Below are 144,179 nucleotides of genomic sequence, written 5' to 3'. Positions count from 1 at the left end.
GAACTCTCAAAGAGAAGAGAAATCGGATCGAGGGACAAACGGAAGACACCGGTTAGTCCATCCATCTCTCTTCATTCTTAATTCATAAAGGAAGAACACTAGAATAGCTGTGTCTGTTTGTTGCTAAGGCACTGTCACACCTTAGGTGGATAGGATCGTCCTGCATAGGCATTTTTCCCCACAACAAGACTGCACATTATGAAATCCTAGTGTGAAACTATCTCTTGGAACTACATAGACCCCAGTAGGAGCCAGTGACTCGTAGCTTCTCCGCAATTTCTAGAGCCAATGTAGAGCCTTGAGTTCTAGAAATGCGCAGTGCATGCTGCGAAGAGATAGATATGGGCCAAAGTAGTCTAGATCTCCCCAAGAGAAACTTCAAAATGAGTGATCTGAATGCATGAGCGAAGGATGGTACAAATCTAAGTAAATGGTTATGCATGCAATCAAAGAAAGTGTGGAAATCAATCAAACGGACAAGCAACAAAGCATGTGGGGAGAGGTGCCGCAACGACGACCATTAGATGGGGTTATGCATGTTACGCTTAAAAAAGTCAATCCAAAAATTGAAACAACACTTCTACAAGTTAAAACAAAATAAAATTCCAATGGTCGTTCAATAAAACGTGGAAAACAACACTCAAACAAGACATGGAAACAAAAGCAATAGAAAAAGGAGGAAAAGACTTGAAAAACAAAACTTTCCCAGAAAAGTTGTGCTAATTATGCCAAAGGTTCCTATATTCCTCGGGAATGCCAGAGATCCAAGATCAAATGTGAAAATGAGATATGGAGGTGTGCATTAAATAGATTTGATTGATTTAGGGTTTATGACACACATGCAAAAAATCTAGGCAAAAGCGACAAGTGGATACAGTTTCTAAAATTACTCAAGTGTAAATCCTAGTGCTAAAAATAGGTCCCTATATTTTAGGGATGATTTTTCGGGAAGGGTTTCCATGCATGCATGGAGAAATTGCGCAGTTTTGGAGGGAATCAAGCAAAAAACCGACACATGCATCAAACAACAATTGAAGGAATTCTTTTGCGCAATTCCGAGGTTGAGTGGCTCTAGCTTCCTCTCAAGCTCTGCGTAAGTTCTCAACTAAAGACAAGATGTTAAATGGGTCTATACAGTTCTGGAGCCAAAGATGACTTCTGGCCTAAACTGCGTAATTCTTGAGAGCAAGGCTCACTGTAGGGCTACAATGCACAATTCCTGAGAGCAAGGTTGGTTTCCCTCTAGGATTGCACAGTTTGCCAGGGCAGTGCAAGCATTGAATTCAACGAAGTCATGGCAGTCAGCTTGTGGTTAGATAGAAAAGAAAGTAAGCAACACAAGCTATAAAGAGAAAGATAAATTCAAAATAAAGCATAAGTACCTAAGTGGTGCAAGACAATCTACTAATATGTAAGGAGGGAGGCTCCAAAATGAGGTGAAGGAAAAATTTTGGAGGTGGTTGTAGCCACTACAAAAGGTGGGAAGATGTGGAGTGAGTTAGAGACATCATGACAAATGACTTGACTTGGCATAAGTTCTAGAGGACTTTTAGGAAGAAGTAGTTGTCAGAAAGGTACTACGACAGTAAGGCCAAAGAATTCTATGAGCTAAAAATGGGATTAATGAAAGATGAAGAGTGCATGACTAAGTTCCTAGAGATATTGTGGTATGTACCATATATTAAATATGAGAAGGCTAAAATTCAATGATTTTTCAATGGATTTCCATTATCATTTAAAGATTGGATTGAGTATCATGAGCCTCGGTCACTTGAGGAAGTTATTGGGAAATTGAAGCATTGCTATGAATAGCCAACACGTAAGAATGAATCTCAGCAAGGATGGAAAGGAAAGTACAAATACAAAGGTAAATGGTAGCTGAAAAGAGCAAGGCCTCGGAATAGAGAAAGAAAATGTGGCACCACAAAATCAGCTCAATGCAACTAAATAGGGACATGGGTCACAACAACAGCATAGAGGTGAGGGCACTGGTTGGTTGGAGTGTTTGACATGCAGTAAGAAGCACCTTAAGAGAGATTGTTCACATAATAAATTTGTTAGGCCTCTGATATATAGTGCGCGGAAGGAACAAATTGTTGTGGATGTTGGTTAGAGTATCCCTCGTATTTATGCAACCTTGGATAATAAATAGGAAGACCATCAAGCATTTATCATTGAGATGGATGGTAAGCTTTGTGATCAAGTTATTTATATTTTGAATGACCCTAGATATAATTATTCCTATGTTAGTCCTGACTTGGTGGATAAGTGTCGCTTAAATAAGGAATTGCATGCAGAATCTTGGTTAGTGCATTTGGCTATAGGTACAAAGAAGTGAGCTCATATTTGTTAGAAAATTATATATTACGGAGCAATGGAACACATAAAATATTGCAGAAATATAAACACAGAAAACACACAAAACAAGAGAGACACAGATATACGTGGTTCACCCAGTTTGGGCTACGTCCACCCCAAATAGCCAGTCCTTCCTTTCTATTATCTAGCAAAATGAAGAGACGCAACCTACAACAAATCCGCTGTAATATCCTCTGTTTTCTCTCACAGTCTCACCTCTCTGTTTCTCGCTCACTCTGAATACACATCTATCACACAGCCTCAAATACAATACCCTCATACAAAGAGAGGGGTTGCCTTCTAGGGCAAAAAACCCTAAACAAACATAAGTTCTACTGTCAGATCATCCGCCTAATGAATGGCCCAGATTGACTAGAAATTACTATACTTTTACAAGGCAATTTTACACTTATTTTTGCCTTCGAGGGCACTGCCCCCGAGCCCCTGCCAGGGGATCGCTGGCCCCCGGACCCCCACGGGGGGGACAAGTCCCCCCCGCACCCCCCCGCGTGGAGGGGTGTACAAAACATCCTGGGGTATACATCTGGCTGAAACAAAGACCTCCGAACAATCATGCTCCACACACAACAATATTTGGGTAAGATATTGTGCATTTGACATGAATGGTATGCTTATCGTAGCACATTTGAATGTATTACCATTGAGATCATACAATATGTTGTTGGGCATGGATTAGTTGTACCTTAATATGACCAAGGTGGATTGTTATGATAAAACCATTCAGTGCTTGAATGACAATGGGGAACAAAGTGTCTTACAGGGAAAGAAGGAAGCCACATCAGTTAGGATGGTGACAGCTATGCATGAAAAGCGCAGTCGCAGGAAAGGGTGTGTGTTATTTTCCGTACATATTTCTAGTGACAAAGGTAAGGAAGTTGAGGATGCAGATGTTTTGAGTAGGTACCCAGTTCTACAATAGTTTCAGGATACATTTCCTAAGGATATTTCAGAGTTTCCACCTCACAATGAAGTAGAATTTTCTATTGAGTTAGTGTTAGGGGTAGCTCCAACATCAAAAGAACCTTTTAGGATGAGCACACCTGAGTTGGTATAGTTGAAGTTGCAATTGAAGGAAATGTTGGAAAAGGGATATATTAGACCAAATGTATCACCATGGGGTACACCGATATTGTTTACGAAGAAGAAAGATGGTACTCTTAGATTATGCATTGACTATAGGTAGTTGAACAAAGTGACCATTAAGAATAGTTATCCATTGCTGAGGATTGATAACTTGTTCGATCAGCTAAAGGGAATAGGAGTGTTCTTGGATACTAATATGAGATCCAGATACCACCAGGTATGCATCAAATAGGGTGATATATAAAAGACAACTTTCCCATCCATGTATGGGCATTATGAGTTTGTTGTAGTTTCAATCGATTTGACTAATTATCCATCTACATTTTTGTTCATGATGAATAGTGTGTTGTGTCCATATTTGTATAAGTTTGTTATTATGTTCATTTATGACATATTGGTATATTCTAAAAACGAGGAAGAGCATGTCGAGAATTTAGCAATACTGTTGAGGTTGTTGAGAGAGCATTAGTTGTATGCTAAGCTCAACAAGCGTAGTTTCTTTTAGACTAAGGTACACTACTTGTGACATGTTGTTTCCAAGGAGGGGACAACAGTGGATCCAAAAAAGATAAGGGTCATCATGGAGTGGGTAGCTCCCAGGAATGTGGATGAGGTGAGATCTTTTATGGGATTGGTAGGATGTTACTACAGGAGGTTCATCATGAACTTATCATATATTTCTTATCCTATTACATCATTGCAGAGGAAAAGTAATAAGTTTGATTGGACATAGGAGTGTTAGGCCAGTTTTGAGCAGCTTAAGTAGTTGTTGACACATGCACTAGCATTATAGATTGAAAATCCAGACAAGGAGTTTGTAGTATGTACAGATTCTTGCAAAAGAGGACTTGGTGGATTCCTTATGCAAGAAGGACAAATGGTATGCTATAAGCCAAGAAAACTGAATGAGCATGATAAGAACTACCTGGCACATGATCTAGAGTTAGCAATTATCATACATGCATTAAATATGTGGAGGCACTATATTCTTGGCAGGAGGTTTGTGCTGATGAGTGATCACATTGTGTTGAGGTATTTGTGTGACCAATCGAATCTAAATGACCGACAGGCTATATGGTTGGCCATGGTCAATGAGTTTGACTTCGATACCAGGTACATAAAAATAAAGGCGAATAGGGTGGTATATTCTCCTAGCAGACGGGTACAAGTAAATTACTTAGTAGCTATGAGATCCTATGGGATAGACCTACAAGATAGTATCTTGCAGGTAGGTTAGCAGGATGTCAGGTATATGGAGATTATGCACAGGTTGTAACAGAGTACATGTAGTGGTATAGGTACAGGTGTAGGTGCAGGTGCACATGATTTGGATTGTTGTCTTATAATAGATGGATTGGTCATATTTAGAGATAAGATATATGTGCCAGAAAGCAGTGAGATCAATAAGGTGATCTTGATGGAGTTTCATGTGAAACCTTATTCTGGTCATGCATGATACCAGAAGACATTAACCCAGTGAAGAAATTTTATTATTAGCCACATATGAAGAATGATGTAGAAGATTTCGTGGCTAGGTGTTTCGTTGTCAGTGTGTGAAGGTAGAGTGTAACATTTTAGGTGGACTGCTACAACTAATTGCGATCTCATAATAGAAATGGGAGGTCATTTCCATGGAATTTATCATAGGTTTTCTAAGGACAGTGAGACAACATGATTCTATCAGGGTTGTTGTGGACAGGTTGAAAAAGGTTTCACAATTCATTCCAGTAAATTCTACATTCTCAGCTAGTGATGTAGCATAGGTATTCATAAGAGATGTGGTCAGATTTCATGGTGTTCCAAATAAGATTGTGTCAGAAAAGGATGCAAAGTTCACTTCCAAATCCTGGAAGGAGTTGTTTGTAGGTTTGGGCACAGATTTGGTGTTCAATACATTTTATCATCCGCAGACAGATGCACAGACTAAGAGGTTCAGCAAGATATTACAGGGCATGTTCAGGATGTGTGTGATGCATCAACAATGAAAGTGGGAAGACTATCTTCCACTAGTAGATTGTGCTGACAACAATGGGTATCATAGACCTCTTAATATGAGTCCCTTTGAGGAATTGTATGGGAAGAGTTGCAATACTCCCATTAGCTAGGGCAATATAGTTAACAAGGTGTTGATTGGACCAAACATGTTGGCGGACATGGAACAGAAAATGCAGGTAATCAAGAAGAATCTAAAGGCAACACATGATAGCCAGAAGAACTATGAAAATTGGAATAGGTTCTTCAAGGAGTTCCGAGTTGGGGAACATGTTTTCATGTGAATCAAACCAAAGAAGAGCTCCTTACGGATTGGATCATGTGCCAAGCTGGTACCACAATTTTGTGGACCCTTCAGTGTTATTGAGAGGATTCGGACAATAGCATATCAAATCACACTGCCAATGACAGCGAAAGTCCATGATGTTTTCCATGTGTCATTTCTTAAGAAGTATGTTAAATATGTTCATTGTGTGATTGAATGGTCTATATTTCAGGTGGAACCAGATGGACAATTCCAGTCGGAGCCCCAAGGGGGAGGGTTTTGTAATAGCCCTTGTGAAAATTCCATGTAATAAAAGTTAATAAAGGCAAAATAATAACCACTATTGATGGGACACTTATTCCAAGTTGAATGTTGGGCAAGACATCCTAGTGTGGGTGTTCATTTGGTTTACTATGGCTAAGGAAATTGGTAGAGGCAAATGATAAGGCTTTGGAAATGAAAAATGACATTTTTGGCACATTTATTTATGAAAATAATGGAAACTAGAAGAAAAGGAAGGTGAAAGGTTATTGGTTGCATGTGAGGAGGAAAATGAAGGAAAATAATGTAAAATGAAGAAAATAGAGGCATAATTGATAAAAAGGCTTATGAGGATTAATTGGTAACCTTTTGTCAGTTCAGTTTTAGAGATCTCTCATTATTCTTTCTCTCTCTCTCTCTCTCTCTCTCTCTCTCTCTCTCTCTCTCGCACACACACACTTGGAAACTTTGAGTTTTCTTGGAGCACTTGGCATTGGAGAAAGAGAAAAAAGAAGGCAAGAAGGAGGATGGAGAAAGCAAGGAAGAGCAAGATCAAGTAGCTACAACATGATTCTTTGTAGGTATCGATTTGCATGTATGATTTCCTTACAAGATTTGGCATTAATGGTATTGCATGTGGTTCTTTGTTTTTCTAGAATGGGTTTTTCCAAGTGTGACCGTTTTTTCAGCCTAGCCTTGCCATTTTCAGATAGCCATATTGTGATGGGGTTCTCATGATTTGGCTGAGGTGGATTACCAAATGGATTCAAAGCTGGGTGAGGCGGATCTCTGAATGATAGAAAACATGACCTATTGGTCCCTCAACTAGATTGTGGATCACGGTAGAGACACTGGCATAGTAACCCATGAACCAAACTGTGGGTTGCGGTAAAGCCATGATTGTGTGCCTTAGTGGACCTACGAATCCTTGTCAATGAATGGTAGGATATACGGTAAAGCCAAGAGGTGGATTTCTCTTCATTGGACCTAGTAATCCCGAGTTGGGATATGCGATAAAGACTGGAGAGTGGGTCTTGGTTTAGGGCCTAGTGATCCGGTGTGGATTGTAAAAAAGCTTGAGAGACTAGGAGACCAAAACATTCCTCATGTGTAGGTGGAGAAAATTGGGGGCATCCATTCTTGTTTGGCCTAGTGATCTGGTGAGATCATGGTAAAGCCAGTTATTACATGTTTATTGTGTTGGCCTAGTGATCTAGTGTGGATTATAGTAAATCTTGGTTTATGCTTATGAGTGTGGGGTGGTTTGGCCTCGAGATGCCCTCATTGGTTATTCTGGTTTAAGTCCCACATTCATGCTTGGAATATGGCATAGGGGTGAAGGGTTGAAGAGATATTTTCCTTAGCCATTCTATGGTTAGGTGGAACATGGCAGTCCCATCCCAGGTTTGGATTTTGCATCGTCAATATGAGCTTATTTCTCCTTTTATTTCTATGAGTATTATACTGGTTTATATGTGGATCATATGGATGTGATTTCCTTGGTTTTTGTGTTGCTATTATGTTAGTTATATATATGCTTTATGATAGTGTGTATGTATGGCTATCATCATGTTTTTACTTGTAAATGAATGAATAATGTATTTATGACCTAATAGATGACAATGTAGCAAATGATATAAGGGAACAATGCTTCATAGAAATTCTCAGATAAGTATGAGATCCCTATGCTTAAATATGTTGTTTACACTTGAAGATTTCATATCCATGATATTTTTGACGAAATTGTTGTCATGGATAGTATGGGTCTATGGATTTTAGAGATCTGTGGGTTGAATCTTTTGAATTCATGACCGGAGAATCCACAGTTTTAAGATTTTTGTATCAACGTTTCGAATCCCAAATGGGATCCATCATCAGGATATGAGAATGATGATGAGCAGAAGAGCAACAAAGAATTGATAAATAGTGATGAGGAAAAACAATTAAAATGACAAACTGTCGGCTGTCATAATTTTTATAATTTTAATTAATCATTAATTTGTTTAATTAATTTTATTAATTTCATTAATTATTTTATAATTTTAATTAATTTTAATTTTTATAATTTTAATTAATTTTATAATTTTATAATTAATTATTTTATCATTTTATAATTTTAATTAATTTTGATTTTTATAATTTTAATTAATTTTATTAATTTGATTTATTTATTTTGTTTATTAATTTAACATTGATTTATTAATATTAAACCTAAATGAAAATAACACTAACCCTAACAAGAAACTAACCTAAACCTAAAAGAAATTAAAATTAACTCTAAAATGAAATTAATTAATAAAATGTTTTATTAATATTATATGAATTTTTATTTTTTTTTATTAATTAATTAATTAATAATCTTACAAACATAATCTTCTTTGTCTAGTATGATAAAGAAGATTATCATACTACCTCTCATGGAAATGGTCATACTTTGAATGACTTACTTAACGCAGTTGAATCCCAAAAATGATATCTAAGATAATTTTAATTAATTTTATTAATTTAATTTATTAATTTGTTTCATTAATTTAATTTTGATTTATTAATATTATACTTAAATGAAAATAACACTAACTTTAATAAGAAAATAACCTAAACCTAAAAGAAATTAAAATTAACTCTAAAATGAAGTTAATTAATAAATTGTTTATTAATATTATATGAAATTTTTATTAATTTGTCTTAATATTAAATTGATTTATAAATTTGTTTTATTTAATTTAATATGATAAAATAATATTAGTTAGTTTTATTAGTATTATACCTAGAACTAAATGAAAATATCAATATACCTAGAACTAAATTTTAAAATTAATAATTGGCTTTATTAATATGATATAATATTATTAATAAGCCTTTCTAGAACTAAAAGAAATTAACATTAACTTAATATGATTAAGACTAAAATGAGATTAGTTTTAATTTAATATTAATTCCTAAACATTATTTATTTAATTTAATATTATTATTATTATTATGATTATGATTATTATTATTATTATTATTTATTTAATTATTATTATTATTATTATTATTATTATTATTATTATTATTATTAAATAAATAATAATAATAATAATATTATTATTATTATTATTATTATTAAATAAATAATAATAATAATAATAATAATAATAATATTTATTTAATAATAATAATAATAATAATAATAATATTATTATTATTATTATTATTATTATTTATTTAATAATAATAATAATAATTAAATAAATAATAATAATAATAATAATAATAATAATAATAATAATAATATTAAATTAAATAAATAATGTTTAGGAATTAATATTAAATTAAAAATAATCTCATTTTAGTCTTAATCATATTAAGTTAATGTTAATTTCTTTTAGTTCTAGAAAAGCTTATTAATAATATTATATCATATTAATAAAGCCAATTATTAATTTTAAAATTTAGTTCTAGGTATATTGATATTTTCATTTAGTTCTAGGTATAATACTAATAAAACTAACTAATATTATTTTATCATATTAAATTAAATAAAACAAATTTATAAATCAATTTAATATTAAGACAAATTAATAAAAATTTCATATAATATTAATAAAACAATTTATTAATTAACTTCATTTTAGAGTTAATTTTAATTTCTTTTAGGTTTAGGTTATTTTCTTATTAAAGTTAGTGTTATTTTCATTTAAGTATAATATTAATAAATCAAAATTAAATTAATGAAACAAATTAATAAATCAAATTAATAAAATTAATTAAAATTATCTTCTTTATCATACTAGACAAAGAAGATTATGTTTTAGATTTTTGGGATTCAACTGCGTTAAGTAAGTCATTCGAACGTATGACCATTTCCATGAGAGGTAGTCGTAACTGACTAATTTCTCATGATTTTTGAATAGTTCACTTAGCACTCATTGCATCGGGTGATGCTCACAGGGGTGAAGAAGTGGGATTGAAACTAGTGAAATGTGGAGAACGAATCACATAGCATCAATCATCACTTTCGGGGCTTGCACCCGGTAACCAGGACTTCCCAGGAGGTCACCCATCCCAGAACTCCTCTGGCTCAAGCGCGCTTAACTGTGGAGTTTTCCCCACAATCAAGCCCACTTAGCTTGCTACCCCATTTGCAAAACCTTAGCAAGTATTGTGCCTCATGAACCATTCAAGTAGAGATCCCTTGACTCTTTTTGAATTTAAGTATGGGGGATTTACGCAGTGCATTATATTAGATTTTTGGGATTCAACTGCGTGACCTCCTGGGAAGTCCTGGTTACCGGGTGCAAGCCCCGGAAGTGATGATTGATGCTATGTGATTCGTTCTCCACATTTCACTAGTTTCAATCCCACTTCTTCACCCCTGTGAGCATCACCCGATGCAATGAGTGCTAAGTGAACTATTCAAAAATCATGAGAAATTAGTCAGTTACGACTACCTCTCATGGAAATGGTCATACGTTTGAATGACTTACTTAACGCAGTTGAATCCCAAAAATCTAATATAATGCACTGCGTAAATCCCCCATACTTAAATTCAAAAAGAGTCAAGGGATCTCTACTTGAATGGTTCATGAGGCACAATACTTGCTAAGGTTTTGCAAATGGGGTAGCAAGCTAAGTGGGCTTGATTGTGGGGAAAACTCCACAGTTAAGCGCGCTTGAGCCAGAGGAGTTCTGGGATGGGTGACCTCCTGGGAAGTCCTGGTTATCGGGTGCAAGCCCCGGAAGTGATGATTGATGCTATGTGATTCGTTCTCCACATTTCACTAGTTTCAATCCCACTTCTTCACCCCTGTGAGCATCACCCGATGCAATGAGTGCTAAGTGAACTATTCAAAAATCATGAGAAATTAGTCAGTTACGACTACCTCTCATGGAAATGGTCATACGTTTGAATGACTTACTTAACGCAGTTGAATCCCAAAAATCTAATAAGATTATGTTTGTAAGATTATTAATTAATTAATTAATACAAAAAAAAAAAAAAAAAAATTCATATAATATTAATAAAACATTTTATTAATTAATTTCATTTTAGAGTTAATTTTAATTTCTTTTAGGTTTAGGTTAGTTTCTTATTAGGGTTAGTGTTATTTTCATTTAGGTTTAATATTAATAAATCAATGTTAAATTAATAAACAAAATAAATAAATCAAATTAATAAAATTAATTAAAATTATAAAAATTAAAATTAATTAAAATTATAAAATGATAAAATAATTAATTATAAAATTAATTAAAATTATAAAAATTAAAATTAATTAAAATTATAAAATAATTAATGAAATTAATAAAATTAATTAAACAAATTAATGATTAATTAAAATTAAAATTATGTCAGCCGGCAGTTTGTCATTTTAATTGTTTTTCCTCATCACTATTTATCAATTCTTTGTTGCTCTTCTGCTCATCATCATTCTCATATCTTGATGATGGATCCCATTTGGGATTCGAAACGTTGATACAAAAATCTTAAAACTGTGGATTCTCCGGTCATGAATTCAAAAGTATGGGTCTAGTTAAGGTCTTGTTGAAATATTTCCATTTGCATCATTGTTCCTTGTTATCTTTATGTTATGAAGGTGTCATTCAATTATGGGCAGTGATATGGACTCTCGGGCTGAAAAAGTGGCTCAAATCCCAGGGATGTTGGCACAATGTTGAGAAAAATAGTCCCTAGATGATGGCATGCCTTGTCATGAGAGTTTCCAGAGCCTATTATACGTTGTCAGGCCCATATCATGGGAGCGTCCGAGGGTCAAGTGGTCTAAAACCTCAGTGGGACCCAAAGGATGGCTACCTGAGTGGTTGGGATGGTTCTTAGGAGTCTTGTAGCTAATGTGGAAGGTATGTATGTTGTGTTTCTGTTGATTTCACTTCCTTAAGGTCACATAAGAGGTTGAATCCAATCATAGTATCCTCTTGTCACATGTTTAACCTGGTTAGCAGGTTACTTAGGTAGATGTGGGAGGAGGGTGTTAAATATGCACTGAGATATAGATGGCTATGGGATAAGCCCCAACCTTGGTTTGTTTCATGTAGAAACAAAAGGCACGAAGGAAATAAAGAGTCGTAGAGGCTCTTAGCACAGATAAGTGTTTCCTTTTGGGTAATCCCTTTGTCACCTCGCGTAGAGGCGGGACAGACAGTGCAGAGTTGTTAACACAAGAAAAGGGTCCCCGACATGAATAGAAGGTCTTAGTGTCCAGTAAGTTATCCAAAGGTCAAGAAGATTGGTTTTATGCGCTTCCAAAAAGGTCAAGGGCCAAGTGAAAGGGGATAAAAGATAAAGATAATAGAACTGATAGTTTTGTAGTGAAATTTGGTAGTTAAAGTCAAATTAACTGCAATTAGAACTAACACATGCACTACTAAATTTTGTAAGAAGGCCAAAATGTAGAAAAACATAGTTTAAGTGGGAGAAAAGGTAACTAAAGTTAGTTTAACTTGGAGATGAAGTATAGAACAACAAACAGAGTCCAAGAGACATAGATAAGTAGATAAAAGGAAAAAATAAAGGCTTAATGCACAAATCCAAAGCCAAAGTTAGAAAAAATCAAAATCTATAAAAGAGACACCTCATGAAGAAAAATAAGCACGTAGTTTTTAAGAGAGAACTTCTGGAAAAACAAAGTGTTGGTATGGTGTTTCACAGTAATCGAAGATTTTTGTAGGTTTTTTTGAGTAGTGACTGAGATAAATTATTTGTTAGAAAAGCAGATAATGCATTCATTCATCATAGTATGAAAATGAATGAAAGATGGAACAGTGAGTGTCAAAGCAAGTTGTATCTTGTTGATCAGGGGTTGGTGCTCCTTCCAGTGGGTGCTAGAGAATAGGTGGGGTTGTAGCTCAATCCAATTCTAGTTGATAAATTAGGAAGATTTTTCTTCTTGTTGTTTGTAGCCATAACTTTGTAATTTCAAGTTGTAGCTTTCGCTATTAATAAAATGGAGAAGAAATTATGAAGTTATCTTGTTCTTTGCATGATCACATTGATTATTAAAATTGTTTCTTATTGTTGAAAGTGATCTTTACTATCTTAGTGTTATGACACAAAGTGGAAAGAAAATTTAAATTTAGTAAAATTTCTACAATATTGATTCACCCCCCCAAGTATTGTCCTGGTTTCCAATAATTGGTATCTAATCCAAGTCACTTCTAATCATTACAACAACTGGAAGATAGATCAAGGACCATGGAAAAATAGGAAGGAGGTTTTATCAATAAGGCTCCTATGTTCAATGGAACAAATTGTGTGTTTTGGAAAGTAAGGACGAAAACCTACATTGAATCACTTAGAGCCTATTTATGCAATTTTGTGGAAGAACAATATCAAAGACCTTCAACATTGGTTACCAAATATTGAAAGTTGGAGCTCACATGAAATTCTTAAGAAATGCATGCCCTACTTGCTATCCTACCTAAATCATAACTTCTCAAGGTGATTGATTGCAAATATGCCAAAGAAATTTGGGTCAAGATGAGAAACTGGTATAAAGGAGACAACAACATAAGGACAATTAAACTCTAAGGTTTTAGGATCTAATTTGAATGATTGAGCATGCATGATGACAAAGATATTGCAAAGTATTTTCAAAGAGTTGATGAAGTTGTGAACACCTTAATAGTGGTTGACGAGAAGCTAGATGAAGATGTGGTAGTTAAAAATGTGTTGAGATGTCTTCATGAGAGGTTTAATCCAAAGGTGTCAGTCATTGAAGAAATTGCAAATCTGAGCACTCTCACTCTAGATAAAATCCTTGGTATTAAACCATGCATATGAGATGAGGAGTTCTAAAGGAAAGTATGTAGCCAAAGAATCAACCTTCAAAGTAGTGAAGAATTGCAAGGATGAGCATAATGAATCATGTTTTGAATCAGATGAAGAAGAAGCCAAATTTGTGAGGAAGCTCAAGCGAGGATCAAGAAAGTATAAAGGCAAGCTACCATTTAAATGTTTTAACTGTGTTAGAGTTGGTTATTATGCATCAAAGTGTCCTGAAAAGAAGAAAAAGAAGGCCAAGAAGAGTGGTTTCTATGCTCAAGATGAGAGCTCCTTTGAAACTGGGCCCAGTTAATCCTTAGATGGGGGCAGAGATGATGAGAGCCCTAAGTAATTCATGTTGATGACAATTTAAAATATGCTAGTCGAGGCTATTAACTTCGATAATGAAGAGGGGGAAATTGACCTTGAGGGAGAGATGGTAAGTGATCTTGAAGAAATAGAGAGGATGAGAAAGAAAAACCAAACCTAGAAGGAGTGTTTGATAAAGGAAAAGGTTGCGTTTGTTGAGCCATTACTCATAGAATAAGGTAAGAAAATCCTAGAAACCTTGAACCAATAGTTGATTGAAAAGGCTAAAACATGTGAGAAGCTAAAAGGAGAAATTGTGTTGTTGAGAAAGGAGTTCGATAAGGCCAAAACACAACTCATTTTCAATCAAGAATTCAACAAAGGAACTGAAAATTGAAATGATATATTAGAGGCTCAACGCATCTCTAAAGATTGTAGTGGTCTTGGTTTTGATGATGAGTCCACCGTAACAACTAAATTAAAAAAGGAAAAGGAAATTACTTTTCAACCCAGCAAAAGAAGAACCCACACAATAGTCATAAGATAATAAGAAGTCTAAGAAAAATCAACAATAACAACAAAGGGAGTATGTTTTCCATGTAGATCAAACTTCCCAAACAATGCTTAGCATAGAATTGAACCATCCAGGTACAAAGATGTCTTCCCATGATATTGTTTTACATGCACCAACTATGGCCACAAAGAAACACATTTCAGAGTAAATATATCATACAAGCAACTCAAATCTAAGAGAAGAATGCAAAAGAGAAGAAGTAGTCCTAGGTATAATAATTCTTTTGGTCATCTGAATTATCAAGTGCAATGTTTTAAAATGCAAAAAAATTGGTCATATATTAGTCAATTACAGGCTTAAAGAAAACAATTCAAAGCCAGTAATTGAGCAAATTGGAAAAAAATCCAAATTATGGAATGAAAAAACATAATAATGTGACATTTCTTTGTATGCTCACAATGGTGGGAGCCATTGGTATGTGGACAGTGGTTGTTCTAGGAACATGACAGTTGATATAAGCAAGTTTCTCACTTGGAATCATGTTGACAAAGGAAATGTGACTTTTGGCAATAATTATCCATGCAAAATAATTGCAAAAAGAGTGTTCATTCTATCAAAAGACAATGGTAAGGCTAAGAAAGTTTTGTATGTTGATAGGCTGAAAAATTAGCTATTGAGTGTGTCTCAGATGTGTGATCAAGGATATTGTTATCACAAAACCCAACCCTAATAGGTTTTTGATCAGGAAGACATTGTGTAACTCTTTCAAACCAACTTATGGCTGAGGCTTAGCCTCCTCAACTTGAGAGGGCTCTCTCACTAGATTAAATATTTTTTGATAATGATTAGATGGCTAACTCTATTAAATAAGTAAACAAGTGTGAATGGTTGAAACATAATTATTAAACATTCATTGGGCTTATAGAGTCAGAAATGTTTCAGTATGACAATAATACTAGCTTTACATGGAAGTCAGGGCTTCTAGAATTCAACATATGGAGAGTACATTAGAAGCATAAAGGAAAACACATTCTACAAATGTATGAAGGAAGTTAGAGCACAACTAATGAATTCTAAGTAATCATACATTCATACCACTGTAAGTAATGAGAAGAAGAGAACCATAAGACATTTTGAACATTGAATTCCTTCTAAATCCTGAGAAGCAAAGCCAAATATTGTATTACTTTAAACAGAGTCTTACACAAAAGCACAATATGAGAGTTTTTTACAAAAAATTCCAACCTTTGGCACATTACATATTCTCCCATATATAGAGTTCATTACATGACTTAGATTCCTTCCTCTAGCATGAGGGGAATTCAAATTCTTCCTAATCTGACACCTATTGACACTTAAAACCAACTATTTAATAGAACTGACTATTAACTAGTAGTTCTAGAGACCTAAAATAGTTAGGAGTGTAACTCCTCGTTATTTTGGTAGTAGCATTAATTACAAAAAAAACTCGTTCCCTAACAAGTGACCTTCTTCAGTTTAGCTTTGGTGGTGGCTTTAAATTCCCTACTGACCCTTGATGCCTTATCCATTGACTATCCCTGGATATTAGGAAGATGTTGTTGTTTTTCTGCTTTGGTCTCCAAAAATAATCTTCGAAGTTTGTTATCCCTATTATTCTTCTTAATTACATAAAATACATTGGATTAGCTTGTTTTCCATAAGTTGTAGACCTTGCTCCTATACATGTCTTAAGACAAAAACTCCTTTAATGCTGCTTGGAGCATCATGAACAGTTCTAGCTACAAAATAATAACCATTTTCATAACATAAAATTTGGAGTTCAATAATGTCTTTCCTTTCCTTGTTTTGCCCTTGCTTGATGTTCAAACCTTGTAAGTGTCCTTTGCAGTAGCCCATATTCAAAAAGAATTCCTTTTTCTTCTCAAAATTTTCCCACAAAATCATGATGTGTAGCTGCATCAGTTTCATAGCGCGCTACGAAACTACTGTGCATTATGTATCACCTACAGCAGTTTCACAACACGCTACGAAATTGTTGTGTGATTTCAAAAACACAGTTTTATGCCAAAATTTGACTTCCTTGAGATTTCTTCCTTTTGAAATGGCTTTTCCATATGCCATGGGGTTGTTCAAAACTGAATAAACTGATACCATTCTTCAAAGTAAACTTCAAAAAGGTGATCCACATCAAAATTTTAGGATTAGCCTTACTTGCTATGCAATTTTTCTTAGCTGAGGATGTCCTTCAGGATGGTTTAGCAATATCTTCAGATCTTTGATTTGTCTCTTCATAATTCGGATTCCAACTCTCAATTTTGCATTGACCCTTCTAATGTATCTTGCCTCTTTTATTTCAGGGACTGTCCAAGTGAAATATGGGCATCACAGCTAATCACTTTGGGTATTGAAACTATTTTATCTTCCCACAGAGCCTCCATTTTGTTAAATTTGGCTTCCTTCATTGCATGTTTCCTTGCGGTTTTTCTAAGTTTGGCAATCTCAAGATTAGCAAGTTTCAGTTTCTCCATAACCTTTTCAAAACTCTGTTCTCCCTCTTGGGTGCTAGCTGCCTTATTCTTGTCATCCTTGTGCATTGATGACGGTTGTACTAATGGGACCACTGCTTCTTCAATGAATTCTGCCACCTCCTCTATTTCTCCTGCCACTGATTCTGCCTCTTGTAGTTTCCTTGCATGTTTGGTTATTGGCCTTCTTGGCTTAAAAACAAATTCAGAAGCCTGATCATCAAATTTGAGCTTCTTAGAAGTTTTGGTTTTTTGGTTTTTCCTTTACTTGCTTCAATTAGGTCTACTCGGACCAGAGGAGATTCTTCAATATCAATAGCTTTAAGCAAATCATTCAAACTTCCTTTTGAAACTGGGGTCTCATCAGCAATCACTGTCTTACCCTTTTCTCTAGCTAGTTGGCTCCTGTTTACTCTTCTTTGGACCATTTCACCTATGGATTTCTCTTGTACACCTTCTTTAATCTGAACCTTCATTTGCTTTTTGGCTTTCAATTTCACAAATCTTCTTGATCTTGTTTCCTCCCGATGACTTACTGCTGGTGAAGAAATCCCCATAGCTTGAGGGCTGAGACCAGTTTCATTTTTGAAGCGAGACATAAACAAGAAAATGGACCACTCCCTATCTATTTTTTGGAGCTCATGTAAAACAATCAATTTGACTAAGCCATGATGGAACAGTAGGTCTCATAGGCTTCCTTCTTCAACTGAACCTTGTCACACATTTTACCTAAGCTACAAAATAGATAGAAAGGCAAATCCAAAGATATCTTTCTAATGAAATGAAGCAGAAGTTTGAAGTGATAGGAATACACCTTATGATATCTCCCCTCATAGGTAAAGTATCTTTGTATGCAGGTAAGCAAATTAGCATATGAATCCTTCACAAAGCTCCTGGGCACTGACTTGTTTAGGTCTAAATCAACGAACTCTGGCTTCAAGAATTCCTTGCAAGGAGTCATATCAAACTTGAAGTTTTTAAACCACATCTCCTGTCCCCTTGGAATTTCAGTGACTGCGGATATAACCTCTGGAGAGATTGGTAATTCAAGCACTCCAACCTTCGAATTTAATCCTGTGAAATTGAAAGCAAACTCTTTGGTGACTTGCATGTGGCCTCCTTGAAGTTTTTCACAAAATCTCCAACAGCCAACCTGTTTGAAAGCTTGTTCAACTTCACTGTTCCTCAAGAGAACATCTAAACCTTCAAGCTCATTCCTTAGACACCTACCTGACCTATGATCCTTCTTCTCTATAGACATCTCCATGGAAATCCTGCAACATGAAAATTGAAAGAGCTTGCATCGTCTTAATCTCGATCACTGCCTCAATTGAACTGGAAAGGGGGAGCTGCCTCCCTTGGACCTTAAAGAATTCTTATCAAATTCCTATCAATTTTCTTCTCATGCACGAAAACAAACATGATCATAAATAAAAACACTTGGACCCTTTTTTGAAATTTGAAGCTTATGCGTACCAAGACACCTAACGAACCTAATGATGAAAATGAGCGGTTGCATGTGATAGGCATGGTGTATGTACTGAAAGTTGATGATGTAAGATTAACGGACTCTAATAGATTTGATAGCTAGGTGAGATTTGGCATGAATCTACATGAATCCCCGATTTCATAGCGGAGCCAGTGCAAATTCTGGGTTTTGCGCTATGAAAACTCCTAGGTAGTTTCATAGCACATGAAAACCTTGACACAAGTTTGACACATGGAAATTTAGGTGTGATGTGGGATCGGTGATAGGTAAAACCAGAGTGTTGACCCTATTTGAAAATGCCAACAAGACTCCTTTCTAGGTCCTAGACTCTAAAACAAACCATGGAAAGACTAGACCAAGACTAACACCAATCCTTTGGAATCAAACTGATGTTCAAAATTTAGGAATTTTTTCTTAAGTGATAACAGATATGATGTGGTTTTTAAAGCCAAAAAAATTCAAATCAAGTCTATAAGCATAAGTGAGATACTTTTTGAAGCTGTACAAATAGACAATAATGTCTATGTGCTCAAGGAGAAGACAAAAATTGTTAATGTTTGACAAATTTTGTTGAGATTTGGTTATGGAACAGAAGGCTTGGACATCTAAACTTTCACCATATTGTCAAGCTAAGCAAGAAAAAAATTGTTAAGGATTTTATAAAGCTTTTAAAACCAGAGAATAGTATCTAAAAATCATACTAACTAGGAAAGCAAGCTTGAGTTTCTTTTAAGGCAAAGGAAAAATCTTCATCAAAGCCATTGTAGCTAGTATACATGGCTTTGTGTGGACCATGGACAACATATTCAACCATAGGTAAGCTATATTTTATGCTAATAGTTGATGATTTTAGTAGGATGATGTGGGTTTCTTTTCTAAGAGAAAAATATGAATCTTTTGAGAAATTCAAAGAGTTCAAAGCCATGGATGAGAATGAAATTGACTAAAAATCAAAACCATAAGGTCACAAAATGAAGGTGAGTTCACTTCAAAGGAATTTGATGAATTTTGTAAGACAAACGACATCAAGAGATAATTTACCATAGCAGAGACTCCCCAACAAAACAATGTCGCAAAAAGAGAAAATGCATTTGTGCAGCAGTTAGCCAGAGAAATGATGACCGAAGGAATGTTCAACAGAGGTTTTTGGCAAAGGCTATGCACACAACATTTTTCATTCTCAACAAATCTCATTTTTTACCCAACAGGGAAAAAATTCCGTATGATTTTTGGTGTGGAAGACTTATAATAGTCAAACACCTCAAATAGTTTGCTGCCAGATGCTACATTAAGAAAAATGATGAAAAACTTTGGCAAATTCGATGCTAGAGTAGAAGAAGGATTTTTTATAGGTTATTCACATAGAAAAAACGATAAAAATGCTACAACAAAGTTAGTAAGATGATCATTGACAACATCAATGTGAAGCTGGATGAGCATCATGATCAAGAAGTGAAACAACTTGAAAAATACAGCATTGATGAACTAGTAAACATTGGTGATGTGAATGATGAGGTAACTACAAAATAAAGTGAGGATGATCCCTCTATTCCTTAAGATGGATATTTCCCAAGGTATGTACAAAAACATCACCCAACTATTCAGATAGGTGGTGAATTCAATTCTGGAGTGCAGACAAGAAGGAAGTTTCTCAATGTCTCTATGCAAGCACATGTTTCCCTTCTCTCCATGGAGGAACCAAACGATATTGTTCAAGGCAATCAATATCAACATTGGCTAAAGGCCATGAATGAAGTATTGGATCACAAAGAGAAAAATCAGATTTGGGAACTTGTTCCAACACTTTCCAACAAGAATGTCATTAGCACAAAGTGGGTTTTCAGGAATAAATTAAGTGACCATGGAAAAGTGGTAAGAAACAAGGCCAAACTAGTATGCAAAGGATATGCTCAAATAAAAGGTTTGGATTTTGATGAAACTTCTTGCCCTGTTGTTATATTAGAAGGAATAAGAATGTTTTTGGCATTTACTTACTTTAAGAAATTCAAAAATTCTAATATGGACGTCAAATAGGCTTTTCTTAATGGAGAGCTATAGGAGGAAGTTTATATAGAGCAGCCTAAAGGCTTTCAGTTGACAGAGAAACCAGATTATGTTTTTCGAATGAAGAAGGATTTGTATGGTCTCAAGTAAGCCTCTAGAGCTTGATACTCCAAGACAGATACCTACGTACTCAAGTGTGGTTTTAAAATAGGTGCATTTGACAACAACCTATATGTTAAAGAAAGGGATGGAAAAATCATTGTGGTAGTTGTATATGTTAATGATGTCATCTTTGCTAGTAATTAAGATTTTCTAAATAGTGAATTTGTAGTTGATATGAAGGCTGAATTTGATATGTTCGTGCTTGGAGACATATCATATTTCCTTGGATTGCAAATAGCACAGACCCCTAAAGGCATATTTATTTCTCAAGGAAAGTATATCAAGGAAGTGCTAAAGAAATTTGGCATGAAAGAATGCTCCTTAGTGAGTACTCCAATCATGATAGGTTGCAAGATTAGTAAGATGGATGAATCTCGAGTAGTAGGCGACCTTATATATATTCATCATTGGCAACCTTTTATATTTGAGAGATTTAAGACTAGACATCATGCAAGTTATTGCTATAGTTGGAAGATTTCAAGCAACTCCTAGACAAAGCCACTTATTACCAGCCAAAATAATTCTCAAATATTTGAGAGAAAAAATGGACTATGGATTGTTGGCATTTTGGCTCAGGTATGGCGCTATGATACAGGTGTTGTCCTTGATGGCAACTCTCTTTGATGACAGATCTCCGTTCAGTCTACAGAATGAAGAGAAATCTCATATACGCAGGTTAATTAAGTCCAAGTTGCGTATACACGCTGGTGATATGCATACTAAGTCGCGTATACGCAGGAGAGCTATATAATAAGGCGCGTATACACGCAGATGCATGAACAGAAAAGTGCGTATATGTCGGGAAGTTTCCTTTTGGTCCATGGTAGTTAGTCCTCGGTACTTGTGCCCATGTCTTTGGACCAAAGTACCTCGACAGTCGTGTAGATCTCTAGTTTCGCAGTTGATGGTTTTGGATTTCTATGGTTTTGGCTCTTGGTATTGAGCAAGGCCTAAGGCTATATAAGGAGAAGAAGATCATTAGGCAAGATCATCTTTCGAAAAGGCTTGAATATCTGAAAAGGAAAGAGATCTGATATGCAGGTTCTGGGTTGCTTGATCTAAGCCAAGGAGAGATCACATCGGTTGATGGAAGACTAGATCTAAGGATAGATCGGGATCTAATGGTTTGAAATGCACTATCATGATATGGTTGATTATGCGTATTTCTAGATCTGCATACTGTCGCAATGTTATGTTCTGGGTCTAACTGATGTCTAGTACAGCTGCAAATTGAGAAAGTTTATTTTTAGATCTGTACGCAGGTTGGCTTCGGTAAAAGCGCGTGTATACGCGGGTTTTGCTCATTGAAGTAGCGTATATCTTTTGAAGCTTGATTTTGGGTTTACAGTTGGGTCTGACTGTTATTGCAGAGTTCTATAGTCTGTTCTGTGTTCTGGTAACTGGTGATTGACAGGGTTCAGTGGTTCAGTGATTCAAAGTTTGGTTGTTTTATGCTTCAATGATCTGTTGTGAAAGGTGAATGAATTGTGGCCTTCAGATTGTAATGTTGTGCTTCAGGAATATCCAGTCTGAAAATGTATGAAAGGTGGTACCTGAAGGAAAGAAGATTGTAGGTCAGCACCTACGTACTAGTATCTTGGCTAGTACAAGAGCAAAGGGGGTTGGAGCTCCCTTCCAAGGAAGTTTGGAGAACGAGAGAAGGTTGTAGCCTTCTGCAGGTTGTAGCCTGCATACTGGTATAAGGCTGCACTAGTACAAAAGATTGTAAACTGAAGTTTCATATTAAAGAAAGATAGAGACAACTTGCAGCAGGTGGTTTTCACCCACATTGGGTTTCCACCTTATATCTTGGTGTTCATGTGTGTGGCTTTTGATCTGTTCTGTTATACTGCACCTGTTTACTGTTAATGTGGTGAATAATGTCCTGATGAACTTAACTGAAGAATAAGCTAACTAAATTATGAGTTTTCTTCTTATACGCTGTTTTATTTAGTCACAGTAGCGTGTACACGCTGGTTCACTTAACTGAAGTAGCGTATATGTTTCTGAGCATTGAAAAAGTTTGATTGATCTGATAATACTGATTCACCCCCCTCTCAGTATTATTTCCAACAATTGGTATCAGAGCAGGTCCTTCAGAGAAGCTTGATCGCTTGAAGGTAGATCATTCATCATGAGCAACTACGAGAAAGAAGCATCAATCAGGCCACCGATTTTTGATGGGACAAATTTCAATTATTGGAAGGTAAGAGTTACTGCATATCTTCAATCTCTTGGTACAGAAGTTTGGAACATTGTAGAAACAGGCTATGCTTTTCCTTCAGCTACTCCTACAGATCCAGCTGAGAAAAAGCAGTATGAAACAAATGCAAAAGCAGTCAGTACTCTATTAGGAAGTATATCCCAAACAGAATTCATGAAGGTCATGCACTTCAAATCAGCAAAAGAGATATGGGACAAAATGATCACTAGCTATGAAGGAGATGAACAGGTAAAGCAAGCTAAACTTCAAACTCTCAGGATTCAATATGAGACTCTCAAGATGTATAATGATGAAAGTGTGGCTAATTATTTTCTTCGGGTAGATGAGATTGTTAATTGTATGAAAAATTTGGGTGAAGAAATAAAAGAGACTATAGTAGTTCAAAAGATTCTAAGATCATTATCCCCCAAGTTTGAATCTAAAGTATCTGCAATAGAAGAAAAAGAAAATCTCCGTGTTCTCACTATGTCTCAGCTACATGGAATTCTAACTGCTTATGAAATGAGAAAGGGAGGTCCATCAGACAGAAGGGAAGCTGCTTTTAAGGCATCAGGAAAAGAAGATTACTATGAAGCAAGCCATGTTCCAGAAGAAGAGGAAGAAGAATCAAATTTTGTCAGAAATCTTCAAAGGGGTTCTGGAAGGTTCAGAGGTAAGCTACCTTTCAAATGCTTTGCTTGTGGAAGAGTAGGTCATTATGCTGCAAAATGTCCTTATAAGGATAAAGGAAAAGAACCTGCTAGATGGAACAAGAAACAAAGTGCAAATAAGAAAAGCTACTACACCCATGAAGATAGTGATGGCTTATCAAACAGTGATGAAGATGAACAAGGTAATAAATATAAGCTGTTAATGGCATTTGAAGATGATGATTATGAGGATGCTGTAGATGTGGATAATCTCTATAATGAAATTACTAGACTCAAGAGATGCATAGAAGAAAAGAATGTGATCATTGATACTTTGCAATTTCAAATTGATGAAAAGGAAAAACATCTTGAAAAACTAGAAGGTGAAATTGTTGGTCTCAGAAAAGAAATTGAGAAAACAAAAGCTATTAATCTTAAGTTTGTCAAAGGATCTGAAACTTTGGATGAGATTATCAATGTGCAGCGGTCTCCTCTAAACAAGACAGGTTTGGGCTATAATGGAGAAACCTCTCAAGCATCCACCTCAAAAAGTTATCTTGATGCAGCAAGAAGAAATGAGCAGAAGAACAATGAAGATAATCAGGTAAAGCAGGGACGAATTACAAACAGAAACTATCAGGGACAATCCTTCTTAAGGGTGAACAAAAGCTACAACCAACCACAGGTAAAATCTTCTCAGTTTGGCTCAAGAATAGATGAAAATAGAAATTACAATCAGTTGGCTGGTAGATTCAATAACCGCAGAAGCTTCTTCAATGGACAATGCTTTTCTTGCCATAACTTTGGTCACAAAGCAGCTCAATGTGTTGCATATAAAACAATCATGACTAGGGAAGCTCAAAAACAAAGAAGTATGACAGGGATTACAAAAAGGACCTATAACAACTTTTCGGTTCTTGAAAATGAAGTTGAATGTTCTATTTGCAATAATTTTGGTCATAAAGACTCTGAATGCAGGAGCAGGTTTCAGGAGAAAAAGGAACAAGCCACGAGCACCAAAACATGGAGAATAAAGGAACCTCAAACAGAAAGATGTGGGATAGCATTTTATGCAGAAGGACAGGAAAATCTATGGTACATTGACAGTGGATGTTCGAAACATATGACAGGTGATAAAGAAAAACTTGAATCTTATTCTACTTTAGAAAAGGGAAAGAAAGTTTCTTTTGGAAATGATACTCCTGCAACTATAAAAGGAAAAGGTATTGCTCCTTTGAAAGAAAAGGTCAAGGCTGGAAATGTTTTGTATGTTGATGGATTGAAGCATAATCTACTAAGTGTCAGCCAGATGTGTGATCAAAAAACCGAGGTTATTTTTAGATCGAATGGATGTCTTGTTCGTGATCTTGATACAGGTAAAACAGTTCTCAAAGGCAAAAGAACTCCAAATAATCTGTACATATTTGAAGAAGGACAACAACAATGCTATCTTAGCAAGGATGAAGAGCACTGGTTATGGCATCGAAGGTTGGGACATCTAAGCTTCTCACAAATAAGGAAAGCATGCAAATATCAGGCAGTTCGCGATCTTCCAGATATCAAAATTCCAGACAACACCATATGCAAATCTTGTCAGTTTGGAAAGCAAACCAGAACTAACTTTCCAGAGAAGGAAGGATCAGCTAGCTTGCCTCTTGAGCTAGTCCATACAGATGTATGTGGTCCATTTAGGAAAAGGACACCTCGAGGAGAAGAATATCTGATATTATTCATTGATGATTTCTCAAGGTTTGTTTGGTTAGGGCTTATGAAGCACAAAGATGAAGCATTCGAAAAATTCAAATCCTTCAAAGCATTGGTTGAAAATGAATCAGGACACAAAATTAAGTGCCTCAGATCTGACAGAGGTGGGGAGTTCACCTCAAATGAATTTTTCGATTTCTGTGACGAACATGGGATAAGAAGAGAATTCTCTACAGCTAGAACTCCTCAGCAAAATGGGGTTGTGGAAAGAATGAACAGAACTATCCAACAAATGGCTCGTGCTATGCTCGATGAATCAGGTACTCCTGCAACCTTCTGGGGTGAAGCTGCACATGCTGCTGTTATTATTCTTAACAAAACAAATGTCCGAGTAAACAGCACTCAAACACCTCATGAGCTTTGGAGTGGTAAAACTCCTTCCGTGAAGCACTTCAAAATCTTTGGGAGCAAATGTTATATTAAGAATACTGATGAGCAACTTGGCAAACTTGAACCAAGAGCAGATGAGGGCATTCTTCTTGGTTATTCTCCACATAGCAAAGCATACAAGTGCTACAATAAAAGACTTGGCAGAATTGTTGACAGTATTGATATAGTGGTTGATGAGAAGGGATATATTCCTAGGCAAGTTCATCATGAAGACATTGAAGAAGATGAAGGTTACTCTCAAAGGCGAAATGATGAAGAAGAAGAACCTCAAGAAGAAGAAGAATCTCAAGAAGAACCAGAGGAGCAGACAAGAATAGAAGAGAAGACTCCATCCAGATATGTTCAAAAGAATCATCCAGAAACTCAGATTGTGGGGCAGAAAGAAGCAGGAGTACAAACAAGAAGGACACTTGCAGAAGCTTCAAGCTACTTGGCATTACTCTCCTCCACTGAACCACAAAATGTGAAAGAGGCATGCAAAGATGAATGTTGGGTCAAAGCAATGGATGAAGAACTTGAGCAAATCGAAAAGAACAACACTTGGGAATTAGTTCCTAGACCAAAAGATAAGAATGTAATAGGAACAAAATGGGTCTTCAAGAATAAATTAAATGAAAATGGAGAAGTAATTAGAAACAAGGCCAGACTTGTTTGTAAAGGGTATGCACAGCAAGAAGGAATAGATTTTGAAGAGACCTTTGCTCCTATGGCAAGACTTGAGGCCATCCGAATGTTCCTTGCTCTCTCAAGCTTTCAAAACTTCAAGGTATTTCAAATGGACGTGAAATCAGCCTTCCTGAATGGAGACTTAGAAGAAGAAGTATATATTGAGCAGCCAGATGGCTTCATTCTTGGGAATGATCCAAACCTTGTATGCAAATTGAAAAAGGCACTCTATGGACTCAAACAAGCTCCAAGGGCTTGGTACTATCGGTTGGACAAATATCTTCACCAACAAGGCTTTTCAAAAGGATCAGCAGATAGCAATCTCTATATAAAAGTTGAAAATAACAAATTTCTAATTCTTGTTGTTTATGTAGATGATATTATTTTTGGCAGCAATGAAGAGACTATGAGTCAAAACTTTGCCTTGGTTATGCAGAAAGAATTCGAAATGTCACTTCTTGGAGAATTGACATATTTTCTTGGATTGCAAATCCAACAAAATGAAGGAGGTATCTTCTTGTCTCAAACCAAATACCTCAAGCAGATCTTGAAGAAGTATGGCATGGAAGAGTCAAAGCCAGTATGTACACCCATGGTTACAGGATGCAGCCTCAGTGCAAATGATGAATCAGCAGCAGTTCACCAACCCACTTATAGATCCATGATTGGGAGTTTTCTTTATTTGACAGGTACTCGACTAGATATTACACATGCAGTAGGAATGGTTGGAAGATTTCAAGCCAACCCAAAGGAAACTCATCTTCAGGCAGTCAAAAGAATCTTCAAATATCTTCAAGGGACCCAAAACTATGGCTTATGGTATCCTAGAAATACAGATCTCACTCTTCATGCTTACACAGATGCAGATTGGGCTGGAAGTGTGGATGATAGGAAAAGCACAAGTGGTGGTGCTTTCTTCATGGGTTCCAGATTAGTATCTTGGTTCAGCAAGAAACAGAGTTCGATTGCCTTATCTACAGCTGAAGCAGAATATGTGGCTGCAGCATCTTGTTGCACACAACTTCTTTGGATGATGCAAACCTTGCAGGACTTTCAAATCACTTGCACTCCACCCGTCTCTATCTTATGTGATAATACAAGTGCAATCAGCATTTCAAAGAATCCAGTCATGCACTCAAAGACCAAGCACATACCAATCAAGTACCATTTTCTTCGGGAACAAGTGCTTGAGCAGAAGGTCAAGTTGGAGTATGTTCCTTCTAAGGAACAAGTTGCTGATATTCTCACAAAACCACTGCCCAGGGAAACTTTTGAATATCTCAGAAAAAAGCTGGGAGTAGTTGATGCTTCATCCTGCTGTTGAAGTTTGTTTATTCTACAGAAAAGTTGGTATACGCAGGTTACGGAAGGGCTATCCGCGTATATACGCAGGTTACGGAAAAGGAAGTCGCGTGTATGTTGGACGCTTGTTGCAGAAAGTATATCCGCGTACATACGCAGTTTCATGCAGGAGAAAATGCGTATATGAAGTTCTGAACAGCAAGGGCAATCTCTGGAGTTCTGAACAGCAATGGGTATGTCAGAATTCTTCAGGCACAGTTTCAGGGGGTGCAGCAGGCACAGGTTCAGGGGGAGCAGCTTAAAAGTCTCATAAAGCATTGTTGGCATTCAGATGTTTTGGTTGTTGGGTTCAGGAGAAGGAGCTTAGAAAGAAATCCTGGTTGCTGATCTAAAAAGATGTTTCTCAGATGCTGCTGGTGACTTTCATAAGTCTTGGTCTAGATCTGTTGTCTCTATGTCATATCTCTTTTATGATGTCAAGGTCATGTAACGGCCTATGTTGGTTTCCCCACTATGCCTGGGATGAATGATGTAATATAATTGATTGTCTCTGATGTGTCCCCTCTTGGTAGGGAGTATGGATGTATGTATTGAGTCTTTTGGTGATAGGAAGGTCCCTTATGGTGTATAAGTCTTGGTTCTTGTTGAAGAACATCTTTTGCAGATCTTGCCTACAGTCAGGGGGAGCATGTTTCAGCACAGCCAAGCAGAGGTATCAGCATGTTCTCAGGGGGAGCACAGCCCTTTGCCCTTGATGACAAAGGGGGAGAATGATTCTAAGGATCTGAAGGTTGCCATCAAGTCCAAAGGGGGAGATTGTTGGCATTTTGGCTCAGGTATGGCGCTATGATACAGGTGTTGTCCTTGATGGCAACTCTCTTTGATGACAGATCTCCGTTCAGTCTACAGAATGAAGAGAAATCTCATATACGCAGGTTAATTAAGTCCAAGTTGCGTATACACGCTGGTGATATGCATACTAAGTCGCGTATACGCAGGAGAGCTATATAATAAGGCGCGTATACACGCAGATGCATGAACAGAAAAGTGCGTATATGTCGGGAAGTTTCCTTTTGGTCCATGGTAGTTAGTCCTCGGTATTTGTGCCCATGTCTTTGGACCAAAGTACCTCGATAGTTGTGTAGATCTCTAGTTTCGCAGTTGATGGTTTTGGATTTCTATGGTTTTGGCTCTTGTTATTGAGCAAGGCCTAAGGCTATATAAGGAGAAGAAGATCATTAGGCAAGATCATCTTTCGAAAAGGCTTGAATATCTGAAAAGGAAAGAGATCTGATATGCAGGTTCTGGGTTGCTTGATCTAAGCCAAGGAGAGATCACATCGGTTGATGGAAGACTAGATCTAAGGATAGATCGGGATCTAATGGTTTGAAATGCACTATCATGATATGGTTGATTATGCGTATTTCTAGATCTGCATACTGTCGCAATGTTATGTTCTGGGTCTAACTGATGTCTGGTACAGCTGCAAATTGAGAAAGTTTATTTTTAGATCTGTACGCAGGTTGGCTTCGGTAAAAGCGCGTGTATACGCGGGTTTTGCTCATTGAAGTAGCGTATATCTTTTGAAGCTTGATTTTGGGTTTACAGTTGGGTCTGACTGTTATTGCAGAGTTCTGTAGTCTGTTCTGTGTTCTGGTAACTGGTGATTGACAGGGTTCAGTGGTTCAGTGATTCAAAGTTTGGTTGTTTTATGCTTCAATGATCTGTTGTGAAAGGTGAATGAATTGTGGCCTTCAGATTGTAATGTTGTGCTTCAGGAATATCCAGTCTGAAAATGTATGAAAGGTGGTACCTGAAGGAAAGAAGATTGTAGGTCAGCACCTATGTACTAGTATCTTGGCTAGTACAAGAGCAAAGGGGGTTGGAGCTCCCTTCCAAGGAAGTTTGGAGAACGAGAGAAGGTTGTAGCCTTCTGCAGGTTGTAGCCTGCGTACTGCTATAAGGCTGCACCAGTACAAAAGATTGTAAACTGAAGTTTCATATTAAAGAAAGATAGAGACAACTTGCAGCAGGTGGTTTTCACCCACATTGGGTTTCCACCTTATATCTTGGTGTTCATGTGTGTGGCTTTTGATCTGTTCTGTTATACTGCACCTGTTTATTGTCAATGTGGTGAATAATGTCCTGATGAACTTAACTGAAGAATAAGCTAACTAAATTATGAGTTTTCTTCTCTAAGCTGTTTTATTTAGTCACAGTAGCGTGTACACGCTGGTTCACTTAACTGAAGTAGCGTATATGTTTCTGAGCATTGAAAAAGTTTGATTGATCTGATAATACTGATTCAGCCCCCCTCTCAGTATTATTTCCAACATGGATTGTGGTACCCAAGAGGTAAATATTTTTCATTTACTACTTATATTGATGCTAATTGGGCATGCAATACAGATGATCAAAAGAGCACACATGTTAGTTCTTTATTTCTTAGAGAAAGTCTATTTTAATGGTTGAGTAAGAAGCAAGCTTTCATTTCCCTATCTACAGCTAAAGAAAAATATATGGTAGTAGATTCTTGTTGCAATCAACTATTGTGGATGAAGCAAACCTTTCAGGATGGACAAGTGTTCTATGACGATCCTATTCCCAATATTTGTGACAACTCAAGTGCAATCAACATGTCAAAGAATCTAGTTTTCCACTCCAAAACAAAGAATATTCCCATTAAGTATCATTTCTTGAGAGAGTAGGTTGCAACACATATTGTAAAGTGGAAGTTGTTGAGTCATGGAAAAGATATGTGTTTGCTATTTATCTCATCATCCTTTTCCTTTATTTCTATCCCTTCTATATCCTAATATGTTAATATATCAAAGAATTATGGTAAGAATGAAGGAATTATCTACAGTTACAACTTAGCTAATTATTATCCTTATTTATGTAGGAAAATACAAAAAAAAGACAGCTGATGTTCCCTAAGAAACAATGAAAAAGCAAGAAGCTAAGGAAGGAGCATGGCGGTTGCAGATAAGGCCAAAGAAAATCAGAAGGATCAGCGCAAGAAGGGAAAGGATGTCTGAAGTTAGAAAATTGTGCGAATCCCTCAGGATCAAGAGATCCTGAGGGATTGCTTTTACCATTTATCTTTTTACCCTTATTATAAAAGGCAATGCTTGTAAGCAGAAAGGGAACTGGCTGTTATTATTGAAATTGTAATTCTTAATTACAGATTCTCGTTGTAGCGAAGAACATGAATACATTGTAATGCTCTTTCAGTTTGATGATTAATACATAAGTGGAGTTGTTGTTCCTTTTCATTATCTGAAGTAACAAGTAGTGTATGTTGGCGGCTAAGGGCCCTACTTCCGGTGGAATTCACTACTTCACCTATGTCATACATTTTCAATTATCACAAGTGTGATAGTTCGATAGTATTATTGCTTTTTGTGATTTTATTTCTTTGTTGTTCATTATTTTCCTGTGTTGACAGAATAGCTCTGTTTTATATAATTTACAGTATTGTTGTTTAATTAGTTTACTTTCATTTCGGATTGAGTTTCCTAGATAAATATTCTGCTCGATGTAATCAACTATAACGAGTATTAACTACTGTTGTTAGGCTCTCAGATTGATATCATTGTTGTTTTAATGAAAAGTGCTTTTGATTTAGATCCAATCAGTTTCTAAGAGAAGAGTTATCACTATTGTACTCTCAACTAATATTGTTGTTACTTGATTCATTGTAGGATTTGATTTCATTAAAGGATTGAGTTTTCTTTTAATTGCAATTAGAATTTACTTGCTGCATCCATTTAATCTTGTATTAAAAGGTCTACACTGCAATCTACGAAACATTACTCTCTAAATTAAATAGCAGCCACACACTATGTACACTCTTGAAATAGAAGGACTTGCCTGGATTGATAATTAATGCAAGGATAATTATGATTTTAAAAGACACCTTTTATCAGTCAACATTTTGACACCGTTGCCGGGGAGAGTGTAGCCATTTACAAAGAGTGATGTATATCTGATAATTGTCTATTGAGAGAGAACTGGATATTAAAAATGGAAGCTAAAAACCTGCATACGAAGCATGTAAAATGCCTACTCCCCCGCTCACTTTCCAGCAAAGTTGTTAGAAACTTAGGGTAGAGATAAACATTTGAATTGTTTGAATGAATGACTAAGAAGAAAAGACTAGAAATCAATCTAATTCCACTACCCAAACCTGAAAAATCTAAGGGACTGATGACCCTTGGATGATCAACTTTCATAGAAAATATCATAAAGAAATTTGAAACTCAACCATCAGTAGGTCCTCAAAACGTTGCTTCTAGACAACCTACTGTCTCCCTTCAGGCCACGAGCTCACCATCTGCAGTCTACGTTGAGGTCCACATCAAAACTGTAGGAACTGAGCAGAGTTTTCAAGAAATTGAATATTCACGCTCAATTTCCTCAAAAGAAGGGAATTCTTGTAATATTCATGAAGGAGGAGGAGAAACAAGGGAAGAATCAATATCCCCTCAGGTAGTAATTGAGCAAGGAACACCTAGTATCCCAGACAGAGGGAGTGTTGTTAAGATTATTTCCACCCCTTTGGGACACCCTAGGATTAACTCTCCAGCTCCAAAAATCCTGGAAGGATACTGGCATATATTTGACCAAATGGCCACCAATCCACAAGCACCCCAAACTTCCACGTTACAATATTCCATCGTTGACACAGTTGTCAACGCACCCATGAAAGCTATCCCTTTACAAAATAATCCCACCTTTCATGGACTCACATCAGAGGATCTAGATGCATTTTTGTTTGAATTTGATGTATTATACCAGGGTTATGATTATACCACCAACCCCCAAAAACTGAAGTTGTTTCCCTCTACATTAAAAGGCGTAGCCTTGCGTTGGTTTATGGGGCTAGGTGGAGGAACAATAAATGATTGGGATCAAATGAAAAATGATTTCCTTAAAAAACATGAGGACTATTGCAGATATAGGGAATTGAAAGATGAAATATTCCAAATGGTAGCAAGACCCAGTGAAACATTGGAAGAGTATGTAGAGTGCTTCCAATATAACCTCCAAAGATCTCCCTATGCAAATCTGCCTTTGACTGGTAATGTGCTGAAAACTACACTGATTAAAGGGATGAAAGAACAATGGATAGAGACATTAAATATTATGGGTAAATGTGACATATATCAAGAACATTATGCTGATATTATTAAATTGTGTATCAGGTGCTCAAGAGGTAGTACAATATTGAAACCAGCAGAACGTGATATACCCACCAGGGACAACAAAATCTCTGGCGGAACCATCATTTGTATAGAAATTGGCAATCTACTAGAAGATTTTAAAAGAGATATATTGGGAACTCTAATGACACAATTAGACATCATGCAGGCCAAGCAGAAGCGGGCTGAAGCAGAACAAAACCTAGTGATATTTTACCTGAGATGCAAGAAGAAGCATAGTCACAAAGAGTGTCCACTAGATATGGTACAAACCTGTGCCATATGTACTAAAGATCATGCCATAGAAATTTTCCCATCACTACTAGGGTTAAAAGCAATCTATAAAGAGGCAGAAGAATAAATAGAACCAATCTACCTACTAAATTAGTATCGCCAATGGAAACCACGACAAACAGGCATGCCGACCGACCCATCTTCTTCCTTTCAACCCTCACAATATAATGCTCAGTGATACACAAGATCTATGTGGCAAAACCAACCACCTTTTCCCAATTGCTCATAGCAACCATTCTCTATGCCACCTTGGTCCAACCAATCAAACCAAAATAATAGTTCACCAAATTTCCCTTGTTTCCCACCATTTTGGCCACCCTCCACATATCCATCCCAATTTCCACCCTCCACATCACAAAATCACAGTTGGAAATGACCTACAAATCAACCAGTAGGAACAATCCCCCTACCTCAACCTACACTGCCAAAACCCTACACATTGCAATAGAACCCTCATACCAACCTATGATCACAGCTCCCAGCCCAACCCAACCTGAATCCCAACAATAGATCGATCCAATCTATGCAAATTATTGAAGGACCTGAGCTAGAAACTGAGTTAAGGGAGTGTAATGAGCTTAAATTAAGGTCTATATGGGTAATAGAGTCAGAGGGGCATAAAAATATAGAAATTGAAGATTTGTTACCTATATAACAAGAACCACAAGTGGAGAATTCGGTTAAACAAAAAACTCATGATCAAACTATTACCTCTTCTCCACCATTCCCAAAAATATTAATTATACCCCGCTTAATCGAATATCTAGATTTTGATCTTCTGCGAGAATTGAAAAATTTGTGTGTAAAAATACCTCTCCTCCAGGCTATTCAGGACATTCCAATTTATGTAAAAACTATCAAGGAATTGTGTATGAAAAAGCCAAAGAGGAAAATAAAAACAACTCCAACTATCCATGTAGTCGGTACTCTATCTGATTCATTGTCAAGCCGAGAAAAACTAGTAAAATATGAGGACCCATGAAACCCTATAGTCACGGTACAAATAAATGGGTGCTCATTTTCCAATGCATTAGTTGACCTAGGAGCAACAATCAATATTGTCACAACAACAACCTGTCAATATCTTGGCATCACATCCTTGGAACCAACCACGACCCTCTTGGAACTTGCTGACTGATCAGTTTTCAAACCAGAGGGGACATTATAGGATGTAATGGTGTTTGTAGATTCTTGGGAATACCCAGCAGATTTTCTGGTCATCAATCTTAGAAACCAACTAATGGACATCCCCTAATTCTGGGAAGACCTTGGCTAGCAACTGCAGATACTTACATAAGCTGTCAGACAGGCAGCATGACTTAAGAAAGAGGAAGAGATGTGAAGAATTTAGCCTTATATCCTCCAGCTCAGCCAAGTCTAATAATAATAAAAACAAGAAAACAACTTGTATCATATCTAACTGAAAACATTAGATCACTGCTAACTATAGAGGATGCTCTTGAATTCAAGGATCAAACAGAAGATGATATCATTAACACTTATATTAACCAACAAGATGTCGTACCCCATCCAAAATGTCACATGATCAAAGCAGCTCTGGATAATGAAATCGAAGAGGATCCCTTAAAATATATTAGCGACTAGTCAATCCCAACAACTTCTATTTATAATAGCGAAACCATAGAAATTGAACCAGGGAAAACCTTAAATATCAATAAAAACTTGACTGAGGACCAGGAGCAGAGGCTTGTTCAACTTCTGAGAAAATATAAAGAAGCCTTCGCTTGGGATTACCTGGACATGAAAGGGATTGATCCTCAGCTATGCATGCACCACATCTATACAGAGAAAGATGCGAGGCCCATTAGACAACCTCAACAAAGGTTAAAACCTCATCTTAAAGATATTGTGAAAGATGAACTACAAAAATTGTTAGATGTAAATTTCATCTATCTTATATCTGATAGTAAATGGGTCTCCCCATTAGTAGTGGTCCCTAAAAAGAATGGAAAGTGGCATATATGTGTTGACTATAGTGAACTTAATAAAGCAACCCAAAAAGAACATTTTCCCCTTCCATTCATTGACCAGGTCTTGGACACTTTGGTAGGAAAAAAATTATTTTCTTTCCTAGACAGCTTCAGTGGCTACAACCAAATCCAAATTGCCCTTGAAGACTAGGATAAAACTACCTTTACCTACCCATGGGGAACATTTTCTTACAGGGTCTTACCTTTTGGACTGTGCAATGCACCTGCTACATTCCAAAGGGCTGTACTCAGCATTTTTTCAGATCTGATAAATGAAGGGCTCGAGGTGTATATGGATGACTTTACACCTTACGGAGATGAATTCAAGCCAGTGTTACAAATGCTAGAGAAAGTTCTACAAAGATGCATTGCTAATAGGCTCTATCTAAGCCAAGAAAAATGCCACATGATGATGACTAAGGGCCTCATCCTGGGCCACTATATTTTAGCAACTGAAATCTAGGTAGATCTAGCAAAAATTCAGATAATTCTTTTAATACCTACCCCTTCCACACAAACTGAGGTACGCAGTTTCTTGGGATTTTTTGGATATTATAGGAGATTCATAAAGAATTTCTCTCAAATTGCTGCACCCTTATATGCATTAATAGGAAATATTGATTTTATTTAGATTGACAAATGTGATAGTGCTTTTGAAGATTTAAAATGGCTTGTATCAATAGCCCCATTATTAAGGGGACCAAACTGGGATTTTCCATTTCAGATCTCATCCGATGCATCAAATATGGCTATTGGAACAGTTCTCGGCCAGGAGGAAGATAAAAAGCCATATGCGATATACTACATCACCAAAAATCTATCTCCTATTGAATTGAACTACACTGTGACTGAAAAAGAATTTATGGTTGTAATCTATGCTATTAATAAATTCAGACATTATATAACAGGATAACCTATGGTTTTGTACATTGATCACTTTGCTATTAAATATCTAGCTAATAAACCTGTTACAAATGGAAGAGTGATAAGATGGTTGATTCTTTTATAGGAATTGGACATAACAATCAAAGATTGACTAGGAAAGGAAAATCTAGTAGAAGACTTCCTTTCACGTATACCAAATATAGATGACTTGGCAGCAGTAGATGACTAGTTCCCTGATGAACATTTATTTTTTGTAACCATGAAAACACCGTGGTACGTAGATGATGCAAATTACTTAGCAGTGGGAAAGTTACCCAAACACCTGACGCCTAATGAAAGAAAAAAAATAGTACAACGCAGCAAGAAGATGTGCCAGAGAAGACGAAATCTTCGACATCCTGAAATCTTGCCACAATGGGCCTTGCAGAAGACATTTTGTAGACTGCAGGATTGGTCATAAGGTCTTACAGATGGGCTATTATTTTCCCACCATTTTTAAAGATGCCAAGAAGTTTGTCCAGGCATGTGATAGTTGCCAAAGAAGGGGATGCCTTGGACAGTCTGATGAGATTCCCCTGCATCCATAGATAGTCATTGAACCTTTTGAGCGATGGGCGTTAGATTTCATTGGTCCAATAAACCCATAATCTAATAAAAAGACATATATAATAGTTGCAACAGGGTATGTGACTAAATGGGTGGAGGCAGAAGCATTACCAAGGGCAACAGAGGACTCAGTAATCCACTTTCTTTTCCAACTCTTCATGCGATACGGCTTGCCTAGAGAAATAATCATAGATGGAGGGCCACAATTTATAGCCCATAAGATGATTGTGACTTTAAAAAATCACCATATCTTGTACAAAATTACAACTCCATACCACCCGCAGGAAAATGGCGAGGTAGAAAGCACCAATAAAGTAATCGAGTCAATACTCACAAAAACAAGCGCATCACATAGATGTGACTAGGCTACCCAATTGCCAGAAGCCCTGTGGGCATATCACATGACATGGAGAAATACCACGGGATATTCCCCATATCAGCTAGTGTTTGGTAAAGAGGCTATCTCCCCAATAGAATTTGAAATTCAGACATTGAGGATAGCTCAAGAAGTAGGCTTGGATCTGAATGAAGCACAGATTAATAGGCTACATCAAATCAATGAATTGGATGAAATCTGCCTCTCAGCTCTTCAGCACACTGCATTGATCCAACAACAAAGAGCGAAATGGCATGATGCCCTCATCAAAAATAAGACATTCCACGAAGGTGATTGGGCACTTTTGTATGATTCTAGGTTCCAGGATTTCCCAAGAAAGCTCCAGACTAGATGGTTAGGCCCCTATGAGATACAAGAGGTGCATGATAATGGCACCCTCACGTTAGCCACCATTGATGGGTCTAGCTACTCTTTTAAAGCGAATGGACATTGAATACGCCTCTATCATAAACCGCTTACTAGGGAGTCCTTTTGCCAACAGCTATGAAAATTCTTGCTGAGGAGGGCAACCTACCCACAACATCGGTCCAATGAAGAATTTATTTGTTTTTTTGAAAATTGTACATAAAATTTTCCTTTCTATTTGATTGAATTTTCTTGTATAAATTGTATATAAGTTGTTTTTTTAATTTCTCCTTTGTTGTTCCCTTTAAGGAACAGTTGTTGTTCCCTCTAAAGAACAGTTGTTGTTCCCTCTAAGGAACAACAAAAGTTCATGTGAATTCTCTTCTTGTTGTTCCCTTTACGGAACGGTTGTTGTTCCCTCTAAGGAACAGTAATGTTCGTATGAACTTTCTTTTTGTTGTTACCTTTAAGGAACAGTTGTCATTCCCTCTAAGGAACAGTCGTTGTTCCCTCTAAGGAACAACCATTTTGCATGCAAGTTTCTTTTCTTGTTGTTCCCTTTATGGAACAACTGTTGTTCCCTCTAAATAATAGTCGTTGTTCCCTCTTAGGAACAACAATTCAATGTGCAATATTTTTCTTCTTCTTGTTGTTCCCTTTAAGGAACAATTGTTGTTCCCTTTAAGGAACAATTGTTGTTTCCTCTAAGGAACAACTGTTGTTTCCTCTAAGGAACAACTATTGTTCCCTCCAAGGAACAACAATTTTGCGTGAATTTTTTTCTCTTTTCTTGTTGTTCCCTTTAAGGAACAGTTGTTGTTCCCTCCAAGGAGTAGTCACTGTTCCCTCTAAGGAACAACAATTTTGAGTGCAATATTTTATTTTTTTTCCTTTTGTTATTCCCTCTAAGGAGCAGTGATTTTGTGTGTGTTTTTTTCTTCTTTTGATGTTCCCTCTAAGGAACAGTTGTTGTTCCCTCTAAGGAACAACATTTTCGGGTGTGTCTTTTTTTTTATGTTCCCTCTAAGGAACCATTATTGTTCCCTATAAGGAACAGTCATTGTTCCCTCTAAGGAACAATAATTTATGTGTGCAGTTTTATCTTGTTGTTCCCTCTAAGGAATAGTTGTTCTTCCCTCTAAGGAACAACACTTTTGGCATGCAGTTTTTTTCTTTTCGTTGTTCCCTCTAAGGAACGGTTGTTGTTCCCTCTAAGGAATAGTTGTTGTTCCCTCTAAGGAACAACATTTTCACATCTAGCTTTCTCGTTGTTCCCTCTAAGGAACAACAGTTTCAGTGTGTAATTTGTCTTATTGTTCCCTCTAAGGAACAACAATTTTCGTATGCATTTTCTTTGTTGTTCCCTACAGGGAACAACTATTGTTCCCTCTAAGGAACAACACCTTTTTTTTGTGTTTTTCCTTGTTGTTCCCTATAAGGAACAACACTTTTTGTGTGAGATTTTCTTTTGTTGTTTCCTTTAGGAAATAGCACTTTGTGAATACTTGTGTGAGAACACCTTTCTTTCCTTTGCCCACTTTTTATGATCCTCTATAAGGCACAAGGGTACAAATATATATGAAAGGATACAAATCTGAAGTTCACTGGAACAAGCAAATATTGAATATTATCATATTTAAACAAGATTGTTGTGTATTGATCGAAAAAGAAAGGACACACCATCTATATCACTTCACTATCCTCATTTCCATTATAAATCAAAATGATTGATTATTTGTACCATGTTGGTTCTCCCCTAAGCCCTATAACTATCTCTATTCATTATCATCAAATAAGGTTAAGGGCATACTTTTTTCTATTGATATGTTTAGACTTCTTCCGCCATTCCTACTCCTAAGGAGTGTTGAGCCACCCTCTATGTATAAATAGGAAGTGCAGTTCAAGAAAAATAAATAAATATATATATGTTTACTAACAATTGTATGATTTTCTTTACAGATGGAGGATAAGGGGTCTCATCACGAGCTAGCCTACCATGATCATAAGGAAGCAGCAAAGTGGCATTCCCACTATGGCCACCACACTAGGGATATGATCCAATGGATGAATCAAGAAATAAAGTGTCCTTGAAATAGGAGGTCTCATTACGAGTCGAACTGCCCACCTTTCGCTCCTTCCTAGTGAATGTTAATGTGTTCATCTAGTTACCAAGCCATCACATTGGTATCTACTCTGATATCATAATGTACTTCCCCTATTATACATAAAGGACCATGGTTCCAAAGGGTTAGAAAGCAACTCTGTCGAGGCTATAGATGCCTGTAGGAAACAGAAGCTCTGTTGATGGTATTGAAGTCATATTTCCAACATCAATAGTTATTATAAGTCCCTTTCCTTATTTTTTATCTTTACTACAGAGTGATTATGTTCCTAGTTTATTTTGAGCCTTTATGCATGGATATCTTGTAAAAAGTTCAATCATAATAGCTTTAAGTGGAATGATGACGACAAAGTATCTATTTTGCATCAGATGTCCTTTTTCCTTTCTCAAAATCACCTCATGGCATCTCCTCACTAATTGATAATTCTCGTATATGCATTGATTTCAGCACTCTGATATCTTTTGCGATCCTTTCATAAATAGGCTTACCTTACCACTTTCATCATCCCTGTACTTCGCCGCCAGCATGATTTTCCTTCATTCATTCGGTCGAAGGCGACCTATCATTTCAAAGGGGGCCGAGGAGCAACTCCCAGAGTACTTATGCATGCATGTCAGCCCTTTATTTGATTATGCAGGACATTCACATTCCATAATAGCAAGCCTTAGATAACAATATTTATGTTGTAAAGTATCATCTGATATAACTATTATAACAACTTGTTGTTCCATCACTAGCTCTGTCTATTGCTGTGTTACCTTTGCTAACTAACAATTTGTAGAATTCAGGCAATATGGGAGGCAGAACAATGCACAGGGAGCCACTAATACTGGCTATTTCTAATGCCGTCGGAGAAATTCTAGCCCAAGCTGGGTCGGTAGCATACTTCACATGATTTCAACAACCCAACGAAAAAAATTGGCATTGAATTCCTACAGAATTTACAGAATGACCAATCTATGGTAAGGGATAGACAAATCACAGTATTAGATGCTATGATTGCAGAAGTTTCCGGATTACTAGCGGAAGGACCCATGTGGACTAACAAACGATTGAAGCTGTATGATGCCATTGAAGCCTTTAAGGATGAAGGACAGGAGCTGATCATGAAAGGAAAAGGAGTTTGACCATCATCCCTTGGAGAACCGTGGGGAGAACTAACCAGAGTCATCCAGAATTTCATTACATGTGACGAGCAAAAAGATGTGGTAAGGCCACGTCAACTTAAACTTTTAGCAGTTTTGAAACAAAAATGTTCAATGAATTTACCTACATATTTGAATTTCCTACTACATGATTCTGCTAAAAGGATAAAAATTCCTAACACATAGAAACCGTCGTAAGCCACCATTGTTTAATTAGGCTGATAGTTAGCTACAACGTCACCCAGTGGCAAACAAGTTGGGAAGAATTAATATTTGCCATAGAAGGGGGTTTAGCTTTGCCTACTCCTAACCCTGTTCCAAAAAGGAAGAGGACTACCCGTACAACAAACATTCCCCAAAAGCACAGACATTCCGCCAGACTAAGGACAAGCTTGGGAGCAGCCAAAAATCCCTAGGGCAGCAGTAGCCAGCCCATAGAACTATCTAGTCTAGAAAATGAGCAGTATTTACAGTTGGAAGGACGGGATGACCCGAAGTTAGAACATGAAGAGGAAACAGAGCACTCTGGTGATGAGAAAAGAAATGAATCAGAACTCCCCTCAACACCAAATACAAGTCCCCTAGGAGATTTATTGCATGATATCGAATTGGCCCCAATTTTGGCCAATATGGATGAATTCATACAGCTAAAAATTCTGCTCAATTTTAACATTGGAGCAACCCAATCGGAAGAGAACTCTGGCCACGATAGAAGCATACCAGAAAATGTAAGCTGTGAAGTAGAAACAGGGGCAAAAGCCACTCAAGAAGAGGTGAACCAACCTGGTGATATGCCTCCAGGAGAACCTAGCTAGGTAGGCCTAAATATGGAAAATATAGACCAAACAGAAGAAATGGAAATAGACCAAGAAGATGACTACCAATCTGGGGACACAGTTCTTTTAGAGTAGAGTCAAGACAAGTAACCGGGCTTGTTAGGAGTAGAAACGACCAATAGAATAGCTGCTCCCCCTAAAAAGTACAGGGCCGAAATTAAAAAGTTCAGGAAGGAATAGTAAAGGCTACGGAAAATAGTAAAGAGGCTCAAATGAAAAATAAGGGAGTTATCAGCAAGGAAAGTCCCAGACAAAACCCTAGAGACAATAAACACAGTAGTACAAACTGAATTGGATGAAAGAAGAGCTACAGGGACTCAAACGGAGCCCATACTCACTCAACCTATTAAGGAACAACATGCAATTTTTGCAGAAGTAGCCACCCAAACAGAGGTTGTACCCTCTTATGACTTAACTATTCAGACGGAGATGGTACCCTCCTCCAGCACAGCTACCCAAACGGAGGCTCAGACCTCCCATAATAAAAGAACTCAGACAATAGGCATTTCTTCTTATAGCAGGGATATGCAGGAAACCATTCAGGCTCAAGAGGTTATAATAAGCAACGACCCTAGTATATCGAATATTCAAAATGATTTAGCATAGGCTTAGCTTACCATAGAATGGCTTGAACTCGAAACTATTTCCTAGCAAAATACCAAGAATTACAGAGGAAACTTCAGGACATGAACACCTCCAAAAGAGAGACCTTTGATAAATAATGAAAGGCAAAAGAGAGGACTGAGAAAATGAAGCTCAGATTAGAAGAGGTCGGGAGTCAAATGGATACTATCTGCTCATTGTACACTGATATCTTGGCATGCAGATCTCCTGCCAATAATTATGCCCTATTTTTGCTAGAAAGATACTTGCAGTTGAAGATCAAAGCTGTCAGAGCTGGAAAACTGATAGAGTTAAAAACAATTGAGGATTTTATAAACTGTTGTAAACAACATGGGGTAAAAGTTCAAAAATTTCTTTGTGAATTTTATCTACATAATTTTGTATTAGAGGAAGAAGTGGAAAATAACCCCAACCCCTTTGTGGGGGATGTGAAATTTCAAGCTTTTATCTCATTTGTTGTTAATCAATTGAAATGGTTCAAGGCTCATAACATGTTCCAAAGACAAGAACATGGACTGGATCTGTGGGTCAGAGGTGAACCCAAAAACCCTTTGTAGATGCTGGCCAGTCACAAAAGTCTCATGACAAGGGAAGGATTCATCAAAATTTTGGGGCCTATTAAAAAAGAGATTGTACAAAAGGGAGTAGAATACTTCCTCTCTATTCAGGAAAGCTCCTTAGCTGCAACCAAGCTCAGGTGGACAGTTTCCACTAGTAATGTACAAAATAGAGAGCCATTTAATTATAAAAATTTTAAGCTAGCTGCAAAACATTTTTTCACTTACAGCAACCTCATCTTAAGAGAAGGTCCTTATTGGCTAGGTTTTCGGTTTTGTAGCCCTATCGTTTGGTATCCTACCGAAGGTTATAAAGCTATATATGAGTTTCCTGAAGAGAAGACAGGGCCCATCTTTGAGCTCTTGGCCAAGAACCATGGCTTTAGACCGCTTTACGACATTCCTTCTCCAACTTATTCTTTAACTGCTCTGCATACAAATTACTTTCTTTTCATGAGGACATGAAAAAGGGTAAGTAGGGGAGTATGTTGAGTCATGGAAAAGGTATGCATTTTCTATTTATCTCATCATCCTTTTCCTTTATTTCTATCCCTTTTATATCCTAATATGTTAATATATCAAAGAATTATGGTAAGAATGAAGGAATTATCTGCAGTTACGGCTTAGCTAATTATTATCCTTCTTTATGCAGGAAAATATAAAAAAAGACAACTATTGTTCCCTAACTAAGGAACAACAAAAAAGCAACAAGCTAAGGAAGGAGCACGGCGGTTGCGGATAAGGCTAAAGCAAATCAAAAGGATCAGCAGGAAAAGGGAAAGGGTGTTTGAAGTTAGAAAATTGTGCGAATCCCTTAGGATCAAGAGATCTTGAGGGATCGTTTTTACCATTTATCTTTTTACCCATTTCTAATTATAAAAGGCAATGATTGTAAGCAGAAAAGGAACTGACTGTTATTATTGAAATTGTAATTCTTAATTATAGATTCTCGCTGTAGTGAAGAACACGAATACATTGTAATGATCTTTCAATTTGATGATTAATACATAAGTGGATTTGTTGTTCCTTTTCATTATCTAAAGTAACAAGAAATGTACGCTGGTGGCTAAGGGCCCAACTTCTAGTGGAATTCATTGCTTCACCTGTGTCATACATTTTCAATTATTGCAAGTGTGATAGTTCGATAGTATTATTGCTTTCTTTGATTTTATTTATTTGTTGTTAATTATTTTCTTGTGTTGACAGAATAGCCCTATTTTATATAATTTACAATATTGTTGTTTAATTAGTTTACTTTCATTTCGGATTGAGTTTCCTAGATAAATATTTTGCTCAATGTAATCAACTGTAACAAGTATTAACTACTATTGTTAGGCTCTCAGATTGATATCATCACTTTTTTATTGAAGAATGTGTTTGATTTAGATCCAATCAGTTCCTAAGAGAAGAGTTATCACTACTCTACTCTCAACTGATATTGTTGTTACTTGAATCGCTGTAGGATTTGATTTCATTAGAGGATTGAGTTTTCTTTTAATTGCAATTAGAATTTACTTGCTGCATCCATTTACTCTTGTATTAAAGGGTCTACATTGCAATCTACGAAACATTATTCTATGAATTAAATAGCAGCCACATACTGTGTACACTCTTGAAATAGAAGGACTTGCTCGTATTGATAATTAATGTGAGGATAATTAGGAGTTTAAAAGGAACCTTTTATTAGTCAATAGGAGTATGTACATACCAAAGAGAAATGTGTTTATATCTTCACCAGGTCACTTCCTAGAGAATAGTTTGAGTATTTTAGGCAAAGATTTGGAGTTATGCCTCTTGCCTCCCTCCACTAGCTCCTCCTTTAAGAGGAAGAAAGGAAGTTGTTACTTTATCAACATATCGAGGTGAAGTTTCTGAGTCCATAGGATCAACATGACAAAGAAATAATGTTGAAAGATGGAGTCTGGTGAGAGGGAGAGCATGATGGTTTTTTTGAAATTGATGTCAAATAGGGAGTGATTTATATATCTCAAACAAAAAGGGTGTTAAATATGGTAATCAAACTAGATCTAGCACAACAACAACACCAAAATTAGTACCATAATAGCTAAAGGATGAGAGGAGTGCCATATCAGGGGAGCAGTACTTAAAAGTTTTTCCTACGGTTTTTTTAGGAGAGCCAAAGGTGTTTTGTTTGATTTTGGTGTTGCCACCAATTTTAAATGGGGATAATGTTGGGAATATGTTGTCATTGATGTCAATAGGCAAAATCAAGAGACTCAAGGGTCAAATAAATGTCTCAAGGAGTAGGTTGCAGACATACAAGAAGGGAAAATGATCACAACCAGTGCAGTGGATTTGGAGCTAGTTTTGGAGCACCATACTAACTTAGATGAATATGGAAACTACTTAGATGGATAAAGCTCTGAAACAACTTTCTAGTCATATGCAAAATTTTTAAAATGGTCTCATAGATCATAAGATGGTGCTAGTCAAAGCTCAGTGGCCCCATGTCAAATATAATAAAGTTATCAGAGGTTAGAGAACCCTTGACGTGAAACCAAAGTTGGCAGAACAACCAAGACTAGTAGAGCCTCTAAGATACAGCTCTGGGAAAATGTGGAAATAGTGCATTGGCATGCAAGTGGAACCCACGCTGTGGTAATAACCATAAAATATCATTTTAGTTCCCAATTCTAAGTGTCTAGGTGGTAGTCATCGAGATGTGACAACTAAGAATTGTCCAATAGAAATCTAGCAAGGGATCCCACATTATAGGCTAACATAGGAAGGAATCCTAGAAGGTGAAGCCTGAAAGTTTGTTGGGAGTACACATGACTAAGTGTCAATAGTTAAGCATCGAGCTACATGGAAGCTTCCTGATGGCACCAAATATAAAGGTCTTGGTGGTCATAGAGAGTGTTTTAGCTACACATTTGATCGTGTAGATCAACGGTGGAGCTCCTCGCTGGGGTCACCCCTCTAGACAACACAAGCCACATAGGAGTGGTGTTGAGGGAAATTCTTGAACATGGTGGTTTTTGAAAAAACAAATTAACAAAGGAAATGGTTGCAAAATATGCCTCAAGGTTCTTTCTCTCTCCTCTCTAACAACAGGCCAAGGGGTGGCTGGAGATTGTCCTAGAGAAAAGAGGACAGTGATGTCAGCACCAACTAATAGGATATGGACATGTGTCATTCATTTGTGACATTTTTTGGCAACCAAAGAGCCCATTTTCAGGTGAAATGTATCACCAATCAAGAGGCCCCAAGTGTCTCTGGTGACATCAGCATGAAATCATGCCAACAGAATGAGCCCAAAAGATTTAAAATGTCGCACAAGAGGTTTTTTCGAGCGACTGGTGTTGGGACACATCAATGTGTTAAGAGTAGTGGCATCCAATCAAAGAAGCGTTAGGAGGATCCACAAGATAACTCATCCCATATGCATTTCCCCAATGATTTTGTTGAATGAACTTAGCAAAAGGCATTGAGCAGAAGGCACTATACCACAGAGGCAAAAGCGATATCCCAATGAAATGGGGGTCGGGTTCTCCCCAAAGGACATGCTAACTCCAAAAGACAAACCCCAAAAAGTTACTCTGGTGCACATAAGTGTATGTGTTGGGATATAGACAGATATGGCAGAAGTCATGATCTATTTCACATAGAAACAAAGGACGTGGTGGAAATAAAGAGTTGCGGAGGCACTTGGTACAACTAAGTGTTGGTATTTGGGTTATCCCTTTGTCACCTCGCGTAGAGGCCAAACCAATTACATGAAGTTGTTAACACAGGAAAAAGGCCCCCAAAAGGAATAAAAAGGGCTTAGCACCCAATAAATTAGTCAAAGGTCATGAAGACTAGTTTTATGCACTAAAAAATAGTTCAAGGGCCAAGTGAAAGGATATAAAAGCTAAAGAGAACATAACTATTAGTTTTGCAGTAAAATTTGGAAGCTAAATTCAAACTAACTACAGATAAAGCTAGCAAGCACACTACTAAATTCTGTAAAAAGGCCAGAATGAAGAAAAACATAGTTTAAGTGGTAGAAAAGGTAGTTAAAGTTAGTTTAATTTGGAGATGAAGCCAAAAACAACAAACAAAGTCCAAGAGACAGAGATAAGAAAGAAAAATGCAAAAATAAAGGCTTATTTATTAATTCAAAGCCAAAGTTAGTGAAAAGAAAAATCTATAAAAGATAGGATTGATTAAGGAGAACAAGCATATTTTTTTTGAGATAGAACTTCTGGAACAATGAGGTGTTGGTATGGTGTTTCACAATAATCACAAATTGTTGTAGCTTTTTTTTAGTAGTGACTGAAATAAATTATTTGTTAGAAAAGAGAAGAAGGCAGTCATTGATCCTAGTATAAAAATTGTTGAACGATGGAACAGTTTATGTCAAAGCAAGTTGCAGCTTTTCGATCAAGGGTTGGTGCTCCTTCCAGTGGGTGCTAGAGAATAGGTGGAATTGTAGCTCCATTCGTTTTTAACTGATAAATTATGAAGTTGTTGCTTCCTGCTGGTAGTAGCCAGAACTTTGTAATTGCAAGTTGTATCCTTCCCTATTAATAAAATGGAGAAGCAATTCTGAAGTTATTTTTTCTTTGCATGATTCCATTGATTACTAAAATTGTTGCTTATTGCTGAAAGTGATCTTTACTGTACTTTTTTTCTTACAAAAAGTGAAAATAAATTTTAAATTTGTTAAATTTTCTACAATACTGATTCACCCCTCCTCTTAGTATTGTTCTGGTTTCCAACAACACTAGCGGTTAAATGGGACAAATTTAATCTCTAATCATTTCCATTTGAGATAAACAGAGTAGAGAAACCTCATCTTCTAGCTAGGTTTTCTCATAAAATGGTTTACAAGAGCATATCTTGGTGTTTATTGTGGTTTGTGAGTATTTGTATTTCATTGTTCCCTATTTTCTATATTTATCTACTCAATGCATAAATAAAAAAATCACTAGTAAGAGACATGGAATCTAAAGGAATTAACTCTTCATACTATAGGTTTCAATTCATTTTAATAGATCTATTATTATGAAGTATCTAGTGGAATATACATGCAATTTTATAGATCACTACGCAATTAAAACCCATTTCTTCTCTTTATTAGTTACTCCTCATATGAAAGAGCGCTTTGTTGGAAATATGTTGCCATTGATGGAAAAGAAAAAGCTTGATGACAAAGAAAATGCATGGAAAAGTCAAAGAAATAGCAACTACAAATGGATTGGTAAATATGTTATCATTGATGGCATCAGATAGAAACCGTTGGTAGAAAATGAGATAAGGTGATTGCAAGAGGAGAAGATTGGTGAGACAATTAGAAGGAGAAGAGACTTTGGAGCTAGTTCTTGTGAAACATATCATCCCAATATAGGGGAAACACACATATATGGATAGAGATTTGAAAGAGATTTCTAATGGTATGCGGAAGTATGAAAATGGCCTCTTGGTTTGTGAGATAGATCTAGTTAAAGTTGAATACTCCCAAGTCAAACTAGCAAAATTAGAAAATGCTTGGAAGCCATTTTGGAGTAAAGTCAAGTTAGGTGGAGTGGCTAAACCTGGTGGTACGGTTTGCAAAGCTGCTATTTAGATTTCTAGACCTATATGGCGTGTGTAGAAAAGCAGTGGGAACATTTTCCATTGGCTCTTGGCAGAGCCCACTCTTGAGCCAATTAATAGTTCCTAAAAGGACCAACTAACTAATACACATTAATTTGTCAACCCGAAGTTCCGTTTTTCTATTTCAAGGTTATTGAGATAGTTTATGCAAGAGAAATACTGGTATGATTATCTATTGCTATCCTATTAAAAATAAAAGTTGCAATGTTAAAGAAATCAACTTGTAATGCAATTTATAAATATAGCGAACCATTCAAAACGTCAAATTCTATATGCTTTCTAAAGAAAACAATAAAGAAAAACCTACTGAGCATCAAGTTGTTACTTAGGGAACAACAAATAAAAAATGGATAAAAATAACTACAGAATCATACCATTGAAACAAATTAAGTATGCAAGATAACGGTCTATGATAATCTATAAGAAACGACAAGAAATGACGATATTCCTAACAAATTAACTATGAAAAATCTACTCTGTAAAAATCTTGATATATCCTATTCAAAGTAGAGCATATGATTTAATGAACAAGCAACGAGAAATTAAGAGAAATTTCAAAAATGGAAATAACTGAGATAGAAGGATTAAACACCAACTTGATAACACAAGTAAAGACAGTGTTGCTTCTACAATTGAGCCCAAATCACTGGATCATACCTTATGAAAATAATCAGCACAATAGATTAACTTTGAGTAGTAAACACTTCCGTTCAATTATAGAGAAATGGTTAAAATCAATGTCTTCACAGGTCTGATCTTATGTCAAAAGAAATATTACAATTGAAAAACCCCTTTCGAGGCTTAATGTAAGTTTTTATATCATGTCGGTAAATGATAAGAACAATGAATCTATTTCTGATAAAGAGTGATCCTCGGAATATAAATATTCTTAGGGTGATCATTTTAAGATACAAGAGATCTTAATTCATATGGAGGGCCAAGCTGGAAGCTCGTAATTAACTATTTTTCTCCAAACAAGGCGCAACAGCCTGAAGCTATATGATTTCCAATGATCATTCCGTGAAGTAGCATCAAATGCCAATTCATCAATAGATTCTTGTCTAGAATAAGTATCCATTCGTAAGTAAATAGAGATTTAATGGTCAAATATATTCATAAGGATAATAAAATAATAAATCCATATAAAACACTCCTAGAATCCATACTTCATAAGTTATCATAGCCTAATTACAAAAAAGACTTACAAAATAATATAAAAAATAAGGAGTAAGGGAGGAAATTATGACAATTATGAGGCCAAACACCCACTTGATAGCGTGGCCCAGCAAGGGAAGGTTGGATGAAATTCCCTGGTGAAGTTATAAGTAGCACCTAAGAACAAGAGCAGGATGACACCAGAAAGTGATGCCATCCTGGCGGAGGCACCCCGGAGGTTGTAAAATAGTGTGCAAAAGTTTAATTATCGAGATCCAACATGTAGGTATATGTGGCCCTGACAAAACACAACGAAATAGTTAATAGCATGGACCAGTGGGAGGCCCCCATAGTGGCATCAAATCCCACTAATGGTTAGCCTAGAAAGGCAATCCTGGAGGCATAATGAAGCAGCGTGCATAGGAGAGTCAGCCCGAAGAAATAATGTACATAAGAAAATCATAAGAAATAAGTCAGCCACCCTTTTAAATTTTTATAAAGTAAAAACATGAAAAAAAAGTCATCGAATAATTTATCTCTCCTCTCTGACAAATGATAAGTGGCAACATATTATTCATCAATGATGACATGAACACATGCCCAATCAGAGGTGGACACATGGCATGCAAAGTAGGCATTTTCAAGTATCCAAATGGGACATTTGAGGTGACACATGTCACCACTTGGAAGGCACCACGTGGCTCGAGCCACATCATTATGACATCATCCCACTAGCAAGACCCCAGATGATTTAAAGTAACACACAAAGGGAAGTAGCATATTGATTGGGTGTTGAGATGATGTGGGTGTGTTAGAAACAACTGAGCCCTAAAAGCATGTCTATTTGCTCTTAACACAATGGGTGGACCCCATGGTATAGATCAACCCACAGGGCAGAGCCCAGAGGAATTTTAAAGGAGCACAAAGAAATGACCAGGAGTTGATCACTCCAACACATCAACATTGGCAATAAGCATTACCCCAAAAAATGAGAATGAGGTCGAGAGGACCCCATAGAACATGTCATCCCATAGGGATGACCTTGATGGTATACAAAAGGGAAAAGGGAATGTGCCAAGAGAGGAAAGATATGGGACATGGAAGATAGATAGGTTGGTAGGTGCCAACCAATCAAATTACATGTGTGAGATCGCCATGGGATAGGTCAATCCAGATGACCCCAGAGGTTTATAAAGGGGCAGATGCTTAAAGCACCAGGATAGAAAGAGATCTGGCATAGGCATGATGCTTAGTCATTTCGCGTATAAATAAGACCAAGCGTAAAGGAGAAGATAACAATTGAATTTGGCCCCTGATGGAATTAAATAGGCTAAGAGCCAAAAATCCTATCTAGTGGTCACAAAACCTACTCATGTGGGTCGAAAGTAAGAAGGTGCCCGAGAAAAAGGAGATTAAAGGAAAATTCAACAGAATTGGAAACATTTGTAATTAAAATAAAAAAGGTTGATGGAGTTTTATTTAGCTACATAGTTATGTTTGGAAGAAGTGACTGTTAAAAAGGATTTGGGCCTATAATAAATTGCACATGCATGGATTTTATGATTCAATGGCTAAATTTGGCAGCACTTTCAATATAAGGCCTAAGGGCTTTGGCATGGATGAGTCAGAAGCTTAAAATGGTGGATCTATAGTCTTAATTTTGGGGATATGCCAGATACAACAAAGCGCACCACTTAAACTAAAAGTACATGCATAAACAGTTGGATTTCTAATACTAGCATAAATGATTTAAGAGGTAGATTTGATAGTTAAGCCAAACTCGAATATTCACCAGATTCAGAAAAACTCAGCTAAATCCAGTAACAAATTTTAGAACAACATATTTGAGAAGTTAAGCTTAGTTTTTCAAGAAGAAATAGATGAGCAGTGAATGATAACTTGAAAATCAGTTCAGAAGATAGGAATGAACAAGACAAAGGAAGAAAATAAGAAATTCATGCAGTAGATATGAAGGCAAGTTAACCAAAGTTCAATCCAAAAAACTATCAATCCATAAATATTTATAAGAAGAATTTGAGCAGTAAAGTTGAGGAGTTGGAAGAAAAGCATGTGGATGAGTGTTGTTAGTGCAACATGATGTGTAATAGTCTAGGTATGCACCAAAGGTGAATCAGAGAGAAATATTGGTGTTTCAAAGGTGTTTGAGAAGGCATAAAATGAATTGGTGTTGATGCTATTGGTGCATAAAGTTTGGTGATTTTTTCAGTAATGTGAAATTTCTAAAGGTAATGTTGGTTTGATCAGTAATCATATATTGTTTTAAGTTTTTGTATGGTGTCTTTGGTGAGTAGTTACAATGAGAAAATTTATTTGTTTATGATATAAGTGGCCTATTGGTTCTAGTTTGAAAATTAATGAAAGATGGGTCAACAAGGTTGGCAAGTTGTAGCTTGCATATCAGGGGTAGTAGCTCCTTCCAATGGGTGTTGGTAAATATTTAGGGGAAAGAGTTCCTTTCAGCAGAGAGTGATAGATGAGAAGGGGCAGCAGTTCCTTTAAGTAAATATTGTTAAATGAGTAGGGATAGAAGTTCCTTTTAGTAGAAGCTAATAAACCTACAAGTAGTAGTTTGTTAGGCAATGATGTAATCAAGTTGAATCTTGTAATAAATTGAAGATTGGTGTCTTGTGCATATGTTTCTCGTGTGTTTCATGATGATTATGTTATGATTAAGTTGTGTTCTTGATCCATGAACAACTGTTAAAGTGATTGAAAAGTATAATTTGTGAAAATTTGTATGATTTGGCCACGTTATTGATTCACCCCCCCTCTTAGTAGAGTCTTTGTTTCCATTTTTTCTAACGCACTTTAAATTTTGAACCCTTTTCATTAAATATTTGGTGTTTCAAGAGCTTATAAGTGATAAAGAAGTATAAATTGAAGCACTATCTTAACGAGAATGAGATAGTCTATGATGCTAAGAGAAAATAAGGTTTAGATAGTTTGCTTTTTATCTTCTTTTGATAAGACATCATCCCATGAGGAATGTAAAAGAGTATTTTCCACTACATGAGAATTCCAATATTTATATAAAAGAGATCTCCATTGAAATCCTAAAATTTTGGAGATATGGAGTTGGACCATAGAAGTATTATAAAATAAAATTTGAGATTTAATGTGATTAATTCATGCCCCAACTGATGCTATGATTTTTTCAGGGACTTTCTTGAATGCACTTGCTTCTCAAGTTGTAGGAATGTCCATGAGGAGGGTATCATGCACAAATTGTTGATCAAAGTTGTTCATATCATTCCCATACAATTTAAGTCATTTATTGTATTATATGATACCTTAGCTTTGAGAGCTTATGCCAACTTGTCATCCATCAAAATGAAGAGAAAAGGGAACAATGGGTTCAACTATATAATTCCATGGGAAGTATTAAAGGTTGTGGATGGAGAGCCATTAATCTAGATGGAGAAGAAATCCCTTTAAATAAGCAAAGGTATCGAATGGACCTATTTCTTAGAAAAGCCAAAGAATATGAAAATATGATAAATATATTTCCATATTAAGTTGTCAAAAGCTTTAGAAAATTCCAACTTAATTAAAATAGCTAGTTTGTTTGATATCTTCAAAGAGTGAATCATTTCATGGGGAATAATAATACTATTCATCCTTTGTCTTTTGTCCACATATCCTAACGATTTTTAGGATATGAGTATAGGAAGAAGGGTATTTAGTCTACTAGCCAAGACCTTAGTGATGATTTCATAAATCACATTTAAAATAAAAATGAATCAAAATGTTTTGGGAGCTTGAACCTTTCCCTCCATGGTGATGAGTTAAAAATATAACATCAAGAGCAGGAAGGATAGAGGAGGTTTTCTAGAATTATCAACAAGTTCCAAGGCATATTTATGAATAATGGACCAATAGGATTAGGAAATGTCAAAGTTGAAATAAGTATGGCCAAAAGGGCTTCAATTTACGCATTTCTATTAGAACCTATTCTACCTCTAAAGGGGTTATTTCTCTAAGAACGGTTCATTTTGATCCCTAAAAACTAGGGAGGGGATGTGTTGGGTGACATTATGGATGGAAGGGAAATTATCCTTTTGGGGTTATAAAATAAGGGAGTGATAGAATGAGGTAAGAACCTTATCAATATCCTAATCATCTTCTAATTTGTTTCCCTATAAATCTTTGAAGTGAGAAGTGAAATTGTGGAAGCAGCGTTGTATCAATGAGAAGTCAAATAATTTAGTGTTATTTTCACCCTCCTTTAACTATTTTCCTCTTGAATTCTATATCTAGAGTATTTACTCTTGGTTATATATTTCTTCAAGTTTTTCTTCGATACATGATTCCTACAGGACTAGTTCATTAGTTCTTCCTGCGTAAATGATTTTTTATTGAATTTGTTTATTTGCACTATGAGAAAAAATTTAGCTTTGAAAATATCTCCAAAGCCTTATTTTTTTAAGCGTAATTTGAGGTATTTTAGATAGTTTTAAAAGTTATGCTTGATAATACTATTGTCTAATGGGGATTCCTATAATTGTTTGGCAACAATGTCTAGAAATAAGGGATGTTAGATCTAGAAGCATTCGAAATGGAAGAGAATTTTTTTTGGATCTACTTACTAGTCCAATCTTAAATAGATGGGATAGTGATTTGAGTTGTAGCTGGGTAAGAGGACGGATCCTAGGAAAATACTAGAGATTATGATATATTTAGAAATGGGGAATTAAACTAGTCTAGAGGAAATTTAGTGGGGTCCTCCCCTATTATTATTACACGTGCATAATCCATTGGAAATTTCAAGATCAATCAAATAGAGGTTTTGAATTATTTCATTGAAGAGGTTTGAATAAACATCGACATGATCTAGTCCGCCCTTATTTTCATCTAGATATTTTGTCATATTGAAATCTCCCACAATATCTAGTGGATATCCCTGATAAGTTGGTGGATGAATTGAATATTATGTAAGAAGTTGCATTTATCTCCCTAGAGATTAGGCCCATATAAGTTTGTAAGAAAACCCTTTTCAACGAATACAATTAACAGGTAACGAGCTGTGGGGGATATGGAATTTGAAATAAGTTATAGAAGGATATTTTAGAGTGGTTATATAAATGTGATATCCCCCATAAATCTCTTTGAACATCTATTTCCACCAATTTATAGCCTTTCTATATAGAGGCTACAATCTTGGAGAGCATTTCACTTGAATACTTAGCTTCTTGTCCCATAATAATAGTTTTCTAATCTCTGATAATTTTATTCTTAAGGAGATTTTATTTCATTTTCTCATTTATGCCTCTTACATTCCATAAAATAAATTCCATTAAGTATTTTGAGGGGTGGGACGGAAGGAGTTTATCATTAGAGAAATCCTTTCTAAATTTACAAACATTTTTGTTAATTCTTGTAGTAGTTGGTTATTGCTTCACTCTTTTTGTCATGATTTCTTGTTTTCTCTTTTATTTATGGAGAATTTATTTTAACCCTAGAGACAAGGATTGATATACATTATTTATACACTTCCTTGCATTCTTCGCATATATTCTTCGGTGAAAGAGTTAAACCTATACTTTATATATACACTTCCTTGCATTCTTCGCATATATTCTTTGGTGAAAGAGTTCTGAGGCTCGGTGAAAGAGTTAAACACTTAATTTATATATACACTTCTTCGCATTTATTCCTCGGTGAAAAAGTTAAAACACGTACTTTATATATACACTTCCTCGCATTCTTCGCATATATTCTTCAGTGAAAGAGTTCTGAGGCTTGGTGGAAGAGTTAAACACGTACTTTATATATACACTTCCTCGCATTCTTCGCATATATTCTTCGGTGAAAGAGTTCTGAGGCTCGGTGAAAGAGTTAAACACGTACTTTATATATACACTTCCTCACATTCTTCGCATATCTTCTTCAGTGAAAGAGTTCTAAGGCTCGGTGAAAGAGTTAAACACGTACTTTATATATACACTTCCTCGCATTCTTTGCATATATTCTTTGGTGAAAGAGTTAAACACATACTTTATATATACACTTCCTTGCATTCTTCGCATATATTCCTCGGTGAAAGAGTTCTTAGGCTTGGTGAAAGAGTTAAACACGTACTTTATATATACAGTTCCTCTACGATATAAGACCATAAGGCTCGCATCTTCGGTGATCAGTTCTGAGGCTCGCTATGTGACCAAGGCAGAGGCTCGCATATATTCTTCAATATTTAAACCCAATTCTGAGGTCTGCATCTCTTCTATGTGGGTTGCGGTGGGCATGAGCGATCTACAGTCAGGTTTGCTGATATCAGGTGCACACATTCCTTATCTTTTTATTTTTCTAATAGATATTTACTTATATAATTTCAAGTATGAATATTTCACCACAGGTACCAAAGATTACCAAGGGAAAACCTAGCACAGTTACTCTACAAGGGCCTTATGAGTATATAGAGTCTTTAGAGAAACGTAGAGAAGAAAGATAAGCCAAGCTACAAAAAGAGTTAGAAGCCATGCTGGAAAATAAATTTACAGCTCTTGAAGACACAATCCAAAAACAAATAGAAAATAAAATAGAACTACTGGAGAATAAAATGGAGGCAATGGAGACTAGATTGCAGGTTATAGAAAAACAAGACCAAGATACTAACCAACCATCTCAGCAAGGATATGTTGATACTTTAGAGAGTCTTAAAATGAAAGACATGATTAAAGAACTAGAAGAAAAAGTTAATAGTCACCTCACCCTAAATAATGTGGTAGATAAGTTAGATATCAAACCAATTAAAGATGAAATGAAAAAATTAATAGAATTAGACCATGAACGTAACAAAAGGGCCTTGAACCTTATAATATTCGGTTTAAAAGGGGAAGTAGATGAGGATACTTTAGCCTTAGCCCACACATAATTACATAATAGATTAAAAATTGAAATAGTGTGTCTCACAGAAGCAACAAGGTTGGGGAAATTAACCGATAATAAAGAAAGACTAATCCGCATAAAGGTGAGTGCCACTGATCATAAGTACGACATACTTAGTAAAACCTCAAGTCTAAAAGGAACGGGAATATTCATAAATGAAGATCTTATTCTAGAAGATCAAGCAGAATTAACAAAGGAGGTTCAAAAGGTAAAAGAAGCTAGAAAGGAAGGAAAATGGGCAATAATCAGAAATAGAAAAGCCTTTATTCGAGATAAAAACCAAAAAGATAGTAATCAGTAGCAATTAAACATGCTCCGGATCCTTTCCTAGAACTGTCGGGGCTTCCCATGGAACAAAGGCCCCAAGCTAAGTTGGATTTCAAATGATGTTGATATTATTTTTCTTGTTGAAACTTGGGAGCACGAAGAATCTAAGGTCCCTAACATAGATGGCTTTATGCTATGGTCTACCTAGAACAAGCAATCCTCTCATAGAGGCATTGGGAGAATAGCTTGTTACATTAAGAAGAACATCTCCCCCCATGCTAGGATTTATAAAAATGACCCTCACAACCAATATAGTTTGATAGAGATCAGTGACATTGATAATAAAAAGTCCTACATAGCAATGTGTTATTTCCCCCCATCAATTCTAACTTCTATAAGAAGAAGAATCTAGATAAAGCTAACCCTTACAATGGTTTAGAGAATGATATTTCTAGCCTAATGAATGACGGTAATATCCTTTTAATAGGTGACTTTAGTGCTCGAACTTAAAACAACCAAGCTATTATTCTAAGCAATCATTCCAACCCTAATCCTCTTTGGTTAGATGAAGACGCTACTCTAGCTAGTAGGTACAAAAGAAGCTCTAAAGACCTCCGGGAAAATTTGTTTGGGTCAGAGATAGTCAAGATCTGTAGTGCTCAGGATCTCATAATTTGCAACGATCTAAAGAAGTGGCACAATTCCAGCAAGATGACCTGCATCCATTGACTTGGTAGCAGCATGGTAGACTATGTTATTTCTGATCTCCCATTATATAATGAAATAATAATTTTTGACATCTTAAACGACCACGAACCTAACTCTGATCATAGGCCTTTACTTATAACTCTCAATTTTGTCATGCATAGAGTTCCCACAAAAAATAATACTTACAGCCAAAAGAACTTAATATTTGATAGAAATAAAGACAATCTCTTTCTAAATGAATTAAAAACTAATTTGCTTCCTTTATCTAGTATAGACAACATAGAAGACCTCTATCATAATTTTACTACAACCCTCTCATATTCTATTAACAATTTCTCAATTGAAGTTTCAAATAATAAAATAAATAGCAAAACCAACTCATGGTATGACAAAGATTGTAAAAGTGCAAGGAGAGCAATTAAGGAAGTTGTTGATGAATCTCTTAAAATGGACTAGATAAAAATATATAAAGCCCTAACTAAAAGGAAAAAGAGGTAGTACATTCACCAAAGATAGGAGAATCTCTTACACCTCTATAAGGTAGCTCCTAAGAAATTTTGGAGGCAAATTCTGACTAGGAATACTAAATATAATAATAAAATTGCTCTTCACGATTGGAATTCCTATCTTAAAAAGCTTTATGAATTTCCAAATGTCATGGATAATTTGGAAACCCTGCTCACAATGAAAGACGTTTTCTCTTTAGAAGACATTAAGTTTGGGGTTAATCACCTACCTAATGGGAAAGCTAAGGACATTCAAGGTTACCAGGCGGAAATCTTAAAAATTGGAGGTCCTGTCCTCATCCCACACATCCACAAGCTTTTCAATCAAGCAGTCAAGCAAGGGTTCCCTAAACCTTAGACTAAGAGCCTCATTATCCCTATTTTTAAAAGTGGGGATACAAATAGCCCCTCTAATTATCAAACAATTATGATCAACCCTCTCTTAGCCAAGTTATATGGTAGTATTTTGGAAAAGAAGTTAAGCATATGGCTTGAAAGTGAAGGTAAGCAGGCTAAAGGCCAAGCAGCTTTTAGAAGGCATCACTCAACAACAGACCACATCGTTGCACTTAGGATCATTGTGGAGGAATGTCGTGATGATAAATCTAATTTATTTTGTTGCTTTATGGACTTTAGAAAGGCTTTCGATATGGTTCCTAGATACAACCTTTGGAATAGATTAGAAGAGCTAAAGGTTCCTCTCGAGTTGAGAGCTACCGCTATAAGGTTATATGAGGATCTCATTGCTAAGCTAAAGAGAAATGAGGAGTGGTTGAAAGATATTGAGTGTAACATCGGAGTTAAACAAGTTTGCCCCCTCTCCTCTACCCTATTTGGTATTTACATCGATAAGCTCGAAGGCTATTTAGAGGAAGCAGGATGTGATGGCATGATCTTAGCTGGGATAGTCATCATCCTTCTTCTCTATGCTGACGATATTGTTATTTTCGCAAGGTGCCCATCTGATCTTGATAAGAAACTCAGGCTTCTTAAGGATTTCTGCTCTACCATGGGTATGACTGTTAACACTGACAAAACAAAAGTTATGATTATCAAATCCAAGAAGGACACTTATGCTAATTTTATGTATGACAATAATAACTTGGAGGAAGTGTATTCTTACAAGTACCTAGGAATTGATATTCATCACAAGGTCAACTGGAACCACAGCATTGAGAAAAGGATTAATGGGGGGTGGAAAGCTTATTTTGGTCTTAAAAATAATTGTAAAACAAAAAACCTCATAATGTGGGATAAAAAGAAGTCCCTCTGTGAAACTTTAGTCACTCCTATTATCTTATATGGCTGTGAGGTTTGGGGTTGCAGCATCTTTAGAGAATCATGGAGAAAGATTGAGCAAATCCAGAATCATTTTATAACTTATAACCTGAAAATTAAAAGTAATACACCCTATCTTATTCTCCTTATAGAAGCAGGTCTTTCCCCTATTGAGAGCCTAGCTATGATTAGGTTTCTACTATACAAGCACAAACTCAATAACATAGACGATCATAGACTTTCTAAGCTAGCTTTAAATTCAAGCCAAAACTACCTAAGGCTTAATCGGGGGTGGCATAAAGACACAAGGACCTGGTTAAACTATTGGGAGATCAATGAGAATGATGCATTGCAAAACATTAATAACATTAAAGATATTGTTACTTCTAAGTTCAAGGAAAAATGTGGTGTGAGAAATATTTAGCGGCTAAAAGAAAATTAAGTTATTATAAGAAGGTCATCAACCCCACCCTAGAAGATCAAAAGTATCTCTCTATTTTAACTAGCTCAAAGAAGAAAATTAATATAGCAAAGATTAGAACGAATTCTCATGATCTCCATAGTGAAGCAGGTCATTGGGCAGTTCCTAAAAAACCATGGATGGAAAGGATCTGCCATATATATGAGAATAGGAACATCGAGGATGAAAACCACTTCCTCTTAGAGTGCCCCGCGTAAAACCACTTTAGATCTCAGTTTCACAGTCTTTGTTACAATACTGACCTTCCTCGCCTTTTACAATGTCAAAATTAAAGTGAGCTCGAGAGGCTTCTCTCCAAGCTTTTTGAGCATAGGAATAAAATCTTAAATTAAAATAAATAATTTGTTTCTTTAGGTCTGATAGACCAAGTTTGGTCTCAGTGGATGTTAACCATCATCATCATCACCATTTCCTTGAATTTTTCACTCTTTAAGTTCCACATATTTCATGTAAATTTTGGATACTAGTTGGATTTTCTGATCAAAGGAAGAATATGGATGTTTTTCATTGTATGCTTCTAGAATGTAGTGTAATTTTTTTAAGATCCATATAATAATATTTCTCTTTGGTTGTTATATCCCCTATATATTGGAGTGTTTCTAAATCTTCTACTTCTTTGGAATTTCCCTCATTTTCTAGTTTTCTTTGTTTATTCTTTTCATATTAATCCTCCAATGGTTTTTGGGATTAGTTCCCTTTATTTTACATAGTACAATCATTAGCTTGAAAGTTTTCCTATTAGGAATTAGATATTACCTCATACACATTTTTTATTTTATGTCTAAAAGTGGAGGTAGGACCTATGCATTTTGAACTCACCTTTTTCTACTAGTAACCTATTCAAAATCATCCTTATCTCTTTCAATGTGTGGCCTTGAAACGGGCTATGACACATTTAGAAGGAAGTCCCAAAAATATGTCCATGCTCATGAAAACTTCTGTATTGAAAGGGAATATGATCATAATATATTGGTTGAATCCATCCATTATTATAATGTTTAAGGCATGTGGTGGCTAGTAAGGGCTTTGAAGTATCCATGTATAGACAAATTCTAGCATAGATGGTGTAACAACACTCTTTGGTGGATTCCTAGGAAATTACACTGGATCCTATGGAAATTCTTATCATCTACAATACTTCATGATCCTAGAATTTCTAGGTTTTACAACAACCTAAGATCTAAAAAATAACTATAGAGTAACACTCATTGTTCTAGTGTAATAACTCCATGTATAAGTGAATATATAGGCTAATAGAACTAAAGATATAAGGACAATTCTAGAGAACCCTAACCCTATATTCAAGATTGTTGAAAATAGTAGTAAAAACGTTTTTGGAACAAAGTTTCAGATCAAAATTAGCTTTGTCCTACAAATATTTACCAATCAATTCTAGCAATCTCTTTGTTGGCGAAATGTTGATATATTTTTCAATGTTCTTCTAATTCCGAATGTACTAATTATTGTTAGAGAGTTTGGGAGAAACAATCTCATATTTGGGAGTAACCTTGGCTTCGGGAATACATGTACTAACTTTACTTCCTTTTATTACATTCAAGCCACCAGAGTATTGGGATACTACCTTCTCAATGGTGGAAACATTACTTACTTGGGCTATTAAACTTATCTCATTGTTTTTCCTCTATCTAGATTATTATATTAGTGTGGATTCTACATTGTACCTCCCCATAGCACTCCATTTCAGAAGGAGGCATCCACACCCCCCTTCTATAGGAGCCATGGAGGATTACTAGAAACTATAGAACGTTTTTTGAAACACTAGGTAGATAAGGTCTATAAATTTCTAATGGGCTTAATTCCATTTTGTAATAACACGTCAACAATTTTAATTTATTGTGAATAATTAAAAGATGGATGGTATGGATTTGATTCTATGAAATATTCACAAAATAATTTTAGTAGTAATCATGGAGAGGGGTCTGGGATCTATTTTAAACATAGTTATATCCATTTGTATTTTTTAATTACATTACTTTTTTTAATAAAAATAAATTAAATATATATGTGTGTGTGTGTGTGTGTGTGTGTGTGTGTGTGTGTGTGTGTGTGTGTGTGTGTGTGTGTGTGTGTGTGTGTATGAAATTAGTTAACCCGAGATAGTGTGACAATTGGTGTTGAAAGGGGGCGTTGGATACCACTGCCCTACCTGGCTAATAAGCCAACAAACATGGAAACTTGTCCCTAGTGTTGGTGCACTAACATGCCTATTTAAATCAACCTTAATTCCTACATTTCATTATCAACCTGGGATTCATCTATTTATTTCAAGGATGTCATCACTATCTGTGCAATAGAGGTCAGAGGTTGTTACGTAACTAAATGAGTCTAATACTTCATCAAATCGTTGCAAGAATGTATTAAGAAATCCTTAATTCTCGAAGTTCAATCAAAGACAACTCAAACCATAAATCTAGATCCAATTGTAATTGTTTTGCAAAGGAAATGAATCTCAAGCATATGCACTAAAAGAAACCATATCTAATGGGCTAGTTTGATCTAATAAATGGAAAGAAATACTACAACAATAAACAATAAATAAATATTTCAATCTTGAACATGAATCGGAAGGAGCATCAATCCATTGTAACACGTAGCTTAATCTACGCAACTCATTAAAAGAACAGTATTAAAGCAACAATGTTAAAGATCTATTTCAAATGAAAATATAAACAATACCTTGATTCTATAAAGGAACGGTAATAAAGAATTGCAGAAAATAAGGAAATAGTTATGACATAAAGGAGAAACAAATCTTCTAGTTACCGTGCCTAAAGCCTCCAAAAGTTACTGTTGATAAAGCTCAGAACATGATTAAGAGAGAATCTTTGTATTTCTCATTAATTGAAATAATAAAAGTACAGAATTACTGTAATGTCAAAATATGATATGTTCAATACAAAGATACAATAATGGGTAAGAGTCAAATCATCCCCGATCCTTTTCACCCATCGACATCATATAGTCTAATGGAAAACTAATGGATGAAAGTGAATCCTGAGGATCAAGAGATCCTCAGGATTTCGTGGCTAAAATATCAGATTTATGTTTTCCGAATTAGTATTCTATTTCATATCTTTTGCTAGCTCACACAGCCAAGAAACGGTCTTCTCCTAGTTTAGCACTCTCGTTCTGTCAACTGAACAATAATTGTCCAATTCTAATTTCCTATGCATAAAAACAAGCAAAAGATAGTCTTTTTATGCTAAAAACGTGCAATCTGTCAATGATTGAATTTACCTAACTTTCACAATCTTTTCTTCCAAATCCTTTCCAAGAATGAAGACAAATATATAAAATAAAGTGATTTATTATGTAATATAAGGGTACAAACATACCTTTTATGTGACCCAACATATTCCCCTGCTTACCTTTTAGCATGTTCTCATGCAAGACGATGATTGACATGGAATTGTGTGAAGGAGTAAGCAAGATAGACCTCTTATGGATATAACCAACAACCATTTTTCTTTTTAAGCATTGCAAATTATCGGCCTTCCTTGAATTCTTCCAATTCATAATCAAAATGGTATCCATCAGGCGGCTACCAAATAATGGTGCATCTATATCGGAAACCTATCCATGTAGGTCCCATGCATAAGATAAGATTGTTGAATTTAACCAAACGAGTAGTAACAACTTTGAAAATTTTGTAACCAAACAACTCTCTATTTTTAATAATGTTGGAGGAAGTCATCCATCTTTGTTTTGCAACAAGTAGGGCTTCTTCTTTAATATCCTAGAAATACTCCACTCCTGCTTTTATAGTGTCTTTATGGAGTGGACCTAGAGAGGCCACAACCTTTGGTTGCTCCATAAAACATTTATGTTATACAAAAAGGTGTGCGGGTTTTGTATGTTCTCCCCTAACCCAAAGATCTAATTCATGCTCCCTTTTCTGGAAAATGTTATATGCCTTAGCCCACTTAATATGATTACAGGAAAAAGAAATGAAGGCTTGAAATTGAACATCTTCGATGAAGGGGCTAGGGTTAGCATCCCTTTCGTCCTCCAGGAAAAATTTGTGTAAGTATAATTCACAGAGAAGACGCCTCACCTTTTCATTCTGCTCTTTGTAGCATTGAATAAAGTTTGGGGTTGATTTAAATTCAACTGGTTTACTGGCCCTGATAGCCTTGACCTTTAACAACAAATACCTCTCAAGAAAAAACAACGCATAGTTGGTAGCAGATGACCTATAACACAATGCATCTGAATAAATGGAGCAAACGGTTTTAATTTTCTCTATATCTTTCTGAAGTTGATTTTGTACTTCTTTTACATTTTTCTACTCAGCTATGAGAATAGAATAAGTCTCATCCTTTGTTACAGTCAGCTCATCAAACTTCTTCAATAAATCCTTATGAGTCTGCAGGGGTACCACTTCTCTTTGATACTGTGATAAAGTATGTTGTAGTTCTGCTAGTTCTTTCAACAACTTTTAGATGGTGGCCTCCCTTACCAAGGGATTATCGTTATAGACATTTTTGTGCCTTACAGCATTGAGCATGAAATGTCCATAATCTAAGGGATCCAAAGTCCCTAAACATGTTGTTCCTACCCCTAGAGGAACAAGGCTAACAAACCACAACAATTCACAAAAGTTCTCCACCAAAAATTGATCAAAAACAAGTCAATTCAGGATCATGTCAATGGATCCACTGGCTACCTGCGCTGAATGTCAAAGCCAACACTGGCTACCTGCGCTGAGCGAGAGTGGACATGTGGCAAGCTCATTTCTCAAGGTGTCAAAACCCAGGAAGCTTCCAAAATGACACTTGTCTCAGGGAATTCGACTTTGATGAGTAAGAGGTTCCAAATCTCCAAGTGGAAGCAAGAACCTCCAAGTGGAATCAAGAACTGACAGAGGGAGAGGACACTAGTTAGATCTCAAGCTGACTCATCCTCTCTCCATACATCTATATATGGATCTCTCCTCCATGAGATCTAGAGGCTGGAATTTTGTTATTGCAAAGAATTACTGCTGGTTTGAGACTGAGATCATTGGGTGCTTAATGCTTTGAAGGGAGGTGAAGATAGGAATTCCATTTGCTGGGAAGGAGATGCTGGATTGGACCTCTCTGGGTTGTATCTCTTCCTGAACCTTGTTATTCATCAATAAAGCTATCTTGGTTTCTCCTATATACTGATGTATCTTTGATGTATGATTGCATTAGTGTATTTGGTTTATTTCTAATCCTGAATCAGTTATGAATGTGAATATCTGTCTTTGAGTAGAGTTCTTCTCTTGTCGCAAGTAGCTGTTCTCTTGTCGCAAGTAGCTGTTCTCTTGTGATCTTGCAGGAATCTATTGAAGCTGGACGAGCAAGAAGGCAAGTAGCTGTGAACTCCCAAAGAGAAGAGAGACCGGATCGAGGGACAAACGGAAGACACCGGTAAGTCTATTTATCTCTCTTCTTTCACATTTCATAAAGGAAGAATACCAGAATAGCTGGCTTTGTTTGTTGCTAAGGCACTGTCACACCTTAGGTGGATAGGATCGTCCTGCATAGGCATTTTTCCCCACAACAAATTGGCGACTCCACTGGGGAGATCTGTTTAGTCATTTTATTTGTGTTTCTATCATTGTTTGTTTCATAGACTCAACAGCAACAATCGAACTGCATTTGCTCTTCTTAGATGCAAAGTAGACAGTTGCTGCTTTTATCCAATCACTGGATTCGTCTATGATCTGAACAATAGACTCACAAATGATTTGATGATCCTTTGTGATAGATCTTAGTACCCCCTCAAAGCATCCCTTTGATTGTACCTTGTTTGTTACTTTTATTTGGCCTGAAACAGTGAATTAAATAGCAATCTGTGACCCAGAACCTGTGGGAAACGAGAGTTTCTCCTTCAGCGCAGACCCAGTGAAGGCATTCTGCATTTCAACGCAGGTCCCGTGAAGGCTACCTGCGCTGAATGTCAAAACCACAGTGTTGAGGTTGCGCTGAACCAGTTTTGCCTTGTGCAGCTGGGGTTCTCTGCTCTCTGTTGCCCTGTTTTGATCTCTGTTTTTTGCAGCCTGTAACCAGCATAGGTACCAGCCTGATAACTCCTTTTCTCTGCATAAATTCCGCCTCCTTTTGTACAAAAAGACTGTGAGTGTTTTTATGTGTTTGTGGCGTCATTTACAGTTTTCCTTTGCATGAGTGAAATAATCATCCTGTAGCCCTTGATTCAGATCTGTTGATTGTGATCTTAGGAGGGAGTTCATTGGCTGTTTACAGTTGATTATACATTTGCTTCTGCTTATTGGTTTGAGTTTGTCTCTTTCAAGTGTCGAAACAAGTGTTCATTTCGAAAGTCGCAAAGTGTTGTACTCTCTTCTACCCTTTCTGATTTCGAAAAAGTAAACTTGTTTGTATTTGTCATTTAAAAGTAAATTCAAAGTTGTACAAAAAGCTTTCTTTGTAGGCATCAATACTAAGAAAGCGGAAAACAAACACCTACATTGTGCATTTGCATTTTGATAGTTTGCATGTTTGATTTAGGAAAAGTGCATTAGAGTGTGTTGATTGCTCTTTGAGAAAAGATGGTGTCTTTCTTTTCCCTTAGTAGCTAGGATTTTCAAAGTTGAAAAGATATAAAGCTTGCTTATCATCTTTAGACTGCATTTAGGAATTGTATCATACATCTCGTGGTGATCCAGAAAGGCAAACTTCTAAAAAGATCAACTTAAAATAAACTGAATGAACTTAACAACGCTTTGCAACATAACGCACAACATAGAGGTCTAGGCTAGAGACGTGTTCCGGCGTCGTAAAGCCTGGTGACTGTCGATCTCGTTGAAGGTGGGTGATTCCTCCTGAGGGACGATAGCGCCAGTACGGATTGTGCTCCCACGTACCGTCGCGTATATATTGGGAGACCCCTATAGGCATATATCCTTTATCCTTAGGAAGCCGTGTCGGCCACCCTACTGATCGCAATGCACTGAACACAGCATTCAGGAAGATCGACCGCCCGTACCCTAAAAAGTATTCTGCGGTTTTGCGAAAAGTTTGGCACACCCTCTGCCTAGAACTCCAGAGCAGTTTCTTTTGGCCTTTTTCAGACTCTATAACAGAAAAAGTCCATCCGAGCATTTGTCACTTTGGGCTCGTTAAAACATCGAAGGAGACTAGAGTCATCTTTAGCTTTTTCTCGACTCTTTAAAAGTGAAAAAGCAGGTTGTGTCTAAAGCATCGTTAACAATTTATTTGAAACGGAACAATCACCCTTTATTCCCGCGTTGATCTTTAGGTTGAAAAGATGGATCCCAACAACCAAGGAATTCCCCTTGGTGGAAATCCTAGTCCCTTCTCCTCTTGGGGAGATGTTGGTGTGCCCCACATGGCCACATTGTCGCTTCCAGGACTAACAATTGGCCTGCCTGTCTGGCTCTTTTCAACCAATGTCGTTCAGAACACCTCTATTCCTGAATAGTCAAGTCAACAGTTAGACCAGACCAGAGTTTCCCACCAGCCTTCTACTTCATCTTCCTCTCCTCCTTCCTCTTCGCTTGACGGAACTGATAAAACAAAAAACCGAGTTCCTAAGGAGAAGAAGGAGAAGAAGAAGAAAGAGAAGAAGAAGAAGGAGCCAAAGGCGACTGGGGGCAAACAAGTGTCGTCTGACAAAAATCCACACACAGCACTAGCAAGGCCTAAATCGCCATGCGTCATATGCAAGGGAGACCACTTCCAAAGAGATTGTCCCTGCATCCCTCGGATACTAAGGGACTGGTCTCCCCGTTTGCACAATTCGGTAGCGTCGACCTCTGATAGCCATGTTGACTACTCACCGTCAACTAGCGGGAGTGAAGCCCCAGGACAGAGAGCGAAAGCTAAGTTTCCCTGCAGACTATGTGAAGGCGATCATGCCGTCCACCGTTGTCCCTTCTTAGATGAGGCAAAAAGAGTTCTGGAAGATCGCCCAATTTTACGAGCGCAACTTCCTCCTGGATATCAAAGACTCCTGCCAAGTCCTTCGCTAGTTGAGAACCCGGCTGGCCCGCTCAGGTGGTCAGCCGAAGCACCTGTCATTGAAGATGAACCATCTGAATCCATGCCTGACGAAAGTCTAAAGGTTGAAACGGCAGTTGACCCGGTTTTGCCTTCAGAGGCTCTATCTTCGAATGACACCATCACAGAGGAGAATAAAGACGACACCGTCCAAATTCTCTTCATCAACACTGACTCTGATGAACAAGGGGGCAATGCTCCCATTCCTTTATCGCAGGAGGGAAGTTCGTCAGAGCGATATCCGGCCGTCTACTCGGTCCCACCACCAAGCAACCTAGTTGTCTCGTTCGACTGGAACCAACTAGGCAGACCCCGCTTGCCAGCTAGCATACCATTCAGAATTATCATCCAAATATACAGAATGGTAATGGCTGGCACCATCATTGATGAGGGGGCATCTGTGAGTATCCTTTCCTCTATTTCTTGAAAAGCGCTTGGTTCGCCTGCGCTTTTGCCTGAAATGAGAAATCTATCAGGCTTTGATAAAGGAACCAGTCGACCTTTAGGGATCCTCCCCAATGTGCCCATAACATTGAAAGGGAAGACCGTTCAAATGAACGTGATGGTCGTTCAAGGACCCTTGGATTATAACCTACTCCTTGGACGAGACTATATATATTGCATGGAGGCCCTTGTCTCCTCACTCTTTAGAGTAATGTGTTTTCCGTATAAAGGAAGAGTGGTCAAGCTCGTGGACCAACTTTCGTTTCCCGGATCACACATCGCAAATAGTCATGTACCATACCTAAATGGTCTATTCACGCAAGAAGTGTCTCAACCTACGGTCCGTCCTCCTGATGAGCGCGAGTAATCCGGGAGGATATGACTGGAACCCAGGGGGCATGCATCCTAGTCTGCTTCGGCAGGGAAACTTTGGGTATAGAGTAGGTTTCCGCGGGACAATATGACTAGTCCGTACCCCGTCCGTCTAGGAAGAGGGTTGTTCTAGAATAAGATTCTTTTGTCAAAGTTATGTGAGTCGGCGGGCTACGTCGCTCACCTTTGTTTATCTCGGTAGACATCGCTGAAGAAGTGTCTTGTTTGCTCCGTGAACGAGACAATCTTTAGGTAACCTGAAAGAGGTAAGCCTCTCTCGTTAAAACAAATGTTTTGACGGAAAAGAAGTAGAGGTAACCTTGAAATCGTACTTTATGCCTGGGGGCATGCAAACCTTTTGGAGTGCAAGCAAGGGGCGGCTATTTATTTTTTAAATTTTTAGGACCTCTAACCCTTTAAACTCGTAGGATTAGTCGTTTCCGAACTTACATAACGAAAGGATGCGGGGCAAAGCTTTGTGAGATGAAGCTCCATAAAAAATAGAATCTCAATGAGACACTCTTATTATATGACTAGTATAAGCAACGAGCAGTTTTAACACACAGTTCATGCTCGTTAAAAAATAAACGCAAGATCCGAGCAGTTTTAGCGCATAGTTCATGCTCGTTAAAAAATAAACATAAGATCGAGCAAATGTTTTCCCGCGTTTAAGCTCGTTAAAAAATGAACTACCCGGTAAATAACCATTGTGAATGTAACATTATCAGCCATTAAAGCCTTGGTCGTGTTTGCACCGTCACCTCCACTTTTCATTTGGCCGATCGTTCACCTCCATATGATTGTTTACCCGTTTTGAGGAACAGCTGCGAAGAGTGATTTCACCTAGCCATCCTTGTGACACTGCCGTGATTGGAAAATTCCAACCTGTACCTGGAATCAGCTGCTAACCCTGTTTATCACTCGTTCCTCAAAAGACGAGTCTTCTTTAAGCTCTTTTCAACTGACTCGTAAAATATGAAAAGATTGCCGAGTCCTTGGCCTTCCAGCTCATTAAAGGGACAGGAAGTGCTATCCCTCCTCTAGATTTTAATCTTTTTTGGACCTGATGGATTATTGCACAAAAAGATCGAGCGCTTGTTTTGTTCGGCTCGTTAAAACTATCGAAAACTCATCCCTTCTGTATTGTTTTATACTTTTTCGGACTAAAGGGATTAGATGACGAAAAAGGAATTTCGGAGTTAACTTTATGTACCTTTTCAGACTCTCTAAAAATGAAAAGGACCGAGTTATCCTTGTCGTTAGACTCGTTAAAATCATTAAATAGCGACAAACTTGTCTTTAGACGAGAACGAGTTTCACTATCGCTAGGCTCGTTAAAACATAGCGATGGGCTTGCCCGAAGGGCAGGTTATAGAACAAGCATATGTTATCCTCCTCAAGCTTGACAAAAATAAAGAGGTACTGGTCAGCAATGACTGGGGAAAAATTGGGAGAAACTAAAGAAAACTTTGATGGTAGCAAGTCGCTCTTGAACATGACACTTTTCCTCCGTACCACAATCGGGTTGGGTTGTTTCATTCACCGGTCACATCACCATGGTCTCGCCATACCATCCATATTTGGGGTAATGCTACCAATCCATCGCATCAGTGTCGCCATATGTTCAAGAGAAGTCGTTCAGAAAGAGTCAACCGGGTCCCATCCACTGCCATACATTATCCTTCATCCATTCATGACTGCCACCCTGAATCATATGTCACAGATCGTTTTCACCTCCATCAAAATCATTAGCTCCGTTCCGTGTCATTGATGTGGGATTCATTAAGGCCCTCCTTTGACGGATCGCTTCTTGTCGACATCAGCTCATTATCCAAGAAGTGGGTCTAGGAACACCCCCCTCAGTACTTTGAAGCTTGCATGCCTCAATGGCAAGTTTCTCACTTCCGGCGACAGGTATACATCAATGACCTTCGACCGAAAGATTTTGTGTGGTGTTCAACGCCAAGTCCTTTATTCACACCATGTGAATTGTACTGTAGTACCTTGAGGGTCATTATCATTATCGGTGATTCCTCTCGCGCTTGTTAACCGTTTACCTCATTGACCGGTAATCAAGCGATCTCTTTCCATGTTCGACTTCAGAACATTTCTCACATGGATCGACTTGTACTTAGAGTGAAGATCGAAAGAGTTTGAAGACCCCGAATCTAGTTTCATCCATCCGGGTTGCGATATATATTCAGGAAAAATAAAGACATTGACATGTACATCATTGCAGCAGATAATCATCCTACCCAAAGGATGATAATTTCTTCAAAATTATCAGTCTACCATCAGACGATTGTCTGTTCTATGTACCGAAAAATGAATTTATAAAGCTAAGCATGGGAATGCCCACCTTAGCTAGATCATGAAAGCAGTATGAAAAATAATGTATTGTATTGTATCTTATTACAGGTCTCCTCCCAACATTGGATGAACTTCGGACCCTCCTGGATAAAGCATTTCACCCGATAAACGGCCTCATACTTTAGGGGGCAACTGTTATAGACATTTTTGTGCCTTACAGCATTGAGCATGAAATGTCCATAATCTAAGGGATCCAAAGTCCCTAAACATGTTGTTCCTACCCCTAGAGGAACAAGGCTAACAAACCACAACAATTCACAAAAGTTCTCCACCAAAAACTGATCAAAAACAAGTCAATTCAGGATCATGTCAATGGCTCCACTGGCTACCTGCGCTGAATGTCAAAGCCAACACTGGCTACCTACGCTGAGCGAGAGTGGACATGTGGCAAGCTCATTTCTCAAGGTGTCAAAACCCAGGAAGCTTCCAAAATGACACTTGTCTCAGGGAATTCGACTTTGATGAGTAAGAGGTTCCAAATCTCCAAGTGGAATCAAGAACTGACAGAGGGAGAGGACACTAGTCAGATCTCAAGCTGACTCATCCTCTCTCCAAACATCTATATATGGATCTCTCCTCCATGAGATCTAGAGGCTAGAATTTTGTTATTGCAAAGAATTGCTGCTGGTTTGAGACTGAGATCATTGGGTGCTTAATGCTTTGAAGGGAGGTGAAGATAGGAATTCCATTTGCTGGGAAGGAGATGCTGGATTGGACCTCTCTGGGTTGTATCTCTTCCTGAACCTTGTTATTCATCAATAAAGCTATCTTGGTTTCTCCTATATACTGATGTATCTTTGATGTATGATTGCATTAGTGTATTTGGTTTATTTCTAATCCTGAATCAGTTGTGAATGTGAATATCTGTCTTTGAGTAGAGTTCTTCTCTTGTCGCAAGTAGCTGTTCTCTTGTCGCAAGTAGTTGTTCTCTTGTGATCTTGCAGGAATCTATTGAAGCTGGATGAGAAAGAAGGCAAGTAGCTGTGAACTCCCAAAGAGAAGAGAGACCGGATCGAGGGACAAACGGAAGACACCGGTAAGTCTATTTATCTCTCTTCTTTCACATTTCATAAAGGAAGAATACCAGAATAGCTAGCTTTGTTTGTTGCTAAGGCACTGTCTAACCTTAGGTGGATAGGATCGTCCTGCATAGGCATTTTTCCCCACAACAATTATACAGGGGTGTGTCCTCAGTCTGGGCATCCTTATCATAGGTTACCACTGAGTCAGTCTAAGAATTTGTTTCTATTGTATCGTTTGTTTGATAATTTTCTAAACAATCTATTTGAACCATGACATCCATCAAGTCCACAGAAAAATTTGTCTAAGTCTCCATTGAATAGGTGAAAATGTCTTTAGTTTGGGTCCCAGCAATTTTAATGTGATGTATTTCAATTTTAATTCCAATTGAATTTACAGGGGTGTCTTTTGTTTTTTCTCAAGTGGTATGAAGGAGATTTTCAGTTTGAGTACCAATAGTTTTCGATTCTACTTTGTTCCTTTGAGCCTTGCTCACTACGTTGAACCCATTTGTCAACTATTTGATACTTTTCTTCAATTTCTTATTCTATTTTCTCAATAGATGCATCCTCACACTATTTTCTTTTCTTGACTTCTTAGTGAGGTGTTTGATTGGAAAAGAAACAACCGTATTTGTTTCAGGCAAAAGAGGGGTTATATTGTTACTAGGGTCTTGTTCCAATAAAACAGTATCTCCTGATTGGGTTTCTAAATCAGGGCCTCTTTCTACCAATGTTTTTGGCTCAAGACTTCTTTCTATGCAGTAGATTTTCCCTCCTTGCTCCTGTGACTCCTCCGTATCTCCATAGGATGAAAAAAAAAAATTATGACCAGAGTTTCCGGGAGAGGAAGACTGGCTAGGGACATGGCCTGTATCCTGTAAGTTTCTAGATTGACTTTCCTCCATATTTCTGGAGGACTGTAAAGTTCATGTATGACAAGAATTACCGGCAGAGGAAGACTGGCTAGGGGTGTGGTCCTGATCTTGTAAATGTCCAGATTGAGTTTCCTCTTCGAAGAGCATCCCCAATTTTTCTAAAACTCGGGCCACCTCTTCTTCATCACCTTGTGGAAAAACATCCTGTGGAATTGCAGGGGGTGTATGAGATGGTCCCTCATCCTCTATCAATTTTGTAATGTTCTGTTGTGCACTTATCCTCTTAGAATTTCTTCATTTTACAGGGTCATAAGCTAAAGCATAGATTTTCCTTTTTCGTGCCCTCCCTGAGATTATTTCCTCTAAGGTTTGTCATTCATTATTTGGTTCATCAACATTCTCTACAATTTGGTCAACACTTGCTCCCACATGAGAATTTCCCGGGTTTTATTCTAATGAAGGTACAACAGGGTTTACAAAATTATCCCTGGTTAATTTTTGTTGGGTTAGTTCTCGAGTGGCAATGAGGTTAATTAGACCATGATGGCTAATTGTAGCCTACGAGTTCTTAGCTTTCCTAACTCAGCTAGCAACATCATGCAGTAAATAATTTAAAAAGAATGGAAAATTAACGACAATATTCTACCTAAGTTTTGCTAAAAGATTAAGGTATCTAGACGTACCACATCCTATCCTCCATCGCAAGTGATGTATTTTTGAACAATTATTGCCAATTCTCGCTATGTCTCCTTCAAAGATGCAGGATGAATGCCATTTCCTTTGCATATTAGTTCTTCACTCGACTCTTTGAATACTTCAACAACTTCATTAAATTGTACATGCTTCTCAATCCACTTTATGCCTTCCGTCGAAATTCCTGAGACTTCGACTATGACCACTTCGGAAACTACTATGGCTCTTCCTTTCATGGTTGTGTGTCCATTTTGTAAGTTTTTGAAAAATTTCAACGCAACATCACTGTGAAATCCCTGTAAACTGATTAGGTATTGTATCCACCCGGCGCTTTCGAGAATTACTTGAGCTTGTTCTGTTAATTGTAATAGTATGGGCTCATTGCGAATGAAATTGCCTCCCATGATTTCTGTGCTCCTGTAACAATCCCACTATTCTGCATGCAATAACCTTACTTCTATGGTTTTAATGTTAAAAAACAATGAATACACCGCATGCAATAGTTTCGATTAGAGAAAGTTTTTTTTATACAAAAATAATGATCGATCAATTGGAAAAATCTTTTTATAAATGCAGTACTAATTAATCAGTCCAATCAGCAAGTCATGGTGGAGTTGGATAATTATACCTTGTCAAATCATTATAGTGCATAAAATTCCCCCTCCAATAAGAAAAGGGTGTCCTTGTCCTCGAAGTACGGGAAAATGTGAAGCACGCATAACAACGTTAATATGGGATGAAGTTGGAGGCGGAGTCCAATAGGTGGAGTAAAGCGAAGTAATTAACAGTGGTACAAGTAATTAGAGATGATTGAAAAAATAATAAATCACGTAAATATTCATTATGAACATTAATTTAACCTTTTGTGGTTGATAAAGCGAAATATGACATGGCACGAAAAGAATAATGATTGTTGGCATCAACTGATTGGACGGTGCTGAAGTGATTCATTGAATGGATTTTCAATGGTTATGCTAGTTTTTAGAAGTAAAAACACTATTCGATGGTAGTGTCTCCTTTTAGATTAATTAAATAGGAAGTACTAGCATACTAAAGAATTGGTAATATATAATAATAATTAAATACCACGGGCAAAGCCATTGCTACTAGCAAGCATCTATAGCCTCGACAGGGTTGGCACTTAAACCCAAAAAATGAGCCAGTATCCTCAACTTATGATTTTTTATTATTATTATTTACATATTTATTTAAAGAGACCATTGTGCTGGCATGGTAACCAGATAACCACAATTCCATTCACCAGGGAAGAACAAAGTGAACAAGCTAGCTCTTGGTGAGACCTCCTGTCCTTAGACATATATAATGTCTTAAAGGCCATTACCCTGGTGTGGTGGTCTGAATGGGAATGTCACTTCATTGTATGCCAGCTCATAATGAGACCTCCTATCCTCTTTCAGAAAAAAATTATCTTATTTCCACTTTTTACATTATAAGTTGAGGGAGGATCACTAACTCCTTAAGGGTCAGGGATGGTGTAAGAAGTGAAAGAATGCCTACAAAGTATATTCTTGCTTTCCTTATGTTGTGCCAAAAGGAACTTGCCATTTGAAAGTGTAAAAGAGAGAACCAACAAGCTGTTGATATTGGTAATGAATCAAGTTAAAAATATATCCAAAGGAAATACATACATCAAGTCATTCAATAGATGAACCATGTTAGATTTGAATAAATATGATAAAAAAATGGTTAGAAGAAATCATAATGTAATCAATATGAATATTTTTTTTTTCTTATTAATTCGATGCATCTCTATCCAAACATATGACTGTATAAGCAAAACAACAATTGGTCTATTGTAAAAGAATAGCAAATTATTTGTTAGGATTGGAACAAGTAATGTTCAATCAGGAACATAACAAAAAATGTACTGTCGGTAATGGAACAAAACTATTCTATCGGGAATGGAACAACAAATAACTGTCAAGAATAGAATAACAAATGTTCTATCAGGAATGGAACAACAACTATTCAATCGGCAACGAAACAACAAGTTTACTTTTGGGAATGGAACATCAATTGTTCAATCGAGAACAGAACAGCAAGTGTATTGTTGAGAATAGAACAAAAATTGTTCATTTTATGGAACAAAACTTTCCCACTTGGTCGAATAGCAATAGAACAACAATCATATGTATGAAAGTTGGTAAAAGGGAACAAAAATTGTTCTTTTGGAAAAGAACAGTAGTTTTCTAAAAAACGGAACAAAAGTTGTTCGTCCAAAAGGAACAGCAACTGTAAATAACACATATTTCTAAAAAAATTCACTCATTCATACAACAATGTTTACTCTATTCAATCATGCAAGTAAAAAAAAAAAAAAGAAAATGGACAAATTAATAAGTTATGTTCATAAAAAATATATACATTATTTACAATTGAAAAGAAACAATTGTCATGAAAGTAAAGCTGTCGGGTCATCACCCCCTGCAATGAAAATTTTCATAGTGGGATTTTTTTTTACTTGTTGGCAAAAAGACTCTTTGGTGAGTGGCTTGTGATAAAGTTGCAACTAGTGTCTGTTCACCCGAAAAGGAGAGCCATATCCATCAATGCTAATCAAGGTTATAGTGCCATTGTTTTGTACTTCATGAATCTCATACAGGCCAAGCCACCTTGTCTGCAGTTTGCCTGGAAAGTCTTGAAACCTGGAATCATAGAGGAGCGCCCAGTCTCCTTTCTAAAAAAATTTCTTCTTAATAATGTTGCCAGGCTACTAAGCCCTTTTTTGTTGAATAATTGATGTACATTGTAGAGAAAGTAGTCATGCTTCATCCAATTCATTTAATTGTTGAAGTCATTTCATTTGGGCCTCCATCAGATCTAGTCCCACTTCCTGGGTTGTTCTAAGAGTCTTTATTTCAAATTCGATAGGAAAAATAGGTTCCTTACCAAACACAAGTTGGTACGGGGAATAACCAGTAGTGTTTCACTAAGTTGTGTGATAGGCCCACAAGGCTTCTAGCAGTTTAGCAACCCAGTCTCGTCGGTGTGTTGAAACTATTTTAGTTAAGATCGCTTCATGAACTTTGTTGGTGATTTCAATCTGCCCGTTCACTTGCAGGTGATACGAAGAAGTGATTCTATGTTTTATATGACGGTTCCATAGGGTGGTCGTAAGCTTATGTCCTATAAACTATGGCCCCCCATCTGTTATCACTTCCCTGGGTAAACCATATCGCACAAATAACTCAAACAAAAAATTAATTATAGTTTCTTCTATAGCCCTTGGAAAAGCTATTGCTTCTACCCACTTTGTACACAGTCTGTAGCAACAAGTATGTAGGCTTTTTGGCTTGATGGTGGATATAATCAGCCAACAAAATCTAGTTCCCATTGTTTGAAAGGCTACATTACCACTTGTAGCTGCAATGGCATCTCATTGGATTGACTAGGACAACCCATCCCCTGACAGCTATCAGAGGCATGAAAACAATTTTTTGCATATTTAAAAGTAGTGGGCCAGTAATAGCCCATTCTAGGTATTTCATTTCTAGTCCTGCAATCTGCAAAATGTCTGCCACAAGGCTCATCGTTGCAAGCTTTTAACATGTTGTAGATCTCATCTTCATGAATACATCATCGTATCTACATATCAGACCCTGTGTGGAAAATATATCCACTGATCCAAGAAAATCAGGTGTTGCGTTGGACAATTAGCTTCCTTTCTTTAGCTGACAGGTGACTTGGTATTTTTCCTACCACCAGATAGTTTGCCACGTCTGTGTACCAAGGTTCCTTTACTGCCATGACAAAAAAATGTTCATTTGGAATCTTGTCATCCATTGCTAACAGATCGTTCCTTATAGGTACCCGAGACAAAATCCACAACTGGATTTTCCTTCCCTGGTTGATCCTTAATAGTAATATCAAACTCCTGCAAAAGTAATAGCCAACGAGTCACCCACCCATTGGGAACAATTTTATTGGCTAAATATCTAATAGTGGAATGATCATTATACAAAAAGACTAAATAGCCTGTTATATAATGTCTAAACTTGTTTATGGCATAAACAACAACTAAAAATTCCTTTTCTATGACTGTCTAATTAAGTTTAGTAGAAGTGGGATTTTTGTTGATAGAATAAATAGCATAGGGCTTTTCGTCTTCCTCTTGTCCAAGAACAATGCCTATTTCTGTGTCTAATTCATCTATGGAAATGTGGAAAGGTAGCTCCCAATTTGGTTCTCGTAATACTGGTGCAGTTTAAATCGGCTTCTTCAAATATGCAAAGGAAACATCACATTTGTCGGAAAAATTAAATTGAATTTATTTTAATAAATTTACGGTAATACCCCATGTATCCAATGAAACTACGTACCTCGGTCTGGGTGTTGGGTGTGGGTAGTGCAAGAATTAGCTATATTTTCATTGGATCTACCTATATTCCTATCGCAGAGATGTAGTGTCCCAAAACCACACCTTCATTCATCATCATATGACATTTTACATTGCTCAATCATAACCTGGTGGCAATGCATTGTTTAAGTACCTTTTCTAGATTTTGCAAGCCCTGCTCAAAATAATTCCCATAGGGAGTAAAGGCATCCATGTAAATTTTGTGCCCTTCAATGATCAAATAAAAAAAAATGCTTAATATCGCCCTTTAAAATGTGGCTGGAGCATTGCATTAACCAAAGGGTAGAACTCTGTATGCAGACGTACCCCATGGGCAGGTGAATGTGGTTTTGTTCTAGTCTTCAAGGGCAATCTGGATCTAATTATAGCCACTGAAACCATCAAGGAAGGAAAAACAAAATTCCCTGCTAAGGTGTCAAGAACTTGATCAATGAACGAAAGAGGGAAATGATCCTTCTTGGTGGCCTTATTTAGCTCCCTGTAGTCCACACAAATTCTCCATTTCCCATTTTTCTTGGCAATGGCTACCAATGGGGAGACCCACTGGCTATCTGAGGTTGGATAAATAAAATTTACATCCAACAACTTTTGCAATTCCTCTTTCACAATATCCCTGAGATGGGGATTCAACCTTCTCTGTTGTTTTCAAATGGTGCAAACATCCTTATCAATGGAGATATGATGAATACATAGCTAGGGATCTACTCCTTTCATGTCTAGGTATTCCCAGGAAAAATATTTTTTATATTTCCAAAGTATTTGAATAAGCCTTTGTCATTGGTGGCTATCTAGGTTATTGTTAATGTTAAGTGTTTTACCTTGTTTGATCTCAATTAACCTATTGTTATAAACAGTGGTTGTATGTATAGGCTGATCATTTGCATCCTTGGAGGGATCTCCTTGTGCCTCATTATCAAGAATGGATTTCAATGCTTGACATCTCAGGTTATTCATGAAAACTTCCCTATTAATGAATTTTTTAATCACATTGTCCTCTGTCTTATTCTTAAATTCAAGAGCTTCTTCCAGTGTGAGAGGAGAGTGGATGTTTTCTTCCAGGTACCTAGATGGGTGCAACTCAGTATTTACAATAGGTAGACTTGGTTTAGTGAGAGGATACAAAACAAGATTCTTTACAACACTTCCTAGTGTAATATTCATGCTCCCTATATGACATCCTATATAGGTATCTGTCATCGCTAACCAAAGTCGACCCAATATCAAAAGATGCCCATCTAGCCTACTCCTTGGGTTATTGACTAGGAAATCCACAGGATATTCCCAGGATTCAAGAGAAACTTTTACATTCTGTAAGGTCCCTTCAAGTCTGACTACTGATATGTCGACAAGTTCTAATAAGGTCAAGGTGGGTTCCAAAGCTGTAATGCCAAAAACCCTGCAGGTTTTAGTAGTCAGAATATTAATGGCTGCTCCAATATCCATTAATGTGTTTGGAAAGGTGAAGCCTTTTATTTGAATAGTTACTACAAGATTCCCTTGGTCTTTGTATTTAATCAATCCTTGTTTACCTAGAAGAAGGTCAAATAAAGTTCCTACCATGTGCATTGTTGGTGGATTTTGCAATTTCCTCCCAAGCTTCTTCCCACATAATCCGTTAATAGTTTTTGCATAGATCGAGATGTCCTGTAATGGCCTGGAAGAGCAAGATATTTATTCACAAATTTTTAATTCCCATAATATATCAAAATCAGGATAGACAACAACTTTAATTATTTCTAACCTTTTAGGGAATGGGGGAGAAGAAATTATGTTTTTCTATGAATTCTGTTGGTCGACTGTGTCCTCTCCCTATTCTATTTCCGTAGCGATCACAATTGACAGGTTTATTTCAAGTTGTTTTTCATTTTCAGTTTCTTTTTATTCTGTGGAAATAATGTTCCCTGGCCTCAGCCAAATCTCATTACATTCTACTAGTTTTGTCTCATTATTCGAACTCTCAAGAATTTGTACATATTGGACTGGTTTATTGTTATTAGGATTTGAATTTGGTTGAACTGGCAGTTGGGGGCGTACTGAAGGTCGAGGGTTCTAAAATGGACTAGGAAATGTGGGATGAGGTTGAGAACCTACACCCATGGGTAAATTTCTCATCCCCATAGGGCGCTGCTAGTTTTGAGGCAAATTCGGGTATTGTGAGGTGGAAGTAGCCCATTGTGAAGGGTAAGGATTACTACTTAAAAGTTTCTAGAAAGGGGTAGAGCATTGCAAATTTCGCCAGCCAGCTCCTGGGAAGGGTTGGTTCAGCCATGGTGACATGGAATACTGTTGGGATTGCAAGGCAGAGAAAGTTGGTTAACCTTGCCATGATGTTCCAGGATTTTGTTGCTAATGATATTGAGTAGCAAATCAAGGATGGGTCTTGCGACATACCTAAGGGTCGTACTTGCCATTGTCGACGTTGTGCCATCAAGTATGCTGACTCTGTTCCTTCTTCATCTTCCTTCAATATTTATTTTAACCCTGGAAGCAATGGACATTGATCTGTGGCATGGTCCTTAGTGCTTATAGAGAACGTCTAGATCATGTCCAATGGACATTCCCTTTCACTGTGATTCTTTCGACATCGTGGGAAGAATATTGCTAGCATCTATTATGCCTCAGCTTGTCTCTATTTGGCATCTAAGACATCTAAATCTGTAGTCAGCGGGCATAAGATATATGCATTAATGTCTTCCAGGAGGTTACCGATCTCTATTCTCATCACTCCTCCACTAGACAGTTTGCTTCCTCTATTCATGGAGTCCCAGCTACCTAACCTGGCATGTGTGCTACCTCATGAGCACCTGACACAAAATCAAACAATTTCGTCATAGTCTTCTTGAGAAATGTCACCTTTCCCCATCAGATTTAAAGTTTCTATCCATTCTTCTTTCATCCCTTTTGTTAAAATGGATTTTAGGACTTCTTTTGGTAATGTGGAGTGAGGGGATCTCTGCAAATTGTCCTAAAACCATTCGGCATATTCCTCTAGAGCTTCATTATCCTTCATAAACATTTTAAATATTTCATCTTTTAATTTGCTAGTCCTACAGTAGTCCTGATATTAGTGAGAAACGAAGTTTTCATGTCATCTGAGGAGTTAATGGTATGTCCACCTAAACCCATAAACCATCAAAAAGTTTCTCCTTTTAGGGTAGAGGTGAACAACTACAATTTTTGAGGATCGATGGTGTAATCATAACCTCTACACAGGACGTCAAACTAAAATAAGAAAGCATTTGGATCCACTGAGGACCATCCCATGAAAGGTTAGGATATTTTGCAAGGGAATAGCCTTCATCAGGGTGTTGACTACTAGGTTGATGATGGGATATTCCAACATTGAGTTCTAACCTTGAGGTGGTTGATTCGCCATTTGGTTGAATATGTGCAAATATCCTTCACGGATTTCAGTGGGTGTTATCTGTGTGAGTGGAGCACTCACGACCCAAAGTGGCTTTGCTGCACTGCTAGGATATGGAATCAGAGGCGATCCTAATTCAGATGATTGTGGCTCTTCCTTAGAATCTCTTGTGGTTTGCCCCCTCCTTCTCTTAAATTACACGATTTTCCCTCTTGTGAAGGACCAAAATATTGGTGATTTGGACTTTGGAAACTTTTCTCGGACCCTTCAATCTTTCTATGGATCTCGGTGTAAGCTGCAGTTGGTGATTCTGCTACTTGAGGGATTGAAGTAGGGCCCTTTCTAGATATTGTCTGGGGTCCTGCTGATGTCTAGGATTCATCTTTCCGAATGATTTCATCTATGAAGTTTGGTCTCCCAAGGGTTTTCGATCCCTGGGATTTGGTGGTTTTTGGTAGTGTTTTATGATCTATTGGTATCCTTTTTCCCCTAGTCATTCATTCATATAGAACCTCTATGTATCTTCTGAGAGCGGGCAATAGGAACAAGCTTTTTTCTTGTTTTGTACGTAGGTTCTCACCTTCCATTCTCAATACCCAATTCCCTTTAGAGACACAAATTAACTATTATCTTTGATAACCTCCCCGAACACAACACCAAAAATGTTGGTGCACTAAGATGACTATTTAAATCAACCTTAATTCCTACATTACATTATGAACCTGGGATTCATCTGTTTATTTCAAGGATGTCATCACTATCTATGCAATATAGGTAAGATGTTGTTACGTAACTAAATGAGTCTAATACTTCAACAAGTCATTGCAAGAATGTATTAACAAATCCTTAATTCTCAAAGTTCAATTAAAGAAAACTCAAACCATAAATCTAGATCCAATCGTAACTATTTTTCAAAGGAAATGAATTTCAAGCATATGCACTAAAAGAAACCATATCCAATGGGCTACTATTTGATCTAATAAATGGAAAGAAATACTACAACAATAAACAATAAGTAACTATTTCAATCTTGAACATGAATCAGAAAGAGCATCAATCCATTGTAACACTCAGCTTAATCTACACAACTCATTAAAAGAACAATATTAAAGCAACAACGTTAAAGATCTATTTCAAATGCAAGTATAAAGAATAACTTGATTCTATAAAAGAATGGTAATAAGGAATTGCAAAAAATAAGGAAATAGTTATGACACAAAGGAGCAGCGAATCTTCTAGTGATCAGGCCCAAAGCGTTCAAAAGTTGCTGTTGATAAAGCTTAGAACGTGATTAAGGGAGAATCTATGTATTTCTCATTAATTGAAATAATAAAATTACAAAGTTACTGTAATGTCAAAATATGCTCTATTCACTACAACGATACAATAACAAGTAAGATTCAAATTGTCCCTAAACCTTTTCACCCATCGACATCATATAGTTTAATGGAAAACTAATCGATGAAAGTGAATCATGAGGATTGAGAGATCCTTGGGATTTCGTGGCTAAACGATCAGATTTCTGTTTTCCAAATTAGCATTCTCTTTCGTATCTTTTTCTAGCTTGCACAACCAAGGAACGATCTTCTCCTGGTTTAACACTATTGTTCTATCAACTGAACAACAATTATCAAATTCTGATTTCATGTGCATAAAAATAAGGAAATTTAGTATTTTTATGCTAAAAACATGCAATCTGTGAATGATTGATTTTAACTAACTTTCACAATCTTTTCTTCTAAATCCTTTCCAAGAATGAAGACAAAAATATAAAAGAAAGTGGTTTATTAAGTAATGTAATGGTACTAACATACCTTTTATATGACCCAACACCTAGCATGCTTGAACGGTAATAGATGTGGAAATTAAGAACCATCCACCAACATAGATGAATTGATAGTGGGAGAAAGATTGTGTGTTTCTCGAGGACTTCGATCATGTAGAGCATGTAAACATTATGAGTTCGATCATGGTTGCTCATTCTTAGGCATTTATAAAGACTGATGAGGTGGGAGAAGGGACTTGTAGGCTGGCAGGAAGGACACATGTAGTGGCAGATCATATATTTGAGAGGATTTTATATGAGATTGTATTGTATTTTTGTATTAAACAGAGTATGAGGTCTATCAAGGATGATATTGATAGACATCAAATCAAAGGGGTTTATAAAATTGATTGTTCTTGTGGCAAGTGTTACATTAGTGAAACAAGGCACTCTCTACAGAAAAGACTTAAGGAACATGGAGTATATATTAAGAATGGAAGTTCTTTTACGTCGGCCCTTGTGGAACATTCCTCAAAAACCAAACACCAGGTTTGTTTGGAGAGCACCTCAATTATCGCAAGAGAGGAACAATACCATAGACGAAAGATTAGGGAGGCCCTTGAAATTATAGAACATCCGCAGAATCTCAACAGAGACAACGGTATCGAGATTAGTGGAAGTTGGCTTCCTTTAATAAAAGGAATTAGGACCACCAGTACATTTCAGGTAGCCAGGTAACTCCTCTCCTCTCCTATTATATTTTCTGATCTCATACTAAAAATAAAATTAAAAATTAAAAATAGTTAAATAATTATTATTATGATTCTTAATAATAATTATCATTATTATTATCAAGCATCTATAATAATAATCATTTAATGTTTAGTTATAATCATAATAATAATTATTTAATAATAATAATAGGAATATTTCATTTATAGTAATAATTATTATTAGAACTTCTATATTAGGTTATAATAGTATAACTAATTTTATTAGAATTAATAAACTAAATAGTTAAGAGATATTATAACTAAAATAATAGTAATTATTTGAAGATTAGTTATAATAATAATAGGAATAATTCTTTTTTATAATAATTAGTAATAGTATCATTAAATATTTATAATAAAAATTAATTATTCTAGCTTACTAGACAAGTAATTAGTATCTAATCATAAGATTTAGTAACTAATTAACTAATTAAATCTAATAAAATTAGTTATATTATTAAAATAAAATAAATTTATTTATAATTAATAAAGAAATTAATTATCATTATAAAAATTTGATTATTATTATAATAATTATGAATGAACATGTTTAGAATATGGTCCTTCGATGAACAAGGTCTACTCCAGGATCACACGATTGGTGAAACCCGGCTCCTGCGGCCCTCTCTGCGTGATCCCAGCGAAGCTATGGCAATCTTGGGTGTTCGAGTTGAAAATTTATGCGGAGATACTAGCCTTTTCGACTCCCTGGACATCATTTTGAGCTCACAGGCTTTGGAGGCGGATCGTAAGCCTTCGAGTGCATGCGATAATGGTCCAGATCTATGCAGAATTGGAAGAGGGGCCGGATCATCCCAAAACCCGCCGAAAGCAGTGGATCTGCTTTTTCAAATCGTGCATGCACTGATTCTACACAGATTTCCCCAGCTAGATAGCACAAGAAAGGGTAATTTCATTGCAGAATACGCCACAGTTCCTGCGATCGGTCTTCTGGGCAGAACGGCAACCAGTACGCCGATTCTCCTGAGAAAAGGGTTAGATCGAAGCTTTTTCATAGACGGGCGACTAATTTTTGGGATCCAAGCAGAGCCAAAGGATGGATCTGGGAAAAAATCAAATTCTTTTACCGTGGATCCCTATTCAGAAGCAGAGAAGCTCCCCAAGGCAAGGCAGATCCAAAGCTCTGTTCATGAGAGCAAGATTTTAAACAGATCGGATACGGATTTGGACAGCTCTGATCTGATAAGAATAAAGCCACCCCAGATTACCAAATCCAGTTTTCAAATTTTTGTTAAGACGCCAAAAGGAAACACAACCTTGATTTGGACTAATGATAGCGACAAGGTTTTAGATTTGAAGAACAACATCGCCGATCAGACTGGCTACTCGGCTGGGAAACAACACCTATTAAATGAGGGCAGATCGCTGCAGGACTGCAGAACCATGCAAGATTACAACATCAAGTCAGGCTCTACAATCATTCTCAATATGAGATTACGCGGAGGTGCCGAAAGCACTGGAACTAGCTCGCAAAGCAAAGGGTCTTTCAAAGAAGCAGTAAAGGGCAAGGGGAAAAACCCCACAGCTGGCACTGAACCCCCGGGGCAGTACATTGTAGATCAAATTCCGGAGAGCCCATCTATCTCCATCGAAATACCAGAGGTAAATAATATATATTCAGAACTACAAAAAAAGGCAGTTATTTGTAGATTTAATGGCTTTTGGCCTAGAACTGATGTATTGTATCAATGGATCCATTCGGTCTGGACAAAAAATTGCCAAATCTACCTATATCCTAAGGGGTTTTTATAGTATGCTTTCACACAGAAGAAGAAAAGGAAGCAGTTCTCAACCAAGGGCCATGGTTCTAGGGCAGTACTAGACTATTTATTACCCCTTGGTTTCCTGACTTTGATGCCAATACCATGGTGGTATCAAGGATGCTAGTGTGGGTTAGGCTGCATAACCTCCCTTTACATTTTTGGCATCCAAAGGCTCTAACAGCTATTGGAAATACCTTGGGGAGACATTTAAAGATAGATGCAGAGAGACATCTAAAAGGAATATTTACTTTTGCCAGAATATGTGTCGAGGTAGATCTCAACTGAGGACTACCTGAAAGCATATTTCTGAATTTCAATAATACACAGTGGAAACAACCCTTGGACTATGAGAACACATCATTCAGATGTCGGGGATGTCAACAAATAGGTCATCTGTTCAATGCATGCCCAAGCCCCAACAAGAGCAAGCAACAACAAAGGAAGTCGAAAGGATGGCAGAATATAGATGATGCATTAAAGAAGGTAGTTATAGCAAAGAGAGAAGAACATAATACAGCAAAGGATAAAGCTCAGGACAATAAGGAAAAAGAGAATAAAGAGGAAGAGGAACAAGAACTCCAGCTGGAAATAAGTGGTAATAAACGAATTCACAGTCCTGAAGGATCGGATTCAGATAAGGAATAGCCAATGAACACAGAGGGAAACCAGCTTGCCATTATTGACTCCACTCACAACATGGATGGTTGGCGAAAAGTGGAGAAGAAGAAGGGCAGGAAGGCTTAGGCCAGCTGGATTTTTTGTTTTCTGCACTCCTAATAACAGGAGCAGCACTCTCTCTTTTTGTTTGTAGGCAGGATTGTATCCTGTGGGCTATATGATCTTCTTTCATACAGCAAAATTGAATGCTTAATGCATATACTATGTAACTTTTTATTTTAATAAAAAGTTCATTTTTTTCTTTGGAAAAAATAATTATGAATCAATTAATTTATTTATTAAAATTAAGATATAACAATAACCAAAAAATTTAAGAGTCTATCTAACTAATTAATCTAATAAATCATTACAGAATTGTGACATTATAATAACATAACATTATACATAATCTATTAATAATAAAAAACTAATTATTAAAATATCTTTAATAAGAAAAATAATAAAATACAATTTATTATAAAATTATAATAAAACTTTAAAGAATGGTCAATAATTATTATAAAATAATAAAATTAAAAACAAATATAAAAATTTTAAGCCGACCTCATTTCCTTGAAATAAAATTATCTTAAAAATATATTAAGACTATTTATACTCTCACTAAGCTCTTCTTCTATCATCATTCAATAATATTCTTGATGATGGATCCCTGTTGGGATTTGAAACATTGACAAGTATGATTATTACTGTGGGTACTCCGAGATTAAACCAAAAGAAAAAAATTGTGCAACGGAACAACTACTGTAGTTGAGGACTTACCATGAAAAATTGCGGTTTGCTTCGAGGCTCTATGGTATTTTCTGGTAATAAGTTAAATTGTGTGGTACTTAAGTTATGGTTTTATTCAATTAATGTGGTCAAGTTGTAGTATGGTTTGCGGGGAAATTGGATAAGGAGGGGATATGTAACTATTTTTCTTTGATCTTATATTTTTCTAGTTACTTCCTTTCCTTGGTGTCTAAGGTGTAGGCTAGAATTTATCTAGTTGATGATATTTTGCACCAAGCGTATGATTTTTTTGCAGGGAATCATTTTGGCACTTATCCTCAGCTATAAATCGTAGTTAAGATCTCTCCCTATGGCTATGTGATAGTTTATCCATGGAATTTATGTGGGTATACAGGTTTTATTGTGGCTTGGTGTTAGGACAAATATTGGGAGATGAAGTCATGTAGTTATCATAATGATGGTGCCTTTCCCTTCTATCCAATATTCCTTGTCCTATCCAATCCCTTTAGTGGTAATTAATGCTCACTTGGTTCTCTTCGAGGGTCGCCATTCTATCTGCAGCTAGATTTTATATGGATCTCTTATGGTTGGGAGTTTAGTGCCTAATATATGTTGCTGGCTCTTGTGTCTAGTTGTTGATTTATCCCTCTTATTTACGAGTGGATCTTGTTTTACTTCCAATTGGGTGAAATTGGTGGAACTCATATAAGTTCATGTTATGCAACCAACTCACAAAACAATAGAAAAGATAGATCAACAACTTAAAAATTATCCTCTTCGAGGGGGAAACCTCCTTTATATTACATATATGAACAATTCTTGGATGATACAATGATAATACCTCCTTTGTATATATAGGAGTCTAAGGGGTCACAATATAACCAGAGCCTACATAAAAATAATAATGTAAGGGAACAACAATAGCAATAGTGGGCTTCTATGGGGAACAACAATAACAACATGGTGGATACATGGGCACAAAACTAATAATATGGGGAAGGCACTAGTATTATAGGGACCTAACATGCCCCTCTCCTTCAAAAAAGTGTTGTCCTAAATGCTTGAGTAGTTCTAGATGCTTATGTATAAAATTCTCATCTTCCCATGTGGAATATTTAGCAAGTAAGTTCTTCCACTTAATGAGATACTCTGAAATTAATCAATTCTATAGCTGGTAGGTTCTTATTTCTGTGACTACTTCAGGCTCAAATATGACTTTTCCTTCTTCATCAAGTTCTGGCAGCACTATTTTAACTGGGATCTTGTCACTGATAACATGAAACATGAAAAATTGGGTGTACTCAAGAAGATGCATGAAACTTCAATTTGTATGCCATGGTTCCAATATTTTGCAACACCTTGTAAGGACCATAGCACTTGGGCGAAAATTTATTATCCTTCTTAGCTTGCTTGAGGGACATTTGTTTGTATGGTTGTAGACGTAAAAATACCCACTCGCCTACATCAAAACTTCTTTCACTGCGATGTTGATATGCCTATTGTTTCATTCGATTATACAATAGAGTGAGGTTATCCTTTAAGAGTTGGAGAACTTGTTGTTGATGCTCGATGTGATTTTCCACTACTTTAACCTTAGAATTTCTCTTAAATATAATGTGATGGATGGTGGATGATATCCATAAAGTGCCATAAATGGGTTCATTTTTTCTGCAATATGGAAGGAAGTGTTATACCACCATTCAACTAGAGGTAACCACTTGACCCATTGTGTTTGTTTATCAGATACAAAGAAACGAATATATCCTTCCAAACATTTGTTCACTATTTTAGTTTGATAATCAGATTGAGGATGATAAAATGAGATATGAGCCAATTGAGCACCAAGACAAGAAAACAATTCCATCCAAAAATTTCCAATGAAAATGGGATCTCTGTCACTTACAATAATATTTGGGTTTCCATGTAGCTTTTGAATTGTTTCCATAAATGCAGTAGAAATTGTACTAGCTTTAAAAGAATGATAATAATTCACAAAGTGTACATACTTGGTAAGCATATCAATTACCACCATCATGACACTCTTTCCTTCAGACTTGGTTTAAGATGTGATAAAAGCCATTGAGACCTCCTCCCAACACTGACTTAGAATGGGTAAAGGTTGTAACAAACTTGGGGTCTTAATTGTATGAACTTTATTTTGTTGGAAAACCAAGCATTCTACCACAAACCTCTGAATATTAGATTTAAGGCCATCCCAAAAAAATTCCTTCTTGACCCTGTGGCAATTTTAAAAAAATCATGAGTGATATCCTAAGGGGGAGCTGTGCAATTCCAAAATAATATTTTTCTTGACTTAGGAATTCTTACAAATATATAAGCGACCTGATGCAGGAGCATCCAGCTAGGGCACCATGACTGGGTGTTGGTCTTCGCCAAGATGGAAGTTGTGTTAACAAATTGTTTTTTTTTATTTTTTATGTTAGTTTGTCAAAGTAGGGTGGAAGATTTTGTTTACTTTTAGTTTCAGTATTAGTTAGGGATAGTTTGGTCGGTTAGGGTCATTAGTTTGTCTATCTTTAATCAATAGAAATTTAATAACTATTCTGTCATTTTGGAGAAAAAAAATGTGTTTGATGTAAAATCTTGTTAAAAAGAAGAACCCAATGCAAGCATCGTTATGTAACTAAATAGAAATACAATTGAAAATAGTAACTGCGCAGTTTAGGTAACTGTGAACAGAGACTATAAATGTACATGAAAAATCCATTGAAAGGGTTCAACATTTTTAGCATTCAATCAATAATAAGAAAAGAACAGACAATTCGAATGCATCTGTGTATCCATAGTATTTTCGTTTTGCTTCCTAATTCACTGAACATGAGAATAATCAATACAATGCTTACATACAAGTTTATTTAATTCTTCTTTTCTAAGAAACAGAGTCTAGACAGTGAGATAGAGTTGCATTTCTAGAATGAGGGTTTGAATCCCATAGAAGAAACTAACATTGAATAAATAGGAACGAACACAGACAAATCAATCGGATGAGTTAATCACATAAAGGCCATACATTATCTTCTTAACTTCAAAATCGACCACTAGAACAAATTACCAGAGCAACTACAGAACTTTATGTTCGTGGAAAAAAAATTTACAAACACAGTTGCAAATTAACAATTGTAATTCAAAGGCGTTGAAGCCAGAATGAAAGGAACGACAGCCAATCATCATCATTAAAACAAGGTAAACCGAAACCAACATTTTCCTGAAAGTTTTTTCTTTAAATTATAAGATGAAATGTATGAGCATACATAGCAGAGTTTCGGAGTAAACCAGAAATAGTCACATAGTCGACGGTCGACAAACCCTAGGTGATGGTTTTGTGAAACGACTCCCACACATTAAAAGTTATAGCCAACAATCACAAAACCAAGGAAGCCTATGCTAACAAAACGACCAGGACACTGGCTATAGCTAAAAGACAACATTGACTAAGCATTGAGGAAAACCAAATCCTCAATCTTACAGGCCTAATCCAAAAACTGAAGAGTAGTTGCGTTGACAGAGCCTACCAGGTAGAGGCCGACATGTTTCTTCCAAGCATACCCAACTACAAACCCCAATACCTGCAAAAGAACCAACACATAGTTGTTAGCAACCTGTCGACAGAGGAAAAAAAAAAAAGTGCATGAGTGCAAGTATAAGAGGGATACATTTTCCCTACCTGAAGGATTCATAGCAAGAACAAAGAACAAGCCTTTAACCCTCGAGTTCCAACCAATGACTGAGACAAAGGAGCGGCCACATTAGGAACAGAAGAATGGAAATGACAAATTGAATCATGGATAGAAGAGGCTACCTACATTGAAGCCGAAGACCGGAGAGCGCCACTGTTTCGAAACCTGAGTGCATGCCAACTCACTGAGTTTCACAAGCAAGACAACCTCATACCAGAACCCGAGCTCGTGGAGCAGAGACCAGTTGAAACAATTGCAAAAAGAGCACAGAAATCTACTTACACAGGTGGTGGCAAAACCATTTTTGGTTGTCCAATGAATCAAGCAAGTATAAGAGTCAAGAAAATATAAGAGTCACACTGTCGGACAAGAAAAACCAGAAGGTGCGCCCAGCATTTCCAGTGCAGATGCATACATAAGCAGCAAAACCACATAGAACAAACCCTTAGCGAACAAGTGCAAAGAATAGAAATGGTTGAATGAACGACGAAGGAAGATTTTTGGCAAAACAAGGAGTGGAAAACGCGACCCGAGGTATAGTACACAGTATTGATTGCACACATAAATGCCACCTATCATTTTCTAGAAAAATCTGAGAACATTGGTAGTCATAAACTAATCCACAGCTAAATCACACTTAAATCATTTAATTGTTGATTAGTTCGAACAATGTTGGGTTGGTCCCATCATAGTGGTATCTGAGCAGGTTGAAATTGACTGAAGAAATGAAGGTAGGAAGGAGAGGTCATGGAAGAGGTGTTTGGAGGATAGCAGAGGAATGACTAAGAGAGGAGATTAGGATTCTTACTGCCTGTTTGGAGGTAGTTGAAGTAGGGAGAAGAAGGGATCCAGAGGTAGGCGATGACAGCGAAGAGGAAGCTGAAGCGACAACAGATGGATCGGATGGAGAGGGCCCAAAAATGAGACTATTGAGATCTATCTTAGTGGCAAGCAATAAACCCAAACTAGAACTCCCAAATTATGATGACAGCCTATCCATAGAGGTTTTATTGGATTGGATCAGCGAGTTGGATAAGTATTTCGAGTGTGAGGAGGTCAGTGAAGACCGTAGAGTTAAGTTCGTTGTGACGAAGTTGAAGGGACACGCAGCCCTGTGGTGGGACAGTGTCCAAACAGAGAGAAGGAGATTGAACAAGTTGTTGATCAAAACCTGGTCAAGGATGGTGGCCAAGTTGAAGGGCAGATTTCTAGCGAAAGACTATCAGATTGCACTACACAGACAAGTGAAAATTTTGAAATAGAAAGGAATGACAGTGAGAGAGTACACTGAGGAGTTTTATCGAGTGAACTTAAGGGCCGGTTATACAGAGGATACCTCGGAGAAGACAGCTAGGTATGTAAATGGTTTAAGACTAGAAATTTTAGATGAAATTAGTATTCTTTCTCTAAAGAACATTGAAGAAGTGTATCAGAGTGCTATGAAAGCTGAAGAGGAAATTACTAGAAAGCAAAATGGTAGCAGAGGACGAGGAACCGGTAGAGGAAAAGGTGAGTCATATGGTAGAGGGCGGACTGCTAGTAGTAATGAGGAAGGCAGAAGTTCTAGAGCTTTTGGATCAGCAGATAAAGAAGACAATGCGAAAGGTGGTAGGCCATATCAGCAAGGCAGGGGAAATGGCTGAGGTAGAGGAGCTTGTTACCAATGTTACAGGTGTCATAAGTGGGGACACAAATCATTTGAGTGTCCTGAGGTAGACCAAGCTGGACAGAGGGGTGTGTATGTTGCACATCCCCAAGAAGCAAAGAATGCTCCAGAAACAGGGGAAGCCCAGGTGTTGAACAAGGTGTTGTTAAAACCAGCAAAAGAAACCACCGAACAAACTCAGTGGAAGGCTTTGTTTCCAATGGTTTGTAAGTCACACGGTAAGTGTTGTAAGTTAATTATTGACAGCGGTAGTACATATAACTTGGTGGCCATAGATATGATGGAAAATTTGGAATTGAAGCGATTGAAACATCCCACCCCTTACAAAGTTTCATGGCTGCAAAAAGGCCATTAGTTGCTGGTGGATGAATAATGTGAGGTGGAGTTTCGAATAGGCAGATATAAGGATAAGGTCATTTGTGACATCATTTCGATGGATGTATGTCACATACTACTAGGCAGGCCATGGCAGTATGACAGAAAGGTGGTACATGATGGATTGACAAACTGCTATAAGTTTGTCAAGGATGGAATCAAGCACACGCTTGTGCCCATCAAGGAGGAAGGAGCAGCAGGAACAAGTGAGCTAAAAGCATTATTGGTCAGTGGAAAACAATTTCTGAAACAAGTTGAGGATAGCGAGATGAGTTGTGCAGCTGTAAGAAGAGCAAGAATGGTACTCTTGCATACAGAGGTATCAAATTTACCCCCAGAAATTCAGCAGATGTTGTAGGAATTTACAGACATAGTGGTGGATGACTTGCCAGATAAACTGCCCCCCAAAAGAAGCATAAGTCACCATATTGACTTCATACCCGGAGGAAGTTTGTTGAATAAGGCAGCATACTGAATGAGCCCCAAGGACAATGAAGAGATTAGGAAGCAGGTGCAGGAACTGCTAGACAAAGGATTGATAAGGGAGAGTTTGAGCCCTTGCGTAGTTCCAATAGTTATAGCTCATAAGAAAGGAGGAGAATGGCAAAAGTGCATAGACTCGAGGGCCATCAACAAAATCACCATCCGGTATAGGTTCCCACTACCATGGATGGACGACATGATGGATTACCTAAGTGGGGTAGCATATTTTTCTAAGATAGACTTGAAGAGCGGGTACCATCAGATTTGAATTCGAGAGGGGGATGAGTGGAAGACAACTTTTAAGACGAATGAGGGACTATACGAATGGCTGGTTATGCCATTCGGGTTGAGCAATGCACCTAGTACATTTATGTGGTTAATGAATGAAATGTTGAAAGAATACATCAGAAAATTTGTGATAGTGTACCTGGACGACATACTAATTTTCAACAGGACAAGGGAGGAGCACCTTCGACATGTTCAGAAAGTGCTAGAAAAGTTACAGCAAAATAAACTGCTAATAAATCTGAAGAAGTTTACTTTTCTGCAAAAAGAGTTGATTTATTTGGGCTTTGTAATAGTAGAAAATGAGCTGAAGATGGATCCGGAGAAGATTGCAGCAATAGTTAATTGGCCATCTCCAAAAATCTTATTTGAGGTACGTAGTTTTCATGGGCTAGCGAGTTTTTACCGGAGATTCATAAGAAATTTTATCGAAATCTGTGCACCTATGTTGGACACCATTAAAAAGGCCAGTTAGCCTTTTTGATGGACTGATGCAGCGAAGAGGAGTTTTCAGCTACTAAATAGGAATATCACAAAAAGACCGATCCTGAGATTTCCATATTTTAAAAAGCTCTTTCAGGTTCGTTGTGATGCTAGTGGTACATCTATTGGAGTTGTACTTAGCCAAGAGGGTAAACTTGTTGCATTTTTCAGCGAGAAGCTAAATGAAAGCAAACAGAAATAATCGTCCTATGACAAGGAGTTCTATGATGTTGTACAGGCATTGAAACACTAGAGGCACTATTTGCTGGGAAATGAATTTGTGTTGTTTTCAAATAATTCTACACTATAGTATGTGATGCAACAACACAAGTTGAATCACAAACATGCCAAGTGGGTGGAATATTTGCAGAGTTTCACCTTTGTGTTGAAACACATCAGTGGGCAGGCCAACAAGGTGGCAGATGCGTTGAGTAGGAGGGCCTTACTTTTGCAGGAGAGTACTGTACAAGTGTTGGGTTTTGAGCACTTGAAATATTTATATCAGACTTACACAGATTTTAAAGAAGCCTATGAGGCATGTCAAAATCCCTTGGTGAGAGATAACAGTCCATGGTTGGACTACAACTTGCAAGAGAAACTGTTGTTTATAGGAGGACAACTATGCATTCCTGACTGCTCAATGAGAGAGAACATTATCCGGGAGAAGCACAGTGGAGGTCTAGCCGGACATTTTGGCATAGACAAGACACTCGAGTAGCTCAGTCATTTCTACTTTTGCCCAAAGATGCGAAGGGATGTATAGCAATTTGTGACCAGATGTAAAGTGTGCCAGTTGATGAGAGGTCACAGTCAAAACATGGGACTGTATACACCATTACCTATTCCAAGCAGACCATGGGACTCAGTCAGCTTGGACTTTGTCTTGGGTCTACTTAGGACACAGTGAGGTTATGACTCGGTGATGGTAGTAGTGTACAGATTCTCGAAGATGGCACATTTTATCCCTTGCGGAAAAACCAGTGATGCCACTCACGTGGCCCACTTATTCTTCATGGAGATTGTCAGGCTACATGGTTTGCCTAAGTCTATTCTTTCGGACAGGGATTTGAATTTTGCAGGGCACTTTTGGTACACCGTGTGGAAGAAGATGGATACACAGCTGATTTATAGCTCTGCTTAACACCCACAAACTGACGAACAAACGGAGGTGGTAAGCAGGAGTCTGCGAAACCTACTACGGAGTTTGATTGGTGAGAATTCGCAGATGTGGGATCGATTTCTTGCATAGGTAGAGTTCTCTTATAACGACTCACCTAATCACATCACAGGTTACAATCCATTTCAGATCCTGTACGGCATGCATCCTCGTGGAGTGCATGAGCTACGAGATCTTGGACTACAAGAAAGGCGAAGCACAGATGGAGAAGATTTTGCTAACGCGATGAGAGATTTTCATGAGCAAGTGCAAATTAAATTGCAGGACAGCAGCCAAAAGTATAAACAGCAAGCAGATTTGAAGAGAAGGGAAGTACAGTTCAATGTAGGAGATGAAGTCCTCGTGCATCTGCAAACGGAACGTTTCCCTAGAGGTGCATACAATAAGCTGAAGTATAAGAAGATAGGTCCTTGCAAAGTCCTCTGGAAATTTTCAACGAATGCCTATGAGATACAGCTGCCACCAGGGATAGGCATTTCACCCATCTTTAATGTAGCAGACCTATTTCCTTACACTGCTGACCCAAAAGAAGAAGACAGAACCACACGACCTACATGGAATACCCAAGATGGAGGAGAAACTTGGATGAGACAAATCCCTTACGTTCAACCTCCCGAGATCGAGAGCGTCCTCGATACTCAAGTGGCCAAACAAACTTGACGGAAGGAGTATCTGCAATACTTGGTCAAGTGGAAGATGTTGGCATTATGATGCATGTGTTGTACTTGATGGCAACCCACTCGTAGAAGAACATCTCACTTACATATGAATCTACAGAAGAGATATCAAATGTGACAGAATACATTAGAATCAGATAACAGTTCTCAGTATGACAAGCTAGCTTTGCCATCAAATCCAAAGGGGGAGATTGTTGGCATTATGATACAAGTTTTGTCCTTGATGGCAACTCACACAAATGACAGATCATAGTGCAGCAAGTCAGTAGCAAAAAGTTGATGATCAGACTACAAATAATGAAGAAAATAAGGTATACATAGGTTCATCTTATCAAAGTCGCGTATACACACGGGATCATCGATCAAAAGGCGCGTATGCGTATACACGCACTTTCATGCAAGGGAAGGCGCGTACATGTGGGAGAACTTATCTTTTGGTCCATGGTATTTAGTCCGACATATTTGAACCTATGGTTTTGGTCCTTGGTATTGCGTCTAAAATATTGAACCCAAGTATTTGGTCCAAGGTATTGATTATTTATGGTTTTGGATCATGGTATTGAGAAAAGCCTAAGACTATAAAAGGAGAAGAAGATCATTAGGCAATGTGATGGAAAAAGTCTTGAATATCTGATGAAGTATGAGATCTAGTATGCAGGTTATGGGTTTATGATGCATTTCTTGATCTAAGCTAAGGAGGAATCTCAATGCTGGATGGAGAACAAGATCTAAGGATAGATCGAGATCTAATGGCTTGGAATGAATCATCTCTATACGGTTTGATCTTGTTTATTCTAGATCTGTATAATGACGCATGTAATGTTCTGTACATGTTATGGGTATGACTAATGTCTGGAACATCTGCAAAGTTATGAGAAAATATTTGTAGATCTATACGCGGGTTGGTTTTAGTGAAAGCGCGTATGTACATGGGTTTGGTTCATCATAGTAGCGTATACATAATGAAGTATGATATTTGAAGTTGCAGTTGGGTATGATTGTTATTGCAGAGTTCTGTTGTCTGCTCTGTGTTCTGGTGATTTTGTTGTTGACAAGGTTTTCAGTGGTTCAGTGATTTAGAGATTGATGATGCTAGTATTGATTGATTTTTTGCTTTAATGATATTGATGGGTCCAGTATGAAAATTGGATGAAACGTGGCCTTCAGATTATTGTGTCGTGCTTCAGGAGTATCTAGTCTGAAAATGTATGAAACGTGGTACCTGGAGGAAGAAAGAGAAGGTTGTAGACATCTGTAGGTCAGCACCTATGTACTAGTACATCAGCTAGTACAAGAGCTAAGGGGGTGGTAGCTCCCTTCCAGTATGTTACCAGGAATAGTGTCTATGCAGAACTGCTAATCCCACTAAGGCTAGTAGCTACCTTACAAACAAACAAACTAAAACTACTTTCGTTTTCCTTTATGAAAGATAGATGAGAGAAGAATAAAGGAGACCAACCTCTGTCTTGCGCTTGGTTCCTTGTTCAATTCCTCTCTCTTCTGATAGTCCTTTGCTACTTGTTTGCGTACCCAGCTTCACAAAATACCTGTAGAATCAAAGCAGCATAACACTATACAAGAACATGGATCTATTATCATAAGAAATATAGGATCAAATGTATATTAACCACACAAATGCATAAAACATCAATCACACAAGTGTATGGAGGAAAACTTGAATAGTTTTATTGATAATCAAGAAAGAGCCAAGAGAATTACAACTGATTGTTCTGACCCAGCATCATCCTCTCAGCAAGTAAGCCCTTCTTAACCTCATGAAAAGCTTAGATCACCCAACACTATGATGTTGCCTCAAGAAACAAACAACAATTCCTTACAAGATGCAAAATTCCAGCCTCTGGATCTCTGGGATGAGGGATCCATATATAGATGTCTACAAGGGAGGTGAGTCAGCTTGAGATTTGATTAGTGTCTTCCCTCTGATAGTTCTTTATTCCACTTGGAGATTGATGATCTCTTACTCATCCCTGGTTGAATTCAGAGAGGCAAGTGTCACAGGAGAAGTTTCTGGAAGATTCCATGCTTCTCCACCATGCGAATTGACCCTGCCATTTGTCCCTTCTCACCCATTGCACCCCATAGAAGGGATTTTTGAAATGAAACGCACCTACTGTGTGTATTTAGGTGGGATGCAATGCACTTTGCCTATGGAGCAGGTGAAATGGTCCAGTTTTGACCAGTTCTGAGTAGTTTTTCATGGAGAACTTCTGGGAAATGCTGTAATCAGTTGACCTTGTTCTTTTAGGGGTTGGAACAACACCTTTAGGGACTTAGGAGCCCTTGGTTTATGGACATTTTATGCTTGGGGTTGCAGTGCCCAAAAATGTCTATAACAGTTGCCCCCTAAAGCATGACGTCGTTAATCTTTTGATGTCGGGTGAAATGCTTTATCATGAGGATTTGAAGTTCTTTCAAGCTAGAAGGAGACCTGTAATAAGATACAATACAATACATTATCTTCATTTTACTTTCATGATCTAGCTGAGGCGGGCATTCCCATGCTCAACTTTATAAATTCATTTTTCATGTACATGAGACAGACAATCGTCTGAGTGTAGACTGATGATTCTGGTAGAACCATCATCCCTTAGATTGGATGATTATCTGTGCAGCAATGATGTACATTTGATGTCTTTATGTTCCTGAATATATATCACAGCCTGGATGGATGAAACTAGATCTGGGGTCTTCAATATCATTCGATCTTCACTCAAAGTACAAGTCGATCCATGTGAGAGATGTTCTAGAGTCGAACATGGAAAGGCATCGCCTGATTACCAACCAATGATGTAAGTTGTTAACAGGCGCGAGAGGAATCACCGATAATGATAATGATCCTCAAGGTACTGCAGTACAATTCACGTGGCGTGAATAAGGTACTTGGCATCAAACACCAAGTAAAATCTTTTGGTCGAAGGCCATTGATGTAAACATGTCACTGGAAGTGAGAAACTTGCCATTGAGGCATGCAAGCTTCAAAGTACTGAAAGGGTTGTTCCTAGATCGACTTCTTGGATAATTAGCTGATGTCGACAAGAAGCAATCCATCATAGGAGGGCCTTAATGAATCCCACATCAATGACACGAAACGGAGCAAATGATTTTAATGGAGGTGAAAACGATCTAGAGATATATGGTTCAAGGTGGCGGTCATGAAAGAATGGAGCGAAAATGTATTATAGTGGGTGAGACACAGGTGAATTCTCTGAGCGACTTCTCTTCAACATATCAGCGACACTGACATGATGGATTGGTAGCACTAACCCCAAATGTGGATGGTGTGATGGAACCATGGTGATATGACCAGTGAATGGAACAACCCAACCCGACTAGGATGCAGAGTGAAAGTGTCATGTTCAAGAGCGACTTGCTACCAACAAAGTTTCTTCAAGTTTTCTTCCCAATTTTTCCCCAGTCATTGCTGACTAGTACCTCTTTATCTTTATCAAGCTTGAGGAGGATAACATATGCTTGTTCTATAATTTTCCCTTCGGGCAAACCCATCACTATGTTTTAACGAGCCTAGCGATATTGAAACTCGGTCTTGTCTGTTATGGACAAGTTTGTCGCTATTAGGTTTTAACGAGTTTAACGACAAAGATAACTCGGTCCTTTTCAATTTTAGAGAGTCTGAAAAGGAACGTAAAGGAAACTCCAAAATATCCTTTTTCTTCATCTAATCCCTTAAGTCCGAAAAAGTATAAAACAATACAGAAGGGATGAATTTTCGGTATTTTTAATGAGCCGAACAAAACAAGCGCTCGATCTTTTTGTGTAATAATCCCTCAGGTCCAAAAAGATTAAAATCTAAAGGAGGGATAGCACTTCCGGTCACTTTAAAAAGCTAGAGAGGCCAATGGCTAGGCAATCTTTTCATATTTTACAAGTCATTTGAAAAGAGCTCAAAGGAGACTCGTCTTTGAGGAACGAGTGATAAATTCAGGTAGCAGCTGATTCCAGGTAAGGTTTGGAATTTTCCAATCACGGCAGTGTTACAAGGATGGCTAACAGGATCACTCTTCGCAGTTGTTCCTCAAAAGGGGTAAACAATCAATTGGAGGTGAATGATCGGCCAATACAAAGTGAAGGTGATGATGGGAACACAAACAAGGCTCCAAAGGCTGAAGTACTACATTCACGATGGTTATTTACCAGAAATTAGTTCATTTTTTAATGAGCTTAAACATGGGGGGAAACACTTGCTCATGGCTTAGGTTTATTTTTTAACGAGCTTAAATTCCGCAATAAAACTGCTCGATCTAGTCGTATAATAAGGATGTCTCATCTAATATGCCATTTTTGTGGAGCTTGCACCTTACAAAGCTTTGCTCCGAATCCTTTCTTTATGCAAGTTAGGAAACGACTAATCCTATGACTTTAAAGGGTTAGAGGATCTACAAATTAAAAAAAAAAAAAATTAGTCGCTCTTTGCTTGCACGCCAAAAGGTTTGCATGCCCCCAGGTATAGAGAAAAATTTCCAAATTACCAAGAAAGTTTCATCCGCGTAGCGGATAAAATTCTTTCTCGGCGATGCCTATCGAAATAGGCAAAGAGGAGTGGTGTCACCCGACATAACCTTAACGAAGGTATCTTATTCCAGTCTGTTCCCATTTTCCTATAAGGACGGGTTCGCCAGATTAGTCATATATCCCTTGTGGAAATCAACCCTATATCTAAGGTTCTCTTGCGGAAGCAGACCAGGGTGCATGCCCCCTAGGTTTCAGTCATATCCTCTGAATCACTCACGCTCATCAGGAGGATGGATTGGGGATTGATGAGACATTCCTTGCGTGAAAAGACCATTCAGGGATGGTATATGACTATTTGCTATGCGTGAACCGGGGAATGAAAGCTGGTCTACGAGCTTGACCACTCTTCCTTCGTGCGAAAAACACATTACTCTAAAGAGTGAGGAGACAATGGCTCCCATGCAATAAATATAGTCTCTTCCAAGGAGTAGATTATAATCCAGGGGTCCCTGGACCATTACGTTCATGTGAACGGTTTTCCCTCTCAATGTTATGGGCACATCGGGATGGATCCCTAATGGTCGACTGGTTCCGTTGTCAAAGCCCATTAGATTTCTCATTTCAGGCAAAAGCGATGGCGAACCAAGTGCTTTCCAAGCAGTTGAGGAAAGGATACTCACAGAAGCCCCTTCATCTATGATGGTACCGGCCATGACCATTCTATATATTTGAGCAATGATTCGAAATGGTATACTAGCCGGTAAACAGGGTCTGCCTAGTAGATTCCAGTCAAAGGAAACAACCAGGTTGCTTGGAGGTGGGACCGAATAGATGATCGGGTATGACTCTGACAAACTTCCTTCCTACGGTAAAAGAACAGGTAAACTGCCCCCATGTTCATCAGAGTCCGTGTTTACGAAGAGAATTTGGACGATGTCATCTTTGTTCTCTTCGGTGATTGTATCATCTGAAGATGGAACCTCTGAAGGCAAGACCGGGTCAACTGCCACCTCGACCTTTTGACTTTCGTCTGGTATGGATTCAGATGGTTTTTCTTCAATGATAGATACTTCGACCGACCACAAGTGTGTGTCAGCCAGATTTTCAACTAGTGACGGACTCGGCAAGAGTTTCTTATATCCAGGAGGAAGCTGTAACGGTGAAACCAGATGGTCGTCCAAAACTCTTTTAGCCTCATCTAAGAAGGGAAAACGGTGGACGGCGTGATCAACTTCACACAGGTTACAAGGAAATTTACATTTTCCTTTTTGTCCAGGGGCTTCACTTTCACTAGTTGACGGTGTACTTTCAACATGATCATCAGAGGTTGACGACACCGGATTGTGCAAACAAGGAGACCAGTCCCTTAAGATCTGAAGGATGCAAGGACAATCTCGATGATAGTGGTCTCCTTTGCAAATGACACATGGCGATTTAGGCCTGGTCAGTGCAGTGTGTGGATTTTCACTAGACGACACTTGGTTGCCCCTTTTCGCCTTTGGCTTCTTCTTCTTCTTCTCTTTCTTTTTCTTTTCCTTCTTCTTCTCAGGAACTTGATTTTTGTCTTTATCAGCTTCATCAAGTGAAGAGGAAGGAGGAGAGGAAGAATTGGACGAAGTAGAGGGTTGAGGGGTAACTCTGGAATCGTTTAGTTGCTGACTCGATTGTTCAGGAATCGCGGTGTTCTGAATGACGGAGGTTGAGAAGAGCCATACGGGAAAGCCAATTGTCAATCCTGGAAGCGACAATGTGGCCATATGGGGTGCACCAACATCTCCACAAGAGGAGAAGGGACTAGGATCTCCTCCAAGGGGAACTCCTTGGTTGGTGGATTCCATTTTCCTCAACCTAAGACCAACATAGGAAAGGTGATAATTATTCCGTTTAAAATAAATTTTTAGACGCTTTGACACAACTTGTTTTTTCAATTTTTAAGAGTCGAGAAAAAACAAAAGATGACTCTAGTTGCCTTCGATTTTTAATGAGCCTGAAGTGACAAGTGCTTAGATGGACCTTTTCCGTTAAGGAGTCTGAAAAGGAACGAAAGGGACTGCTCTGGAAATCTGGGTAGAGGGATTACCAAACCAATCACAAAACTGCAGAATACTTTTTACGGTACGGCAGTCAATCTTCCTGAATGTTGTGTTCAGTGCATTGTGATCGATAGGGCGGCAGACACGGCTTCCTATGGATAAAGGATAAAGCCTATTGTGGTCTCCCAAAATATACTCGACGGTACGTGGGAACACAAGTCCGTACTGGCACTTATCGTCTCAAAGTGGAGGAATCACCCAACCAACAGTGAAAGCAACAGTTACCAGGCTTTACGACGCTGGAATACGTCTCTAGCCTAGACTTCTAGATGTTGTGCGTTAGGTTCCAAAGCGTTGTTAGATTCATTAAATTTATCTTATAGTTGATCTTGTTCAAGAAATTTTCCTTTCAGGTTCACCGCGTGATGTAGATGTACAATTCCTAAAATGCAATCTAAGATGATAAACAGTCGTTTAATCTTCTTTTTGCAAATGAAAATCCTAGCTACTAAGGAAAGAGGGATGGCGTTCTTTCAACAAAGAGAAAAGAGCACACACTATATGCACTGTCCTAAATCAAACCAACAAACAGTCTAAATGCAAATGCTCATGCATGTATTTGTTTTCAGCCTTCTTAATGTGTGAATGATAAAAAGAAAGCTAATGCAAAAATCTGAATTATTTTTCAAAGCAACAATTACTAACAAGCTTCTTTTCAAAACAAAATGAGGACAATGACAACACTTTGCGATTTGGAATTGAAAACTTGCTTTCGACACTAGAAAAACTACTAATCCAGATCAAATACAATAATAACAGGGTAATTAACTATCAAGAACAATCAGATTCTTTTCTATGACTGAAAACGACACTTGCAACACTTTCAAATCAAGAAACGACAGTACAATTACGCTACTTCTTAATAAAGGAGAACTGAAAATGACTCAAAAAATACATAAAAATATTTACAGTTCTTTGCACAATGGAGGTGGAATATCAGCAAGGAAGGGGGTTTCAAACAGAGGTGTACTGACTACAGGCAGCAAAACTGCTGAATAGATCTGAAAAGAGTGAACACAGAAACCAAAATTTAGGAACAAGGCCTTGTCTGATCAGCACACCTGTAACATAGTGAAACTTAAATGCAACACACCTACTACACTCGGGAAGTGCACTGCATTTGAGGTTAACAGAACAAACAGTGCGCTGGACTAGGGACGAGACTTTGATTGAATTCCAGGTCACAGTTTGCAGTTCAGTTCAGGGATTTAGGCCAAGCAAGTGTTAATCAGTAAATCAATCATAGGGGTAGATCTAAGGAGGTTACTAGAGCCACCACAAGGGCAATTAGAGAGCTTGTAAATCAATTGTTTAATTCATAAACAAAACCCAGAGATTGACTAAAGCAGTGTTGATCTACTTTGTACTTTCATAGCAAATGCAGTTCGAAGGCTAGCTGGCTTGACTTCAGGCTCCGTCTGTAAGTTTATAAAGTAAACAAATGTAGATGAACAAACAATCTACTCGCTCCCCAGTATGGTCGCCATTTTGTTACTGGGAATAGTGTCTATGCAGAACTGCTAATCCCACTAAGGCTGGTAGCTACCTTAGAAACAAACAAACTAAAACTACTTTCGTTTTCCTTTATGAAAGATAGATGAGAGAAGAATAAAGGAGACCAACCTCTGTCTTGCGCTTGGTTCCTTGTTCGATTCCTCTCTCTTCTGATAGTCCTTTGCTACTTGTTTGCGTACCCAGCTTCACAGAATACCTGTAGAATCAAAGCACCATAACACTATACAAGAACATGGATCTATTATCATAAGCAATATAGGATCAGATGTATATTAACCACACAAATGCATAAAACATCAATCACACAAGTGTATGGAGGAAAACTTGAATAGTTTTATTGATAATTGAGAAAGAGCCAAGAGAATTACAACTGATTGTTCTAAGCCAGCATCATCCTCTCAGCAAGTAAGCCCTTCTTCACCTCATGAAAAGCTTAGATCACCCAACACTATGATGTTGCCTCAAGAAACCAACAGCAATTCCTTACAAGATGCAAAATTCCAGCCTCTGGATCTCTGGGATGAGGGATCCATATATATATATATGTCTGCAAGGGAGGTGAGTCAGCTTGAGATTTGATTAGTGTCTTCCCTCTGATAGTTCTTGATTCCACTTGGAAATTGATGATCTCTTACTCATCCCTGGTCGAATTCAGAGAGGCAAGTCTCACAAGAGAAGTTTCTGGAAGATTCTGTGCTTCTCCACCTTGCGGATTGACCCTGCCATTTGTCCCTTCTCGTCCATCGCACCCCATAGAAGGGATTTTTGAAATGAAACACACCTATTGTGTGTATTTAGGTGGGATGCAATGCACTTTTCCTATGGAGCAGGTGAAATGGTCCAGTTTTGACTAGTTCTAAGTAGTTTTTCATGGAGAACTTCTGGGAGATGCTGTAATTAGTTGACCTTGTTCTTTTAAGGGTTGGAACAACACCTTTAGGGACTTAAGAGCCCTTGGTTTATGGACATTTTATGCTTGGGGTTGCAGTGCCCAAAAATGTCTATAACACAGTAGCAGCTGGAAAATGAGTAAATATTGGAGCGTTTCAGTAGGCCGGCACCTACGTACTAGTAAATGGATCAGCTAGTACAAGAGCTAAGGGGGTTGTAGCTCCCTTCCAAGAGAGTCTGGAGAATGAGAGAAGGTTCTAGACTTTTGTAGGTTGAAGCCTGTGTACTGGTATAAGACTACACCAGTACAAAATATTGTAAACTGAAGTTTCTTATTAAAAGAAGATAGAGACGACTTGCAGTAGGTGGTTTTCACCCACATTGGGTTTCCACCTTATATCATGGTGTTCATGTGTGCTTCTTGTGTGTGATGATCTATTCTGTTTTACTGCACCTGCTTACTATTCATATGGTTAATTAAGTTCTGATGCACTAACTAAAGATCAACATTTAATGGATTAACTGAATCATATGTATTCTGGATATACGCCAGTTGCATTAGACACAGTTTCGTATACACGCGGGTTCTATTAACCGAAGTAGCGTATATGTATCTAAGTATGGAAATGAAAAAGTTTTATTGATTTGATAACACTGATTCACCCCCCCTCTCAGTATTATTTCCAACAATTGGTATCGGAGCCAGGTCCTTTGGTAGAAGCTTGATTGCTTGAAGGAGATCCGTGGAACAATGGGAAAGAAGCTTAAGAAGAAAGCACCTAAGAAAAGGAAGACATCTCAGAAGAGCTATGACAGTGGGAGTATCGATTGGGGAATATGTGGAAGAAGCACTTCAGATTCAGAATCACTTCAGAATGATGATGAACTATCAGGTATGAATTTGTTATCCTCTGGTGATACAGTTATCTATCCATTTGAAGATGATGAAAGTGATAACGAAACAACTAAAATTTCTCTTATGGGTGAGCAAGAAAGATATCAAATAGAGGCAGAATTTAAAAGGCTTACAGACAAAATTAGAGATCAACAAGATCTATTGAACAAAAGGGAATGTGCTTTCAAAGAAGAAGCTACCAAACTAAAAGTTCAACTAGAGGAAGGAAACAAGGTAAGGAAGGTATTCAAGGACAAGGTAGTTCAATGTCAAAAGTTGTAGGATGAAGTGACATCATTAAGAAATGAAGTCAATGAAAGGAGCACAACAATCAAGAACCTCAGAGATAGATCTAGTTATTATGAAAGGCTTGAAGCTATGATCCTCTCGCTAAAGGAAGATCTTGAAGAATCAAAGAAGCAGAATAAAGAACTTCTCCAAGCTCTTGAAAAACAAGAAAACGAAGTTCTTGAACTAAGACATCAGTTGGAAGAAGGAAGAAAAGATGAAGAAAACATGAAGAAGCAGTATCATGAAAAGGAGGAGCAACATCATGTTCAGGTAAATATTCTTAAAGATAACTTAGAAGAAAAGGATAAGCTCTTATGATTTCAAGATAGTACTAAGATCTTGGATGATATTCTTAGTAGTCAAAGGTCTCCTGCTATCAAAACTGGCCTTGGTTTTTATGAATCTGTTGAAGATGAATCTAGCTCACAAGGAGAGGCAAGGAACTCTAATGTAAAATCTAAAATAATCAACAAGGAGATGAGAGGACAACCCCATCAACAGCCAAGGAAAGAAATTCTTCAAAGAAAATCTTTTACTCCTCCGATGAATAATGTTGAATGTTATGTATGTCATAATCTTGGACATGTTGCAGCCAGATGCCGAAGTAGAATGGTTCAAGACCATCACACAGAAAGAACATCACGTTCCAGGTACTTTAAGGGATATTGCTTTGCTTGCAATATGTTTGGTCACAGAGCTGTTGATTGCTACAGAAGAAATATGAAACATGTGAGATGTTATGCATGTAATAAGATTGGACATATAGCTAAGGAATGCAGGAACAAAGTACGGGCACCATACCGAAAGGAGAAAACATCATCACACTTGAAGATATGGAAGAAGAAGGAAGTACAGTCAGAAAGATGTGGCACAACACAATATACAGACATAACAGACTCAGAGGGAGCTAAAAGTATAAAACTTCAGTGTCCTAAATCTCATATGCAAGTTTCATAAAGGGAAGTTGCGTATATACACGAGTTAGACACTGCACAGTCACGTATATGTCAGTCTGAGGAAAAGTAGAAGGGACAGGCTCAGAAAAAGGGTCTGATATGATTCAGTCTATTATTTTCTCTGTTTGATAATGGTTACAATCTGCTAATGATGTGTGGAAATGTCTTGATACTCATAAGATGTTTAGAAGTGTTTTTTATCCTAACTTGATGATGATGATGTCATGATACTTCTTGCTGATATATGCATGATCAGATCTGACAGTAAACAGATGGCACAGGTTCAGGGGGAGTTTATGTTTTGAATAATGCATTGTTGGCATTATGGTTAGTAGTCCTTGGTGATGATGCTTATATGGCTAAATGATATATCATGCTTCTTGGGGTTACATAGTTGATGTTCAGATCAGATTTGTGGTTGATTCTCTGATGATGAATATATGGTGGTTACATGGTGATCTTCATAAGGATAAGGAAAAGTACAAAGCTTGAATGCACATCTTCTTTACTTGATGATGAGTTACTCATATTCTATTGTCATCATATGCATAAAGATCATATAATACAGTTATGAGGCAGGTTTCCTATAATTCTTGGCGCTCATGTGGATGAGGATTGTTGCTGTTGATGATATCAAGATGTCTTGTCTTGAGTTTTAGATACATAGTGCTTTATACAATATGTTGGATACATGGAGTTGCATTGTTGGAGATATGATGATGATGAGTTCTTACCCATATGATGATAGGTTGATACTCACATATGTTGATTGATTATTATCAGATAGGGGATATTCCCGTGTAATGTTACATGGATGGTCATGCAGATCTTGATGATGAGATGACTATGGTGTTTTACACATATGATATAATGTGAATGATTTTATGATGATGTTCAAAAGGATGAGTTGATATCTATATGCAGACATACCTTGTTATAGGACATTCATAGATTGTTGATCTGGAAGTGGTTGTACGCGAGTTTCATGAGGAGGATCCGCGTATATACGCCTGTTTCTGTGGATACAATCGCGTATATGTTGATTAGAAGGAAATCAGTGGGCCAAACTTAGGATAAGAAGAGTCTGATATGGGCTTGAAGGAGACCATCTGGCATAGATGGAACAAATGTAGAAGGAGAACATGGTTGTTGATCTGAATAGTACTGCTAATATTAGTTATTGGTTACTTTCATAGTCTTGCTCTAGATATTTCGTCTCTATGTCATGTATATCTTTTATTATTATCAAGGTCATATAACAGCCTAGTTTGGTTTCCCCACTATGCCTGGGATGAATGATGTAATGTACTTGGTTATCATACGTAAATTTCTGATGTATCCCCACTTGGTTGGGTGATAGATGATGTATAGAGTCATATTCTTCTTGTAGAACATCTTTTTGCAGACCCTGCTTACAGTCAGGGGGAGCATGAACGGCACACTTCAGCAGAGCAGAGACTTTAGCATGTAATCAGAGGGAGCATGGTCAGATTGGTACACCTTGGCATATACAAAGGGGAAGCTCATTCAGAGATTTCAGCAGGTACTCAGGGGGAGTATGGACAGCAAAATGATTATCAAGGAAAGAGAATATCTTGGTCTGCCCTTTGCCCTTGATGTCAAAGGGGGAGAGTGATTTGGTGTTGTTGCCATCAAGTCCAAAGGGGGAGATTGTTGGCATTATGATGCATGTGTTGTACTTGATGGCAACCCACTCGTAGAAGAACAACTCCCTTACATATGAATCTACAGAAGAGATATCAGATGTGATAGAATACATGGGAATCAGATAACAGTTCTCAATATGACAAGCTAGCTTTGCCATCAAGTCCAAAGGGGGAGATTGTTGGCATTATGATACAATTATTGTCCTTGATGGCAACTCACACAGATGACAGATCATAGTGCAGCAATTCAGTAGCAAAAAGTTGATGATTAGACTACAAAGAATGAAGAAAATAAGGTATCCATAGGTTCATCTTATCAAAGTCGCGTATACACGCAGGATAATCGATCAAAAGGCACGTATGCGTATAAAGGAACTTTCATGCAAGGGAAGGCACGTACATGTGGGAGAACTTATCTTTGGTCCATGGTATTTAGTTCGACATATTTGAACCTACGATTTTGGTCCTTGGTATTGCGTCTAAAATATTGAACCCAAGTATTTGGCCCAAGGTATTGATTATTTATGGTTTTGGATCATGGTATTGAGAAAAGCCTAAGACTATAAAAGGAGAAGAAGATCATTAGGCAATGTGATGGAAAAAGTCTTGAATATCTAATGAAGTATGAGATCCAGTATGTAGGTTATGGGTTTATGATGCATTGCTTGATCTAAGCTAAGGAGGAATCTCAATGGTGGATGGAGAACAAGATCTAAGGATAGATCGAGATCTAATGGCTTGGAATGAATCATCTCTATACGGTTTGATCTTGTTTACTCTAGTTCTGTATACTGACGCATGTAATGTTCTGTACATGTTATGGGTATGACTAATGTCTGGAACATTTGCAAAGTTATGAGAAAATATTTGTAGATCTGTACGCAGGTTGGTTTTAGTGAAAGCGCATATGTACGCAGGTTTGGTTTGTCATAGTAGCTTATACATCATGAAGTATGATATTTGAAGTTGCAGTTGGGTCTAATTGTTATTGCAGAGTTTAGTTGTCTTCTCTGTGTTCTGGTGACTGTGTTGTTGAAAGGGTTTTCAGTCGTTCAGTGATTCAGAGATTGATGATGCTAGTATTGATTGATTTTGTGCTTCAATGATATTGATGGGTCTAATATGAAAATTGGATGAAACGTGGCCTTCAGATTATTGTGTCATGCTTCAGGAGTATCCAGTCTGAAAATGTATGAAATGTGGTACCTGGAGGAAGAAAGAGAAGGTTGTAGCCTTCTGTAGGTCGGCACCTACGTACTAGTACATCAGCTAGTACAAGAGCTAAGGGGGTGGTAGCTCCGTTCCAGTAGCAGCTGGAAAACAAGTAAAGGCTGGAGCGTTTCAGTAGGTTGGCACCTACGTACTAGTAAATGGATCGGCTAGTACAAGAGCTAAGGGGGTTGTAGCTCCCTTCCAAGAGAGTCTGGAGAATGAGAGAAGGTTGTAGCCTGCGTACTGGTATAAGACTGCACCAGTACAAAATATTGTAAACTGAAGTTTCTTATTAAAAGAAGATAGAGACGACTTGCAACAGGTGGTTTTCACCCACACTGGGTTTCCACCTTATATCATGGTGTTCATGCGTGCCTCTTGTGTATGATGGTCTGTTTTATTTTACTGCACCTGCTTACTATTCATATGGTTAATTAAGTTCTGATGCACTAACTAAAGATCAACATTTAATGGATTAAGTTAATCATATGTATTCTGGATATACGCCAGTTGCATTAGACACAGTTGCGTATACACGCGGGTTCTATTAACTAAAGTAGTGTATATGTATCTAAGTATTGAAATGAAAAAGTTTTATTGATTTGATAATACTGATTCACCCCCCCTCTCAGTATTATTTCCAACAGAAGAACTATCCTATTAAGGATAATTCGTGGCTTGATACCAGACAGATTGAGCAGGTGGGTTCTTTAGTCGAGAAGCTCATGGACCGGAGTCATGATTTCTTTTTACCCCGGGAGCCTGATGTAGGAGCATCCAGCTAGGGCACCATGACTAGGTGTTGGTCTCCGCCAAGATGGAAGTTGTGTTAACAAATTGTTTTTTTTTTTATGTTAGTTTGTCAAAGTAGGGTGGAAGATTTTGTTTACTTTTAGTTTCAGTACTAGTTAGGGACAGTTTGGTCAGTTAGGGTCATTAGTTTGTCTATCTTTAATCAATAGAAATTTAATAATTGTTCTGTCATTTTGGAGAAAAAAACAAAATGTGTTTGATGTAAAATCTTGTCAAAAAGCATAACTGAATGCAAGCATCGTTATGTAACTAAATAGAAATACAACTGAAAATAGTAACTGCACAGTTCAGGTAACTATGAACAGAGACTATAAATGTACATGAAAAATCCATTGAAAGGGTTCAACATTTTTAGCATTCATGCAATAATAAGAAAAGAACAGACAATTCGAATCCATCTGTGTATCCATAGTATTTTTGTTTTGCTTCCTAATTCACTGAACATCAGAGTAATCAATGCAATGCTTACATACAAGTTTATTTAATTCTTCTCTTCTAAGAAATAGAGTCCAGACAGTGAGACACAGTTGCATTTCCAGAATGAGGGTTTGAATCCCATAGAAGAAACCGACATTGAATAAACAGGAACGAATGTAGACAAATCGATCGGATGAGTTAATCACATACAGGCCATAAATTATCTTCTTAACTTTGAAATCGACCACCATAACAAATTACCAGAGCAACTACAGAACCTTTTGTTCGTGGAAAAAAAAATTAAAAACACAGTTGCAAATTAACATTCGTAACTCGAAGGCGTTGAAGCCAGAATGAAAGGAACGATAGCCAATCATCATCATTAAAACAAGGTAAACCTAAACCAATGTTTTCCTAAAAGTTTTTTCTTTAAATTATACGATGAAATTTATGAGCATACATAGCAGAGTTCCAGAATAAACTAGAAACAGTCACACAACCGATAGTCGACAAACCCTAGGTGAGGGTTTTGGGAAACATCTCCCACACATTAAAAGTTACAGCCAACAATCACAGAACCAAGGAAGCCTACACTAACAAAATGACCAGGACATTGGCTACAACCAAGAGACAACACTGACTAAGCATTGAGGAAAACCAAATCCTCAATCTTATAGGCCTAATCCAAAAACTGAAGATTAGTTGTGTTGACAGAGCCTACCAAGCAAAGGCTGGCACGTTTGTTCCGAGCATACCCAACTGCAAACCCCAATACCTACAAAAGAACCAACACACAGTTGTTAGCAACCTGTCGACAAAGGGAAACAAAACAAGTGCATGAGTGAAAGTATAAGAGGGATACATTTTCCCTACATGAAGGATTCACAGCGAGAATAGAGAACAAGCCTTTAACCCTCGAGTTCCAACCAACGACTGAGACAAAGAAGTGGCCACATTAGGAATAGAAGAATGGAAATGACAAATTGAATCATGGATAGAAGAGGCTACCTGGATTGAATCCGAAGACCAGAGAGCGCCACTATTTCGAAACCTGAGTGCATGCCAACTCATTGAGTTTCACAAGCAAGATAACCTCATACCAGAACCCGAGCTCATGGATCAAAGACCAGTTGAAACAATTGCAAAAAGAGCACAGAAATATACTTACACAGGCGGTGATAGAACCATTTTTGGTTGTCCAACGAATCAGGACCAAAGGTTATCCAAGCAGGTATAAGAGTCAATAAAATATAAGAGTCACACTATCGGACAAGAAAAACCAGAAGGTGCGCCCAGCAGTTGCAGTGCAGCTGCATACACAAGCAGCAAAACCACACAGAACAAACCCTCGGTGAACAAGTACAAAGAACAAAAATGGTTGAATGAACGACGAAGGAAGAGTTTTGGCGAAACGAGGAGCGGGAAATACGACCCAAGGTATAGTACACAGTATTGATTGCACACATAAATGCCACCTATCATTTTCCAGAAAAATATGAGAACATTGGTAATCATAAACTAATCCACAACTAAATCACACTTAAATCATTTAATTGTTGATTAGTTCAAACAGTGTTGGGCTGGTCCCATCACGACCTTTGTGCCATAATGAATCATTTTTCCAACGACATGTATTAGATGTATTGGGATCTTGCTGCAACTTTTGAATGAGTTTCCACACCTCTCCATCATTCTTTTATTCGTCCCTTAATTTAGTTATAAAATAGGGTCAAATAATAGAAATGGCATAAACAATGTTTTCACATCCTCATCCTTTATTGAGAGTGCATCCACAACAACATTTTTCTTCCCTTTTTGTAGATGGTTTCAAAGTCATAACCAACATCTTTGTGAGCCATTTTTGATGCTCTTTTAAATATAATATTTGTTCCAAAAAGTATTGAAGACTCTCATGATTTTTGTTTACCTTGAAGTGTCTTCCCATTAGGTAAGGTCACCATTGTTTTAGTGCATGTAGTATTTCCAACATTTCCTTCTCATAAATATGTTTGTGTAAATATTTTCCTTCGATTAAATGACTTTCAAAAATAATGGGTCTTCCTTCTTGAATTAAGAGAACACCAATTCCATTTCCTGAGGCATCACATTCCACAATAAAGGCTTTTGTGATGTATGTCATAGCTAAGACCTATGTTTTGCACATTTCATCTTTAAGATTTTCAAAGGCCTTAGTTGCTTCTAGAGTCCAAGAAAATGCATCTTTCTTTAGTAATGTTTTTAGAGGTGTTGCTATTCTTCCATAATTATTAACAAACTTGCAATAATACCCTGTCCACCCAAGAAATCCTCGAAGATTCTTTATATTTTTGGGGATTTTCCATTCCTTAATGGCTTTAATTTTGTTAGGGTCTACCTTAACACCCTCATGAGATACAATATGACCCAAATATTCCACCTCTTGTACTCTAAAGAAAAATTTGGAGGTTTTTGCATATAATTGTTTCTCCTCCAATAGTTTGAGCACCATATCAACATATTGAACATGATCCTTCCAAGACTTTTTGTAGACTAACATATCATATAAAAAAAACAAGCACAAATTTTCTAATGAAAGGTTTGAAAATGGAATTCATCAAACCCTGAAACGTGGAAAGTGCATTAGTAAGGCCAAAAGGCATGAACAAAAATTCATAATGAACCTCATGAGTTTTGAACACTAGTTTTGGAATGTCTTCAATCGTCATCCTAATTTGATGATATCCTGAACAAAGATCCAACTCGGTGAGGTAAATTTCTCCACTAATTCATCCAACAATTCATCAATGGCAAGAATGGGGAATTTATATTTAATAGTGATCTTTTGAGCTCCCTATAATCTGGACACATATGCCATCATCCATATTTCTTGTGCACCAATACTACAAGATTAGAGAAATAACTTTGACTAAGTTGAACTATACTCACATCTAGTATTCCTGGAACCATACATTCAATTTCACTCTTTTAGGAATAGGGATATCTGTAAGGTCTGATTTTTGGAGGAAGACTTTCTAGAATCAAATGAATGGCATGATCATGATCATGAATAGATGGGAGGCCTTTAGGAGCATCAAATACCTTGGAATTATTGTCCAAGGCTTTTTGGAGATCTGGAGAAATAGATGCTTTCAATGTTTGAACTTCTAGTGACCATAATTTTCCAATTAAGCCCCATTTTTATTTATTCAAAATATTTATCATGCCATTAGAGCTGATTATCTTCCTAGTTTCTCTACAATACCCCTTAATTCAATTTCCTTTCCTTCCCAAAAAAAATTCAAGAAAAGTTCTTGAAAATTAAAAGTTATCGTCCCCAAATATTGTAATCAATGGACTCTTAGAACAACATCAGCACCACCCATTGGAATGGAAATCATTGGGCTATTAAATATATATTCCCCCATGGCTAGATTGATATTATGACACTTTCCAAAGAAATTTATAATTCCTCAATTTACAACCATCACTTGACACTCTGGTGTTGGATATAGGAAGCAATTAAATTTGTTGGCTATCTTGCAATGAATAAAATTATGGGTACTACCCAAATCAATCAAAACTATTACTTTTTTCTTCTTGATATATGCTTCTATCTTAAGCGTTTGAGGAGTGTTAATTCCTTCCATTAAATTACAATATATGGTTAGATTCATTTCTTCTTTCTCTAGGGTTGGTTCGTGGTGTATATCCTCCTCTTTTGATGTTTCTTGTTCCTTTTCTTCCGCCTCTTCACAATCTATATAGAATAATTTATTCTCAGCACACTTATGACCTTTAGTGTATTTGTTATCTCAACTGTAACAAAGCCATTTTGCTATTTTTTCCTCCAATCGTTGTGGTGTCAACCTTCTAGGTTGTGGAAGACTAGGAGAAACAACACTTCCATCTTTATAGTTGTGAGTGGTATACTTTCTTGTTAGCATAAATTTTCTTTCGACTTTTCTTACCACCCTGAATGCCTTCGCCAATGAATCAGGTTCCCAAAGGTGAACCTCATGTTTAATTTTATCCTTTAAAATCCCTATGAAGACATGAATCCTATGCTCATATAGAATATCAGTTACCCTAATATTCAATTTTTGGAATTCTTCAATGTGATCTGCCATTGAACCCTTTTGTTTGATATTTATCAATTGGGTGAAGAAGGTTTTTCTCTTTGTATCTTCATAATGTGCTATCATTTCCTCCATAAAAATTAATCAGGTGACAAGTGGTTTACAAGAAAAAAAACCATCTATACCATACAAATTGATTGGGTTATGAATATAAATATGAAATACATACCTTTTGTGAGGGTTTCACATCATATAGATCAAAATATTTCTCCATCTGTAGTATCCAGGTTACGTATCCTTGCCATCAATATTCCTCCTATCAAACTTTGGAATGTGGTAGGTTTTCACCCCAAAGTTAAAGTCTATAAATCATGATTAATATTCCTTTTGTTCTCATCATGAGTGTCATGGAATAACTTGTCATCATTAGGAAGCATTTCTTGTAGCAACTTTGTTAAACCTTCCATTTCTTCTTTCAAAACATCCTTCAAACCTTCCATTTTTGTTTCTAAAGCATCCGTCAAGCCTTCCAGGTCCATTTTTATTTTTTATTCTAAATCGTTTATGTTCCCTTTTAAACAATACATCTTATAATTCATAATTGCTTCCAATTCATTTTTTATTACTCTTTGTGATAGTGAAATTGTTACATTTGGTCTCGTAATTTTGAAATATCATGTTGCATTTCTTCCTCTTCTTCATGCATCGTAGAAGAGCTTTCTTGTTTCTTACTAGGTGTGTCAATTTTTTTGTTTCGAGGCATTTTGGAATCAAACAATGGTATCTATGCTTCTATATTCCTTCTAAATCACTTCAATCTAATTCTTCAAACAAAATTTATGCAAAATTTGAAAAAATTACATACCTTTTTCTTGCTTTTTAGGAGCTCAATATTGAAATTTTTTTATCTCTATAACTTCGAATCTCCAAGGTATGAAATTTCACCCTTTTCTAGCCCTATGGTAATTATTTCCAACCCCACAAGTTAGATCGAGATTTTATTGTTAAATAAAGAGTTATGCCCAATCTCCCACGATGACCTTATTATCAAATGATTTAGTAGAGTGAACTTGTATGGTGTTCCATGTGTCATTATTTAAACCTTCGACCCTAAAAATAATACAAGAAAAACTAGAGTTTGTGTAATTTTATTCACTCTTTCCGAAATTCAAATTTGATGCTCCAAGCAAAGTTATGACAATTTTTTTCTAGACCACCTGTTTGAGATTAAATTATGGAGCCTGCAAAAACCCTAACTTCCTCGGATCATATCTACAAAAATATAACGAACGAAGATATAAAATTTATACAAAATGTTTACCAATATTTTAAATATACTTGTTTACAATTTCATATTCTAAAGCCTTGTAGAAAAAAATATTACAGCGAAAATTTGAAGATGACCCGTTTGAAGAAGAGAAACCCTAGAATCCAAAACTTTGATCCCAAATGTTATGGAACTAGCTCACAAAATAGTAGAAGAGATAGATAAAAGACTTAAAACTTCTCCTCTTTGAGGGTTAAACCTCCTTTACATTGCACAACTAAATAATTCTTGGATGATACACATGATAAGACCTCCTTGTTATATATAGGAGTCTAAAGGGTTAAAATATAATCAGAGCCTACATAAAAATAATAATATAAGGGCATAAAAATAACAATAGTAGGCTTCTATGGGGCACAAAATTAAAAACATGGGGGATACATGGGCACAACAATAACAATAATGGGAAGACACTATTATTATAGAGACCTAACAATTCATGGATTTAAGTCAAGAGGTATTCGGGTTTGGGTAATTTCTATCTCCATCCTTGCTAGGTGGTTGGTGGCCATGGATTTGATCTTGGATGGCATCCATGCCAGTTAGTTATTGGCCCTTTGCCCCTGTAGCTTGTAAAATTCTAAAAATTTAAGTGGTCCTAATGAATACTCTACAATGTGATTTGGTTTGGGGATTCTGATATCTTGGTCACCAATGTTGTGATAGAGAAATCGAGTTAGGAGGGGGGTCTCTTACACTTAGGAGCTGGCCCACCAAGGTCATAAACACATGCACCATCTCATAGAGAACTTTGCCTCTTGATACAGGGAGATCAGTCCATCACATATACAAGAAGAAAAGACTCGGGAAAGGGGGAAGACTCTTCTCATAGGTCATCCCTCTTAGACACTGAGATTTTGACTAAATGGACTGATTGGATCATAGACACAAGTCACATGAGGGGTTGGCTCAACCAATACATGTAGATGATAGATTTGTACTAACAAAAGAAGTTTCTATTGGGGCAAACTCTCTTGGACTAGCATGAAGCTTGTATAGACATTCTCCAATCACTGGAACGCTTTCACAATCATTTAAGGGATCTATATAAGAGGTTAGAGGATATTGAGCAACATCTCAATATTTCTCCAGTGACAGGAATAACAGTAGAGGATCTAAAATATCTAATCTAGGTTGCAAGCTTCAAATTAGACCCCTCAACATGATTATGATATGGTGATGGTGTTTAATTGCCTATGTTCTATTACTTTTGTACAAGGACAGTCAGGCCAATGTCTTAGTTTTAGTTTTAGTTTTTGTCTTCTTGTTTCCTTTAGTTATCAGTTGTCTCTCTCCACCCGAAGGAGAGTCAAATTTTGTTTATATTCCAATCTCCCATGTGAGAGTGTGTTTAGAATTTTGTAATCCTCGATGTAAACTCTAGTTTTTATGGTTAATAAAATTCACCCCACAAGTTTTTTTCCATGTGGTATTATAAATTGTGGTATTGGCCCATGGTAGAAGTTAAGAATCTCTATGCCTAAATTTTATAGGTTAAGGATCTCCAAGGTAAAGTGAGATGAATATATGTGGTTATAATTCTTGTTACATATTTTTTTAATTGTGTAAATATTTAAAACATATATTAATTTTTTTTATAATTAATAATAATAATAATTTAAAATAAAGTAATAATTTAATTGGCTTTTATGATTTTTTTATGTTGATAATGTGAGATGTATTATAAGATAAGTGTTTTGGTGTCTATTATAAATTGATACCTATCTGCTTTCACCAACTATTTAATTTATATAATTGTATTAATATCTAGATATATCATTTTCTAGTAATTTATATTATTACTTCAAAAAAATATAATTTTCCTTATCAAATAAAATAACCATATTTCTAAAAAATAAAGATTATTAGAAAATATGTATAAAAAATTATTTTTATAAATATAAATTAATATCTATATTTTTATATTTATATTGAATATTAGCATAATTCTAAATAAACAAATGCAAATGCCAAAGCAATGTAATGAAAGTTTTCATATTGATATCATTAATTGCAACTATAAATATATTTTTAATTAAAATCATTACACTTGAAGTTAGTTGATTATAGGATATTAATTAAATTAATAAAAATATTATAAATTAATAAAAAAAACTTAAAAATTCTTTTAAATTAAATATATTTGGATACATTTCGAGTTCAAATTTATAGATATATTTTAACTTAAAATTTATAATAAAATGTGGAGGTTTTAAGTTAGAATTTTATTTTAAATGTGGTAATAAATAAACATATTTATTAATATAGGTTTATTTTTAATTCCAAATCTACCTAGAGTGAAGAGGTATTAAATCTTTCAGGAATCAATTTTTTTTTTTGTAAAATTTGAGGAAAGATTTGCATCTCTAGAGATTTTATTCCTCTCATCACTTGGTATATCCTTATTTAACATTGATCTATGTTGGTTCTTAATAATATTATTTATATTATATGGATTTCACATTTCTATATATAAAAGTATTCTCATTTTTTTATTTTATTAAAATCTTGATTTAATCTTTATGGAATATCTAGGAAATATTTTTAGTATTATTGAGGATAAAGAATTCAAATATATCTTGAAAGTAATTATATCCTTTTTTCTTTTAGATTTAACTAAAAAAATATTATAAAATAAAATAAATATTTATAAAATATTTTTATTGTGAAATGAGTTATGGATTTTAGGCATGGGGTATTAATAAGCCATGGTATGGCCCATGGTATTCTAACAAAGTCTATTTACAAGTTAATAATGTCTATGGTATGGTCGAGGGAATATCCATGAATAAAAATCTTATTATATTGTATGTTTATTGTAAGTATTAGATTTTTATGTATTTATTTATTAAATTTAAATATGGTTACAAAATCATTATTTTAATTTATGTAGTAAAATGGATCTTAATTTATAGATACTATATAGATGCTTTATATTTTAATGTGACACATCTTATGATTTTATTAATGAAAACAAAATTACAATATAACAAACTAAATTTTATTATTTTTATTACTTTTAACCTTTTATTATTTATTTTCCTTGCAAAATAAATCCATACTTTCATTCAATAATATATAGAAAATACATTTTATATATACATATTGTACATGTGCATTTTCCTTGGATCTATCTAGATCGATGAGTGTCGTACATAACTCAAAAGTATATTCCTAAGGCATGACATATTACGACCAAATGACCAAAAAGAGATACATACAAAGTAGTGAAATCACATCAACAAAAGGGTAAATATTGATGAATATAAAGTAGAAATACAATCTTCCTATTCTTTCCTTTGTTTTTCTGGACCTCTTGCCAAACCCCCAAAATTCTACCAACTTGAATTTAAGCTAAAGAACACTTGGATATCTCTCAAGGATGATCGTTGTATGAGATTGAGCTTTCAGATATATGGACATGTTTTGTGCCCCCCAAACCATACTCTATGTGTGCCTCATTAGTTGGTCTTTTGAAACCATGAGAGTTTCGGTATCTACCATGTTCTGTTTAGGAGAAGCATCATCATGAGTCGCCACACCCCAAGTTGTGTGTAAGAAATGATGTATATGAGCATCCTATTTTGATTGGACTAGTTGGTTTTCCTTAATATCCTCCTCCTTAGTAGCTGATAGGTGAGGATCAATATACTGCCAACCTTTTTGTTATTTGTTGGCTTCTTCTTAATTTTTGGGTTATTTTTGGCCTCTGGCCACGTGTTATGTAAATGGTCAGTTTAAAAACATTCTCAACATCTAAAATTCGTGTTCTCATAATACAAAACTTTGGTCATACTAACGTCTTGATGTTTCATTTATATATGGCCAGAAAGGCCTAACTGAGGTTAATCCCAACACATATTCTAATGAATGTAAAGATAACTTTCTCTATATTTTCATTATCCATTTTCTTGAATTTACCAAGATTATTCCCAATGTCCGCTATGACCCCGGGGTGCCAAAAGGAAAGGGGAAGATTTGGGAGTCTCACCCAAACCAACATAGTAGAAACCACCATAGTTGTGGTATCAAATTGGGAGCCATAGTGTAATGAAAATGTTTGCATTACCACAAAAACATGTTTTATCATTCAACACAATATCCATTTATTTTTTTGAGTTAAATTAAATAATGAATATGCCTTTGGAGAAAAAGTGAATGTCACATTTTGGTGTCCAAAGTGTTAATATCTATTGGTGAAGAGCCTCGGGTTTGGGCCAAAATCTATTAAATCTACAAATGATAGCCCTTGATTTGAGAGTAGAAAAGAGAGTATTTACTTATGAAAAATTTACATCCACGTGAGGAGTATTCTCCATATATTGAACAATGTAGGGACCAATATTATTATGGATCTTAGGTTGAGTTCTATTTCTGGGTAGACTAGTATGAAGGGAAGCCTTTCCCTTGGTTTCATCCCTATACTAAAATGATCCATTTTGAGTCCAGGATCCTAGAGTAGCATCACACAACTATAGAGTCAGAATAATGGGTGAATTCCTATAGACACTATTTTCTTTGATCTATGTACAGTCCTACAGCAAAATACCTACATAAATGAGGTTTTCATATTCAACACAAATATACCACTTATTCTTGATATTTTGTTTCAGGTCATGAATGGTATATGTAGAATTTATCCAAAAGAGATTTGTCTACCCATGAACAATTTTAAAGAAGACATGGAAGTAAAATATTCCTCCCAAGGTAGAGGAATGGTAGGATCCATCCATAAAAGGGCGATTTTCCATTTTATATGGGTTTATAGCCCAACAAGAGGCAGATTCATCGACCTTCATCAGCTTTGACACACCCATATCAACACCCACAAAATAGAGGGATGGGTATTTTGCATCCTCTAGCTGTTTAACAACCAAAACAAAGTAATTTATATATAGGGGAACAAAATAGTAGCAATATTACTTTCTCCATCTCGCACTGCCAATAGCACCAACTTGAGTATTCGATTGAAATTCTAGATAAAAATGAAATGTAATCAAACTTCAAAAAACAAATAAATGCCATGAAAAAAAAAAGTGTTGATGCTAGAACAAATTTATGGACTTAATGAGAACTATAACCTCAAAACAATAACTATACGAATAAAACCCCCAAAAACATGAAAAAGAAGCCCAAAAATAAAAATTGTTAATGTTGGAACAACATGTGTTTTTTTTTAGGGTAAATTTTCACCATTTCTAAAAAGTGGAAATAAAAACTAATTTGTTTTTTTGGAAAAAAATGAAAAAACATCCTGAAAACAAAAATTGTTGATGTTAGAAAAAACGTTTTTCTTGAAGTAAATTTTTAATATTTTTTACCAATGGAATTAAAGATAAAATATCATGACTCTAAAAACCCTTTTAATTCCACCAATTTTCAGGCATGATGTTAGAAACAAATTATCACATTTATGAAAAGCCTTAAAATTCCAATATTTTTTAGCCATGGCGTTAAAGATAAAATATCACGACTCCAAAAAACCTAAAATTCTAACTATTTTCAACATGGAATTAAAGATAAAATATCTTGACTCCGAAAAAAAATTAAATTTTGACATTTTTCAACCGTAAATTAAAACCATATATTTTGACTAGAAAAAGCCTTAAGTCTTCAACATATTTCAACCATGGAATTATGAACCAAATATTGCGACTAAAACAACTTTAAAAATGAACACCTAAATCAAATTCATTACGCCAAAAGTAATTTTTACTTTAAAAATTAAAAGTATATCTCTTTTATAGTCTTAGCCTAACACAACTTGTCCCATTGCAATGAAAATTTAAAAATCAACCATCAAATTGAAGTATTCAATTTGTATTGGTGCATTTAAATTGCAACATTCTTTTAACTATGATATATCAAATCATAACAATAAATAATATCATGACAATATCATCATATAATTTAAAAATTCAACATTATTTCCTAATATTTTATTAATTTTAATCAAAATATCAATAATAAGTTGATTGAACGAAACATAAATTATTTCTCGAAGTTATTGATGCACTGTAGATATTCAAAACAAATGAATTCTTCGTAATTAAACCATATAATATAATAAACATATAAATGACTCATAACTTCATGTAAGATCATATGAAATTTAAAATATTTATTTCAAGTTACTATGCAAACATCTTTTACATAAAATTTCTTAGACAATCACTCAAGTTCACTCATAGGTTCTACCACACCATCCTCATCTCCTCCATTGGAAGGCTTGATCGGAGGAAATCCTCCACTTCCATTGTTTGTGATTTTGAAATCCTCACTTCGAGGAAATTCATGAATGTCGTTTGTGTTTCTTAAATTATCACTCGAAGGAAATCTGTCATCATCATCGGTGCTTTTGAAATCCTTGCTTGGTGGAAATCCATTATTGTCATCAGTGCTTTTAAAATATTTGCCCAAAGAAAACTCATTATCATCATCAATGCTTTTGAAATTCTTACTTGGAGGAAATCCTTCACTATCCTCATATGTTCCATTGAAATCCTTGTTCAGAGGAAATCCTTCACCATCCTCATATGTTCCTTTAAAAGTCTCACTCAGAAGAAATCCATTATCATTGTTTGGATTTTAAAATCCTCACTTAAACGAAATTCGTCACCACTATATGTTCTTTTGAAATTCTTTTTCGAAGGAAGTCATCATCATCATGAGCACCTCTGAAAATACGTTATCCTCATTTGTGCCTCTATATTTCTTGTTTCGAAGAAATTTTTTATCCCCCCGGTTCATCAATGGTGTTTTTATAATCCTTACGATTAGGAATTTCTTGATTAATATGGTGAACATCATTACTTAATTAAACTCCTTATGAGGTGAAAAATTGACTATCTATTCATAGTGAAATCATTCATGTTATATTCATCAATATAATTAAATTTGTTGTGCGAACAAGATGTCAATGTTGCAAAAATAGAAACTTTAGTATCACATGAATCCATGAAATTTCATAGAAAATGTTTGAAAGTTACAAATTCTCTCTCTTTCCCAATGACAATTTATAAGTCAAAGAATGATATTCTCCCTCTAAAGTTCCTCCCCAAATTCTTTTCACGAAACATTTTCCTCCAAAATTTTCATTTAAATTTTTTTTTATCCAAAATTTCTTTTCAAAATTTATTTGGAAACATTCTACTAAAAAATTTCCTTCAAAATTTTGTCCCTACTTTCTACTCAAATTTTCCACACAATTTTTTCTTTATACTATCTTTCAAAAATGAAATAAAACTTTTATTTTAATTCTTTAGTATTAATTTAGTAATTAAGTTAATTTTTACAAATTGTATTTTACTTTTAATCCTCATTTAAAAAAATTAATCTAATCCCCAAAATCTTAGCTATATTAATTTTTCTTAATTTTACTTTTAATCTCACATCCAATAAAATTTAAAGTAATTCCACAATTTTCACTATTAGATTTTATAGTTTCTACTCTACACACAACATCAACTTGTGCGGGGAATTTGTTAAAAACCTTCGAGATATTTACGGAGAAGCTAAAGAGTCATAAAGAAGACAATCAAAGGTTAGATTTTTTTTAACCATTTAAAAATGATTTTGGGTAAATATGTTGTTTCATTCTATTTTTATTGAAAAATTAAACCTTTTTGTTAATTTTATTTTTTAAAGATAAATATATATATAATATTATATTTTAGGGCAAAACCCACAAAAATACCACATTTATAAGATTTTGAGGTGAAAAAACATCGAAACCCCGTACTTGTAGGATTTTTAAGAGAAAAAAATTAAGACTTCGAATAGAAAAATCATCTTTCTTTTTATGGGTTAAATTAATTTTTCAACTTTTCTTTATATTTCTAAAGGAAAAAAACCTAAAAATAATTTTTAAAAAATTAGAAGCAAAAAACCTTTTATTTTTACTTTAAAAAAATAAAGAATAAAAATTAAAAAACACAACAAATAAAAAAAATTATTCAAATTTTAAAAACAATAATCAATAAATATAATTGGAATATATATATAAACTAATTTAATCTAACTTATAGAAAAAATGATTTTTTTTCACGATGTTTTTTTTGGTTAATTTTAATCAAAATTCGACATATATTTTTTAAAGCTTGAGTTTAAATTGGTTAATATGCATAATTCGAATGCCCCAAGGGTTTTTCAAGGTGCTATATCCATTTATGCATTCAAAAATGTATTTAAAAAAAAAAAAAATTTGAAATTGTATAACTGGATTTTGGTGAATTCCATTAAAAAAGCTCTATATATATATATATATATATATATCACAACCAAAGGGTCACAACACGTCGAGAGCAGTGGAGGGTGGCCATGTCGTGACCCTTTGGCCCCAACACACTCTCTTTCTCTCTATCTCTCTCTTTCTATATATATATATATATCACCGCCAAAAGGTCGTAGCATGTCAAGTGTAGTGGGAAGTGGCCATGTCATAGCCCTTTGGCCCCAACACGATAGAGGGTCGATTTTGAGAATCGAACTCCGTCATGGACGGGTCAGAAAGCTCGATACAATTGAGTGACAGTGGCCTACCACAAGTCTCACCATGTCAAGGGCCAAATCTTCACAACATGGCTGAGTAGCAATGGTTCGCCATCACTCTGATCATTGTTGCAACACTTTAGCAGTGGTTTGTATATATTTTTTTTAATTTTTTATTAATCTTTTATTTTTCTATTTACCAAATTTATAATTGTTTTATTTTATTTCACTTTGTTTTTTATTTTTTTATTTAGTTTTTTATATATATTTTTATTTTTAAATTAAAATATTTGATTTTGGTTTTTTAAATTTAAATAATTTTTTTATTTGTTATAATTTTAATTTTTAAATTTTTATTATGTAATGTTAATTTAATTCTTTTATTTAAATTTTTTAATCTCACTTTAAAATTACGATATTAATTTTTAAAAATTATTTTTAATGTTATTTTGTATGACGTTTTGAATTTATATTATTTTTTATTTAATTTATTTAAGTTAATATTATATTTTTTAATTACAATTTTTTTTGGATTACATCTTTTTCTTGTATTTTCGTATATTATATTTTTCTATTGTTTTTTTTAATGTTAGAATGATGTTTTTGAAAAAAAAATTTAATTACTAGAATATTTCTATTGTTTTTTTTAATGTTAGAATGATGTTTTTGAAAAAAAAAATTAATTACTAGAATATTTAAGTTTGTTTAAATTCAAAGTGTAATTTTTTTTATAAATATAATATGAATATAATTTCATATATATATATATATATATAGCAAATTGGTATTAAAGAAATTTGTGAATTTTTCTAGATCAACAACAACAATTACATCATCTAAAGTTGCAATTGGACCCTCTATCAAAGCTCCCCAAAAAAACAGAACTAACCTCTATGGTAAAAGTCAAGTAATTGACCCCTCAAAATGAGTGAAAAATGTTAGATAATGGAAGATGGCATCGGAGTAAGATAAAATGGACTTTTCATGATATATTAAAGACAAAAGAAACAATGAAGGGTGAAAAAAATCTCTATATTGTGCTTAGCTTCAATATGGTGATATTATGGGTTAGTTAGGAAGGTACAAGATAAATATTTGGTGTTTGATCATATATCTTTTAGCTTTTTGTAGAACTTCAATCTTTTATTTTTTATTTTATATGTGTTTATACAAATTTACTTAATTACTTCTTTGGGACTTGATGATTAGGTACAACACTAGCATGACACCTATAAAAAGGAAGAAATTGCATAACCGTCTAGAAATACTCACTACAATGCAAATTTATTCAACAAATAATTAATACTACTAAATTTTTCCCAGATGCAATGCAAGAAGTTGCTTTGAGGAAAGGGGATTTTAATGAATCACTTATGGCGAAAAAGGCAAAGGAACCGCAATGCTCTTAGATGAAATGATTGGAAAGAGATACTTCAGTAGATTTGCAAACATCAAAGATCCAATGGGAGAGGAAAATGATCAAAGTGAAGCACATAATACTGTGGAGGAAGGTAATAATGAAGCTCTAGAAGATTATGAGCATTGATTATATGATATTGTTGATTAAATTTAAGTTATGCTTGAAAATCAAGCTCAATTTTGAGAACTATTCATTAGTTATACTTGTAATATTTTGATTTTGAGATTTTATGATAATAATGAGTATTCAATTATTGTTTTTATATGTTTGATATTTTTATTATCTAATTTTCACTTTAATTTTTATGACAATCATTATTTTTTGAAAAAAAAACTTTAAATATTATTTTTTTTACTTAAAATTCATAAAAGAATTATATTTTTAAAACTTTTTTTTTTCCAATTTTTTCCCATAAAAATAATTTATTTGACATGTCTTTATTAGCAAAAAAAATGTCAAAGTGTGTACTTTTTTTATTATATTTATATTCAAAATGTATATTTTTTGTCAAATGTTTAATTTTCTTGTTTTTTTAGTGATCATTATTTGATGTACATTGAAATATTAATTAACGATACATAAATATATAAAAAATCCTAACTTTAAAATATTGATTTTTTTTAACTATACAAAAAACCAAATATTTTATTACAAAAAAAATTGAAAACAAAAACAAAAAATGCACAAACATGAAAAAATCTTTAAAAACAAACAAATTAGGGAAAAATAAGAAGAAAAAGAATAAGGCTACTTATAAAATTGTTAAATAACCAACATTTAAAAAATAATTATCCATACTTAATATATTCAAAAATTCAAAGTCTAAAAAATAAGTCCCAAAAAAAGGTTGATGTTGCATCAACACTTTTTGAAATCAACATGAAATTCACTAACATTTCAAAAAATTGTCCATACTTGATACATATGAAAATTTAAAGTGCCAAAAATATGCGCAAATAAAAAAGTTGAATCTAAATCAACGCTTTTCAAAATCCGATGATTTTTTGCAACCTCTAAAAAATTAGAATTCGGTACAATTCCTGTTAAGTTGGTAATTTATTTTTTTTTGAATTAATTTGATATGTAAATGTGTGATCCCAAAGGTGTGATGCCAATGCCATTTAAAACCAAGTTTATCACTCTAAAATGATTTAATATGGATAGACTGGACTGTAAATAGGAGAAACCTTGTATCTTCTTTTAGACATTGTGCATTAGCATGCATATATATGATGTCATAGAAGTTGGGAAAGCGGTAAGCATGGTATCTTCTTAAGAAAATTTTATGGGAGAAAAACAAAATATTTATGGAGATTTACTTAAAATAATTAAACTAGCTACACACATAAAGCTTTAAACACAATATTTACTGTAAGAAAACCCTAACTCCGGTGAAAAACCTAGCCCAATGAAAGTTCATTAGATCCTTGGCCAAAATCCTAGCCAACCTAGTCAAGTGAGCCTTCACCACTCACCTCCCTGGCTTGCATTACAATGAAGCATTACATGCAATCCCATAGGCAGAAAACCATAGGTACATTATACCACAAGCCAAAAACCACCATTGTTTAACTTGGCCAACTTTGACTCTATCCACGAGTCAAATTTACCTAGCATTCCCTCCTTAAACCTTGACTTAGGGTTTTTTTGACTAAATCCAGCCAAACCTACCAAGTGAATGAGCCTAGCTCACTCTAACCCTTACCCTTACCCCTCAAATTTTATACGGAGAGTATCACTTATTCCCCTTATTATTTATGTCTAACCCCTGACTTTACCACCAATTACTTGAGTAGCCATGTCTTACCAGGTTTTATAATAGCATGCCCATTTACATATAATAATTGACTCCATTATAATATATATAAAAAAATTATTGATCATTGCAATTATTTTCCATCCTCTCGCCTTTAAAACGCTAGTTTTAAATAAAATCTAATGCACATGTTTAAAAAATTGCAAACCATTGTCCCATTCCTACACCAAGTCCCAGCAAAGGGAGATTCCATTTTCTCCTATGCCAAGGCAACATCATCATCCGAAACACTAGCCTTAACCCCCAAAATCCTGCATAGGGGCTCATAAACCTATGCACCTCTTCTTTCAATGTATCCATAAAGTCGTATTAAAATTCCTCCTCAGCAGAACCTCCCCTGATAAAAAGGCCTTTTTTTCGTAAAAAAAAGGTCTAGTGTAACATACAATTTCCATAATAACATAACTAGAATTTGCATCAGATGTTGCAAAGAAAATGTCGTAAGGCAGTAGAAAAGGAACTAGTAGCTTAAAGTGTTGTGTACAATCGATGCAATTTCTACATAGTGTTATAATGTTTCAAAATGATATATTTACAATGTCCAAGATCATTTGTAAATTATTTACAATTTAAGATTTTTTTTTCATTAAATGACATCGGGTGCTTGCATTTTTCAACCTTCGGTTTATGCTCACCAGTACATCTGAGAGAAGAGCAGAATTTGGAGTTTGCACCTTTGGTTTATTTCTTGTTTCTGTAAATTTGTTACTACACTATTGCTTCTTCGTTGGAATAAGCTCAACATCCTAAGTTAATGGTCTATAAACTTCTTCCCCAGCCAACTTTTGCTCAATAATTTTCCATTTTCCCTCAAAGAATTGACTCATATTAACTGCCATATAATGAACATCATTACCAGGAGGATTATATTTCATTGCATTGGAAAAATTCAATCTTACATCTTCCCCAAATTCCATTGGGGTGGAATAGAGATCCTTATCCAACTTACTTTGTATAGTGCCCAAATCCATGGGTTGAGTGATAATCTAAAAATAGTCAGGGATGTTTAATTTAACTAGATCAACAGGCTCATTGAATACCCAGGCAAATTTATGTGTCCTGAGCTTCTTTAGAGTATCAACACACTAGTTCATGTACTCAGCAACTGTTTTTCTTTGGACAAGATCCGTTTCATCCTCTTCACGTCTTTTGATTCAAATCTTCTAAGAAGTCCGTGCTTTACACCTATAGCACCAACTTTAGACTTTTGTGCCTTCTTATCATTACCAGAAACATACTCAGAATTGAGGTAGAGTTGATTCACTTTAGGAGTTCACTTTTGTTTACCAAGAGAACGTAAGACACCATTACTTCCATCACTCACAAATGATGATTGTCTAAAAAACCACTATATTTTCAACATAATACTGAAGCCTGAACTACACCCGACCCAATGACTGATTTTCCAGGATTGCCACCTGGGCAACTATTCACCAACCTTGAAATATGTCCATCACTAACAGTTGGAACACTGCGAGACGAAGTAAGCTGTATTTCTTCAATTCTGTGTGCAACGGATCTCACCTGGTCCAGTTCCAACTTAAGTTTCTTTCTCAGCTCCATTTTTTCACTCCTTCACATATGTGAAACTGTAATAACATAAGTGGGAACTCCAAGAGAATCCATTTTCTGGCCTGCAGAATTAAGATTTATAGACTTTCTCTTGAGGGAACAGGAATCCTCTGAGGCAATCTCAGAATCAAACTTGGAGGAAGCTCCAAAGCTTTCATATTTTACATATTGAACCTTCTGCCTATTTCCATCTGAATCCCTTGTAACCTCCAATGCATAAGGGTAATCAGGGAGCATATTGTATGAAGTCCTAGCTGATATCTTTTTAGATTTTTTCATGATGGAATTCCTGTTGAGGTTGTTCTGAGGTTGGTGTTGCTCACGAGTTACTATAAGGGTAGAGACGATTTAGTGTATTAATCACATAAGCATACAATTTTGTAAAACTAAAGAATGGGTTCCAAGGTCGAGGACTTGAGAATCATACTTCAAAAAGGCTCACTTCCAATTGCCAAGAATCAACCTGAATGGGGATAAAAAGCACACAATAAGCTAGAATTATAATAATAGTACAGCTTCAGAAATTGACACTACCATGCTCATCCTAAATTCATAACAAAAGTTTTAAATATGTCGACTAATACAATTAAATGCAGTAGTAGACAATAGCGAAGGCTCCCAAAGGTTCTAAAATTCTATTTCAATTCAATATTAAAGTCATTTCTCTGACATCTTGAAGATGAAAAAGTAGCTAACACAAATGAATTATCACAAGATAAATTGGATCAACTATAAATATTACATTACAAATAACTTTCACACAATTTACAACATCACTGTCTTGAATACCATAATATACGACTAATTTTATATATGTCAAACAGATAACCACAATGGTTGGTGAATCAGTCTCGAAATGCCTCTAGCATTAGCTAGAGATAAAAAAAGTAAATAAACGAAACCAAAACCAAACCCTAACAAGCATTTTCATAATACGGGACAATACCACTAGAGGAAGATCCAGAATCACTCCTTGAGCTACTTGAGCTACTACATTTGATGCTAACTACTTCCGTATCTTTCTCAATATAAACACTAGGGAAGTTCGTTGCAGACATCTCATCCCCACCAACATCGACATATTCATCACCAGGGTCACCACCTACACATGTACAAATGCTTAACATGAACAACAATAATGAAATGCAGAAATTCCATCTAAAAGAATAAATACAAACTTGAAATTCTGACTAGAATAAAGAGTAAACCATGTTGGACTACTTTTGTGGGCTGACTCTCCAATTGTGATCCAACCCTAGCATTCATAGGCTGCTATAGAAAATGTTAGTGGCTCTCGTAAGGACAAACAAACAGAATATGAGTGAATATTGAAAAGAACCAAATGACGATATGGCCATTATCAACTACATTTAAAATATAAGACAATCATAACTCTAGGACAACATACCTCAGGATTAGGAAGCCCTGCTGGAGCCTAGGCATTTCTGGTGCATTTGCCTATCTCTTTGAGGCAATTTGAAGCAAGGTTTTGTAGCTCCCATAAAGAATCATCATCAAAAGCATCAATATCAACTTTTATTTCCTCCTCATTCTGACTTAGACTAGTGTGCTTCCTTAAGAATGTAATTATGGGTACCGGCATCTCATCTGGTAATTGTTCAAGATCCTGACTAAGCTTCTTCTTTTCATAAAATGACATCAGGTGCTTGCATTTTTCAACCTTCGGTTTTTGCTGACTTGGTACATCTGAGAGAGGAGCAGAATTTGGAGTTTGCACCTTTGGTTTATTTCTTGTTTCTATAATTTTTTTATTACACTATTTCTTCTTGGTTAGAATAAGCTGAAAAACGTGAGTTAATTTTCTATAAACATCTTCTCCAACCAACTTCTGCTCAATAATTTTCCATTTTCCCTCAAAGAATTGACTCATATTAACTGCCATATAATGAACATCATTACCAGGAGGATTATATTTCATTGCATTGGCAAAATTCAATCTTACATCTTCAGCAAATTCCATTGGGGTGGAATAGAGATTCTTATCCAACTTACTTTGTATAGTGCCCAAATCCATGGGTTGAGTGATAATCTGAAAATAGTCAGGGATGTTTAATTTAACTGGATCAATAGGCTCATTGAATACCCAGGAAAATTTATGTGTCATGATCTTCTTCAGAGTATCATCACACTGGTTCATGTACTCAGCAACTGTTTTTCTTTGGATAGGATCCGTTTCTGCCTCTTCATGTCTTTCGATTCAAATCTTCCAAGAAGTTCGTGCTTTACAACTATAGCACCAACTTTAGACTTCTGTGCCATCTTATCATTACCAGAAACATACTCATAATTGAGGTAGAGTTGATTCGCTTTATGAGTTCACTTTTCTTTACCAAGAGAATGTAAGACACCCTTACTTCCATCACTCACAAATGATGATTGTCTATAAAAACCACTATCTTCTTGAAATAATACTGAAACCTGAACTGCACCTGGCCCAATGACTGCTTTTCCAGGAATGCCACTTGGGCAACTATTCACCAACCTTGAAATATGTCCATCACTAATAGTTGGAACACTACGAGATGAAGTAAGTTGTAATTCTTCAATTCAATGTGCAACGGATCTCACCTAGTCCAGTTCCAACTTAAGTTTCTTTCTCATCTCCATTTTTTCACTCCTTCGCATCTGTGAAACTGCAATAACATAAGTGGGAACTCCAAGAGCATCCATTTTCTGGCCTCCAGAATTAAGATTTATAGATTCTCTTGAGGGAACAGGAATCCTCAGAGGCAGTCTCAGAATCAAACCTGGCGGAAGCTCTAAAGATTTCAGATTTTACATATTGAACCTTCTGCCTCCTTCCATTTGAATCCCCTGCAACCTCCAACGCATAAGGGTAATCAGGGAGCATATTGTATGAAGTCCTAGCTGATACCTTTTTAGATTTTTTCATGATGGAATTCCTATTGAGGTTGTTCTAAGATTGGTTTCGCTCACGAGTTACTATAAGGGGAGAGGCCATTCAATGTATTCATGACATAAGCATGCAGTTCTGTACAACTAAAGAATGGGTTCCAAGGCTGAGGACTTCCAATTGCCAATTATAAGCCTGAATGGGGATAAAAAGCACACAATAAGCTAGAATTACAATAAAAGTATAGCTTCAGAAATTGACACTACCATGCTCATCCTAAATTCATAACAAAAGTTTTAAATATCTCGACTAATACAATTAAACGTAGTAGTAGTAGACAATAGCGAAGGCTCCCAAAGGTTCTAAAATTCTATGGCATTTCTGGTGCCTTCGCCTATCTCTTTGAGGCAATTGGAAACAAGGTTTTGTAGCTCCAATAAAGAATCATCATCAAAAGCATCAATATCAACTTTTGTTTCCTCCTCATTCTGACTTAGACCAGTGTGCTTCCTTAAGAATGTATCAACACACTGGTTCATGTACTCAGCAACTATTTTTCTTTGGATAGGATCAGTTTATTCCTCTTCACATCTTTCGATTCATATCTTCCAAGAAGTCTGTGCTTTACACCTATAGGACCAACTTTAGACTTTTGTGCCATCTTATCATTACCATAAACATACTCAAAATTGAGGTATAGTTGATTCGCTTTAGGAGTTCACTTTTCTTTACCAAGAGAACGTAAGACAACATTACTTCCATTTTCCTCTGTCAAACACATGCTTGTCACAAAAGGCAAGTAATTGCTTATGCTTGCAGTCACGTAGTTTTGTATGAGATGATTTTCAATTAGCATTATAATAATTAGTGCAAGAACACAGTCCATTAGAGAAACAATGGAAACAATTTGCATCTCTCACAACAATTCCCTTCCTGGTGATCATTGGAATGAGCTTTGTGGCATTGTGGCAGCGCCCACAAACGTGAAGGTTCTTGGTAATCTGGATAGCTGATTTAGGCATATGTTGATAACCAAAAGCAATGGCAAGCTTCTCACTATGTTCCTTGTAGCTGAATGACACACAAAGTTATTCGATTGTCATCAATGCTTTTATTAACTAAAGCCTGGCTGTTGGAATGGAGCCATGCCTTTTAGCATTCTACTACTAACTAGAGCCTGGTTGTTGGAGTGGATCCGCCCCTTTTAGCCTTGTCAAATCCAATGGTGAACCCATCTGTAAACAAAATTGATGTTGATCATGGTGGGGATTCAGGATTCACAAGGGCTCAGGTGGAAGCCATTGGCCTGTATCTAGGTATTGCAGCCATTACTGGAGTTGTACTTTTCTTTCTAGTATACTCCAACAGGCACCGCAGGAGAGCCAAGTTACATCATACTTCCTCGTTTGATGAACGAGATGTGGCATCTAATTCTTCTTAGAGTTAATAAGAAGAACATGGTAGAGAGCAGGTGCCCAAGCACAACAATCCAGTTGTAGCTCAGTCTGTATAATCACTATCACCTCTAAGCTACAGTGTCCAAGGATAGCTGCCCCAGTTAAGAGTGTCACTGCTGCTGGTGAATGGAACTCAAAAGCTCAGTCCCCCAAATTCTAACTATGTTGTTAGACCATCAGTTTTGATTTATATCTCTGCTCAGTGTAGGGCCAAGGGGGTTTTAAAGATGAACTCAGTACTATATTTAAGATTGGTTCATTATGGCAGAGACTATCAGCGAAGAAGAGGCACTTCCAGGACACTTGATCCCAATTTTTCTTAGGCGCCTTTCCATGGTGGTAGGATTTCTATTGCATCTTCCTGAAGTTTCAAATCTAATTCAGTCCTATTAGTCTACACTTTTAGTTATGTTTTATTTGCCATTATTCTAATGACAGTTGCCCCAGTTACAGGCTACTGCTAGAGTGTCACTGCTGCTGGCGAATGGAACTCGAAATCTGAGTCCCACAAATTTTCACTTTGTTGTTAGACCATTAATTCTGATCTATATCAGTTTTTAAATATAAGCTCAGTACTATATTTTAGATTGGTTCATTATAGCAGAAACTGTCAGCGAAGAGGAGGCACATCCAGGGTACTGGATCCCAATTTTTCACAGGTGCTTTTCCATGGTGCTAGGATTTTTATTGCATCTTGCCCTATTTTTCTACACTTTCAATTATGCTTGATTGGCCATAATTCCATGGACATTCATGGGCTGTTATTTTGAATGAGGTTAACTCCAAACTTATTTTCATGCTTTCTTCTGCCCAAGTCAGTGAAAGAAAATTCTTGTGACCAAAAGGACTTGCCTCTGTAGTGTCCTAGCAAGTATTTGGTTGAATGGAACAAACTTCATTGGCTTGTCCCTGCCCTCTATGCAAATTTTTTGTAATAGGTCACAATATATCTCAACTCATAAAATATTAAAATGACAGTTTTCTGATTTATTTAGTGCTCTGTTTTTAACCTTGAATGTAGTCATATTTCATTTCTCAGCATTAATAATAATAATTCAATTTTAAGATCACCCTCATGCCAGACATCAAGCAATTGTTGTATGAGACCTTCCTGACACCAAATTGTTGTACGAGACTAAAGTCTCCAGTGATATACATACTCTACCACTTCTGGATTTGAATATGAACTTTTTCATCTCATTATAGCTTAAAAATATATAATTTTTAATGTCAAATCAATCTTGACACCCGACACATAACAAAAAGATAACTGAAGCTAGTTCTGCTAAAACTCAGAAATTCAATCGTGCATACTATTAATTCCAATTTATTATTTGAATTCATACCTTAAGTGGTGCATCTGTAGAATGTGCTTCATCTGCATCTGACTCACTGCCTGAGGAACTTCGGGAATTAGAATCCCCCAAATTCTAACTTTGTTGTTATACCATAAGTTTCAATTTATATCTCTGCTCAGTGTAGGGCCAAGAGGGTTTTAAAGATGAACTCAGTACTATATTTTAGATTGGTTCATTATGGCAGAGGCTATCAGCGAAGAAGAGGCACTTCCAGGACACTTGATAAAAAAATTTCTTAATTGAAAAGAACCAAATGACGATATGACCATTCTTGACTACATTTAAAATATAAGACAGTCATAAATTAGAATAGAATCTGGTAAAAAGGAATAACCAAAGTAAATGAATGAACTCTAATATAGAATACCACTTGAATAGAATCTGATAAAAAAGAATGACCAAAGTAAATGAATGAACTCTAATACAGAATACCACTTGAGAAACATCAAAAGGCTCAATTCCTGTCCAGATTGGTTCATTATAGTAGAGACTGTCAGCGAAGAGGAGGCAAGAGGAGGCACATCCAGGGTACTGGATCCCAATTTTTCACAGGCACTTTTCCATGGTGCTAGGATTTCTATTGCATCTTGCCCTATTTGTCTACACTTTCAGTTATGCTTGATTGGCCATAATTCCATGGAAATTTATGGGCTATTATTTTGAATGAGGTTAACTCCAAACTTATTTTCATGCTTTCTTCTACCCAAGTATTTGGTTGAATGGAGCAAGCTTTACAAGCTTGTCCCTGCCCTCTATGCAAATTATTTGTAACAGGTCACAATATATCTCAACTCATAAAATATTAAAATGACAGTTTTCTGATTTATTTAGTGATCTGTTTTTAACCTTGAATGTAGTCATATTTCATTTCTCAGCATTAATAATAATAATTCAATTTTAAGATCACCCTCATGCCAGACATCAAGCAATTGTTGTATGAGACCGGCCTGACACCAAATTACTATACAAGACTAAAGTCTCCAGTGATACACATACTCTACCACTTCTGGATTTGAATATGAACTTTTTCATATGATTATAGCTTAAAAATATATAATTTTTAATGTCAAATCAATCTTGACACCTGACACGTAACAAAAAATAACTGAAGCTAGTTCTGCTAAAACTCAGAAATTCAATCATGCATACTATTAATTCCAAATTATTATTTGAATTCGTACCTTAAGTGGTGCATCTGTAGAATTTTCTCCATCTGCATCTGACTCACTGCTGAGGAACTTCGGGAATTAGAGTCCCCCAAATTCTAACTTTGTTGTTAGACCATCAGTTTTGATTTATATCTCTGCTCAATGTAGGGCCAAGAGGGTTTTAAAGATGCTCAGTACTATATTTTAGATTGGTTCATTATGGCAAAGACTATCAGCGAGGAAGAGGCACTTCCAGGACACTTGATCCCAATTTTTCTTAGGCGCCTTTCCATGTTGTTAGGATAATCAGGGAGCATGTTGTATGAAGTCCTAGTTGATACCTTTTTAGATTTTTTCATGATGGAATTCTTGTTGAGGTTGTTCTAAAGTTGGTGCCACTCACAAGTTACTATAAGGAGAGAGGCCATTCAGTGTATGAGTCAGGGCTTTCTCTTCTGCTAGAAGAAAGAAACCCTCACCAAACGTAAAAACCCTCACCAACCGTTCCAAGAGCAAAGCCAAGTACTCCTATGGGTAGAACAGAGCGTATGAGTGCCCAGTTAATGTTCTTGAAATCAAGGGTTGTTTCTTGATATTGGTGGCTCCGCGGGCCAAGCTGAGGCGCCTCCTCGGGTCTTTTACCTGAAGCCATTTTATCAGATCCTAATCTGTGTTCCATTGCTCGGCCTCGGCCCCTCATCTCTTTGCCCGACCTGTGCTGCTCATATCAATAACCCATTTCATTAGGTTAACTTTTGCATTATCAATTTGGTTAACACGAACGGTTATTATATGAAACTATATCAATATGGTGGTACACTTTTCTCCAATCGTCTAACACTTGATCCAACAGTGTAGACTGATGAAGAGTGGCAGATAAGGGAGTTGATTTCAAAGGGAACGCCTTACGACATAATTATTCCAGTGAGATTTGAACTAGGTTTGCTACGGGTGGTGCCCAATAACACTCGACAATGCACCAATCTCAAGCCGATGCTCGTAGCCATCCGAAAGCATCTCAAACTTATACTCCTATGTCATCAAGGAGTCCACGTCAAGTTGACCGTCGAGGGTTCAACACCCAGAGGAAAGGCTTGTTTTCTTGCCAATGTTGCCTGCGCCGGAGAAATATATTACTTTGATCTGAACGACACATACACGATGGATCCTGGTGTTTTCCTATCCAACCAATCCATAATATCGGTGTCCCTGGGCCTTGGGATTTTTTCCTTTCCATAGATATCAATCACCGGCCCGACAGCCTCAAAGGGCTTTTCGTCTCCACTTCTGCCTCTGAAATAAAATTTTGTCAGTGTTAGACCAATTTTGGCTTCCTCTGCATACCTGTAGAGCGACTTCCAGAGGTAATTACATAACTCATCCACACTTGTGCCCCTTACACTCCAACGCCCTGACAAACTGACGGCGCTATTGACTTGCAAGCCATCCCGAGATTTGAATGCTCTTGAATCTCGCTATGAAACTCACGTCCTCCACAAATCCTTGACTACCACATGACACTTTGTAGTGAGCTTCCATCCTTCACGTCGTTTAAGCTCGATCCAACAACACACATAATTACAACGGCCACAACTCGGCTCACAAATGCAACAACAAAATTATAGTATAAAGTGGCTTCTGCCATTGTTTTTCTTGCACGCAGATGGCCATGTTCTACCCTCGATATAATCGAAAAGACACGAGATTTCAACCACTGCAAATCTACAAATAATAAATACTCAAACCTAGATCATCTGGACTCTCCATTGCAATACCCATGTGCGTTTATCTATAGCTTTTCATCCCGATCTCCAGGAGTCTCCATTGCAATACCCATGTGCGTTTATCTATAGCTTTTCATCCCGATCTCCAGATCTCCAAGAAAAATTGGTGATCCCTCCATTCACTATGCCAAAAAACCCTTCGCAACTACTAAAGCCAAATACATGAACCTTCAGCGCTGATACCAAATGAAGAAAATATAACTGGAGAGATCAAATATATATAATCAGAGAGACAAAACATATTTACCAAGAGAATAATAAAAATAACCAGCAACAGACATGAAACCAAGTGAACACAATATTTATCTTAAGGAAATTTTAATTTTCGCGAAAATTCGGGTTAATAAAATTTCATTAGATTTTTTTCTGACAAAATCCTCGTCAACTCAGTCAAGTGAAACTTCATCGTTTACCTTATCTGACTTACATCACAATGAACTCTTCCTAATTTTTTTAGAGGCTCTATTACATGCAAAACCATGAATAATATGTGCCTAAAACCATCACTATTTAACCTCGTCAACTTTGACTTTATCCCCTCTAGTTCAATTGAGAAAATATATGTTAATAAAGAAATGGCGGTATGGATTGAAACATTTGGTTGGTTTAGTGGATAGATGTTAATAGGGTTTTTAGAGCATGTATGGTGAGGCTATAAGCATATTTTGCAGAAAGGTTGGTAAAGGTGTCAATTGGTATGGAAGGGAAGGAATATTTTAGTGAGACTACTATGTGTAGATTATGGAAGGAGATATAGAATCGGATTCCTCCTTAGTGATCAAGGTCAAGGAATGACTTTATTATTAACAATAATTTGTGGGATGTCAAACTCAGACGAAAAGGTTGCTTATAGCTTTGGAGGCATGCATCTTATGGATGAAGATTATTGGATCAAGGTAAGTGTGCAGTGTGCATTGAATGCCACATTTTTCAAAAAGCATCCAAATGTAAAATTCTATTGATTTATATATTATCTTTATCCTTTTACGAGAGCATCTTAAAATTTCATTATAATGTATATGGATAGATAAAGGATGCATATAAAAAAATTGTGTTGTTTCTAATAACAATACTACATGTGACTTCTCAAAACGTGTAAATTTATGTAACATGTAAGCAACCTTAAAATTCAAAAACTTATTATTAGGGTTGAGAATTTCCACTTATGTGATTGTTTCAAATTTAGCTTTTGCAGGCTAATGGTAGTTGTTTTGGCTACAAAAGCAACCAATTCTATTTTTCTAAAATATGTTTCACAATTTTTGTTTTTCATGTTATTTTTAAATAGACTACACAAACATAGCATTTACAAAATTACACATACATATACATCCAATAATGCAAATTTTAAATATATGAAAAGAAATTTAAATAATATTGTCTTCAATTTATTATTTATTTTTGTCTATATATAATTTAAAATAAAGATGTTTTTTATTTTAAATATAACTTGTAATCACCTTAACACACACACCAGCGCACACATATACACATATATATACTCAAGAAAAAATAATTTGATTATGCTAAAACATTAAAATCCTACACTAATACATTAATGCTTGACTTCATAATTTCAAGCCTATGCAAACTTTCTTATATACATGTAACATAGAAAAAAAAAATTATTTTAAGGAAATTCCATTTGTTATGTACACAACTAATATATTAACATGAAAATATGCATTATATTTGTAGGAAAAGATATCACTTTTAGAAAAATTGAAATTTACATAGTCATACAATAATTTCAAAAATAAAAATTATATATTTTCAATCTTAATTCGATTTCCTATATTTCATTTTTTAAACCATATTAAAATTAATTATATATTTACTTTTAATAATCCCTCCATGCCTTAACATTATTGCTTATGAACATTTTCATACCCACTAATGTGTCATGAGAGATCATCATTTCATTGCATTCACCTATTTATTAGAACGACCACAACTATTAATAAGGGTCGGGGTAATTCACTTGTCTAAATGTTAGCAAGATTTCTACCTACAAGCTATATTAGTTGTGAAAGATACCACTAGTATAAATTCATTTTTATTCTAGGCTTACCATGCACCAAGAGTGATAAAATTCTTAAATGTGCAAACTTTTCCTCAATTTTTCATCCCTATTTATGCATGATATATTGGAGTTAATATGGATCTACATTGGTTTGTAACATCCATGTTTCAACTCCATGTTGAAAATAGAAGGTATTACACATCTCCTTCATCCTAAGGAACACACCATTGAAATGTTTTAACCACGTGCACTAAAAGGATTAAATCCTTAGAGGTGCAAAACCTTCTCCAAATTTTGATCTCTTTGAGCATAATATATCCAAATTTAGGATGTATCTAGAGTAATTCTTAATATGACACATGTAAACTCCATGTTGACCATGGAAGGGGCAATAGATTTCCCACATATTGAGACATGCACCATTCAAATGTTTAAACCATAACCATTTTTTTACTTTCAATTGTTATATTTTATGTATATCTATATCTATATTTGATATTGATATACATTGAAATAATTTTTTATGGCATTAATTGAGATATATTTTAAAACTAATATATATTAAATTTTACTTGTAAACTCCATATTAATAATTGAATAAATCACATATCTCCCTACATTGGAAAGTGGATAACACTTAACAATGGAATAAAAATAAAAAGATATTTCTTAATATGTTTATTGAAATAATTTATTAATGGTGCACTGTTGGCTTGATGGGCCCTGACCCAGGTTCAGCATTAAGTAGCCAAGCAAATCCCTACACTACTAGCCCTTTCGGCATTAATTCATGGAGCCCGGACTGAAGTCTCACCTGAAGCAGTATGGGGGGATGAAGGAACCAAGTTTATGCACCCTAAGATGGTGGCGATGTCAATTTTAGACCTTCACTCTGCCTTCACGTAGATCGATAAGCCCTTTAGGGCTTATCAATGTACTTCTCTTACTTGTCCTTGGAGCCTCCGCGAAAGTCTCCAGTCATCCTTCACATACCCTAAATAGCCAATTCAGATGCTTACGCACCTCTGTAATTATCCTTACTTCTATGTCTACCCTGATTAGCTTAAGTATTGGTTAAGTTCAACATGCATTATGATTATCGTCCGTAAACAGATATTCTTACTTGCATTCATATGACAAAGTAAAATACATAGATTCGTGCATCAATATAGAATTAATTCATAAACACAATATTCAACATAACATAATTGCATGTAATTAACAGAAGTAAAATACATAGGTAATTATAGAATACTTCTCTTTATTGATAATCCGTATTTCCAGTACAGACTCTGAATACCCTGCACACACAGCTACAAGGGTTCACCCACTCAGTTGCGGACTTCTACCCTAGGCCTCTGCGCACTCAGCTGTAGAGCCTCTTCCTATGCTAAGACTCTCGCTCTTAGCTCTCACAGGCCCAAAAATTTACTTAGAAATCTACTTAAAACATGCCTTAGACTCTTCTAAGACTCCCTTTTTATACATTCCCATGGCCCGCAGACCAATGATGAATTTCATCAATACGACACAAACTATCTAAACTAAGGGTGGAAACCCTTTTTGACTGTTTACATCTTTGTGCTACAAGACCACAAAATGTGAAGACTTTACCTTCTTTATACAAAATTTGGGTTTTAGCCCCAAAATTTGGGCTTTTAACCCCAAAATTGACCACAGGGGACCCATTCCCAATAGACCCCCAACACAAATCCAATGACTCACCCTCGAATCACTCTGTTGGCACAAAGATCTTGTTGAGAAGACCTTCCAACTCCACATATAGCACTGCAACTTCGGCGGTGCACTGTGTTGCCACCTGCTTCACCTGCTCAACCAGTTATTCCGTCACTGGCTCTGCACTGTCTACTTGTATTTTCTACTGTGTCTAGCCAATTTCTCTTCAATGGAGGCAGTGAGTACATAGGCTTCCTCTAGCCAAGGCCCCAATCTGGCCTTCAGTACTACCTCCTTATGCTGAGCTACATCCACCTCTTCTTTAAGTTCCTTTGCTTCATGTAGCTTCGCTAACCTTTGTGTAATGACAATGGCGCGCTTCATCACTTCAACCTCATCATACCTCTGTTGCAGCTCCCGTGCTCTATTTCTAGCCTCTACACGTAGGGATCCTCCTGTAGCGTGGGGACTACTTTGAGCAACTACTCGAAGAGCACAGTGCACTCCTTCATAGTGGCATCTATAGCTACTACTGCATCTTTGACAACAGTCGTACGCTACTCTTTAACCTCTAGTGGAATCGAAGGCTGGGCCCTCAACTCGAGCTCTGTAATTTTAGGTTCAGTTCAAACTGAACCTTAGCCAGCTCTATTCTCATTTCGCACACTCTGGCAGTGAGCTTCCAAATTCTCATGTCCACTGGTGCATCTTCAGGAATATCCAACCTCGCAACAATCCTGCATGCCTCAACCACCACCTTGGTCATGTGCTCATTCATTTTTGTGGTGGCCTTAAGAAGATCAATGGTAGAATTCTTCTATACAACCAATTAAGCATTGTTCACCTTTTGCTCACTGATAATGTTCAAGGTGCATTATTCCTGAGCCCGAAGTTTTGTGATCACACCATCTTCCAAGGTGTGAAGGGCTTCACTTGGAAGCGCAACCAAGTTTAGCCCAACCCTCTTGAGGGCGCTGAAAGTGGACCTATCAACTTTTGCTTCTGTAGTCAGCGCTCCATCTGGTAGCACTATGGCCCTAGGATCCAACGTGCACACCATTTCTGTTGCCTTTAACATTCCAGGCACCAAAATAGTTGACATCGCACTACTTCACCCACAATGGTATGTACGTGTGACGCTTGGATCTACAGCTCGTACAAACCCATTTGAATGGCACCCAAGGGTTGTTGCTGCTGCAGCAGTTCTATGGTTGCATCCCTTACCGCATCGCCAATGCCATTCAAATCACCTTCTGTCAAGGTGATTGGGTCGAGGGACATTTTGCTGGTCTTGGACTTCTTTCGTTGCCCCACTTTTTCCTGGTCCCTGTTATGCTTAACCCGGAACGGAGTAGTCTTTGGGTGTGCTCCTCCCTGTTCGGATCACTGCTCTTCCTCTTCTATCTCTGGGGAAGGATATTTTTACTCTTGTTGGAGTGACGCTCCTCCTCCTCTTCCTACCCTTCTATTTGCTTTGTGGGAGCGCGCTCTACTTTGGCTTTGTCCTCAGCCTCTTTCTTCCTCTTTTCGGCCAATTTTTCCATCTTTAGTCTAGCCTATTCCTTCTTACGCTTTGTTGCAGACTTGCTAGACCCAGCTGTCAAGTTTGAGGTTGTGCGCCACTCTGTTGGTCAGCGGTTGAGGACCACCGCAATTGTGTCATTTGTGGCCAGGTATGGAAGGTCATACCACTTTTTATCAAGGTCCTTCCACGCTCACATGGAGACACAATGGAAGTCCACCTTGAACTCCACATACTCTTCCAACTATTCGAATAAAGTTGATGATAACCATTGTTTGTAGTTGATGGCCATGTTGATACTCTTCTCTATTAAGATCAAAAATATCTTGCTATCCTTGACCCTTTGGGGGTCCTTGGTGGCCCAGAGCGAAGCGAACTTCACTACTTTTGGTAAATCCTACACGACCAGAGGAAACTGATTATCCTTCGTAACTCCCATGCAACCAGTACTATGGATAGCAACAACCATGCATAGTGAAAAGTTTTGCTTTGATCATGTGCCTCTCTGTTGTTTGCGAGGAACTCGCTACAAAGGTAGCATGCCCAGTTGAATTGGATTCCTTCCACACACTGGGCTACCAGAGGTACCACCAGTGACGACACTTCATCTATGCAACACTTCCTCATACTTTTCCCAGCCAGGATCTACGTGGCTACTTTGACTGCGGGGTTAGTTATAGTA

The sequence above is a fragment of the Pinus tabuliformis genome, chromosome 3_1, assembly GCF_031772625.1.
Source record: "Pinus tabuliformis cultivar Carrire ecotype Pingquan chromosome 3_1, CPIR1, whole genome shotgun sequence".
Classification (NCBI taxonomy): Eukaryota; Viridiplantae; Streptophyta; class Pinopsida; order Pinales; family Pinaceae; genus Pinus; species Pinus tabuliformis.
Note: the sequence above shows the minus strand (reverse complement) of the source record.